This window comes from Coptis chinensis, chromosome 1, assembly GCF_015680905.1.
Source record: "Coptis chinensis isolate HL-2020 chromosome 1, ASM1568090v1, whole genome shotgun sequence".
Taxonomy (NCBI): domain Eukaryota; kingdom Viridiplantae; phylum Streptophyta; class Magnoliopsida; order Ranunculales; family Ranunculaceae; genus Coptis; species Coptis chinensis.
In genome coordinates, this window is record NC_141456.1 from 33,923,727 (window position 1) to 34,067,905 (window position 144,179).

The 144,179-nt window shown below is 36.0% G+C and overlaps 9 protein-coding genes, 4 long non-coding RNA genes and 3 pseudogenes across 22 annotated transcripts; 5 read left to right on the forward strand and 11 right to left on the reverse strand.

Moving 5' to 3' along the window:
* Positions 1-4,673: 4,673 nt before the first annotated feature.
* LOC147523597 (uncharacterized) lies at positions 4,674-6,395 on the reverse strand. The gene is made up of 2 exons (XR_015196687.1): positions 6,356-6,395; positions 4,674-4,952 (listed from the first exon to the last, which is right to left on the reverse strand). It is a non-coding gene; the product is annotated as an uncharacterized LOC147523597 (long non-coding RNA).
* Positions 6,396-9,957: 3,562 nt separating this feature from the next.
* On the reverse strand, positions 9,958-11,867 carry LOC147523598 (protein ASPARTIC PROTEASE IN GUARD CELL 1 pseudogene; annotated as a pseudogene). Its single transcript, XR_015216440.1, has one exon. The product of XR_015216440.1 is annotated as a protein ASPARTIC PROTEASE IN GUARD CELL 1 pseudogene (transcript).
* Positions 11,868-20,001: 8,134 nt separating this feature from the next.
* On the forward strand, positions 20,002-22,903 carry LOC147523599 (synaptotagmin-1-like). 4 transcript variants are annotated; one of them, XM_086562508.1, is made up of 6 exons: positions 20,002-20,099; positions 20,218-20,279; positions 20,386-20,478; positions 21,275-21,317; positions 21,407-21,530; positions 22,835-22,903. In XM_086562508.1, exons 1-6 carry the CDS (start codon positions 20,082-20,084, stop codon positions 22,882-22,884), a joined length of 390 nt encoding a protein of 129 aa, XP_086418634.1. In that variant the 5' UTR covers positions 20,002-20,081; the 3' UTR covers positions 22,885-22,903. The 4 variants fall into 4 exon arrangements, 1 of the variants encoding a protein (XP_086418634.1); XR_015196695.1 differs by lacking the exons at positions 20,002-20,099; positions 22,835-22,903 and adding an exon at positions 21,059-21,171 and having other exon boundaries at positions 20,218-20,301; positions 20,386-20,842; positions 21,407-21,546; XR_015196701.1 differs by lacking the exons at positions 20,002-20,099; positions 22,835-22,903 and adding an exon at positions 20,578-21,171 and having other exon boundaries at positions 20,218-20,301; positions 21,407-21,546.
* Positions 21,633-22,447, reverse strand: LOC147523600 (putative polyamine transporter At3g19553 pseudogene; annotated as a pseudogene).
* Positions 22,904-23,359: 456 nt separating the features above from the next.
* On the forward strand, positions 23,360-23,939 carry LOC147523601 (uncharacterized). Its single transcript, XR_015196708.1, has 2 exons — positions 23,360-23,567; positions 23,657-23,939. It is a non-coding gene; the product is annotated as an uncharacterized LOC147523601 (long non-coding RNA).
* A 4,537-nt stretch (positions 23,940-28,476) lies between these two features.
* LOC147523602 (pentatricopeptide repeat-containing protein At2g41080-like) lies at positions 28,477-42,308 on the reverse strand. Its single transcript, XM_086599174.1, has 14 exons — positions 39,754-42,308; positions 39,112-39,260; positions 36,804-37,140; positions 36,653-36,720; positions 35,919-36,117; positions 35,745-35,800; positions 34,309-35,656; positions 32,867-33,015; positions 32,679-32,778; positions 32,173-32,277; positions 31,118-31,358; positions 29,991-30,080; positions 29,793-29,851; positions 28,477-28,932 (listed from the first exon to the last, which is right to left on the reverse strand). Exon 1 carries the CDS (start codon positions 42,306-42,308, stop codon positions 40,113-40,115), a length of 2,196 nt encoding a protein of 731 aa, XP_086455300.1. The 3' UTR covers positions 28,477-28,932; positions 29,793-29,851; positions 29,991-30,080; positions 31,118-31,358; positions 32,173-32,277; positions 32,679-32,778; positions 32,867-33,015; positions 34,309-35,656; positions 35,745-35,800; positions 35,919-36,117; positions 36,653-36,720; positions 36,804-37,140; positions 39,112-39,260; positions 39,754-40,112.
* A 131-nt stretch (positions 42,309-42,439) lies between these two features.
* On the reverse strand, positions 42,440-44,026 carry LOC147523603 (protein ASPARTIC PROTEASE IN GUARD CELL 1 pseudogene; annotated as a pseudogene).
* Positions 44,027-51,517: 7,491 nt separating this feature from the next.
* On the reverse strand, positions 51,518-84,327 carry LOC147523604 (uncharacterized). 3 transcript variants are annotated; one of them, XM_086599188.1, is made up of 6 exons: positions 84,143-84,326; positions 83,997-84,045; positions 83,540-83,902; positions 82,122-82,465; positions 81,263-81,444; positions 51,518-51,569 (listed from the first exon to the last, which is right to left on the reverse strand). In XM_086599188.1, the coding sequence occupies exons 1-6, from the start codon at positions 84,221-84,223 to the stop codon at positions 51,536-51,538; spliced, it is 1,053 nt and encodes a 350-aa protein (XP_086455314.1). In that variant the 5' UTR covers positions 84,224-84,326; the 3' UTR covers positions 51,518-51,535. The 3 variants fall into 3 exon arrangements, with proteins under 3 accessions (XP_086455314.1, XP_086455306.1, XP_086455304.1); XM_086599180.1 differs by lacking the exon at positions 51,518-51,569 and having other exon boundaries at positions 80,851-81,444; positions 83,540-83,898; positions 83,993-84,045; positions 84,143-84,327; XM_086599178.1 differs by lacking the exon at positions 51,518-51,569 and having other exon boundaries at positions 80,851-81,444; positions 84,143-84,325.
* On the reverse strand, positions 80,256-81,222 carry LOC147523605 (uncharacterized). Its single transcript, XR_015216493.1, has 2 exons — positions 81,165-81,222; positions 80,256-80,845 (listed from the first exon to the last, which is right to left on the reverse strand). It is a non-coding gene; the product is annotated as an uncharacterized LOC147523605 (long non-coding RNA).
* A 1,446-nt stretch (positions 84,328-85,773) lies between the features above and the next one.
* On the reverse strand, positions 85,774-87,104 carry LOC147523606 (uncharacterized). The gene is made up of 5 exons (XM_086571624.1): positions 87,006-87,104; positions 86,798-86,921; positions 86,513-86,706; positions 86,280-86,434; positions 85,774-86,182 (listed from the first exon to the last, which is right to left on the reverse strand). The coding sequence occupies exons 1-5, from the start codon at positions 87,102-87,104 to the stop codon at positions 85,774-85,776; spliced, it is 981 nt and encodes a 326-aa protein (XP_086427750.1).
* Positions 87,105-92,869: 5,765 nt separating this feature from the next.
* Positions 92,870-98,111, forward strand: SKL2 (shikimate kinase like 2). The gene is given in 9 exon segments (XM_086599193.1): positions 92,870-93,070; positions 93,141-93,152; positions 93,155-93,342; positions 93,409-93,603; positions 95,200-95,261; positions 95,472-95,538; positions 95,621-95,739; positions 96,433-96,609; positions 97,792-98,111. Coding segments are annotated over 9 exon segments (1,074 nt in total). The 5' UTR covers positions 92,870-92,917; the 3' UTR covers positions 97,893-98,111.
* A 384-nt stretch (positions 98,112-98,495) lies between these two features.
* EMB2759 (embryo defective 2759) lies at positions 98,496-102,110 on the reverse strand. 3 transcript variants are annotated; one of them, XM_086599203.1, is made up of 5 exons: positions 101,967-102,110; positions 101,790-101,858; positions 101,590-101,723; positions 99,740-100,186; positions 98,496-99,283 (listed from the first exon to the last, which is right to left on the reverse strand). In XM_086599203.1, the coding sequence occupies exons 2-5, from the start codon at positions 101,814-101,816 to the stop codon at positions 98,869-98,871; spliced, it is 1,023 nt and encodes a 340-aa protein (XP_086455329.1). In that variant the 5' UTR covers positions 101,817-101,858; positions 101,967-102,110; the 3' UTR covers positions 98,496-98,868. The 3 variants fall into 3 exon arrangements, with proteins under 3 accessions (XP_086455329.1, XP_086455334.1, XP_086455323.1); XM_086599208.1 differs by having other exon boundaries at positions 101,590-101,642; positions 101,967-102,107; XM_086599197.1 differs by lacking the exons at positions 101,790-101,858; positions 101,967-102,110 and having other exon boundaries at positions 101,590-101,780.
* A 256-nt stretch (positions 102,111-102,366) lies between these two features.
* On the reverse strand, positions 102,367-108,535 carry LOC147523609 (protein MODIFIER OF SNC1 1-like). The gene is given in 11 exon segments (XM_086599211.1): positions 102,367-102,852; positions 102,854-104,641; positions 104,721-104,933; positions 104,936-105,915; positions 106,122-106,202; positions 106,775-106,871; positions 107,131-107,500; positions 107,679-107,720; positions 107,820-107,900; positions 108,037-108,111; positions 108,399-108,535. Coding segments are annotated over 10 exon segments (4,026 nt in total). The 5' UTR covers positions 108,069-108,111; positions 108,399-108,535; the 3' UTR covers positions 102,367-102,510.
* A 15,733-nt stretch (positions 108,536-124,268) lies between these two features.
* Positions 124,269-132,630, forward strand: LOC147523610 (corytuberine synthase-like). Its single transcript, XM_086562520.1, has 8 exons — positions 124,269-124,790; positions 128,165-128,344; positions 128,554-129,289; positions 129,790-130,491; positions 130,576-130,826; positions 130,961-131,290; positions 131,544-131,612; positions 132,456-132,630. Exons 4-6 carry the CDS (start codon positions 130,330-130,332, stop codon positions 131,109-131,111), a joined length of 564 nt encoding a protein of 187 aa, XP_086418646.1. The 5' UTR covers positions 124,269-124,790; positions 128,165-128,344; positions 128,554-129,289; positions 129,790-130,329; the 3' UTR covers positions 131,112-131,290; positions 131,544-131,612; positions 132,456-132,630.
* Positions 132,631-135,730: 3,100 nt separating this feature from the next.
* On the forward strand, positions 135,731-139,002 carry LOC147523611 (uncharacterized). Its single transcript, XR_015216561.1, has 2 exons — positions 135,731-138,191; positions 138,361-139,002. It is a non-coding gene; the product is annotated as an uncharacterized LOC147523611 (long non-coding RNA).
* On the reverse strand, positions 138,971-141,578 carry LOC147523612 (high affinity nitrate transporter 2.5-like). Of its 2 annotated transcripts, XM_086599217.1 has the most exons (4): positions 141,363-141,578; positions 141,150-141,296; positions 139,903-141,072; positions 138,971-139,592 (listed from the first exon to the last, which is right to left on the reverse strand). In XM_086599217.1, exons 2-4 carry the CDS (start codon positions 141,218-141,220, stop codon positions 139,217-139,219), a joined length of 1,617 nt encoding a protein of 538 aa, XP_086455343.1. In that variant the 5' UTR covers positions 141,221-141,296; positions 141,363-141,578; the 3' UTR covers positions 138,971-139,216. The 2 variants fall into 2 exon arrangements, with proteins under 2 accessions (XP_086455343.1, XP_086455340.1); XM_086599214.1 differs by having other exon boundaries at positions 141,150-141,578.
* Positions 141,579-144,179: the final 2,601 nt, after the last annotated feature.

Here is a 144,179-nt window from a genome sequence, read left to right on the forward strand (position 1 = left end):
CATGTGGGACTACAACTATACTTTTGGTTTTTTGTCACACCAATTTGTACTGTCAAAAACTGATGTCAAAACTGTATAGTGGAACAAGACAAACAGTACGTGAACTTCGCTGAGTTGGAAACTTGGAATCAAATCATTTAGCAAACATGTACCTTGAGCTAGCTAAAGGTACTTAAAATGATATGTTTAAAAATAACATAGGAACACCTCAATTGAACACCTCAATTCACATAAAAAAAACAACGCTAATTCTAACTACAGACTATTTAATTTACCGAATAAAAATGCCACCAGTTCATTATTTTCACACTTGATTCTCTCACAATCATGATCCACTCAAGGCAAACGTTCAACCTGTGTAGAGACTGACGAGTTACCACCACCATCTGCTGAACTCTGAGTGCCAGTTGAACCTGCAAAAGCCAATATTAACCTCAATACAAAATAAAAATAAAATAGTACGTATTAAATAAAAATAATAAACAATCGAACATTACCAATCAACTTCGGACAGTTTCTTTTGTCGTGTGATTGCCCGGTAAGTCCACATCCATTACAGCGCCTTGCTTGAACTTGTGCTTGAACCTGTGCCTTCTCTTTGCCCCTTGCAATCTATGTTTCCCACTCCCTTTGCTTTAGCTAGATTCGCCTCATTCAAAATCACACGTCGAGGCATTTTTTTCTTTCCGAGAAATTCCAACTCCTTTAATAGCCAACACTTCCTTAATCATTTCATGTACCACTTTCAAATGTTGCTCATAGATTTCACTTGCCTCTTCATAAGCTACAGCGTCATCAAGTACCCTTGAAGTAAGATGAGATAATTTTGTGTGCCTCAACAACATAAAGTCGTTACTACTTTCTTTCACCTCTTTCCCACCATCTGCTATTATTTCTTCCAATTTTGTATCTTTCCTCCATCTACTCAATATATAAGCATCCGACAAGTAAACAATTTGACTAACTTTCAAGTAAGCCAAAATGTGTCTACAAGGAATTCCTTCAAATTCAAATTTTTTGCAGCTACAAGTAGCAAAATTTAGAGCCTTATCATGTACAACTTTCCGCGGTCTAGAATCTCTTGCACTTGGCCTTTTCACCGTAGACAACCTGTTTTTCATCATCTATTGAACTTTCAATCAAGTACTCCAAACTCTCCCACAACTCATTCTGAAATTTAAAAAAATAGACAAGGTATATATATCTGCCATATGCTTCTCCATAGAAATTGGGGTTTTCATCACGGGACGCTCATTGCTATCAACATGATCAGCTTGCAATTCTTTATGACGTTGGTATTCAAGTGCACGATTAAATCGCGTAACAAATTCATTTAAAGAATTTTCTCTAGAGACATACCTCTTGAAAAATGCATGTGAACTTTCCGCTCTTTGACTACTTGACATGCTGACAGCGAAAATGTGTTTCACAAATGATGGAACCCACCTAGAACGCATACCATACAATGCAGCTAACCAAGTGTTATCTTTTAGTTAAACTTTTCCCTATTGTATCTTGCCACATTGCCTCAAACTCTTCACCGGACTTCGGTATTCCAAATGCATTTTTGAAAAACATTATAATGATCTCTATAAATGATAGCATCCAATTTTTTCAGAAAACTTGTTGAGAATATGCCAAATCAAAAGATGTCGGTGATATGTATTTGGAAGAGCTTGAGCAATAGCTTTTGACATAGCGGGGGTCTTGATCGGTGATAATCATTTTGGGAGGGCCAACTGACATTACTTCCATCCATTGTTGGAGTAGCCAAATGAATGATCCTGTCGTCTCGTCACACAGAATGCATGACCAAATATTACTGATCGGCGATGTTTATTTATCCCACAAATGGTGCAAATATCATACCATATTTATTGGTGTTGTAGGTTGTATCAAACACTACTACATCACCATAAAGTTTAATAAGCTCTTATTGCCTTCGCATCAGCCCGAAACAATGAGTCAACCTATTTTTTAAGTCGTCTCAATTCGAAAGAAAATGAAGAATTTTTTCTTGCTCGACAAAAGTATTCCATCAATATCTCGCATCATGCCCATCTACCAAGTTCTTTGCATCCCTAACAAAATTCCTAAGGTCTTTTTCTGTGCAGCCAATATTTTCTATTCCACCCGCTTCCATTGAAAGAATACTTATCTGCTGGTTTATAGGTATATTGGCCGAAGAAAAAAGTTGAGACAATGACTTTTGTTTTGAATCTCGCCTCGATGGGATCTCAACGGATGTACTTTATGAGGGTTGAAAGAGAATGGTTGTGACCCTCGATAAACTGGCTAACAATGTAACCCAATCTCTTCAAAACTGATAATTTTGCCTTGCAACCCTCACGAACAATCCCCCGACGCCTTTTTTTTTTCTTTCTAATTTTTCTGTTTAGGTTTCCCTCTTTGAAACAACAATTACTCCTTCCTAGTTATTTCATTATCTTCTTTATCCTTCTTAGTAGAACTACGCCAGATATACTAAAACCCGACCACTTTTGCATAATTTTTGTAAAATTCATAAGCTTCATCCAAAGACTTCGAATTCTTGTCCTATTTTGGTTTTGCAATCTTCTTTTACTTCGCATATAAACCATATCAGTTGTTCTTCTTCATCCGAGTTTAATTGTTCAAACTCCATATTCATTCAATAGATACTACACATAAATAAAATTGTAATTAATTAACATTTAATAAGAATTATTGAAAAATTAAATTGTAAATAAATTGAATATAACACTTCACGAGACCACTGAATAGGAGTATCGTAATAACCATTTAATAAAAAAAATGAGCAAAAAAAACTAAACAAAATTGAACATACCGACACGGGATCTTTGAAAAACGACTTCAGCTATATTATTTTGCTCCACGTTGGAACAATCCAAAAAGAAAAGAAAAAAAAGTGTGTGATAGTGAGATTGAGGTGAGAGACTATGTGTGTGGGTCGGAAATAGAGAAGAGGGTTGGAAATAGAGAAGAGTACGTGACATCAGCAAAAAGTGGAGAGAGAGATAGGTAGGAGAGAGGTGAGAAAAAAATATATTAATTGAAGTCAAATGAGAAAGAAATTACTTTTGGAAAAAGAGTGAGGAGAGAGAGCGTGTGTTTACTTTTGGAGAGAGAGTGAGGAGAGAGAAGTGTGTGTTGTGTGGGGGAGATAAAATAGAGAGAGAATTAAGAAAGAGAGTCACGTAAATATATTTGTGGGACCCAATTTAGTTATATTTAATGAAAGAATAAGAAATACTAAATTAAAAGTGTGAGTTTCCTTTTGAGTTTGAGTCCGCTCCAAGTATGTAACTTAACAGTCCGCATGAGAGCAAAACTATATATATATATACACACACGTCTTTAAAAAGTAGCTACTTAAGTTAACTTAAAATAAGTACATAAGTAAAATTTGACCTAGAAAATGAATTCAACCCTAATTTTTTGTGGATATAATATACTCACCATAAAAATCATCTCCATAAAATTTCAGCCCATTTGTAAACTTCTAACATTGACAAAAAATGATTGCAAAAACTTAACATTTTTGGACCATTAGATTTCTTTTTAAATATGACAACAATTTTTATCTATATTAGAGGTTTTCAAATGAGCTAAAATTTTGTAGAGATGATCTTTATGGCAAGTGATTCATAACCACAAAAAATTAGGTTTAAATTCATTTTGTATGTAAAGTTTTACTTACGTACTTATTTTAAATTAACTCGAGTAGCTATTTTTTAGAGAAGATATTTGATTTGATTTAGAAAACAATATAGTCAAACTTATTAGTAAATATATATTTTTTTTCAATCTATTTATTTCAATTCGTTCAAAGTTTGTTATTTTCTTGGGCATTTTCCAAATTCAAAATAGTTATATAACGTGAAACTATTAAATTAGGTTACAACAAGATTTTTCAAATTACTTGTTGGAGAATATGAACATGTGTGATTTGTCTCTCAGTTGTGTTTTGACTCATTTAGTCCCACATTGCCTAGCAAACACTAATTTATTGTAGACTTTTCTTGGTCCTAGGGTTGTGCCTTTAGGATACAAATGCTTTTGGGCTTGAGAGTAGACCCACTCAAAGGCCATACTATACACTCCCCTACCGCGTTGTGGTGTCGTGTCAAGTCATGTTCGAGCTACGTGTGTGTTCTAAGTTAGTGGTGCTTAGCCAAATTCCCTAAATTGATTTTTGGTTGTTTCCTATTTGCTTTTGGAAACTTCATTTGGCTTCCCAATTACATGAGGTTTCTAATTCTTTTTTACAAACTAAAGATTGGCTTTTGCACTATGTTATGTGATTTTCGTCAAAATCCAAAACACTTTTTTTTTTCCAGACCTAAACATATCTTCTTCTTCAAGCGGGAATGGATCGATCATGATTAAGTCCAAATGGTTAAGCTCCAATAAAGCCAAATAGCTCTGTCACGCCCCGAGACCCAACACACATCCCGAGGACGTGAAATGAATCTCGAGGCAGACACCTATCCCGATTCTACCGAAATTTTGGCAGAGTTTTCTTTGTTTGATCAACATTCGTAAACCCTAAAAACCTGTCATAAACCTGTCATAATCCCTGGACATCTCATAATTCATTCTTCCAATTATATATATATCCAACAACCATACATACTACTCCTAACTTTAAATACTACAGGGATATGATGGTATATCTACAAAACAAGGAGAACCGTCGCTAAATACATCGATTATTACATCAAGATGGCCTAGCTCACTGTATATACAACCAAAGGAACTAGCCTCTTACTATACAACCAAAAGAAAAGAGCTATGCTCATTATATACATCAAAAGAATAACCTAGATTATCTCTATACAGCCCAAAATATAAACTTGACTCTGTCTCTCGTCAAGCATAAGGGAATCCTCCCAAATCCCCATAACCCTCATCGCTAGGGTTAGGAAAAGCCTCCTCCGCAACTGGCTCGTCTGAAATGTTAAGTAGGATGAGCAACAACGATGCCCAGTAGAAACACACATAACCAATAAATAGTCTACTTATAGAAAACATTTAAAACATGCAGGGTTTCTATAATAGTATTCAAATATTGTGAATATGTATATTATATACATCACTAACTAGCAGAAATCCTCTCGACATGCTTCATTGATATACAAAATAGAGTTTTCACAATCATCATACAACTATTGTGGCCACGATCCTATTAGAATGGTGAGGGTGCGGTACGACCGGGTAATTTCGATCCACGAATCTCGGTTCAATTACTTTCCGGTGTGAACCATGCGGGTTGTTTTCCCCGATTTTACCGGCAGGGAGCTGAAATGCCGTTGTTGTGTTCGTTACACACACAAAATCCCCAAAGCTTTTAGGGCTCGGGTGGGCCTGTGACCCGACCCCCCATACGGTGTCACCTAACTTACGGTGGTCAACCGTTCGACGACCGCAGAGACTTTCGGGATCCCCGACACACATCCAGGAGTGGACTAAACTCTCACTCCTCGCGTCTAAACCTCATCGAGGTAGCATGTAACCCCACTCAAGCTAATCACCATACAAATGACACGCATAAAGCATGGTTATCTAGAAAAGTAGAAAAGGAATTCCCGGACTACATCCAGTGATGCATCCCTTTAAAGGTGGCCCACCACCTCGAAAGGTGTACACCACAGTTGGAATTCTAGAGCGAACTGCCGTCTCCGGGAATGCGACAACAGTTCCTTCTTTATAGGAATTCACAATTCCTTTTCTAAATCCCCTCGTGATAAACATAGTAATATCTATATATATACTCATATTACCGATTATTTTCAAATACTCTAGTTACCTATTTAGTTTTTCTTTTAAAACTGTTGATTATGTAGGTGTGAGTTCCTGGATTTCCCATCATCGAGTAGAACAACCTATGACTCCCAAACGGGCCAGTCATAGTAAATAACAACCGATGATTCCCAAACGGCGAATCATCGTAAATAAATAACCGCGACCATCCCGAACAATCCGGAACCTTACACCTAGTTACAAACAACCGGGTAATCCTTACCCAGCGTTACAAAAATCCATCTCTGCTGTCTCTTACTCGAGACAAGAGACGCTTGAACCTTTCCCAAAACCAGTTTTCACCTTTAACAAGAAAACAATCCCTCGCTACCCACGATTTTCTGAAAAACCCATTTCACGAAAAGCTATATATATATATATATATATATATATATATATATATATATATATATATATATATAGGAAATACAATTAAAAAACATGAATATCATATATATATGCATGGTTGATACGCAACTATCTATTTCCTATTTGAACCATTCAAATCATGCATGAAAATAAGCAGGCTATATATTGGTATGTAGGTTCCTACCTTAGCAAGCTCCGTTCTCCTCAAGCCCACTTAACTAAATCCAGCTAGCTTAACCGAATCCAACTCCTATAAATCATATAAGCCCAATCGTAAATCTATTAGAACCCGAAGAAGACAATTAATATTTCCTTTCAACATAAATTCGAGAAAATAATTACTCGTTGATTATATTAACCACTAAAGTAATTATTAACGTATTACCCTTCTAGTTACCAAAAGTTTTGTTCTAGACTATAGCTATAAACCGTTCACAAATCGTTCGAGAATACCCGGCAGTGGCGTCGCGGCGGTCGACCACTGAGCCATTTCCAGTTCTTACATATATTTTCTCAGTAACTTAACCCCTTTAGATGCTTCGTATTCACTCTCCTCCCATCCCACACAATTTCCATTTGTAATAAGATCCCAATCCAAGTCCAAATTTCCACTACAACCCATTCCACACTCTTCGGTTCATATCAAATCTAACAATAATTATTGTCGTGTTCCTTATCAATCGTGCATTACTGAATCAAATCCTAAACAAGTTTAGACTAACATAACTTCTTTAAATTAAAGTGAATATAGCAATTCTTACCGAGTCAACAAGCGAAAATCGCTCCTAGCTTGCTGCTCCACCAAAATCGCTCCACTTTGTCTCCTCCCACAACTGCTGTCGACCTAACAACCACCCCATTCAATTATCTTTCATCCAATACCACTAATTAACTCGAAATCGAGTTTACACTATCAATTTGTAGGCGAAATTCACTAACCTTTCGCGAAAATCCGACGCACTCCAAGAATTTTCGGCTCCACCACTGTTTCCCTCCACTTTAGCTCCTCCAAACTGCCACTGCCGACCTTCAACACCCCCAATACAATCAATTTCAGCATTACAATCCCAAGCTATCTAAATCGAGTCTAAATAATTATTTGAAACGAAAATAAAACTCACCTTCCGCTGTGTTACGGCAAAAATCCGAATTTTTGTGAGTCTCCACACTTGAATTCACTGTTGTTAGTGATTGGTTGTTCGAATTCGTGGGTTTGAATTGATTGGAGAGGAATTCACTCACCCGGCAGCGGCGATTTGGCTTCGGGATGCTCGAATTTCCAAGAGATTTCAATTCTCTCACTTCATTCTAGTGTTTCTAGGTTTGAGGGTGAAGAATTTATGGTTGGATCGATGGAAATTGAGAGAATTTTGATTTCTCTCTCCTAGGGTTTTTGAAAGGGGCGAAAATTGGGGAAGAAGAAGGTAGGTGCGATTTTTTTGATTTCGCGATTTCGTTTTTTCCTATTTGGGCCGATATATTTAGGCCCAAGCCCAATATATTACAATTAGGCTTAAGGTCCTCGCACTCCTAACCGCCAACTCGTTTGACGTCGCGTCGTAATTATTTTTCCGGCCCATCCCGCTAAGTTTAATTTTCTATATTCTATCTCACCGCAGGCTATAACAATAACCCACTCATGCGTGTAAACTCGTAACTTCGTGCCGCAAAAACTCTAATAATCGGCATTCTGTCAAATTTTTGCATATGGTCGCTTACCTAACGTGACTTATGAGTCGGAGTTAAGTTCTAGTAAGTTACGTACGTTTAAAATATAACCCCGACGACCAATTTACATAAATGACCCTAGATTTATTATGAAATTTACAAAAATACCCTTAACAAGAATTTGAGTTTTTACAAGCTCAGATCCATAAACAAACATGCCTCAGTCCTTATTTAATTATTTCATATGTAGGCTTGGTACAACCCAAGCCCAAGTCTAGACTTGGTAATTACACAAGGACCCGACCTTGTAGAGTTAGGAAACATGTAGTCTATACTGATTTGATTAGCATATTCCAATGAACGAGAATGGATCCAATCTCGCCGTTGATGCAAGATTGAGGCCGAATAGGAAGCTTTATATTCTTATTAGGACTCCTACATCGTTCTAAGCTCCCAATATATACAGAGGGAAAAAACCCTAGATGAACTACGCGAGTAAGACTAAGCAAATTTCTCTTCTTGTTTGAGACTTGATCCCCATACTGAAGGGTACATATGCAACTCTCCAAAATCAAGTCTCACTGATCCCATCGCAACCATCCCCTTTGTTACACCTTTTATTAGTTTAGGGAGATTTACCCTAAACAACAAGGACCAAAGAAAATGGTGGATTTTTCAAAGTTTATATGTTGCCAAGTAGCAGAGCAGTAAGCATCCAGAACAGATTGTAGGTGTTTTGACTTGAGTTAAATCTCCTTTACCAAACACAATGAGGTAATTTGTATACAACATGTGTGAGAGCCCAACACTTCCTTTGACAATCTTGATAGGAGTAATAAATCTATCAATCTCAGCTTTCCTAAGCATTCTTGACAAAGTATCAGTCATAAGAATGAAGAGATAAGGGGATAGAGGATCCTCTTGTCTGAGTCCTTTTCTTAGGGGTCTGGAGATGGTTATAAGAGGTGAACCATTAAGAAGGATCTTATATTTGACAGTAGAAAGGCATAAATAACCTATATTGACCCATTTTACACTTATATAAGTAGCAAAATATATCAAATAAAAAGTCTACCACTTATAAGTAGTTGAAAAAGGAACACCAAAAAAAAAAAGTGGTCCACCAGTTACGGTTTAGAATAAGTGGAAATGCACTTGTGAAAAGGGATTACAAAGATTAATTATATTTCTTGCAGAAAGTTATAGATATAATTTACAATTCAACCAGCAAACGACACATAAATAACCAACCACAACGGATACACAGATGCTTCATTCCACTTTCTTGGAGAGTTCTTGACCATGTGGAAGTTTGGGGACCATTTCAACCATATCAGGATTGAAGCGGCCAATTGGGAAATATGAGCTTAAAAAACATGTAGCGACATTGCTATTCAAATAGGATATGCTCAAGATGTATATTTCGGCAGTAATCTGCTCAACACAACGAGAGCAATGGTAAAGAACACACTAAAAAACAGAGAAATTTGATGTTGGGGAAGATGAAACTGAACCAAAATAATGGTTGCCTACATACCCAAGATCTATTATCTAGGGATCAAGTTTCAACGTAGTTCACATTATGAGAATAAGTAGTTTTTATATGAATGAAGAGATTGAGTCCTACGAAGACTGTGTTTGTTTTTATCAAAAGAATTTTTATCTCTTTGAACCTCTATCTTTATATTCTACAATAATAAACCTGGACATATTCATAAATAGGCCAGTTATTAGGTGTAGCTAGGATTAAGCTATTGGGCTTAATTGAATGGGGCTGGATCCGTGGGTTTAATGAGTCACAAAGTGGAGGTCTATACAATGTAGTAAGAGCTTATGTTCTCAAAACATGCACCAACTGTAATTATTAGTGTATTCTATAATTCTTCTGGTACAATAGTGGCTGTCGGATTGTTTTGGTTGTATTTCTTATTGTTGTTTAAATAATAAACAACTTTATGGAGGACATTAATCGTAAGAAAGTGTATTATGATTTTAAGATTAGGCAGAGTTTCACTAGTAAGGAATGCTCATTGTTTCCTGATATTGAGGTTGCATTAGATTTATATCTTACTTCTTAAATACAAATGAGCTACATTAAATTCTCAAACACTAAAAAACTAAAAAGAAAAAAATTACTAATAGATAATATAAATTTTTACTCATTTTTAATAATGTTTTAGAACCCAAATGAACAAGTAATAAACACAAATTAAATGAGCACAACAAGGCCTCCTCCAAGCAAACTGCACGTGTTGTTATTTCTCTCAAGTCGTCTTCATCAAATTTCATGAACATCAATGCTTCAACAACATGTTGATACTTCTCTCAAGTCGTCTTTATCAAACTTCATGGACACCAATGCTTCAACAACAAATGGTACAGCGGGTAGTTAAGTTAGTTGATGAAATAGTATTATTGGTGGGTTCTTCCTTGCCACGATATTACTTACTGGGCCTGAAAGAACATTCCAAACAGTAATAGACAAAGCCCATAATCAGAGAAATCCAAATAGGCCCAAATATTTATGGGTTTGTTTTCATGAAGACTGAAAACAACTGTAACACCTCCCCAAACCTACAACCCTGAACAATTAATTGATGGGCTCTCATTCCCACCAATTATATCCACCACTCTTGTACATTATTAGAGTTCGGCCATAGGAACACATACATACTTTTGAAGCTTAGCACTTACCAACAGAGAACCCAATTAAGGATCTACCAACATCAAAACTAACACGCATGCCTTGTTGCTGTATGTTCCCAATAATCGAAGTTCGTTGAGATATCGTCGCAAAGGACAAACAGAAAACATTTTCGGCAACTTTAGTGAAGTAGTTATTATCCGGTAACTCCAATGTTTTTGTATCAAAAAGAAATGCAACACTTGGAATCCCAGGTGGTCTGGACGTCAGTTCATAACAAGTATCGTATAAAGAAAAGCCTCTAGGGGTGGTAACCCCTGGATGCCTTTAATAAATTCATCGCGCAACATATTGTACACTTCGGGTTGAAACCGAGTCACTGTCGTCCCGGAATCAACAATAACTCCACCATCTCCACTCTGGTCTAATGCAAATGCTGAGGGAGAAATCGGTAGCATCTGTCCACCGACACTTATTCCAGTTAAACCCACATAATAAAAAGTGTCCATTTTACTATTACGAAGTAATGGAACCGTAATAGCATCGCTGGGTATAGCTAATGAGCCAAACTCAAGAGTTGAAGCTGAAGTAGCGTATCTATCAACCAAACAATAAGAAAATGAGGGGCTGTTTATTTGTGAAGGAAATGAGAGGGAGTTCCCGCCTAGTCCTAGTAACCCAGCGGACCCCCTAAACAACCCCTGATTCTTGCGACCGCACCCAATAGCAATGTTTCTAGTGGTGGAGTCGCCAAATGTTACGGTTTCCGTTACGAAGTCTCCCTCTGTGAAGGAATTGTCGCCATAATCAACCCGGTAAGCACATGTATTAGTACTAGTGTAACAACCGGATGGATCAAGTTTACTACATTGCTGTGAGTCACACGCGAGTGCTTTATATGAACTTGACATGGATGGATCAAATAATGGATCAGTTTGCGGATAACACGTATCACAGGGTGTGCATTGTATCCAAGTAATGTCGCTACCAGTATCAATTGAAGTATACAATTGTTTAGGTGGAGTACCATAGCCGAATCGAGCAAAGTACTCACCACTTCCTTGACTCTTTCCTGAAGTAATTGGAATTTCTAGATCCATGGGCTTAAGATCCGAGGTACCATTTCCATGAATGGCTCGGTATATTTTCTTCTTAAGAAAATTAACACGAGCTACATCACGTTCAAGTCTGTCAAGAGAAATTTCTTTGAGACTTTTAAATTGAGACTTGTAGAGGGCATTTCGAGGATAAAGCTTGAGACTGATTGATGAAATGTTACGTTGTTGTAGGAGGGTTCGCGAAAGAACAGAATAAGGCAACAGAAAAAGAAAGAACGTTGTGAATAGAGATAGAAATTTTAGTTCCACCATGGTTTATGATTGGTAGTGAAGAATGCATATCACTATATACAATTTATAAGAAGATTATAAGAAAAACAGACAAAGTCATTGACTTAACTAAAGACAATGAACAAGTGTGTTGCATGGAAACGTTCCTAAAGACGAGTGAATGAGATTGGAGGACGACTGACTTACTTTACTTAGAGCATTCCCAATCACAGTCAATCAAGGGAAATTGACAATTTTCACCGTTTTCGGGAAAAAACCCTTGCCCAAGAGTGACAAAATCGGTCAGTTGTAACTAAGTGAAAACGAGAGTAGCAGTTCCTACTGAGAAAGTAGCTGAGTTGTGAACTTCAGATGGATGTTTTATTCCGTCTCGTGTGTTTTTTATTTATTTTTTTTTTCGTTTTTTTTTTGTTTTTTTTAACTTCAAACGGGATGTTTCATTCCGTCCGACACGTTTTTTCGATTTTTTTACATTCAGACGGAATCAAACATTCCGTCCGAGATTCAAACTCACCTTTGCATTGGACAGCCTCACCTTGCTTTTCACAAAAACAGTAGGAAATTAACAAGGAAAATTGAGTCTATATGGAGGTGAAAAACTCTCGCTTGCATTGGGAATGCTCTTAACATGACTTTAAATTCAATTTACGGTGTTTTTTGTGTACAATTATAGATACCAATCAACCAATGTGTGGTGTAGACCTAAAGAAGAATATAGAGAATACTAGAGAGTAGGACTTTTTTGTTTTTGCTGGAAACTAAGTTTTATTTATTTATTTATAAATCTATATTTACAAACACCTCTAGCATTATCGGAGTGATTTTTTGCTCCCAGCGATATTTCCTTCAAGGGCTCCAAAGCCAATCAAAAAGCAACACATGTATATAATATTTTGAAACTACCAATAACTGCTCTTTTCTTAGACTTACCAATTTACCATCGTCAAAATTTAAAAAGAAAATCCTAAAATATTTGCGGAAAAAAATAGGAAATGATCTTTCAAATGTGTTCATCTTCTATGTTGACTCATGAATAGAGTGATTCCCCATAAATCTCTTTTTTATTGGGGCTCAAATGATACTTATTGAATTTTTTGATTAAATAAAAAAATTAAAGAAAAAAATTGTTGACCAATGGGTAAAAATCGAAAAGTGCAAATCTAAAGAAATATGTTGCTAGTTGGATTTTAATATAGTTGATAGGTGTTACTTCTTGATTGGGCTTGGAGCCCTTGGAGGAAATATTGCTGAGAGCTAAAAATCACTCCATCATAACCTAACACGCATGCCTTGTTGCTATAGAGTAGTGCTACACGGACCTACTATTACGACTCATTATTTGAATAACGTTGGTTTGTTGGTTTGCATTGCAATACACATGGACACGTATCTCTATGTAAATTAATGATTATGATTTTTGACACATCAGTAAGTCCAAAAAATAAGTCAAATAAGTGGGTCAGTCTAGCAATATTGGTTGCGGATAATCGAAATTTGATCCAGATATCATCGCAAAAGACAGAGAAAACATTTTCGCCAAACTTTAGTGACGTGGTTATTATCCGGTAACTCCAACGTTTTTGTATCAAAATGAAATGCAACCCTTGGAACTTTGGAAGCCCAAGTGGTCTGGACGTTATTTCGTAACGAATATCAAGGAAAACTTCAAACTCTCCACGGTGGTAATTGTAACCCTTGGATGCCTTTAATAAATTCATCACGCAACATATTGTACACTTGGGGTTGTCGTCCCGGAATCAACAATAACTCCACCATCTCCACTCTTGTCTAATGCAAATGCCGAGGGGGAAATCGGTAACATCTGTCCACCGACACTTATTCTAGTTAAACCCACAAAATAAAAAGTGTCTATTCTACTATTACGAAGTAATTAATGGAACCGTAGTAGCGTCTCTATCAACCAAACAATAAGAAAATGAGGAGATGTTTACTGTTTATTTGTGAAGGAAATGAGAGGGAGCCCCTGCCTAGTCTTAGTAACCAGACAGACCCACTAAACGACCGGCCCTGATTATTGCAACTGCCCAATAGCAATGTTTCTAGTGGTGGAGGGGCCAAAAGTTAAGGTTTCCGTTACGAAGTCTCCGGGCCTCTGTGAAGGAATTGTCACTCGTCACCTGTGGTACCCCTTCGCGTGGCCCGAGGAGGGGCTAGGATGGAAAAACGCCTCGCCCAGATCTGGGTGATGGGTTAGTAAGAACTCTACAGTTAAGCCTGCTCAAGCAGGAATAGTCCATAGATGGATAACTTCCTTGAAGCTGTTGCAAACCCACAACACTTAATATATTTTACTTTGATCAAATCAAAACTGACTCTATCCCCTATTGGTGTACATTCCCAATGATTGGAACTGATCCAGATGTGGTTGCAAAACTATATTTTACTTTGATCAAATCAAAACTGACTCGTATCCCCTGTTGGTGTACATTCCCAATAATTGGAACTGATCCAGATGTGGTTGCAAAACCCAAACACACAATGCTGTTTCCAACGGGCACCATATAATTCTTAGTCAGCAAATCCAACAATACATTACCGAACTGAAAAGGCAACACTGGGAACCTTAACCGTGGTTCTAGACGTTAGATCAAAACAAGTGTCGAATAGACCGAATCGTCCAGTAGTTGGTAGCCCTTGACAAACGTATTCAGGTCTAAAGCGAGTCACAACCGTTCCCGAGTCTACCAAGACTCCACCTGATCCACTCGGATTAGTTGCAATTCTTGCAAAGACTGATGGTGAAATAGGCAGCATTTGTCCACCAACACTTACTCCTGTTAAACCAATGTAATAGAAAATGGCTATTCTACTGTTCCGAATCGATGGAGTAGTAATAGCGTCGTTGAATGTAGCAATTGAGCCGAACTTGAGAGTCCAAGACCTAGTGGAGTCTTTATCAACAAGACAATAAGAAGAGGGTTTGTTTATTTGTGACGGAAATGTGAGCGAGCTACGACCAAGTCCTAATATACCCACTGCGCAACAAACAAACCGCTGTTATTGCGATATCATTAAACATGGAGTTATCTACCACACAGACTTATCATAGTGAATGATGTACGTCTCAGATGAACAAAATGCAGAAAGAGGTAACTTTTGCATAAACCGTAAACACAGGTTTGTATGTTTCAGTTTTTCTTTGTATTTTGACTTGATACAAGTAACTTGAAGTAAATGGTGACAATCTGCAGCAGCACCGATCCAACAAAACTATGAGCTAACTAGCCAAAACACATATACCAACTTTTATAGATGCTTGGACTTTTGGATTTAAATATTTAACTAGCTCAGCTTCCTGAGCAAATCTCTTAAAATGGTAACTCAAAATGGTTAGGCGTCCACTAAACTGCAGATCTAGCCAAAGTTAATCCTGCCAGATACCTTTAACTTGTCTGTATTAAGATTCCGATAGCACTGGTCATTTAAAGAACAAGTCTTACGCCTCTGGTCTGGTAGCTGAAGGGAGGAACCTCGTGAGGAAGCTTGCAAGTGACCAGATGCAGATCACACCAAGAAACTGAAGGACATTCAAAAGGGTCCCAAGCGAGCGGTTGATAGCCAAGTTATGTGAGGTTGTCTCAGCTCCTCGCACAGTGAAAGACAGGGCTGTTACCAGCTGTGCCGCTCTATTCAATTGGTGTAGCCTATAAACCTGTACAAGTTTCAAAAAAAAAAAAATTAAAATCCAGTTAAAAGTTGTAAATTTAAAATGTACCCACTAAAAGAAAAGTATTTTGTAGAGATGATCTTTGTGGCAAGTGATTCATAACCACAAAAAATTAGGTTTAAATTTATTTTGCATGTAAAGTTTTACGTACGGACTTATTTTAAGTTAACTCGAGTAGCTATTTTTTATAGAAGTTATTTGATTTGATTTAGAGAACAATATAGTCAAACTTATTAGTAAATATATTTTTTTCAATCTATTTATTTCAATTCGTTCAAAGTTTGTTATTTTCTTGGGCATTTTCCAAATTCAAAATAGTTATATAACGTGAAACTATTAAATTAGGTTACAACCAGATTTTTCAGATTACTTGTTGGAGAATATGAACATGTGTGATTTGTCTCTCGGTTGTGTTTTGACTCATAGTCCCACATTGCCTAGCAAACACTATTTATTGTAGACTTTTCTTGGTCCTAGGGTTGTGCCCTTAGGATACAAATGCTTTTGGGCTTGAGAGTAGACTCACTCAAAGGCTATACTATACACTCCCCTACCCCGTTGTGGCATCGTGTCAAGTCAGGTTCGAGCTACATGTGTGTTCTAAGTTAGTGGTGCTTAGCCAAATTCCCTAAATTGATTTTTGGTTGTTTCCTATTTGCTTTTGGAAACTTCATTTGGCTTCCCAATTATATGAGATTTCTAATTCTTTTTTACAAACTAAAGATCGGCTTTTGCACTATGTATATGTGATTTTTAGTCAAAATCCAAAATATTTTTTTTTTTTCCGCTAAACATATCTTCTTCTTCAAGCGGGAATGGATCGATCATGACTAAGTCCAAATGGTTAAGCTCCAATAAAGCCAAATAGCTCAGATCCATAAACAAACATGCCTCAGTCCTTATTTAATTATTTCATATGTAGGCTTGGTACAACCTAAGCCCGAGTCCAGACTTGGTAATTACACAAGGACCCGACCTTGTAGAGTTAGGAAACATGTAGTCTATATTGATTTGATTAGCATATTCCAATGAACGAGAATGGATCCAATCTCGCCGTTGATGCAAGATTGAGGCCGAATAGGAAGCTTTATACTCTTATTAGGACTCCTACATCGTTCTAAGCTCCCAATATATACAGAGGGAAAAAACCCTAGATGAACTACACGAGTAAGACTAAGCAAATTTCTCTTCTTGTTTTTTTTTTAAAAGATTAAGCTAGGGTTAAGGCAGATCCCCACCTGTTATTATTGCAAAAGGTTAAACCTTACAAGCCTCCCTACGAGTTAGATCATTAAAAGGAGGAACACAAAAACTCTACCGACAGGCTTTAAGCCTAACATACATAATAACATACTAGTCGCCCTGCAATCAAACCTAATAAAGTAAAGATAGTAGTCCTACTTCCTAGTCATGATTTCTTTAACAATCTTAGGATGATCCTTCCTAAGATGAGTCTCAAAGGCTCATAATTGCAAAAGAAACCTTCCTTGCAAGCACAACACATAAGTGAGTCCCAAAGTATCATCCAAAATTTTTTGGGTGTAGTCCTCAAGATTTCTCATCTTTTTGTTTTTTAGTAACGACTTTACTTTCTTCATCATTGCCAGCGTAGGCTCTACTTCTTCTGAATCACGCTCTTGGATCCGCTTGCTTCTTTTTGGCTTCACAATTATCCATTGATTTTGATCCTTAAAAGACGCTACATACCTTGATGAGCTCTTTTGCAAAACAATTGTTGGGGATACTGCATCCGTAAAGAACTCAGTCTCATTCTCTAAGAGATCATCATCTTCATCCTCATTTCCAGCAACTACCCCTTCATACATGTTTCGTTCTCTACTATATGGCAGTTGGTTAATCGGAATACCTCTAGGCTGACTATGGATTGGTGTAACCATATTACTCTTATCTCTCTGGTTACTTGAAGTTCCTCTTTGCGAAAAAGTGTTCACATGAGGAATATCCATAGTTTCCCCAATCATATTTACTATAGGAGTTGGTATCTCAGCAGGCACATAAAGTACTAGCTGAAGTCCAATAGAAGGATCAGTTCCAATCTCATGTACACCAGTATTGAGCTCTTCAATCTCTATTCCATTCCCCTGAGCACCACTACTCTGGCTATTTGGTTCATGTTGGACAGTTGTACCAATGGGCTGCTCCCGGATCTCTTTGCCTCTATCATTTCTTATGCAACTTGTTCCTGCACCATCAGAGAAGGCATTAGGACGACTCCTAACTCTCCATATTCTTCTATTAACATCTTCTCCACTTCCATTGCTAGCATACGTTACAGTATTCCTCATAGCATTCTCATAGCTTACATTGGCATTAGGAGTCATTCTTTCATTCTGCCTTCCTTCCTGTGAACTGGTTACATTGTTAGCATCCAATCTAGTAGATTGTACAGTATTGAGTCTACTCATTCTTCCACTTCTGTTAGTGGTATTCAACCTCCTTGAATTTGCATCACCCAAACTTTTGACACTTCTCACATCTTTTTGGGATCCAAGGGTACTCAAACGAGATGATCCATTCATCTCCTGGTGCTAGTTCAACTGTAAATGAATCTGGAAGCTTGGCAGAAACATTTACCTCAATACATAGTCGAGCATAATCGATTTGTTTCTTTTGCTTTGTAGCTTCATCCTGACTGAAAGGAATGCCCACCTTGCTAGCTACGAACCCCAAACCATCATCAGTCCACAACTCCTTAGGGACGTTGTGACATTTAACCCTCACAGGGATTGTTGTTACCATTGCTCAATGTTTTTCAACACTTCGAGTCCATGGACTTATGATAAAGCAATGACCACCAATAAAGATTGGACCTTCCTCTAAAACTGCTTGATGAGCTTCAATACTCGAGAATTTGAAGTAGAACAGATCTTTATCCGCAACAATCTCAAATGACCCTTTATCTTTCCATCGCTGTTGAAGGACGTTTTTCACATATGGGAATGAGAGGCGCTGTTCTATAAAGAATCCCACCACATAGTCACTCCATTCATTACATCCTTGCATAATCAAATCCATCGGTACCTGAGTAACACCATTCACTTCTGTAAAGTGAAGTGTTTTAGTGTTTTTTTAAGAGCAGATGCTCTATTTTGAAGGAACAAGCTACTCCATGATGATGCAAGAGGGCAATCGGCAACTAGTGGAAATCCAAATGAGGAAGGTCTTTGCCACGGAGGAGATAAATGGCTCTCATTTGGTGTAGCACCAACGATGGGGTAGGACCAAAGACAAGTGGGCCGATGAAGTGGAGTTGGATGGCAAGGAAGAGGAGGAAAAGAAGATATACTACTATCCATCGATAGATCGGTCCTAACTCCGAGGTATCCATGTTCTCGGATGAGAAATCTCACATCCCTTGGCATTTTCCGGATCAAACACTACACCATAATAGGATATTTGCAACACGCACCTTTTTTATTTGCAAATTATTTAGCGTTAGTAAGTTTCCAACGTTAAATAAGCGTTGGTAATGTTGTAAAACGTGGCTTTATTTGGGTGAATTTCCGGAATTAATTGCTAACGCTTAAAAAGCGTTGGAGAAGTGTTACAAACTTAAAAATTTCGCGAACAGAGGGAAACCAAAAATATCGAAATATAAAACATAATTTTTTTTTTTTTTCTCCTCTCTCTCTCTCTCTCACCGCCGCATTATTTCAAGATCCCTAATTTTCGCACTCCTCAAAATCAAATTCCATATTGACCGAGTAAACAGTCAATCAAAGAAAGAAGAAGAAGAAAACAAGGAGTTTGGAAGTCCGTTTTGACACAGTCGTATTTTCTTGCAGTTTGAGATAATAATCTTTCATTTTCTTTCTAGTTACTAACTTAATTAACTAGTCCTGATTATCGACATTGCAAGAAATGGATGAATTCTATTTTTTTCATTCCTTTCTTAGCGATATTTTGCAAGAAATGGGTTGTTTAGTTAGTTTAGTTAGTATCTTAGAAATGGATGTTTAGCTAGTGCTTTTCTATACAAAAAACAGGTGGAGGTTTTCATGACTTCTCTACCTTTCCCCTGCTTAAATCCTTGATACACACTATATAAAAACATTTTGTTGTAATCTGTTCAATGTTCATTGAAAATGGTTGATGATGTATGAATGATGGGTTCTTGATATGTCCTTTGTTCTGTTGATAATGGTATTTGTTTGGTCTTCTCTCAGGTGACAAGAATAGCTCATATGCTGAACTTTGGCATGCATGTGCCTGGCCTTTTGTTAATGTTCCTCGTGTTGGGGAGAAGGTTTTCTACTTTCCCCAAGGTCATTTAGAACAGGTATCATTTGCCTATGTACTGTTACATTCATTTTTGTTAATGTTAAAGTTGAATGGCGTACAATTCCAACATGATCGTAAGTCTTGAAAGACACCCCATTCATGGGCACATTTAGATTGCAAATAAAATTCATTTTGGTTCTTCTTGGATTAGTGGAACTTATATGAACTCTGTTTCTTGTAGGTCGAGGCATACACAAATTAAGAATCTAATGGTCAAATTCCAAAACATGATTTACCTTCTAAAATCCTCTGCAGTGTTATGCATGCTCAACTTATGGTATGCATACTTTTACTTTTCCTGCATATTGAATAATATGCATTGGATACAGTTGTTTTTTCTATACAGAGAGTATGGTTCAAGTTTTAACTTTCCTCGTGTATTCAATTTTTTTCAGGATTATAGTGAAATGGCCCTAGCCTATAGGCCATCTCTTGCAGATGCAACCTATGACTTCAAGTACGGTGTGAGAGCAGTGCAGGTGACCTCTTTTTCTAGTAGTCAGACTCGTTGTAAATCTGATTTTGTGCACACTCTTTAACATTGCTGAAAATTGGAAATGTAGGGTGGTGGTAGATCTTCTGCGAGGGAAACCATTGGTAGAGTTGCAGCTGGTGCTGTTGCAAAGATTATTCTTAGAGCATATGCTGGAACAGAGGTAGGTTTCTTATGTTTTTAATTGCACGCTAATGTTCATACACCAATATTTTTCCTTTTTGGAGGATTTCTAATTAAAATTTAGCTTGAATTAAGTCAGTAGGCTATGGTAGCTGGTCATTCAGTTTATACTAGTAGTAGTTGTGGGAAAGTTGATAAGGAGGATTCATGGTTTTTAGAGAGTTATCAGAAACATCCTGGACAGGCTACTACTTTTTTGAGGCATATTAAGGAAGGGGTTGATATTGCGTCGAAAGACGAGGAGGCTTTACTTTTGTTTAGTGGTGGGGAGACTAGGAAAGATGCTGGTCCTAGAAGTGAGGCTCAGAGTTACTGGGCTGTTGCTGAATCAAAAGACTGGTTTGGTGAGTTTGTTATTGTTTTTTGAGTTGTTTGATTATTACTTGTTAGATATAAGTGCTCTCCACAATTTTCATTGCACCATCCGAGCTGCAGTGCAATGAAAATTACTTTTTGTACTTGAAATCTTGAATATGACACGCAAGACACCACAGATATGATCGTCTGTAATTACCTTTATTTACATGTATTTAACATACCTGTGAGACCATCTCACGTAGTGCTTGGGCTAACAACTCCCAAAGATGACAACATTCCTTGCTAGACGGATCTGAGCTTCTTCTACCTATAATTGTTATGACCATACGTCCTCCCGGAATTACTTCTTCAGAACGTGAGTTCAAGAATAGCGTGAAAAACTTTTTAGCTGTATCTCTAGATGTAGGAAACTTATACCCATGAATATGGATTTTCAAAGTCCTCTAAACTATTTTCAGGTTGATTGGAATGTTTGAACTCATGTGGCCTTATCTGGACAAGGTGTGTGCTAAAGCTTATAAAATTATTAATCATGCAAGTGTCTTCTAATACTCTTTTTGATGGGTTAATTGTTGACGTTTGTTGTTTAGGCCATCTGCAAGACTGCAAAGAATATTGCAAAGCCCATTATAGCTGAGCAAATTCCAAAATATAAAATTGATTCAGTGGAGTTTGAAGAACTTACTTTGGGCTGCCTGCCTCCAACTTTTCAAGGTTTGTGATGCTACTCTTTAATTGGTAGTTTCTGCTGATAAATCATCTTATTTGTATTGGGTTTGCAGTAAGTCATCGTGAATGCTAGTTTGGGCTCTCAAATTAGAGTGTGGGTTGAATTAGAATATGGGTTGAATTAGGAGTAAATACCATAAGAGCGTGCACTACCTTAAGATATGATAAAACCACCAAAACCATAGCCCAAAGAAGAGCTTTTGGAAATATCCGACTTGGATTTTGTACCTCCCCTGCCAATGTACCTGCTTTATCCCAGTAATTTAAGTTCCAAAACATACTATTAAAGTATCCCCTCCAATCCACCTTACTGAAATCAACAACTAGCCATTTTTTAGGCCTTATTTGAGGAATTGAAAGAAGTCCCATTACTAAAAATGGCAAAAGCGAAGGCGGACAAGGGAAACAAATGAAACCCAACAATATTGAGTCCTCGATGATTCAAATATGTCAAAGACACCGCGATGAAGTCCCAACAAAGCCGGAATTCGAAAGCAATCAACCGGTTGAAAATTGTGAAAATAACGTGTCAAGTAATCCGAAAACAAAATGGGGTAAAGTGCATTATCCGAACTCCATCAACCACTTCCGAATCCTTCCCGAAAACACCAAAAGGGCCCAAACGCTGCTGAAATTCGAGAACATACCCGCCATTTTTCGGGATAGCTTGTAGCAAGTTCACCAGAACTAAGGCTTCGAACACTCCAAAGTAGAGGAAAAATTAAAAAACCAAGCAAAGATAAAAGGGGACCCCTCCCGCCTTGATCAATCTTCAACCCCAAAAGGTCCTCCGGAGACTTCATAGAAGATAAGAGCAATAAGGGGTAAAAGTGTTAGTTTTGGATTTGCTTTCATAGTGGCTTCCGGGCATTAGAAGTTCCATTCAGTTCTTCTTCACCCATGAAACAAAACCTCCAAATCAACTAGTATAAGCAACACACGGTGAGGATGGACCGTAGGTTGCATATATTGTAGAGGAAAAAGTGTAACGCCAACATCGCCTTTCGCATTTGTTACAAACGAAAAGCTAATGAAAGCCTACAAATGGTAGTATTAAGGTCTTATCAAGTCCACCGCGTGATGTAAGGGGGTACATCAATTGGTGATGCCCACAACAAAACCACATTACAAATGCACAAGTCCTTAAAAGTGGAGTATCTTATCTTGTTGTTAGACTTCATCATCCAATTTAGTCATTACTAATCTTAAACTCCATTTATATGCCCGTTGATGAAATACTAGTTACTTACTTTTCTTTATCCCGATGCTTTATAAATTTCATTCCATAGGTTTGGGATACAAGGCAACGTACTTGCTGCAATTCTTTTTGGCGCCATGAAGATTGAAGAGTACATTTCGATATGACTTATCAAATGGATTCGTTGAAACTTTTGGGAATGAGGTAAATCTATTTTATTTCATATTTATGATATTACGTTAGTTCTTTTATGCAACTCCTCGGCTTCGTATATGTTTCTTATTGAGGAATGGATAAATTGATTCATGATGACAAGGGCAATGCTACTATTTCTAATGATGGTACTACTATTATGAAACTTCTTGATGTTGTTCATCTTCTTTGCTAAGATTCTTGTCGATATTGCCAAGTCTCAAGAATCTGAGGTATACAATAGAAAACAAATTTACTAATTTTAGTGATTGGCTGACTAAAAGAGTGAAATTTTTATGCTAAAGTTTATATTTATCTTAGAGTGGGTTATGATGATTGCATTACTACAGCATTTAATAGCTTATACTTTAGAGAAGATAATGACCATTAACAAGGACATTGTCTCAGAAAAAGTTGAGAGGGTATCATTAATAATTGTATTGGTTAGGTTTTAGGGATAAATTTGGAATTCACTTGTAATTTTAATGATCGGATTTATTGTCTACAGGTGGGTGATGGAACCACTAGAGTAGTTCTTTTTGCGGAAGAGTTTTTAAAGGAGGCCAAACTTTTCATTGAGGATGGTGTCCACTCAAAGTCTTATACGTAGTTTTCGAGCTGCTTCCAATTTGGTAAGGAATTTGGATCTTTTGGTTTGATTGGACGGATATGTTCATGAGAAATTGTTCTAGAAGCCATGAGTTTGCTACTTGTATTTCAGGTAATTAGCAAAATTAAGGAACTTGTTGCGAGTATAGAGGGGAAAAGTATGGAAGAAAATAAGAGTTTGTTGGCAAAGTGTGCTGCTACCACACTCTCTTCAAAGCTTTTTTTTTTTTTTTTAGGAAAAGACCTCACTCTCTTCAAATCTGATTGGTGGTGAAAAAGAATTTTTAACATCTATGGTTGTGGACTCAGTTATTTTAATTGGCAACTATGATACATTGTTTATTGTATTCTTGTATTCATTGTTTATTGTAGGTTTAGCTGGTCTCGCTACAAAATATGATAATTTTTTTTTTATTAGCAACCCATCAGCAACGGTTTATAACCGTTACAAACGAATTTTAAATTATATTTTTTTAAATTAACTAACAACTTTGCAACGGTCACAAACCGTTGGTAAAATTTTTAACAAATTACCAACGCTTAAAAAGCGTTTGTGAAATAAAAAACCGTTGCAAAGGTTTTAAATATGTGTACGAAATAATTATAATAAGCGTTGGAAAGTTCTATTTGCAACGCTTAATAAGTGTTGGAAATTTCTGTTTGCAACGCTTTTTAAGCGTTGCAAATATTTCCAACGCTTAAAAAGCGTTGCGAAAATTATTAGCAACGCTTTTTTGCCGTTGCAAATAGCCTGTTATGTGTAGTGAACCCCACCATAAAGGGAAGGTTTTGAGTTTGTTCTTATGGCAACCAACGTTCTAAGGATATAACTTTACTACTTGAAGAAAAGAAAAATGCGAGATTACTCTTATACCCTTAGAGAAAATGAGGTAAGTTATTTCTAAGTTGGGCGCTTATTTCTCAAGTCCCCATTGAAGCTAAGATGAGTTTTTGGAACCAATTTCTCTTCTTGTTTGAGACTTGATCCCCATACTGAAGGGTACGTATGTAGCTCTCCAAAGTCAAGTCTCACTGATCCCATCTCAACCATCCCCTTTGTTACACCTTTTATTAGTTTAGGGAGATTTACCCTAAACAACAAGGACCAAAGAAAATGGTGGATTTTTCAAAGTTTATAGTGTTGCCAAGTAGCAGAGCAGTAAGCATCCAGAACAGATTGTAGGCATTTTGACTTGAGTTAAATCTCTTTTACCAAACACAATGAGGTCATTTGTATACAACATGCGTGAGAGCCCAACACTTCCTTTGGCAATCTTGATAGGAGTAATAAATCTATTAATCTCAGCTTTTCTAAGCATTTTTGACAAAGTATCAGTCAGAAGAATGAAGAGGTAAGGGGATAGAGGATCCTTTTGTCTGAGTCCTTTTCTTAGGGGTCAGGAGATGGTTATAAGAGGTGAACCATTAAGAAGGATCTTATATTTGATAGTAGAAAGGCATAAATAACCTATACTGACCCATTTTTACACTTATAAGTAGCAAAATATATCAAATAAAAAGTCTACCACTTATAAGTAGTTGAAAAAGGAACACCAAAAAAAAAAGTGGTCCACCACTTACGGTTTAGAATAAGTGGAAATGCACTTGTGAAAAGGGATATGCAAATGCTTCATTCCACTTTCTTGGAGAGTTCCTGACCATGTGGAAGTTTGGGGACCATTTCAACCATATCAGGACTGAAGTGGCCAATTGGGAAATATGAACTTAAAAAACATGTAGCGACATTGCTATTCAAATAGGATATGCTCAAGATGTAGTAAGAGATTATGTTCTCAAAACATGCACCAACTGTAATTATTACTGTATTCTATAATTCTTCTGGTACAATAGTGGCTGTCGGATTGTTGTGGTTGTACGTCTTATTGTTGTTTAAATAATAAACAACTTTATGGAGAAGACATTATTTGTAAGAAAGTGTATTATGATTTTAAGATTAGGCAGAGTTTCACTAATAAAGAATGCTCGTTGTTTCCTGATATTGAGGTTGCATTTGATTTATATCTGACTTCTTAAATACAAATGAGCTACATTAAATTCTCAAACACTAAAAAATGAAAAAGAAAAAAAATTACTAATAGATAATATAAATTTTTACTCATTTTTAATAATGTTTTAGAACCCAAATGAACAAGTAATAAACACAAATTAAATGAGCACAACAAGACCTCCTCCAAGCAAACTGCACATGTTGTTACTTCTCTCAAGTCGTCTTCATCAAACTTCATGGACATCAATGCTTCAACAACATGTTGATACTTCTCTCAAGTCGTCTTTATCAAACTTCATGGACACCAATGCTTCAACAACAAATAGTATAGCGGGTACTAGGTTCTATTCATTATCGTCTTCTTCCATAGGCTCTTGATCATGTCCTATTAACTGGTGACATAATTCTTTCTTCCGGCATGTAAATTTGTTCCCCAGAATTAAGAGCATACCCGGAATCCAGATTCTTTTACCCAAAAATTTTAAATAAAAAACCTTACACACTTAGAGATTGTGTTATATAGATCGAAGAGAAATTTTGTCGTGTGCACCTGATGGTTTGTTGAAAATCTGTCAAAGACGCCCAGAACTTTGTTGAAAACTTAATCTGCCAAACAAAACCAGAAATTTGTTAATCCCCATTGGAGCACTTCTTTGACACTAGCCACTAGGCCAACTAATAATGAAAGGTTGGGGAAGCCCCATTATAATCTTGTAAAAACTAAGAACGTAAATAAAAGCAATACCAAAATGGTCAAATACTTAATGGATGTGGATGTCGACAACAAATTATGAAGTTGGTTTTGAAGATGATTTCCTTGATTTTCAAACTTACTCTAAAATAAGAATTCTTGAATTATGTCATCTTGAAAACAGCTACAATTGCATTCTCTTAACCTCGACTGAGAAGTGAGAAGTGAGAAGTGATAACTAATGCAGGAGTCTAGTTAAGATAGTTATTCTAACTAGCAAAATGCACGTGCTATGCACATGGTTAATATTGAAAAGTAAAAAAAAAGCACAAAAAATATAATAGTTTTAGGTGGATAGTAGATACGTACTTAGAAACTTACATTATAGATTTGTTTATTTTGATGCATCTCCTATAAATGAGAACACGTTGATGTAATATATCTTTACCAAAACAATAAATAAATAACACATTGATGTGTGTAAGCACATTATCTAAGATTGAAAAGTTGTATACTTGTATATGTGTGCAACATTTTCCAAGATCCAATTCATTTCATTGCAACAACCAGAAGGTATAAAGAAAGTGTTAACAGCACACCATCATTGGCATACATCTTACAATTAGTATGATGTCTTGAATATAGTTTGAACACACTATTACATCCTAAATTAGTATATTACATCTTCCAATATCTATGTGCGGTTACTATACAAAGCCAGTGTATTTTGGATTCCACACAATTTCTGAAGGATCATCAGTCCTACATGAGATAGTCCTACTTGGCACAAACGAAAGGGGTAAGTGTAGGCTTATTTTAGTTCCATGCCCTTGTTGGTGGAAAGGTTTCATGAGGTATGACCGACTACCTCATTACAATTTAAAAACAATTAAGTTTACTATCTGCTCAAAATTTTAGTGTAAAATCATGTTATATGAGATGGTAAGAGTAGCTAAACATAAACCAAGGTCTACTTGTAGTAGGACTCGGGGTATTTTTTCGGTTACCCAAATACCCAATCAATTTTTTCATGTTACATTTTAACATCTATAATTACAACAGAGGAATTGGGATGTTCTTCAGCTATGACGTTGACACATATCCTAATATGCTTATGGCCAACTACCCTGCATCTCTGCTACTTATTAACATTAACAGGATTTCATTAGTAAACCTAGGCTGACCTTAGTTGTGTTATCTAAAAAATCAAATGAAATATCATTCGAATCAGAGTACGTAACAACCGAAAAATAGAAAAGCAAAAAAATGGGTGGAAACCTAAACTAAATAGTATAACAGATAGGGATGTCAATGGGCCAGGACAAGCCCGAAGCCCGATTGAATCCGAACCGATAAGATAAGGACTTAAACTTTAAATTTAGCCCGATAAGATTATTAGGCCAGGTCTGGACATACCTATGTCCGATCCGATAATGGCCCGGCCCGAAATTTATAATAGTTTATGTGTTTTATATTTAATATTATTAATATATCTATTATATTTACTGGAAGTTAACATAGAAAATTGGAAGCCATATCAGTTAGTATTGTGCCTGCCACACAAGAGTTGTGGGTTTGATTCTTCCCACTTACAAATTTGATTAAATTTTAGACAAAAATAACAGTTCAACTCAAAATATCAAATATGATTTGGGCTGGGCCTAGACCTAGGTGTGTCCTATTCAGGTCCGACCCGTTGACAGCCCTAATAACATAGTAACATACCTTCAGGTACACAAACTTAAGTATATATGATATTGTGTGTGAAGACACGGATTAGAACCAGTCTAAACCCTTAAAAAAACCCTTAGTAACCATTGACATTGGCATTTGCTGTAAAAAAATTAAAGTTTGAATTTTCATGCTTTAGAAAATTTTATTGTGCTTTATTTGACGGGAACCATTGATAAGAATTTCAAATTGACAAAACTGATTTAGTTATTACGTGGATACTTTTTGATAAGCATTTCGAGCTTTTTAACAGTTATCTGTATATAATATATTATGTATAGATAGCAAATGCGCACGCCCTTTAGGTGCAAATAGAATGAGTCTTTAAGAAACTTGATTGTTTGTAAGCCAACAGGGAGCCATTGAGAAAGAAAAGCATAAACACTACGCATATTATGCATAGATAGCAAATGTGCACGCCTTTTGGGTGCAAATAGAATGAGTCTTTAAGAAATTTGATTGTTTGTAAGCCAATTGAGAGCCATTGAAAAAGAAAAGCATAAACACTACGCACATGCGCTTTCGCCAATTTTATAACCAAACATGGTAAAATAGAACAAAAACAATCACCATTTTAAAGTAAAATATTTGTTTATCCACACTTTCTCCAATCATTTTACAACAACGAATACAAAACAAAGAGCATGCTCAAAAAATAAACAGATGAAGTCCTTCCTTTGTCAATTGTCATGTGATGAAGTTGCAGGAACATTTGGTAGTATAATAAAGTAGCACTTGTGCTAAGTCCATTAGATGAACCTGCAGTCCCAAATGGAACAGTAGTAGTGTACACACCCAGAGATGTATTGCTCGATTTCCACCTTCCTCTTTCCTGATTGGGGAGCTTCACACTATAAAAACATACATATGCGTCGCCAATCCCACATCACTCCATAACCTATTGGTGCATTTTCTCTTCTCTTTGTTGGTCCATTTGTTTGTTTGTTCTTATTCACCACTTGCAAGTATATGTGCCAATTAGACTACCATGTAAATAATGTGAACAACTAAATGTGCAAATGATGTGTCGGTTTTCTTCACAAAGCCATTGCATCCGTCATTCCCTCCGACGTGATTCTAGACTAATAAAACTTATTATAAGCTTTTTTTTTTTTTTTTTATTTTGCTTGAGGGTTTAAAAACGTAATATTGAGTGTAGTGCTATGACCTCAAACCCAAAGCTACACCACCAACTAGGCTCTGTCATAAGGCTAGTTGTCTGACGAAAATTTAATTCAGTAGAAGCACATTATTATAATATGAACTTTGGGCCATAGGCACCTGCTGTCATAAGTAGATATTCAAATAATACCTACATCAAATATGAAGAAGTTCAATGACATGCATGTTTTCATGTTAGTAGCGGCATGTGAGATTGTGAGTACATAGACAATGAAGTAAAGAAGTAAATAACAAATTGAGGATTTTAATAAAGGTAATACAAACAGAGGGATACATTCATAGATTTCTAAATCGCAGGAACGACATTGATCTCATATGCGATTGAAAGACAATAAAACATAGCTACAAAGCTCCAAATGAGCATCCGCATGGGACTGAAAGGCTTAGGGAGAAAATAGTCTCCACAGAGATGGCCTTACAAGATTTAAAAATCAGAGATTGTTGTATGACATATCACTGCATATAGTACAACATAATCAGTTAAGTTGTTCCACAACCAAGGAATGGAACACTGGCTTGAATAGATGGAGATTAAAACTTCCCTTAAGTCATAGATATACATGTTCTCCACAATATAAAATATGTTAAACAAAGACAGACTAAGCATAACAAACAGAATTGAATAACAATACATACATGGTAGTGATTTCATCAGAAAGCTTATTTGATGGTATTGATCCATTGAGCTGTTCCAGCTGAGATATATGGAAATTGAATGTCATAACCAAAGTAAACATTCTCATCATCAATCACTAAAATGCAGCTTATCTCCACCCTTGGAAGTGGTGAGATTTACCATTGATTCATTCTCCGATAAGAAACTAAAGAAGTTACCAGCCAAACGCGCAAACTTATAAGTCGCCAAGACTTGGTATTCTGCTTAGGTCTGGAACTGGTCCTTGCAAGCTGCAGTTCCTAAGACTCCTGGTAAACCAAAGGAAGGTCGAGTGAAACAGTTTTTAAAATAAGATTTTAAACAAATGCATCGGATATAGCTTTGATGCGATTCAAGCATATACATCGTTTATTTACATAGATTTAAAAATCACAGGAACGACATTGATCTCATATGTGATTGAAAGACAATAAAACATAGCTACAAAGCTCCAAATGAGCATCCACATGGGACTGAAAGGCTTATGGAGAAAATAGTCTCCACAGAGATGACCTTATAGGATTTAAAAATCAATAAGAATTGCATGACAGAAATAAAATGCAGCAACATTCTCGCTGACTAAAACAGTAATCCAAATAGAATGGACGTGGTTTTAACTGATTAAATCATACAACAATCATAGTCAACAATTAAGCATAGTTTTCACGAAAGCAAGAACTAATCCTACATGCAGAATACTATCGTAAGAAAAGAAGAAAAAATACTAAGGTACAAACCTATGCAATAGTGATAGAAATCTTTAAGTTCCATTACAACCTCGATCATATAAAGCAGAAACACTCGTTTTAGGAAAATTTTAAAAAAAATCCTAACTGATCGGAGAAGAAAAAAAATATGATAAACCTTTAACTATTGTGAGAAGAAGATTTAACAAAAGCAATCTGTGCCAATGAGGATCTAGATCAAAAGTATTGCATAATGTCACCATCACCCGTGAAGCCCCAATGGAGTTGATTAAAAAAAAAACCAGTTAAATTAAGATAAACAAAGTGGTGGTCTCTTCTTCAATATGATGGTTTTAAATTGTTTCACTTGCCCCAACCCAAGGACCACAACTACTGGTTCACTTGCAGCAATGTCTACCATCTCATCAACTTTCTGCAAGTATTTCTAAACACATTCAGACATACCAATATCAAAGTATTTCAAAACACATTCAGACATACCACTATCACAGTTCAAGTAACAAAGGGAGAGCGAATGAAACAATGAAGTTAGATGCATTTTCTTTACCACATAGATGTAAGTATAGACATGAGAGAAAATAGCAATTCTTTTAACATACCACATACAACATGAAGGTTTGCTGAAATGAGGGGTTCCTTTGCCGCCGACTCTCTTCCTTCTACAAAACCAAGTCGAATCGGCCAGTGAGACCTGCTATATGCTATGGAGAAGGCTCAAATAGCAGCCTTGATTGTGTTGTGTCATGGTAAATTTGTAGGATCTCATTGTAGAGATCAATTAGGTAGCTCTCCAACTCAAATTCTTTATGAATTGAGAACCTATCCAGCATGAGGTTCTGCCTGAAAAAGATGCAAGTTTGTTACAACTCATTCTCTATGTGCTATTATGGCATGTCTTGCTCTTGCATCTGTATCATCAAGCCAAGCTCTTATAACTTTGAGAGAAGGTGTGTGTTGCTGATTATGTTGTGAGTGTTTTTCTTGAATGCAGCCAAATATGATATATGCCAAAAATCTCATATTTGATGGCAATGTACGACACTCAAATAATAGTATTGGACCTAAATAAGAAACCATAAAATCTTTTATAAATACTGCAATTACAGCTAATAAAATAATCGTGGCCTTAACTATGATGCACCAAGTTTCAAGCTCAATAAATGATGTAAGCTACATTATAAAATAGTGCAATTTCTATGTAATATCAACAAATCAAGAAGATCATGACCTTAGCTTCTAAGGAGTGACAACGCTTAATGATCAATCTGTACTTATCTCATTGCAAAGTGTGTGAAGTTGGTCATAATGCCATCAAAGTACAATATATATTTTGCTTCAGACTAATTTGCACGAATTGAAAAACCACATCATTGTTATATTGGTGTTAACACGTACGGTATAAGCAATAGTGTTTTAACACATTCGTTGCATCCCTTGAGCTAATAATGCAAAATATAATCTATGAAAATAAAAGGAAGCCAATACTAATGAGTCATAATTTTTTCTTCTATACCCTATTAATAAATATATGTATAACGCAATAGCTAAACCATGTATATGAGATAAGGAATTGTTGTGTCACTGTAAAGCTCCCCACCTACAACCAATTTCAAGATGAAACTGAAAGAACTATAAATGGGAAAAATAGACTTACACCGAGTCTATGACCACCACCAAAAACTCCGTTGCTAAGAAAGTAGGAGTAGCAACTTAACAACTCTCAAGAACTACCAAGCTTAAGAACCTTTGCACAACACACCTGCTGATAAATGGTTAGTACATTTCCAGTTCTCCTCAACAAAGGATGACACATGTTTATAGTGCAATCAAAACACAATCATGATGCTCAAATTCACAAACAAATTATCAAATCCACTTACTAATTGAAAACCGTATATACATTTGAGATCATACATTTGCTAGTTGAAAATTTAAGACTTGTCATAGTTTCTGCTGCCTACATTTTTTCTTTTCCTTTCTCCTTTAACTTTTCTGCATTTTCCTTCATTAATAGAATAAACACTTATGTAGCCAAAAAAGAAAAACTCCCACTCCCAATCCCCATCCATGAGCATATTCATTTCAATTTGACTTTTTTATAAAACCTACACAGGAAAAGCACCACTGAAATTTGTTGGAGCAAGCATTGTTAAGACTTACATGCCCTGAGGAAGTGTTAAATCATTGGTGCTTGCATACAAAAACAATGACCCTCCACTCTCAATGCAAAGAAACTTGAGAGATGGACAACCACAGTAGCCTGCAAAAAGTTAAATATTGTTGGAACTTCTAAAATGCAAAAATGTGTTTGTGCAAAAAGTAGGTTAGTTTCTCTGGACAAAAATCACCAAATCTTCGTAGAAAGGTGTCTTCTCAGGAAGCAAAGCACGATCCGCATCGTCCCCTTGATAGCATATTGTTCACATACCTTCTCGCCTAGTTGCCCGACTCCAAACTTCGGGATGAAGCGGACATAAAGGCAAAGATCTTGGCGGCTCTGTCGGATCAAGATAACTAATATCATTATCCCGAATACACACTAAATAAAAAGAACATAAAAATACTTCTTTCCTTGAGATAGTCCGTTTTACGGAACCTTAAACAAATGTACTTTGGACCGAGTCCCATAAGAGCCCGAAGTAATTGTATTGCACGCATAATCGAGATTCAAAGGAACTTTAGTCTTACACATTCGGCTATTTCCGCATTTTCATACATAGGACAGATAGAAAGTTTTGTAATTTTTACGTTCATACACAGGGTAGAGAGAAAATGTTGTACATTCTTACTCTCTTAATTTCAAGATGCCATAATTGTTTTACTATTCCACTCAAAATTTATACAGTTGAGTATCTTTTTTGAGGGTTTGGCAATCCCAAGTACTTGAATCTATGCATAATTTAGAAACCAACATCCACATGTTGCTAGGGCACAAGTTGCATGCGGCGTGTTAGAACATAATAACACAGCCCTATTATGAATGAAAGAATAAGAGTATCTCATGTTAGATTGCAATTTCATTTGGTCAACAAACACATACATCTGGAAAAAATGAAACCAAGACATTGCGAGCACTTGTTTAGTGTTTTTTTTAGAATAAACAACTCCATACATCGCCATGTTAGTAACTGGGGCTCGAACCCGCCAGTATCAAAAAGTTACTGATCTCATTTACAAAAAATAAAAAAAAATAAAAAATAAATAAAAAATAAATAAAAAAATAGTAACTGGGCAAGTGTAAAAGAAATTATCTTAAGATTTTAATACCAAAATGAATTCCAAATAACACCAATAGGATTCTATATATAATCATCAATGCTTTTACAACACCAGCAAGAGAAGTAAAAAACAAATTAACCTACTAAAACCACAATTGAAGCAAGTTTTGCAAAAAGGGGTCCCATAGCTTTTGGTGGTTGGGGACTACCTGATCATAAATATAGTAATGTACAATACTTTAAATGTTTGACTGCCTACTCATGTGTAGTAGCTTATAGGATATTGCACATACTTTAAGATCCATGTTACGAAATAAGAAAAAAAAATTAAAACCGGTCATGTATCCTGTAACTACATAGAGAACGTATACACTATAGTTCATTTTTGTTCCATTGTTTATCAAGTACTTAACCATTTGAAATCTGCAACTTCGTTCAAGATCAGGCTATCAAAGGATGTTTAAGTTTTGAGAGTATTTAATCAAACATCCAAGTCAAAATATTCTACCAACACTCAGTAAAGAATCAAAGATGAAACAAAAAAGTTGGGAAGGGCTAATTATACAACGTACCTCAGCCATATATGGAGATAAACACCTTGTTAATGAATGGCCTCCACTATTTTTCCAAACCGTTCCAATTAGTTTGATGCTGCCATTCCAAAAACTGAAAGGTGTGTCATGGTTGCTAGAACTTAGAGAACTCTGACATAGGAAGCCATCAAGCCACCTACACCCTTAACTGAGGTTGAGCACTGAAAGACACCTTTTTCTCCCGTCGATTGGACTCATCTCCACCTGTGGTGCTGCTCCACCACTCAGATTTGGAACGATTTACCCTCAACTGCAGTGAAGATTCTCTTTCTTCCCCCACGAGATCTCGTCATCTGTACTTGAAATGCGAACTAACTGCTTAACGGCACCACCAGAGCACCAGCCCCACCAAAGTTAGGCCATCTCCATCCAGGTGAAGATCCATTTTATTAATTACAAAGCGGATGAGGACTGTTTGGAGCTAGTTAGTTTTGTCTGCATATGCTTTGCACTTTTATGATAGAAGAAAATGCAATTCATCGTTATAGCAAGAACATCATTCAACAGCTAGGTCCCTATTCAACTATAAACCTTGGAAAAAAATGTCAAACTGAGATTACTATTTAAGTATCAAAAGATAAGTGTAGATATTAGCACACAAACAGCCGAAAATTGTAACCCTATGTTTCTTGCTTTCTTCAAGCTTTCTCCTTATGCAGCTTGTTACTTGTTAGCGTAACTCAGAAGGTAAAACTTAAATATTCAACAAATGTTTATGTTTGTTTAAGTTAGATTGTTCACATGACATGACATTTTTTATCTTTCTTGATTTATTTATATTTCTTTCTAGAAATTTTCAAGAAACTCATTCTTTTTTTTACTTTTAAAATGAGACATGCATCGAGAAGGCCTTCAGGCTCGAGGCTTAAAAGGGGTAGTATAATAACATTTTGAACAGATTTGGTATAAATTTATATAGCGTCTACAGAGGTACAATTTTGGGGCAATGTAAGTTTGAGGCCAAGGAATTAGTATACTGCTATGCAAGGTTTCAATGTACAATGTGGGACTATATTAAACATCTCATCATATACATCCTGATACTATCTAAAATTCTTAGTTACCTTTTAGTTTGCAGACAAAGGGGATGAACCATACTTGCTCTAGATATAATTCTTGTATCACATTAACCTAACTAATTAAAGGCCATGGATAGAATAAACACTGTAAAAAAAAATATAAACAACTTACAGAAAGCAAGTTTACGCCATTGCCATCAAGTAGAGGAAAGTGTGATGACAATTCCGGTGCGATAATAATATCACTTGAAGCTATAATGGACTTGTTTGTCCTTGGCCATAGATTGTCAACTGGAGATCCCAATAACCTTCGATATGACAGATATTTCAGTAAGATTGGGGACAGTTTCAAAAAGTTTGAAAAGGAATAAGGAGAAAATGGAAAGTTAATCAAACATGTAATCTTTGAAATCTAGGAGCAATTCAGGAGCTCTATACGGTGTTGTGCAGACCTGCAACCACGGTTATGCGTAATCTTGTTAAACAAATGATAAAAATTAAAGTTTAATCATAAACATTGTTCTTTTCTTGTTAAACAGGCAAAATCAATCCAAACTTTAACATACATACATTAAGCATTATACACCTCTGTTGGAATGATAAATTGCCAACTTTGTCCAAAGTCTGCTAGTTTAAGCTCCCAATCCTTAAAATTAACCAAAATGTTCTCAAGTTTCAAATCCTTGCTAGTTAAGGATCTCCGCAGCAGTAACAATGGCACCTCCTGCAATGGCATCCATAACAACTTTGTCTCTGCTACTATTAGTGGCTGCAAATACAATTGCCCCAGTTAACGCACCTCCAAGCATTGCATTCTTTTGCAAGACCTCAAAAATGATTGAAATGAACACCACCACCACTAAATTAATTGTTGGATTCACTCTTGATTCTTACCCAAGAAAATGAAGAAGGAATATTATACTACTGATCAAATATTATTACGTACAGATCCCGCTCAAGAAAATGAATAATCCTGCGGAATATCATGACATTGGCAGTAATAAATAATATTGCTATTCATGAATAGCAAAACAAAAACCCCAAAATTGGGAGAGCACACTTGGCTCCCCTTTCCGGTCTCTCATAGTCTTGAGCCAAAACCAATTTCATTTTCTAGAGAATGTACTTTATAGATAGCAGGACCACAGAAAAGGCATACTAAAGTATGAAATCCATAACAATAAGCAAAGACTAAAAACAGAGTTAGCCGTGACCAATGTATACATAAGTAGTTGTCTGGACAAAAAAATTAAGCAATGGTATGAAAAACCACAATCTGATACAGGAAAGAGAGTAGAGATTACCCAATCTCTGGTGCCACGTATCCTCTCCATTCCATATTCCATTCCAACATAAACTCCAACTACAGACCCTGTACGTGTAATAGCATTCTCTTCAAATTAATGAAGTATGTATAGTAAAGAAAAATATAAAGCTTTGGATGATTACACTTGCCTTGGATGATTATTACTGCAATCGATCACAAGGAAGACCCAAGTAAGATATCACAAATGATAAGCTCATGTGGAAAAACCACAAAAGTTCATAACGCCATAACAGTGAGTTTCTTAGTCATGGGTAAGGAAAATTTATTCAATGGAAATAGTACTTGAGACAATGACCAGAAGTACGAAGTACCTCTGTCTGGAATTCCTTTTCTCCTTGCCTAGAGTCTGTAGCAAGGACTTTTACTGCAACAGTCTCTCCGGTTGACATTTGAGCTCTGTAAACAGGACCAAATGCTCCTTGCCCAATCACCATTGTGAAATTATGAGTTGCTTTCTGCAATTCTCTGTGCAAGCACCGCATGAAGCCTAGTTAAATAAAGAAACGGTGAGGAAACTTACAACTTCACTGAGGAATGAGAGTTACAAACAAAAGTTGAAATTCATTGGAACAACTGTGCTTCAAATTTCATTCATGCAACCAAAATCAGCTACCACTTCTTTCACACATATGGTCATTGCCATGAATCATGACATACTCATAAGTCATAATGATAGGTTATATAAGAATTCTCATTCACAGTCCATTCAGTTATATAAATAAGTATTTATTAATTTATCCCATAGAGTTTTGTGCAAACAACTAAAACTGAATGACTAAGAACTAATTACACAGACATCAACAAGCCATTTCATAAGGCCTAGAAGTTACTATAGCTCAATCTATTCCCTATTCGTTTTTCTGGTCTGCAAAGGGCTTAAATGAGTTATGCACCAGAAGTTGTATTTGTTACAACGACAGCTTTACCCATTTTTCATTTTTATTCACACCCAGTCTTGATTAAAAAAAAACATGAACTAAGAGGACGAAGAGATGCAGGTTTAAATCAATATCGAAATCAAGTAATCAAATAGAGGAGAAATATATTACCTTTTGAAACCGATATATTTTTTTTTCGCTTTACTTATAATAATTATTGGCATTAGAGAGAGACAATCGGTTTGTTTTTTTTTTGGTTTTCAATTTAAGTTTTGATAAGGGAGAGCAAATTAGAGGAGATTTGGGAGAGAGAAGAAGAAGAGAAGAAGAAAAGAGACGACTGGTTTCTTGCATTTAATTTCGGTATAAAAGGTAATAATTTGGCAATTAATGTGAAGGGGAAGTCGCGAACAATTGAATAGTGGCGAATAGTGGCATGTAGTTGATTTTCCATATGAATTTACACATATGTCCTTAAGGTACTATGTAATCTTAAGGGTATAAATAGTAGTAAAATTTGAAATTACAAAGTAGCCCTTCTTAAAAGCATTGAATAATTTTTTTGAATATTTTATCAAAGGTATTTCATGGTAGAAAAAAGGCTGGTCCAATTTAAATGTCCATGTTAATTATGGTGTACTCTACTAAATGAGATATGGGTTAAGTATTGTTACCAACAGGCCCCCCCCCCTCGCCCTTAAGATTGCATTTAATTTCGGTATAAAAGGTAATAATTTGGCAATTAATGTGAAGGGGAAGTCGCGAACAATTGAATAGTGGCGAATAGTGGCATGTAGTTGATTTTCCATCTAAATTTACACATATGTCCTTAAGGTACTATGTAATCTTAAGGGTATAAATAGTAGTAAAATTTGAAATTACAAAGTAGCCCTTCTTAAAAGCATTGAATAATTTTTTTGAATATTTTATCAAAAGTATTTTATGGTAGAAAAAAAGCTGGTCCAATTTAAATGTCCATGTTAATTATGGTGTACTCTACTAAATGAGATATGGGTTAAGTATTATTACCACCCCCTAGATGAGCCAATTAGGATTTTCCCCCCACTAGATGGGAAATTAGGGTCTCCCAAACACACGGTCAATTTGGTTTGACTGTTAACTTTTAAGTCAATTGGCTGAAAATGACACAATTGCCCCCACCTAATTAAAATTGAACATTTGTTTTTTGAAAATAATGAGGGCATTTGTGTAATTTTCAGTTGCTTGACTTGAAATTTAACGGTCAATCCAAGTTGACCCGTGTGTTAGGGGAGACCCTAATTGGCCATCTAGTGGGGGGAAATCCTAATTGGCTCATCTAGTAGGGGGCTAATACTAGTTAACCCTTCTAATATTTCTTCACCTTGTAAAAGCAATCAATAGATATGGCTGAAGTACAGTTCTAAGTTCTGACATGAGACAGATTCAATGTCTCTTCTTTGCACTAATGAAGCTTTCCTAAGATGATTATCATATAAACAACACTCAATTTGCAGGTCAGTGTTCCAGAAAGCCAAATGTAATGAACCGAAAATAGGCCAAGTTAGCTGCTACTTACAAGTTACAACTTATATCCAAATACTCGCCAGAGCAAGTTTTCCTTATCCAGCCATGCTAGCAATATTCTAAATGTACCGCAATATCCTTAGACTTCAGGCTCCCGATGCTGTCTTGCTTATTATAAGATGCATTCACATTGTAAAGCATCTAGGCCACAGAAAACAAAATGTAAGAACACCTTTTAAGTTTGTGCAATGCTTGGGGGGCGAAGTATAGCATAAAGTTTATATAGACTATGTACTAGAAATCACTATTAGGATTCACCATAACCACAATGATATTACTACTGACAACATTGATAAAATGGTAACATGGGCTGCATCACAGGGCTACTCTGGTTATGGATACGGTTGTCCAGGATTACCATTAGAAATAAAAACCGAGTTGCCTACATATGAGCTGATACATTTCTAGGTACAATTACTCCAGTACGTGAGATATAAAGATGAAGTTTTTTTCAGTTGACGAAAAAAACTGGAAAGTAATGGCAGATATAAAAGAAAAAACAGAGGAATGTTTCATTTCCCAATTCTGTAACGCTTGTGATACAATATGTAAAGAATTGAAGGCAGTATACATTATAAGTTACCATCTCAAAAAAAAAAATTGATATGTTACACCAGTTGTCAAGCGAACTTACTCCTTTGTCAGAGCATAGGATCACATCCCTCGTTGATAGAAGTAGTATGACTAGTTTGTGAGATGTTGGTGATTTCTCTCCATGGAGAAACATTTCTGCTCAATTCAATCATTAAGGATTAGTCGAGTCAGTAACCATAGTGCTGAACGACTCTTGAGCAGGAAAGCACTGTAAGCTTGCCAATCACCTCTGAACTGTGGCTTCTTCTCTTGAGACTACAAAACAACCTTCTTAAAGATCCCTGCTGTGTGGTTTACTCTAAAGTCAAGGACCAATTCATTGACATGGAAATCACATAATTACTTTATATTTTGCAAGAACTTCGAACTAGAAATTACTAACCAGAACAGCTGCAGCATTTAAACGATAACCATCTCAAACATCAGGATCTCTAAAATCCCATATATCTCAGCTGATCGCAAGTGGTTTCCATCCTCAGAATAGAAAGAATGCACTTGGTTTCTCACCTCGATCCAACTACATCCACCAATCTTCTTTAAATTTCTTCCCTTCATCAACTTCCTAACAGATGAAACATCTTTCCATCTCCCAGCAGAAGCATAAATATTGGATAACAATACGTAACCTGCTGAGTTTTCAGTTGACAATTCCCAAAGCTTCCAAGCAGTCCTTTCTGCCATCTCCTCATTGTTATAAGTACTACAAGCACTCAACAAAGATGCCCATGCATTAGTTTCTGGTTGGAATGGCATAGCTTTAATAAGTTCTTCGGCCTCAGTAAGGCATCCAGATCGAGCCAGCAAATCAACCAGGCATGTGTAGTGTCTGCCCTTTGGCTTTATACCATAAACCCTTTCCATTGATTCAAAGTGCCTAAAAGCTTTATCAACAAACCCACAATGAGAACAAGCAAAAAGAACAGCTGAGAATGTGAGCTCAGTAGGAGCCACAGCTGATCTCCTCTCCATCTCTTCAAATAGATTAAGAGCTTCCTCTGCAAATCCATTTTCTGCAAGTGCTTGTATCATAGCAGTCCAAGAGACTTCATTCTTCTCCTGCATTCTCTTAAAAACTTTTCTAGAGCTCTTAATGTCTCCAGATTTGGCATACATATCAGTCAGTGCGGTGCCGATGAAGACCCCATAGTGTATTCCAAGTTTGATGATCTTACCATGGATATCCTTGCCTTTCTCTAGGGAAGCCAAGCTTGCACAAGCACTTAGGACACTTGAGAAGGTGAAACCATTAGGATTTTCCCCCGATAAAAGCATCTGGCTAAATACTTCTAACACCTTCTCACAGTACTCGTTCTGTATATAACCCGAGATCATTGTGTTCCAAGAGACAATATTCCTCTTTGGTAACTGCTCAAACAACTCCTCAGCCTCTTCTAGTTGGCCATTTAGACTATATCCAGAGATCATCGAATTCCATGAAACCACATTTTTCTCTGAAATAAAGTCAAAAACACGCCGACCATCTTCGTCCTTCCCACATTTACTATACATGTCAATCAGAGGGCTCCCTATAAAAACCTCCCTCTCCATCCCACTTTTTATCATATGCCCATGGATATTCATTCCAAGTTTCAAATCCACAAGACTAGCTGATGCACTAATAATGCTGGAAAAACACGAAAGGTTCGGTTTGAACCCTTCAAGAACCATCTGATTGTATAATTTCAATGCTTCTTCGGCATCATCATTCTGACTGTACCTTGCAATCATTGTACTCCAAGAAACTTCATTTTTCTCTGGCATCGTTTCAAAGATCCGCCTCGCTTCTTTCAACTCGCCAATCTCAACATAAACATCTAGAATTGTGGTCCATGAAACAACATCTCTCACCTCCATCTCATCAAAAACCCTCCTAGCCACTTCAGTCTCCCCCATCCTAAGACTTAATGTTATTATAGAATTACAAACCGATACATTATGCTCAAAGCCATATCTAACTATCAAACCCAACAAACTCCTTCCACAATCAAAATCACTCAACCCTATACAAGCTTTAATAACACTAGTAAAAGTAACAGCATTTGGACTAATTCCACAATTTAACATTTTCCTAAAAACCATCAAACCATCAAAATTCAAACCATTTTTAACAAAACCATTTATCATAGCAGTCCAAGAAACCACATCCCGAAACGGGTTTTTCTTAAAATACAAAACTGACTCTTCAACTTTCCCATATCTCATTAACCCAGAAACTAAAGTACTCCAAGATACCTCATTTCTTTCAGGCATTTCATCAAACAAACGACAACCTTCATATACATTACCATCCTGAAACTTAGCAGAAATCATACAGTTCCATGCAACAAGATTAAACCCACCAAATTCTTCAAATATTTTATCAACTTCAACTGGTTTTTTAAAACTTAAGTACATGTTTAAAAGCTTAACGGCTATATATTTATTTGATGAAATGCCCATTTTGATTAAATGACCATGTATGTTTCTTCCTTCTTGAATCCAACCTTGGGTTGAACATGTTTTTATAAGGGAGTTACACGTGTCAATATAAGCTTTGAATGATGTTTTTTTGGGGTTGTTAAGTTGAAATAATAGGCTTGTAACGGTTTTTTTCATGTTAGTTTGTTTTTGCAGAGGTAGTTAAGTTAGTTGATGAAATAGTATTATTGGTGGGTTCCACCTTGCCACGACATTACTTACTGGGCCTGAAAGAACATTCCAAACAGTAATAGACGAAGCCCATAATCAGAGAAACATGGACGAAATCCAAATAGGCTTTCCATGAAGACTGAAAACAATTGTAACACCTCCCCCAAACCTACAATCCTAAACACTTAATTGATGGGCCTCTCATTCCCACCAATTATATCCACCACTCTTTTATTAGAGTTCGTTACATTATTAGAGTTCGGCCATAGGAACACATACATACGTCTATTAACTTCACTTTTGAAGCTTAGCACTTACCAACAGTGAACCCAATTAAGGATCTACCAACATCAAAACTAACACGCATGCCTTGTTGCTGTGTGTTCCCAATAATCGAAGTTCGTTGAGATGTCGTCGCAAATGACAAACAGAAAACATTTTCGGCAACTTTAGTGAAGTAGTTATTATCCGGTAACTCCAACGTTTTTGTATCAAAAAGAAATGCAACACTTGGAATCCCAGGTGGTCTGGACGTCAGTTCATAACAAGTATCATATAAAGAAAAGCCTCTAGGGGGTGGTAACCCCTGGATGCCTTTAATAAATTCATCGCAACACATTGTACACTTCGGGTCGAAACCGAGTCACTGTCGTCCCGGAATCAACAATAACTCCACCATCTCCACTCTGGTCTAATGCAAATGCTGAGGGAGAAATCGGTAGCATCTGTCCACCGACACTTATTCCAGTTAAACCCAAATAATAAAAAGTGTCCATTTTACTATTACGAAGTAATGGAACCGTAATAGCATCGCTGGGTATAGCTAATGAGCCAAACTCAAGAGTTGAAGCTGAAGTAGCGTATCTATCAACCAAACAATAAGAAAATGAGGGGCTGTTTATTTGTGAAGGAAATGAGAGGGACTTCCCGCCTAGTCCTAGTAACCCAGCGGACCCCCTAAACAACCCCTGATTCTTGCGACCGCACCCAATAGCAATGTTTCTAGTGGTGGAGTCGCCAAATGTTACCGTTGTTACGGTTTCATTGCGAAGTCTCCCTCTGTGAGACTGTGAAGGAAATGTCTCCATAATCAACCCGGTAAGCACATGTACTAGTACTAGTGTAACAACCGGATGGGTCAAGTTTACTACATTGTTGTGAGTCACACGCGAGTGTTTTATATGAACTTGACATGGATGGATCAAATAATGGATCAGTCTGCGGATAACACGTATCACAGGGTGTGCATTGTATCCAAGTAATGTCGCTACCAGTATCAATTGAAGTATACAATTGTTTAGCTGGAGTACCATAGCCGAATCGAGCAAAGTACTCACCACTTCCTTGACTCTTTCCTGAAGTAATTGGAATTTCTAGATCCATGGGCTTAAGATCCGAGGTACCATTTCCATGAATGGCTCGGTATATTTTCTTCTTAAGAAAATTAACACGAGCTACATCACGCTCAAGTCTGTCAAGAGAAATTTCTTTGAGACTTTTAAATTGAGACTTGTAGAGGGCATTTCGAGGCTAAAGCTTGAGACTGAATGATGAAATGTTACGTTATTGTAGGAGGGTTCGCGAAAGAACAGAAGAAGGCGACAGAAAAAGAAAGAACGTTGTGAATAGAGATAGAAATTTTAGTTCCACCATGGTTTATGATTGGTAGTGAAGAATATTGCATATCACTATATACAATTTATAAGAAGATTATAAGAAAAACAGACAAAGTGTTAACATATTGACTTAACTAAAGACAATGAACAAGTGTGTTGCATGGAAACGTTCCTAAAGACGAGTGAATGAGATTGGAAAGAGATTGGAGGACGACTGACTTCCTTTACTTAGAGCATTCCCAATCACAGTAAATGGAGCGAAATTGACAATTTTCACCGTTTTTTGGGAAAAAAATCCTTGCCGGTCATTTGTGACTAAGTGAAAACGAGAGTAGCAGTTGCTACCGAGAAAGTAGTTGAGTTGTGAATTTTGGACGGGATGTTTTATTCCGTCTCGTGTGTTTTATTTTAATTTTATTTTATTTATTATTATTTTTTTTCCCCGGAAGGAATGCTTCATTGCGTCTCACGATTTTTTTCGGTTTTTTTTTTTAAAACTTTAGACATAATGTTTCATTTCGTCCGGCACATTTTTTCGATTTTTACATTCAAACGGAATCAAACATTCCGTCCGAGATTCAAACTCACCTTTGTATTGGACAACCTCACCTTGCTTTTCACAAAAACGGTAGGAAACAAGGAAAATTGAGTTTACGTGGAGGTGAAAAACTCTCACTTGCATTTGGAATGCTCTTAACATGACTTTAAAGTCAATTTGCGGTGTTTTTTGTGTACAATTATAGATACCAATCAACCAATGTGTGGTGTAGACCTAAAGAAGAAGATAGAGAGTACTAGGGAGTACGACTTTTTCGTTTTTGCTGGAAACCAAGTTTTATTTATTTATTTATAAATCTATATTTACAAACAAACACCTCTAGCATTATCGCAGTGATTTTTTGCTCCCAACGATATTTTCTTCAAGGGCTCCAAAGCCAATCAAAAAGCAACACATGTATATAATATTTTGAAACTACCAATAACTGCTCTTTTCTTAGACTTACCAATTTTCCCTTGTCAAAATTTAAAAAGAAAATCCTAAAATATTTGCAAAAAAAAACAGAAAATGATCTTTCAAATGTGTTCATCTTCTATGTTGACTCATGAATAGAGTGATTCCCCATAAATCTCTTTTTTATTGGGGCTCAAATGATAATTATTGAATTTTTTTTATTAAATAAAATAACTAAAGAAAGAATTGTTGACCAATGGGTAAAATCGGAAGTGCAAATCTAAAGAAATATGTTGCTAGCTGGATCTTTAATATAGTTGACATGTGTTGCTTCTTGATTGGGCTTGGAGCCCTTGGAGGAAATATTGTTGGGAGCAAAAAGTACTCCATCATAACCTAACGTGCATGCCTTGTTGCTACACGGACCTACTATTGCGACTCACTATTTGGATAACGTTGGTTTGCATTGCAATACACACAGACACGTATCTCTATGTAAATCAATGATTATGATTTTTGACACATCAGTAGGTCAAATAAGTGGGTCAGTCTAGCATTACTGGTTGTGAATAATCGAAATTTGATCCAGATGTCGTCGCAAAGGAGTGAAAGGACAAACAGAAAACATTTTCACCAACTTTAGTAACTTTAGTGACGTGGTTATTATTCGGTAACTCTGTTTTTGTATCAAAATGAAATCAATAATTCCAGGGAGACCGATTATAGAGACTGATTTCAGTGACCTGTTGACGTGTCCCTCCCTCTCACGTGGATAACAAAACAAGCAACCAAAAAAAAACACACACACACACACACACAAAACCCATCCATTTTCCTTCTTCGTCTCTCTCACCTAAAACCCTCATGGCCTCCCTTTTAATTGAACATGTGTAACTTTCTTTTCCTTCTATCTCTTCCATAGTTCTTGTGTCTTTGTGAAGCCACCACACATTAGACCCTAAAACTCCAAATTAGTATTATAGTAGATGAATATAACACTCAAAAATTAAAGCTTAAACCAATTAATCTATCACAGTCAAGATACTTAAACCAACTATTTGTCCGAGTGGTTTGTATTTTAGTGAGGCAAAATAGACAAGTCTTTTGATTATTAGAATAAATTAATCAATCAAGTGATTATTTGAATCTTAATTTTACTTTTCTATTTAGTGATTTTTTTGGTTTCCCACATCTTTATTTCTCACTGACACTATTAGAACACAAAGATTTGAGAAGATTGTGGGTGGAGATAAGAGGTTCAAGCGGGATTACAGAAAAATTAATGTTTTGGACTTGTTAGACTTGAAGAGGAGGAAATAACAAATTAAGATAGATCTGCGGTTTTGTTACACACATGAGAGAGATGGACACATCATCATGTCACTAGAAACGGGCTCCATTATGGGTCTCCCTAGAATTACTGAAATGAAATGCAACCCTTGGAACTTTGGAAGCCCAAGTGGTCTGGATGTTATCTCTACACTATATGATAGCTGGGTAATTAGGAACCCTCTCCACTGTCGAGTAGGCAATTTGTAATCTCCATAGTTGCTCAATTTCGAAACACCTCTCTCACAAAAATTAGAACAAACCCCCTATTTATTAATAATTTAGAAAAATCTCTCTAATATCACTTAAATTATATAATTATCCCCAATTTCCCTGGCTAATATTAGAAAAAAATCTCTTTTATTAATAATTTTAAAAAACCTTTCTAATATCACTTAAATAACATAATTATTCTCTATTAAAAAAATTAAATAACATAATTATTCCCTATTAAAAAAAAAAAAATAGACGAGCCTTTTCCTAGATAATTATAATTACCAATTACAATTAGAATCCAAAAATCATGTTAACTATTGAAATTGAGGGACGGGTTTCAAGATTTTAAGACTTTTTAAAAAAAAAAAAAAAAAAAAAAAAAAACCAATCTTGCAGAAGATGTCACTCGAGACCCAACACACATCCCGGGGCTAGGAGGAATCTCGAGGCTGACACCCATCCCAATTCTACCGAAATTTCGGCAAAGTTTCATTTGTTTAATCGACATTCGTAAACCCTAAAACCTGTCATAAACCTGGACATTTCATAATACCCTTCCAACAACCATATATATACAAAATCTTCACCCTATACACCACTGTGATGCCCATATACATATCCCAAAATGTTTATGATGAACTACACTCCAATACATCAAATAAATACATCAAAATGAGCGGAGCTCTATATATATATATACAACCAAAATGACTAGACTATCTCTATACAACCAAAAGTATGAACTTGACTCGGTCCTCGTCAAGCATAAGGAAATCCTCCCAAATCACCATAACCGTTATCACTAGGGTTAGGGAAAACCTCCTCCGCAACTGGCTTGTCTGAAATGTTAAGTAGGATGAGCAAACAACTATGCCCAGTACATAGCCAATAAATAGTTACTTATAGAAACATTTAAAACATGCAGGGTTTCCATAAAAGTATTCAAATATCGTGACTATATATATCCATCACTAACTAGCAGAAATCATCTCGACATGCTTCATTGATATACAAAATATAGTTTTTCACAATCATCATACAACTATTGTGGCCGCTGCATCCTATTAAAATGGTGAGGGTACGACTGGTACTTTTCAAATTTCCACAGGCAAATCTCGGTTCAGTACTTTTCAGTGTGAACCATGCACCGTTGTTTTCCTGATTTTACCGGCAGGGAGCTGAAATGCCGTTGTTGTGTTCGTACACACAAAATCCCCAAAGCTTTTAGGGCTCAGGTAGGCCCTGTGACCACGACCCCCATACGGGCTGTCACCTAACTAACGGTGGTCAACCGTTCGACGACTGCAGACCGCCAGATCCCGACACATCCGTGAGTGGACTAAACTCTCACTCCTCACGTCTAAACCTCATCGAGGTAGCATGTAACCCCACACAAGCTAATCACCATACAGCATGACACGTACAAGTATGGTTATCTAGAAAAATAGAAAAGGAATTCCCGGACTACATCCAAATTGATGCATCCCTTTAAAGGTGGCCCACCACCTCGAAAGGTGTACACCACATTGAAATCTAGAGCGAACTCCCCGCCTCCTAAATTGCGACAGCTTCCTTCTTTATAGGAATTCACAATTCCTTTTCTAAATCCCCTCGTGATAAGCATAGTAATATCTATATATATACTACAGATACCGATTGTTTTCAAATACTCTAGTTACATATTTAGCTTTTCTTTTAAAATTGTTGATTCTGTAGGTGTGAGTTCCTGGATTTCCCACTATCGAGTAAGAACAACCTATGACTCCCAAACGGGCCAGTCATAGTAAATAACAACCGATAATTTCCAAACGGCGAATCATCGTAAATAACACAACCATCCCGGGAACAATCCAGAACCTCCCACCTAGTTACAAACACCCGGGTAATCCTCACCCGCATACAAAATCCATCTCTCTGTCTCCTTACTGAGACAAGAGACGCGAACCCTTCCCAAAACAAGTTTTTCTCTTTTAACAAAGAAAACAAATCTCCGCTACCCCGATTTTACCAAAAAAACCATTTCACACGAAAGCTATCTATATATACAGTTTATATCGAGGAAATACAGTGCAAAACATGAATATCATATATACATGCATGGTTGATACGCAACTATCTATTTCCTATTTAAACAATTCAAATCATGCATGAAAATAAGCAGACTATATATTGGTATGTAGGTTCCTACCTTAGCAAGCTCCTTCTCCTCAAGCCCACTTAACCAAATCGAGCCCGCTTAACCGAATCAACTCGGATTCACTCCTATAACAGCATATACATATACGTCGGTTGTTAGGATTGATCGAATAACGAGGAATTCTTAACTAGTGTAAGCCGAGAAGAAATCTCGACGTTAAGAATTGGGTTTCGGATAAATTTTCATCTAACTACCGTTAACAGAGCTACAGGCCATTTCTGGCACTGTTACTCTGACGGTCTCTACGGCTATTTCGGGCCATGGCAGGCCCTCATATCGACGACAATCCTATCACATCCCAATTCCAAGTCCAAATTTCAACTACAACCAATCCCACGCCCCTCGATTCATATTAAATCTAACAACAATTACTGTCGTGTTCCTTATCAATCGTGCATTACTCAAACAAATCCTAAACAAGTTTAAACTACAATAACTTCTCTAAAATAAAGTGAATGTAGATAATTCTTACCGAGTCAGCAAACAAACTCGCTCCTCTAGCTTTCTTCTCTATCAGTTTCACTTCATTCTAGCTTCTCCAACTGCTACTGCCAAAATACCACACACCCCGTTCAATATTTTCATCAATACATCACAAGCTATCGACATCGAGTTTAAACTATTTGATTGAGGCGAAAATAACTCACCTTTCACTTCGATTTCGCTTGGTACGCTCGAAATTCACTAGCTACTCCAACTGCTACTGCCGAAATACCACCCCATTCAATTATCTCTCATCAAATACCACCAATTAAATCGAAATCAAGTTTACACTATCGATTGGAGAGGAATTAACTCACCTGTCGCCGCGATTTTGCTTCGGTATGCTCGAATTTCAAGGAGATTTCGAATTCTCCCACTTCAGTTTAGTGTTTCTAGGTTGGAGTGTGAAGAATTGAGGGTTGGATCGATGGGAATTGAGTCTCTCTCTCTTAGGGTTTTTAAAAAGTAGTGAAATTGGGAAAAATAGGTGCGATTTGATTTGGGGATTTTGTTTGGTGCGATTTTGGTCTAATTTTTTTGCCAAAAGACCATCTTGCCCTTACCTTCTAATTTAGCATCCAACCCGGTTTTGAATCCCCCGCCCTCGCGTAACGCGCCAAGTTTATGACGCATATACGTAATTGGCGATTGGTCGTTTGGCGATTTGTCCAGTTTTACAGTTTTCGGGTTTGCAGTCGATGGACTCTTATTGACTATTAAATTATTTAGTTAGGTGCCCACGAGGTTACTACGTATCGAATTATTTTATCACTTCTTATTTATCTTCTTTTCGATTTTTAGTATATTCTAAGTAACCAATTATATGAAATCTAAGAACTTTTCAAGTGGTTTTCCAGAACTAATTGGATTTCCTCGGTCGGTGTTAAATTAATTTACGTTACGTCAGCTAACCGTCTATCCGACTGGCCCAGTACGTAATCGCCCCTAAGGTTCAAGTGTCTTTTACTAATTTACCCTTAATAATAATTTAGGACTTTACACAGCATGGTTTGCATACTTGTTTCATAACGAATATCGAGGAAATCTTCAAACTCTCCACGAGGTGGTAATTGTAACCCTTGGGTGCCTTTAATAAATTCATTGCGCAACATATTGTACACTTGGGGTTGTCGTCCAGGAATCAACAATAACTCCACCATCTCCACTCTTGTCTAATGCAAATGCCGAGGGGGAAATCGGTAGCATCTGTCCACCGACACTTATTCCAGTTAAACCCACAAAATAAAAAGTGTCTATTCTACTATTACGAAGTAATTAATGGAACTGTAATAGCCATCACTCGAGTTGAAGCTGAGGTAGCGTCTCTATCAACCAAACAATAAGGAAACGAGGGGATGTTTACTGTTTATTTGTGAAGGAAATGAGAGGGAGCCCCTGCCTAGTCTTAGTAACCCGGCAAACCCCTAAACGACCGGCCCTGATTATTGCAACTGCCCAATAGCAATGTTTCTAGTGGTGGAGGGGCCAAAAGTTAAGGTTTCCATTACGAAGTCTCTATGCATCTGTGAAGGAATTGTCACTCGTCACCTGTGATAGTCCTGGGCGTGGCCCGAAGAGGGGCTATGATGGAAAAGCGCCTATCCCGGATATGGGTGACGGTTGCGTCATGGTGTGATCTCATTTCGCTTAAGTAGCTGTCTAAATATCATGGCTATAATTAATTGATCCATAAAATCCTAACATCAAGGTTTTTTCCGGATCGTTTCGTTGTGAAGTTTGTGAGAACTCCACAGTTAAGCGTGCTCGAGCAGGAGTGGTCCAAAGATGGGTGATCTCCTGCAAATCCACAACACTTACTATATTTTACTTTGATCAAATCAAAACTGACTTGTATCCCCTGTTGGTGTACATTCCTAATAATTGGAACTGTGGCAAATGCAAATCATGGAAAATAACACTATTCACACATTTGCCACTGTTTACCACTGTTTGATATGATTTCTGACGTGTGGCAAATGTTTTGAGCTTTGCCACAACTAGTGATTTGCCATGATTTTGATGGCAAAATTTACTCAAGGGGGAGCTATGTAAATTTTGCCACAGCAAATTACACACAAATTTTCCACAAACTATTTGTTATCATATAATCAAACAGCAACAAATCTAGATTTGCCACAAACTATTTGCAATTGTCACTTTGATTACCACGACAAATTTGCCATTGGCAAATGCTGACAAAACTTGTCTTTGCCATAGCTCCTATCAAACACAGCCTATATTTTACTTTGATCAAATCAAAACTGACTCGTATCCCCTGTTGGTGTACATTCCCAATAATCGGAACTGATCCAGATGTGGTTGCAAAACCCAAACACAGAATGTTGTTTCCAACGTGCACCATATAAGATTCCGATAGCACTGGTCATTTAAAGAACAAATCTTACGCCTCTGGTCTGGTAGCTGAAGGGAGGAACCTCGTGAGGAAGCTTGCAAGTGACCAAATGCAGATCACACCAAGAAACCAAGGACATTCAAAAGGGTCCCAAGCGAAGCGGTTGATAGCCAAGTTATGTGAGGTTGTCTCACTCCTCGCCGACGATGAAAGACAAGGCTATTACCAGATGTGCGCTCTATTCAATTGGTGTAGCTATAAACCCGCATAAAGTTTCAAAAAAAAAAAATTAAAATTCAGTTAAAAGTTGTAAATTTAAAATGTACCCATTAAAAGAAAAGTATTTTGTAGAGATGATCTTTATGGCAAGTGATTCATAACCACAAAAATTAGGGTTTAAATTTATTTTGCATGTCCTTAGATATATATTATAGCTGTACCCTCTTGCCTCTATTTTTTGAGCCTTTAGAGAGTGTCCACGTCATACAAGTAATTACTAAAAATCAGAGCGAAAAATCGGAAGTTTCGAAAACGTTTGAGACCAAAATAAGAAATCTGAGCTTCTTTCTTTACGAGTGGGTTCTTTCTACTTCATAATTTCATATACAAAAACTCTCTTTTGCACGCAATACAAGAGCAGTGGTATGACAGTGGATGTTAAAGTTGATACCTGTTCTAATGTAGGTTGAGATTTCTCAATAGAATTGCCAAGCTCAGTGATTTTTCTTACCAACTTTACACTTCTACCAAAGATGCACCCTTGGGTAAGTAGTTAATTTTACTTTGATACTTAAAATAGTGTTTATGTTTAAAAAGAGTACCGAAAGTAACGTTATTCAACACTTTGCGTAAAGCGACCCTCGCAGTTCCAATCGGGTTATAGACCGTCCCGATCCAAGGAATGTGTCCTTCGCGATTCATGACTTGCAGTTGCATAGAAAAGGAAGCACACCGGCATCAATAAGAGATAAATACAAGCAAAGATAAGGTTTGAATTTCGGATGCTTTTTCTTTTTTTTTTTTTTTGTTTTACTTGCGATTCTTTTGTTGCATGAAGCGCAATAAGAACTCAATCCAATTCTAACCGAAAGTGCTTTCTCAAAACAGTTCAAATGTGTGGCAACAATGACATCTCCTTCAAATCCCTCGAGTACTTTGAAGATATGAAAAGATGGTCGAGCTATGGTTTTGGGCTTGGCTATAAATGGAGATCTCTTATTGATTTTTAAGGAAGCAAAAGAACCTAGGAGTTAAAGTTATTAGAGTTCCATTCTTCCGTCAGTATTTTTTTTTTTATTGTGAAGAAATCTGAGTGAAAAAAAATGAGGTTGAATTTGGAAGGAAAAAGTTTATAAGCTGGATTAAGATGAATGTTGGATACTTGGATGCGAAAGGTTATTTATGCTTTTTATAGTTCTCGGGCTTTAAATGGGGACTGCTGACTCTTAGGAGGTTAGATGCTATGTGTCAATGAAATGAGATTTGTTGCTACGTGTCAGCAAGTAAATTGACAGATACGTTAACTTTGTGGATGTGTTAGTCCCCTCTATTATATAGTTCCCAACACGTGGCGTTGAGTTAGAGCACAGGGTGCTGGGATTGCTTTTGTGATTTTTAAGGATGTGTATACTGCGAATAAGGCTGGATTTTAGAATGGAGAAGAAGTGATCGATTGGGAAGTTCTTTTCTGTTATCAAGCTTCTGTTAGGGAGAAGGAAATGGAAAGTTGAACGGGCTCCTTCAGCAACTCACATTTATTGGAATCATTTGGGTTCAATGAGATTATCGTTGAAATTGCGTAGAGTGTTTGTTAATTCACTTCTTTTGTTGATTCTGTAGTTCTCCTCATACTATGATCATTGCTCTCAAGACGCATACTCACAGGTATCAACAACCCTAACTGTGAATGAAATCGTTCCATCTACCAAGGCGGTACTCAGCTCTAAAGTTAACTCCGTGCACTCCGTGCCGTATTGCAAAACAAGGGTATTTCTTAAACCCTTGGCAAACGGAACAAGGACGAATACCCTTTATAGGTATAACTACTCGATTTGTTGGTTGGTTTAAATGGATTTCTCTGTTTTCTGTAAATCTAGGTGTTGGGTTTGTTTGTTGTTGTTGTTGTTGTTTTTTTTTTTTTTTTATAATATTGATTACTTTTACCAACAATTCAAATTTGGGTATAACAAATAGATTGGTGGCAATAGTAATTTAGTGAAATCCATTTTGTTGTTTAAATAGATTGGTGGAAATTTTGTTGGAGCGAAGAGTCGAAGATATATAACCAAAGTCCTCGAATTCTACTCAGTTTTAGATACGTTAAGACCAGCAAGTTATGTTTAGGTTGTGCGTCGACCTGGGTACCCAATACAGCTAAGTTTATATGATGCCATATAATGAAACTTATTTGTATCGAAACCTCGAGGCATTGGTGTGCACAATTAATATATTTAAAGCATGTTTAGTGTTTTTTTTTTTTTTTGCATAAGTGTATGTTACAGTTGAGGAAACGTAAAACTTCAACTGCTTTGATGTGTACTATCTGGAATCACATTAACTGGAATAATTGCATTAATTTATACCAATTAGCAGGGTTAAATTTTACATACTATCTCTTACTTTTGATTATTGCGAAATTGTCATGATGTAGTATACAAGGACCACGATATGGTATACTTTTGAGTAGCTAATTTTTTGATTACTATGGTATATGGTTATATTACATATGGAATTGTTGATTATTAACGAAAAGTTATTATTATTGATTTTTCGTTTGAATTGAGCAAATTGCACACATACTAATCGAACTTCCCGTGAGAACTACTATTCTGTATTCAAAATTTTCTATGAGTAGCCTGTTACGTTTATATGAAAAATATCAACATAGATCGGTGGTCTATAAGAACAGCAGTGTGCTATTTGTTATATAAATTTGTTTTTGAGTAACTACAATTCGGTTGGTTGTTATGTTCAAAATTTTGTGCTTTCTTGCAGGCTAGTCTACCTAAAAGGAATAACGGTATTGTACAAAGAAGGCAACAGTTACCTTTAAAGGCAGTAAACTGACACAGAAAAATGGTTAGCTTCATGGACCCTCTAAATACATTGAACTTACTCATATTTTAGTGGACTTCATTTCAATGGCCACATGAAAAGAAAATTGTTGTCTTTTTTTATCTAATATCTTTGTCCCAAGGCATGGTTTTATCATCTTATAGCATATTAGTGGATATTAGGTACACAGATTCTTCGTTTGATAGGTTTCTGTGTCTTTAATATGTGCTGCAAAGATCTCTTCTAAGTTGATTGTGTTTTCCAGAGTTTTAATGTTTCGAATGAACGAGCTGTTGCAGTGGTCATCGTCCCAATTTAGACAGTTGAAGGGTGGTGATTAATGGTTTCCACTTGGTCAAAACCAAGGTAGACAACATCCAATCTTGGACATAACAAACCCACATTCAGGTAAGTAGGTAGTAAACCTTTTCCATTAATTGCAATCAACTTAGCTTTGAATGCACTTTAACACATTTTCCATCATTGATTACATGCTCTGCCATGCATTTATATGATTATTACTATAATAAAAAAATATTTTACTGTTTAAGAGTGGTTTATACAAAATGTATGTCCTATGGACTTCAGATCATCCATTAAGTATAGCAATCACGACATGCATGTCAAAGAGAAGTTGTTTACTATTCATGTTAGTCTATTTTTATTTTTACTATTTTAATGCTTATAATGAATAGAAAAACAATGACTGACCAACAACCGACAAAGACAGAGACAAAGGCATTTGATTCATGATCTCGCATGCAACAAGAAACACACCGTTTCCCCCTCTTAAAGATAGGTTGCACCATATGCGCCCCTTCTCCCTTTGTGGTACTATTTCAAGTTCATTGATTTAAAATTGACCTACGGGTGTATCTTAAAAGTATTTGCTAATGTGTCTGCTATTTTAATTGAAACATTTTTTTTATTATTTTGTATTCGGGGGCCAGTGCCCAGTGGTTCTTACCATATCACAATGATTTTTCCACAATTTTCAAGTCTTGCATTCATTTCTAACTTACAATGTTGTTGCATCGCTATAGACGATTGACAAGAAGGTTACAGTAGCAAGAGCATGAAAGTGGAAATGAATTAATAATTGCTTCATAGTTGTTTACCTATGTACTGGCTTACTTACTTACATACTGATGCTCCTACATTAAATAAAACATGCAGTTCACTACCTTTTTCATTATATTTGCATGGCAACATGGAAACGCTAAACTTCTGTAGGGCAAGGATGCTACTCACTTTTGGAAGAAGTCACTTCTTTAGTTGCACTGTTGTAGCATTCATCTATTTGTGTTCAGTAAGAGCTAAAATTTATTATGTTGTACAAAATACTCTGTTACAACAATCAAACTTCTATTAATGTTGGTTACATTCAAAAAGAAAGTTCATTCCATTTGTTCACTATGAAATATAATCTATTGCGTTTTTTTACGTTTTATGTTCTGGCATTCATACTTAATATGCAACCATAAATGATATTTATAATTGAAACTACTTTTTGAACTTTGAAATGATGGTTATTCCCAAATAGAAATGCAGTCTTGGTAATGGGTTTGAATGCAAATTCTTGAGGGTTTGAAGGCTATACCTATTTCTGTGGTTGGTTGATTATTAAAATTTGGTATTGGAGCTAGGTTTGGAGTCATGGTTAAGTGTTTTGAATTGAAGGGAAAATGGTGTTAAGGGAGAAGGGAAGCTACCTAGACAATAATGAGTGTCATAATGGAAAGAGTTATCACTGCCATTGGAATTCTTAAGCTAGATGTGGCTAAGGTTTATTAGAACATGGCTGTAGTGCATTTAGGTTAAGGTCGAAGCTGCTAACATGTGTACCTTGAAAATGGCGTTAATGATGTTGTGACACTTTGTTGTTAGCAAGCTACTTTGTGATGTGGTCTTGGGACAATAAATATTTACTATGCGAGCACGACGCGTTAGCTCAAAAAATTTGTTCTATCTCTTTAGAGTACTAATACGTCATCTTTTAAGCTTATTTTCCAAATTCTTTAAAAATGAACTATTTAAAAAGACCGGTTATGGGGATCAGATGGTAAGTGTTCTTAAAAGTAACAAATTCACAATATCATGAAGAGAAAAATAATCAGACTTTGTTGGTTATTGTGTTAGTAAAGTATGTTTTTTTACTAAATTACATTTGAATGGTTTAGAAGCTTATAGTCCTTTTTATTTTCTTAGAATGTAACTATGTAACCATTCTATCTTTAGTTATTCTACTTCTCAGATTGTTATTTTTGTATTCCTTGATTTGATGTTCTCAACTACGTCTTATCTTCCTGTAGATGTGAAGAAACAGATTCAAGCTTTTGCCTCTCAGACTATTGCATCCCATTTCTCATCTACATTACAGTCTGCTTTCAGCGTTGTCTGAATTTTTCATTGGTTTGCATAGTAAACTGGAGTGACTGAATCAAGAGAACGAAAAAAAAAGGGGGTTGTACCTGGTTTTGTTTGTATCTGTATTTTTTGATACCTACTATGCTATTTCAGACTGTGAATAGTTCTGCCATAGTTTAATTTCTTGATCACTAGGTCCAAAGTTTCAGTGCTTTGTAAGATGAGAATACAAGAAGGCTGATAGAAATTGAAGTTCCAAAAAGTGTATTGGGTTGGTTTGTCGTGATTTGTATTACATGGTACTTGCAGTTCGACCTTTGTAAATAAATGGCTCCTTATACATGAGAATTGTTTTTCCCGTTTGTTTATGGAAATGGTTCTAGAGCTTTTTTTAGTTGCATCGACTTTTAGTTTCTATTTATTTTCCTTACTGGGGTTTCTCTGTACACTCTCGGGAGAGCGAATAATCTATATCATGTCTTTTGTTATCAATCTGAAATAATATTTACCTCATGCTTTTTCTTGAATTTACACTTCAGAGTTCAGACATCTGTACTCTCGGTGTAACCTCCCAGCAGTAGTTAGCAATTCAATCCTAATCTATCTGTAGAATAAAGTCAGATACTGTTTTTTTTTTTTTTTTTTTTTTTTTTTGTCTTGAAAGTTCAGTATTAAATTAACCAACTAAATGAATGATTTAGAAGCCAATTAACTTTTTTACAGTTCTTAATTGATTCAAAGGTTGTTGAAACGCAGATAAGCATTCAGTACTTTTTGTAGGTTTGACCTTCGAATTTTCAATTTCAAAGTGGGCTACTTTGAGTTTAGAAGCCCAGATCCAAAAAAAGTCATCGGTTCCTAGATCACTTCTCATTTCTAGGAGAGTAGCTAAGGCCCCATTTCTCATTTCTTGGAGATAATAGTGAGATAGAAATGGAGGAAGCGACTGGATTGGTGAAACACTTATTGATGGCAAAGTTTAAGGACGAGATTACCCAAGACCAGATTGATCAACTCATCAAGGGATTTGCCATTCTAAATAAATACTGATTGAGATTATACTAGCTAATTATGCAAGTATTGCACTTACTTTTCCTAACTAAGCATCAGCAATAAGGCAATTCACATTGTCACTCAGAACAACAAGCAGCTTTCCGTCGGGGCTAATGTAAGTGTTCTCTACCAGGACATCAAAGAGTTAGCAGAATATTCCAAATATGACAGCAAGTTGCTTGCCACAAATTGTGTTAAAGTGGTTGATGCTGCAGTGTACTCACATTCACGGACCAGGGGAAGGTGAACCCACCAAGGCAAGCAAAATTTTCAATGTCAAAGACCCTCACTACAGCATCATTGTTTGCTGTCATCAGTCTTACACTCCATCTGCTCAACGTAAGTAAGAATTTCTATTGCGTGGTTTTCTTTTGGTAAATATCTAATTTCGACAATGCTTTTCTACTTCGACATTTCAACATCAACATTGTGTAGACCTTATTTTACCTGTTGTAACCTAGCTTGAAATTCATGTTACTTCACCTATTTGCAAGACAGATTATTAAATGTGACATGGGGAATGACCTTAAAATAAAGATCCATCATTGGAATAGCTAGATCATGCTTAGATAACTTCAAATTGGACACTGCTAGCGCTCTTTGTGACTTCAATGATTGCTTTTGCTGTTTAGTATGCCTATTTTACTTTATATATTTCAATATTTGTATTTTCTTGCTACATGAGTGCTTACAGATACAAAGTTAAATACTTGCATAAATGAGTTTTTAGGAAATTTTGTACCATTAAGATGTTTTATCGCCTTTAATAATAACCATGTACCATGGGTTGATCTTCCATACTACAGTCTAATTAATATTGGAGTCTATGAGTTTTTTTCTTAAGAGTTGAATCAGATTCAACAGTTTGGTTTTACCCCACTGTTGCATTTGCTTTGTTGTCGTGAAATTAAGCATGTATGTTCATTGTTAATGTCTAATACTCTCTGTGTTCTTTTTTGCTCATTGAATATTGACTTGATTTAATTGATCTTCATTAATACTACATTGTTTTCGGTAGGATGATTAGCCCTTTCTTGACTCTTAAGACAGCAAGTTTATTTTTGCAAGCCATTGAGATTTGCTGATAACCTTTTCAAGTTGGTCTTGAATTATTTTTCTTATTGTATTACAGCGAAGTCGAATCTGGATCAAGACATCAAGTCAAATTTATAAATCCTCTTTCAGTTTTGATGCAATCTCTTGCAATCTCTTTCAGAAAGCGTATGATTTGGTGTTGGTGGAGATGGTGGATAGAGGGTTCATGCCTCGGAGATTTACTTTCAATCGAGTTGTGATGCCTGATGGTTAGTTCATAACCTGAAGCCTTAGAGCATCTTTAGCAGTGATATCAACTAGAGATTTGGTGTTTTTTCAACTTCAGGAGAACTACATGTTGATGAAAACACCAAAAAAACACCAAACCAAACAGCAAATCGACCAATATTTGGTTCCAGGTTTGGTGCTGTATCAAATCACTCACGCGGTTTTGCCAAAACCGCGCGGTTTTTCCAACACCGCGTGGGCTTGGGCTGCTAAATGGGCTTCTATGGCGCGGTTTTGCCAAAACCACGTGCGTTTTTTCTGAAAATTAGAACTGTGGTGCATAGAACTTGAAAAATTATGAGTTGTGCATAGAAGTTAAGAAATTAACAATTGTGCAATTGAAGAAATTAAGAATTGTAATTCAAAATCGAAAAAATTAAAGAAATTAAAAACCTATGATTATGATTATGCATTCCAAAATCTATGATTATGATATAATCATTTTAATATCCAAAATAATCCAAAACCTATCATATTACATCAAATTTATTTAGCTCTCTTTTTACACCCCTTACCACTCGATCCCTCTCCTCTCTATTTGGACGCTTCAAACCGCCTCTCCTCTAAGTTCCTAATCCGGAGACCGATGATCTTCTCTCATGCGCGACGGAGGTTAACTACTTCACTGAAGTTCCTCATATCCTTGATGTTGCTGCGTGTGTACACTTGCCGCATATCCTCATCACTTTTCGAAGTCTCGGCCATAATGCGCATTTGGGATTGTTGATATGTCCGAGAATAAGCCTCCTCTCTTTCTTGGCTATAATGATACAGGCAGTCCTCATCCCATCAAACATAAGAACCCGGTTCTCATATCTTTCCTAACCTCGGCACCAAAATCTAAGAAAATACAGTGTGAGTACATATTATATATATAATGAAGAAGATAAATAAAACAATTAAACTCACCATGGTATACTGATCAATATGCGGCTCTAACTCAGAAAAATGAGCATGAGGCACCTCAAGAATGGAAATATAAGTAGGCTCCCCATCAGGTCCACACACGACAAACATCTGAGGATTACTTGGCGCATTACCGAGAGTCGGCCGATATGCATTCGAGGTTGTGGGTTTGTAAAAGGCTCGTGGCGGATGAGGAATACGTAGCTCACGTCTCATCCCTTCCAGGCCCACAAACTCGAAGTTGCTAGCCCGACCAACAGGAGGCAACAACGAACCCATGGAGACACAGTTCCACCATCTATAATACTGATCACCAGTCTGCTCAACAACAAAAGAAGACGCATCTGGCCAAGGACCACCACTGGCATGAACTTCATGAACTTGAATTCTACCCCACGACTTTGCATCACTAACATCTGGCATGGGAGCACATGGAACTCCATAACGCCCAAATATCCGCCTCCAACATCCGCCGCCACAAGCACCAAACCCGATAAATACGCGTCGCGGCAAAAAAAACAACTCTGTGACGTGACAACACACAAGCATGCTGTACAACTGGATCGTCAAAGGCAGTAGACAAACGCCAAGGTCTCCACTCAATAGATGACAATGATCTAATATCAATCTGAGCACGAGCCATACAGATATTATTCCTAATCTGCCCTCTGTTACGAGTCAAGTGAGGCCCTGACCAACTAGCAAATCTAGGGCGAGTATCAGCAATCATGTCTATGTTAGGACAAAGACATCGAAAGTACTCATAAAACCAAATCTCTAAAAGTCCCGTGAATCCTGCAATCTGAGGACTTCTACTTCCGAATGTCTGTGAAGCTTTATCTAACGCCGATATCAATGTGGCATATACTGAGCTACCCAGGTCATAATCTCTCATAGTATGCAAATCAGATACATAAGCATAATATCCCAGTCGTACCGTAGAATGACCATTGGGAAACAAAACATGCCCAATAAAAAACATAAAAAAACCTAACATACCGACAAGACCCCTCACTACCCGTAGAATATCAAAAAGCTAACTCCGCTCGTGTATCAGGGATGCAAGAGGGGTTCCATATATGCAGTCTTAATATGAGATAGCTTAATCCCAGAAGAATCATAAGCATCCGCACCCAAACGAGGAAAACTCATAAGCATAATATCCATATTCTCATAATTTGTATGAAAAGGTATCGGTTGGCCTATATCTTTACTCAACCCATAAATCATAGTGAAGTCTAGTGGTGTGAACCCTAACTCCACACAAGGAAAATGAAATGTATGAGTTCTACTCCACCATCTTTCTACTAAAGCTATGACCACTGCCCAATCAACCTTCTCATAATCCGTATCAATCAAAATACCCAAAGGTGTATACAAAATATTATTTCTAATATGTACAAACTCATCCAAACTCCTAATAACCTTCCACCACTCTCTAACACCAAGTAAAGCCGATCTAACTCGGTAGTCAACAACATGCTGATATTATATAAAAAAAATAATGCGTATAAGATAAATAATTAATTGGTCCAACTCAACTAATTAATATTCAAAATATTTAATCAAAACTAATTAATTACCCGAGTATTAGCCATCGCACTCGACACGTGTTTTGTATCACGTGTAGAAGACAAAACTTCCATATCAAGTGCTTCTCCAGGTGCAAATTGCTAATCGAAGTCGTTCATCTGATACTCCAGTACATAGGGATGTCTATCAACCGGCGCGACATCCTCGGGTTCTTCTTCCCCACTGTCTTCTCCCCCACCGTATTCTACTTCCTCAGGTTCTTCTCCCTCATCGCCAATGTCATCTGTGTACTGCCAATCATCACCGTCGAAAGGTTCAAAAGGATCCATATCAAATTTTAAGAGTTTAGGTAGGTTTTTGTTTTTTTTTTAACTAAGGAGAGGGTTTTATAATTGTGAGAAGAGGTGAAAGTGACTAAACCGCGTGGCTTTGGAGCTGTTTATATAAGTAGCAGCTGCACGCGGTTTTGCGAAAAACCGGCTTTAGTTTTTTTTGCAAAACCGCGTAGTTGCTTGGTGTTTTTTTTATGTTGCTCCTAAAGTTGCTTGGTGTTTTTTTGGTTTGGTGTTTTTTTGGTTCAAAATTTTGGTTTGCTAAAGATGCTCTTACTCCTTAGCATGTAATGTAACTTAAATATGGTTGTACTGATATGAGTCATTTGTAACTTAATATTTGTTTTACCTGAAACAAGAATAATCAGCAAAAGATTGCTTTCAGAATATCTTTTCATGCTAACTTTACATGGCGTGTTTCTTTTTGTCATTGGATCATCTTTATCTTCCATTTCAAAGATAGCAAATGCTTATAATTAATTATCTTTGTCACCTTTGTGGATATGCTCCAGCAGATTTAGGCTCTTTTTAGCCTTTACGAAGATGGTTAGCATGGTTGCACTTCCTACTTGAAATGGCTTTCAGTATGTTAATCGCCAATCCTCTATTGCTCTGTATGAAGTTGACAGAGTCCATTGAACAGACGGGGTTCTGTTGAATGATCCTTATGCACCTTCCTTTATGCCCTACGATCATTTTCTCAGCATAATTTTCTATGTAGTGGGAATAAGATAATACTTCACTTATGAATTGACAAACAAAAACAGAGTCTGCTTAGTATCACAGGGTTCCAACTTGCAACACAGCTTTAAGAATTGATTGTGACAAGGAATGTTTACGGAATTTAGACAAAAAGATATACATCTCTACATATTAAATGGCTCTATAGTCTATATGGTCATTGATGTTGTGGCCTGATTCTCAGTATCCTTTTACCTATGTGTGTATTTATCACCGTTTCATGCGGGGCCTGGGAAATACACAATTTATCAAAGACTACACAAGAAATTGCAGTCTCAACTAAAAAATGGTGAAATTTAAGTCTGAAGGAGGCACGAGAAGTGTACCCAATCATGACAAGCAACAAGAAAATGATCAGCTCCACCAGTTTTGTTCCAAAGAGCTGAAAGAAGGTATAATCCAATAAAAAGTGGCTTTTGGCAGAATCTGCCAATGGTTTGCTTGCATATTCAATGAGGGTTATACATCAAGGCAAGTATCATGAGGAGCTTGCACAATTTGCAGGAGGATCCAAGTATGTTTTGTGATATGTTTAACAAATAAGCTTCAGATCAAAGTGACCAGTAACATAGAAGGTTTCAGCGATGGACAAGGCTGAGTTAGGTCTTAAGCTTGTGTAAAATTTAGGCCGGGTTGTTGTGAACATCCTTTGCGGATGGCTGGATGTGCAACATCTAATGCTCGCTATTTCATGAGAGAGAAGTTATTTAGCATGCCAACCTCGAAAAAAAGGAGCCAAGTTCTGAGGAACCTCTTTGCTCTTTTGCCACTAGCTAAAGTATTCTTCTGGACAGAGTCACATCCACTAGATGAAAGGAGGGTCACCAAAAATCTCGACAAGAACGAGAATCCATCAATCGTGGTGAAACCTCAAGGAGTCCCTTAATGTGATCTGCACCCCAACAATCTTTGACATGAATTTGATGGCGGTATGGCGTCTCTCCACATACTCTCAAATTCTTGAACACACCTAATTGAAGAACCACCACTTAAATTGAGTATGCCAAAAGCAAAAACAAGCTTCTCACCGTGGATCGCACAAAACCTCTTCCTTCTCTTCTTGATCAACATCTTGCAGAACAAAATCAGTATTGGGAAGATAACCTGCAAGTCTCATTTTATCACCCAACTCCTCTAGGAATTTGTAGATTTTATCACTCTGTTCATTTCTCTTATCACCTGCTGAATTCCTAGAGTGCCATGTCAATTTCCTAAACACACCCAATTTGCACTTATATAGTGTCCACTTTTTCCTAAACTCTTCCACCGATAGAAGTTTAAAAACTTAGAAATTAATACGTATTCTATATTCTTCATCTCCAATTCACGCAGTTTACAATAAATATTCATCACATTCATCTTTATCCCTCTCTTCCTCCATGTCCATCATGAAGCGTTGGACACCAAAACCAGTTCAAAAAAGATTTTTGAATGAAATCTTTGATGGAGAGACCTGCAATCCATGTAAAGATAGAATACAAAATATTACCAATGATCTCATACAACATGGTCTATTTCTGAAAAACAAATAAATAATTGGTTCAAAAACAAGAGAACTAATTTGAAAAGAAAACAAAAAGATATGGGCACATGCCCAGAAGAACCAAACAAGCGAAGTATGTATGCTTTTATAGATCGAATTCTAAAGCTTGGAAGTAAACTCTATCTTATGTTGTCTATGTACTGAAATTAGTAGCCCTGTCTATTTTGAAGATTAAACAAATTGTTTCTGCATTTATTGGGCTGCAGACTCCTATTTTGATCAAGTAAATTTTTTTTTTTTTTGTGTACAGCAACGAAGGAAAAGGCTGGAAAAAAGACAAAAATAAATCCATCTGGCAAGATTAATCCCAAAAAAAAAAAAAAAAAAAAAAAGAGGTATGATCAAAATATCACATAATTTACCTTTTAGTTTATTATTTGTGACTGATTAAAATTTTTAAATAGTTATTACTAAATAAAGAGCTAGAGAACGACGGTTTAAATGAAGTCAAATATTAAGAAATAAGAGACTTGGTATTTCTCCAAATCAGTTCCATTCATATCAACTGGATGATGTTGATATAAATGACGACGATTACCTCTCACAGATTAGTGGACTGATTCTGAAGATGATGATGTCAATTATTTTAAATCTAGGAGTGCCACGTATTTGTGATTTAGAAGTTTCACATACAAGTAAGTGTTTTGACACTAAATTATACCGTATTGCTATTTTAGTGTATGCAATAAAATAATCTAATAATTGTTTTGCAGGAAGTTGTTTTGAGCCTTTAGATATTGGTTGTCCAACTTCAATATGTTCTCATTGTGGAGCTATTGTCTGGTATGAAGAAAGGAATGATATGAGCAAAAAACCTACGAATCCTAGATTCTCAATGTGTTGTCAGAATGGCAAAGTTCAATTGCCTCTTCTAAAAGAAACTCCTGAATTTTTGAGAAATCTATTGGATTGCAAAGGTGGACAGAAATCTTCAAATTACATGGAAAACATCAACATCTACAACTCCATGTTTGCGTTCACATCCACTGGTGGTGCAGTACAGAGTTCAATTAACGATGGAAAGGGGCCCTTTGTTTATAAAATAAAAGGACAAAATCACCATAAAATAGGAACTTTGCTTCCACCGTAAGGAGTCGTCCAAGGTTTGCAATAATTTGTACATACATGATAATCGAAAAATGAAGTCTCACACAGGTTGAACTCACTCAAGAAGAAAAATTGTAAAGAAGAGGGCAAGAGACGAGTTAGATCCTAGCATTGTTCGAGGACTGATAGATATGTTGAATGTTACCAACAAACTCACTGAGACTTATAGAATGGCAAGGGATAGATTTAAAGAATGTCATGTAGCGCATATCGAATAAAAACCCGATTAATAGAAGACAAAAAGATGGAAAACTTTATAATTTACCATCATCAACAGAGGTTGCTGGTTTAATTGTTGGTAATGGTGATGAATTTAATGAGCACAGAGATGTTATTGTGGACAAGAAAGGATTTGGATTAAGAGAATCAATGAATTACTTCCAAGTTTCATGGCAATGCAATATCCACTTTTGTTCCCCCATGCTGAAGATGGATATAGAATTGACATTCCATATAGAAACAATAAAGTAGTCGGAAAAAGAAAAAATATTAGCATGAGAGAATTTTATGCTTTTAGATTGCAACTGAGACACAATGAAGGCCAAACTATGGTTCGTGGAAAGAAGTTGAGACAACAGTTTTGTGGAGATTCTTATACAACTTCGTGGTACCAATTCCAGCTTGAAAATACAAAGTTTGCATACAATGATAAAACTATTGTCTCTCATCAGTCAATCGATTCTGAGCGAAGGAACAAGACAGTCACTCACAGGTCAGTGTATCTCTTGAGTCCAATCTACACAGCTATGTTACACTTAAGTACATTGCCAATAAATAATTCTAACAGAAACTGGATCCTATGTTTGTAATATTTAAAATATCAAACAGGATACAAAATAGTACATACACTAGAGGGGCTAAAAGAATGATTCAACAAACCAAAAACACCAACTTCAATTATTTTTTATTTTATTTTTTCGAATTTTTAGCTATGTAAAGCAAGCAATGAAAGTTGGAATGAGTACACTATAAGAAGTTGTTAGGATAGTGATTTCCAAAAAGATGGCCTAGCTGACCACTTGAACATACAAACTACAAAGTTATTTCAATAAAAGAAACTATCGTGATCAATCAACTAAGTGAGGAAGAAGGTGCCCCAGTATAGCATATAATGATGAAGAACAAATATAACAGGCATACCCACATATGATTTAGGATGACCAAAAACAAAAATGTGAATCCTCAGGTTTAGATGTTTAAAATTATATCTTCTATAATTACAAAGCTATTATAGTTTAAGTAGCTCAATTGTTTACATATCAGAGCATCATCTTGAGTTTTGCTTGAAACACTCATCACCAGAAAAGTAAGAAAATAAATCATAGAATAACAGAGTCATAAATAAAGATAGATTTAAAACTGAGAAAAAGGACTATAAAAATATTGTATTAAAATCAAATAGCAACAGATGCAATTGGGAATAAAATTGGTGCCTAACAGTATAAAAATAGTATAGTAATTTCACAAACAAATATATAACTACTAATATGTCTACAACCACAACCACACTAAGTATTCATAGTCCACATAGCACCAAGTTAAGAAATCAAGTATACAGGATGTAGATATTGTGACAAAAAAATTAAGTAACATGCACTTTAAACTAAATTTTTTACATACTATGTTCGCAAAAATATCCTACAATAAAAGCGCACCCAAAAACTGTAGCATCAATATAGAAAAACAATACATGACAGATTACAGAATGATACCTCAACAAGGAAGTAGTCTGCATAAGGCACATCACCTATTTCCTGTGATGTCTCAATAACCAAATGACTAGCAAATAAGAAACATTCAAATGTTAGAAGATATATACAATACGGACGGTTTCAGCAGATGCTATTTAGAAAGGAAACAAAAGATATGAATGTGTTCAAAACATGTGTTACGAAGATATTAACAATCAAAGAAAACAAGAAAAAAGCATATGAGGTACCCGTTTACAGAAACTCAAAATCTTTGGGCTTCCCGGCAAGGACCAAACTTTGCACGTTTAAAAACAAATCGCCAAATTTAAACTATAATTCACTTAAATGTCAACTACTTAACCTAGAGATCTCCTAAAGTGCCTATCAAAGAAATCACCTTAGCCTATATTGCGTAACAGGTTTAGGTGTACAATAAAGTCACCTAGAGACACGCTAAAACCGACGAGTGATTTCTATGATAGATATGCGAGGAGTCTAGGAGATTGTTGTGCCATATAAAATCTATACAGGAACAACTAAGAAATACAACTATTTTAAGTTTACTTGGAAACAAACAGTAGAAGTGCACTCTTACCAAAGTAAAATTTGATTGGATGTTGAAAGGAAAATTCACGGGCATGACCAAATTGTGTATGTGCAGACCAAGATGTGCACCTCAAATCTGAAAGATATAAGAATCCATATACTGAATGAATGATGTGATAGCAAAAGCATAGAGCACCACTGAGGAAAAGACAATTTATTTAGTCATCCGGGCAAAGGGTAAACATGTATATGAACTAATTTGACAGAATCCACAATTCAAATTTAGTGTCAAGAATGTTGGAGTAAACCAAATGCCATCGGACTTGAAGACAAGTTTCTTTGATTCCATTATGTCCCTCCGAATCCCAAATTCTTTAATAGGTTCCTACAGATATCAAGTCACATACACAAGACATTGCACACCCCCACCAAGAAACCTCGTAAAAGAAATAAATGAATAAAAAATAAATGTCCGTTTAGTGGGTGTAATTCTCGAGTTCATAATGCAGCAGTGTAAACACTTATGTGTGCATACTTGCATCTAAGCTTTCGCTTCGTAACAAGCAAAGCAGGGAGACCTTCTCAACAAAATTAATCAGTAGGCCAGAATTCTTGCTTCATAATACATTCCAATATCTGACAGGACAAGTACATGTAAGAGAGCGAACCATAAGTCTAATTATGTTATTAATAGAAATTTGCTTCTATATCTCCATTTTGTGCCAAACACAATAAGTGGTATCATATTGGTCGGTGATCACAACTCACTAGAAAGAATAATTATATGTACAGCCATACCCCAAGTATACCATTCAAAATAATATACTACAAAACAAAAAATGTACAGACCCTTTTCAACTGTTGTCTCTTATAAACAATAGGGTAGCCAGATAGGATAGTACATTAAAGAACAAAGTATTATACCCTTAATACGTAAAGATGCAAATGGAAAGGTGGTTGAGATAACCACGGTAATACAAGTTAGAAAGTTCATACGTGGAAAGGGGGGGGGGGCATCAAAACACTAATCCTCTTAATGCACCCAAAAGTACAACACAGAGTAGTGGGTGAATTCACTATACAAATTTTAAATTATTTATAGCTTGCCACTTCATGAGGTTGTTACATTTTTTTCAATACAGAGGGTTATGGCCCCTTATTGATGCACCATAATCTGTGAGTGCTTTGGACTTTAATTACAACTTGGCTAATGGATCACTTCTAATATTTGGCTTTTGGCCTTTTGTAGATTATTTATGTGATTGTGCCATGGTCAATCTTTACAGATTGTACCAGTTCCATCGTCTAAAGGATCTTTAAAGGTTATGCTCTTACATGGGAATTTGAATATTTGGGTCTATGAGGCGAAAAACCTACCCAACATGGATATGTTTCATAAGACCTTAACCACAAACAAAATTGAAGGGAATGTATCAAAGGTAAACAGTGATCCCTATATCACTGTTTGAGTGGCCAATGTTGTCGTCAGCAGAACGTACGTTATTAGTAATAACAATAACCCAGTTTGGACACAACATTTTAGTGGTCCTTGCTTATCAAGCATCACGCCGCGCGCATTTTGTTGTTAAGGACAGTGATATTGTGGGGTCCCAAGTTATTGGAGTCGTGGCAATCACAGTAGAAAATATAATATCAGGAAACAAAATTGAAGGATCTTTTCAAATCCTTAATATGTCAAACAGGAAGCCATGTAACCCTGGAGCTATATTGAAGATATCTATTCAATACATACCAATTGAGAGATTGACTACCAGGAGTTCTAGGTACATACTTCCCTCAGCCAAGGAGGGAAGCTAACATTATACCAAGATGCCAATGTTCCTGACGGTTTCCTTCCAGCTTTGAAGCTCGAAGGTGGGGTGCCTTATGAGTACGGGAAATGTTGGTATGACATATTCAATGCAATTAGTCAAGCCTGGCGCTTGATTTATATTACTGGTTGGACAGTGTACCACAAAGTTTGATTAGTTCAAGATGTTGCTTCTGGATCAGATGTCATTATAGGGGATTTTCTCAAGTCCAAGTCGCAGGAAGGTGTGAGGGTGCTGCTTTTGATATGGGAAGATCCTACTTCAAGAAGCATCTTGGGTTTGGATTCATGATTGTAGCCGAACTTCACTGCCTGAGGAAGATCTCCTGGACTAGCAAGGAAGTATACGGTCTAATTCCCAGGCCTACATAAGGACTTCTTCTACCAAAAGAATCCTATTTATACTTAACTTCCTAAACAAACCTATCTAATAAGAATCCTATTAATACTAAACTTCTAATGACATAAGAAAACCTAAACAAACCTATATATATAAAAAACCAACGATCCTCCTAACACAAAACAAAAAACAAAGGTAAACTTTCAGTTTTTTCTTTTAGTCTAATTTACATTAGTTTTACATATATAACTGAGTTCTTTTTCTTTTTTTCATTGCATACAATAGAAGATATTCAATCAAAGCTTAAGAAAGAGTTAACAAAAATGGATAAGGTAAACTATTTTTTTTTTCCAGTATCTTATTTAATAATTTTGTTGATTTCTTTTTATGATTCAACTGATGATAAAAATAATAATAATAATAATAATAATAAAGTTTAAACACATGAGATATTAGCGTAAGCGTGTAACGATTTATTTTTTATTATTCTTTTAATTCAAAATTATATTGAACTATATTGAACTTAAGACCTGTATTAGTGTAACAACCACTCACTATTAACTGTTCCTGGAACCCCTCTTACCCCTCCTCTTTATAATTATTCTCAATATTGTGAAATCAGTGGGACTGTGGGAGAGATAAGTCTCGAGTTGAAGCTATTGAATCAATCAATCCAACATGACAATTATTGATGAAATTATATGAAATATAAGAGCAGACCTAAGGAGAACATATCAACTTTCAAATCATCCATATGCTTTAAAATTTATTTCAAGGGGGAAAGGTGTGTGTGTATAAGGTACGGTATAGTATATATATGTAACTAGAGTATAAGAAAATGCATGTTTTTATATCAAAATTATGTAATGCTGGAACAAAGTTTAGTGGTATATATATACCTGCACCTATTCACTATAGCCCACTTTGACACACATTTGCTATCCTCCCACAAAGCCTACAAAACAGTAAAAGATCCATCAATAAAACAAAACCTAAAATTTGCATGTTCTAAAAATACCAAATTACTATATGCCCTGACAATGGTGATACTGCATATTTCTGTATAATATAAACTAGTGTAATTTTTAAAATGCAGCTCATGGATTATGAAACCAAACACAAAATTTCACTCAAGACAGCGTTGAGGGAAATTCTAATCAAGGAAAAAATTCATGGAGAACCAGTTTACATATCAAATATTGAAAACAACCAATACGCTGCAGATGTCATAATAGATTTGCCGATAATGAGAGAAATCTTCAAAAATCCGAATTATCCTATAAGCCAATCATTTCCGGGGACGTATCAAACTAAGAAAGTGGACTCAGAAAATGCAGCTGCAGGAAACGCTATCCACTTTCTACAGCAGGTATACAAATTTAAGGTTTTAGACGTCAACCACAAAGAAGTCATTACTAAACGTGAAGAGCTACAAGCAAATACTAGAGAAAAACAACTTCATCAATATATTGAAAACTTGAGAAAAGAAAATGCCTATTTGAATTCAATAAATGAAGCATTGCTTATAGGAGGACCAAATTGGGATATGGACTACCTAAGCATCCCAAATAATCCATCAGATTTGGATGAGGATTAACGTAGTGTTTTTCAAGCTGAATTCTATATTGGATGAGGATTAGCACAGTGTTAGATCCATCAAATTTATGTTTTTGTTTTTTCAATTTGAATTATCTATAGTTCATCATAACTTAATGAAAGACATATACAGAGTCGTTCAAAATTTTCTTTTGATGACATTAAGAACCTATTTTGGCTTGACTCCAGCTAAGGTCATCTGAAACAAAACCTTTTGCTCCTCACATGTTAGCCTACCCCCATATGTATGACCCCCTAAGTCGGTCTTTGGCGGGTGGTTGTGACGACCACATTCAACACTCACCTTCCACTTATCATCACGACCAGGCAAGTAAATCCCCCTAAGCAAGAAGGGACAATCACACTTCTTTGTGCCACTCTTTATCTTTCTTTTCTTTTTCTCATGTTGATCCTTCACTATTTTCTTATGCCTTTCAAAGTTCACGTCATAGTCAATACTTATTCCAATTTGATTTCCTTCTTTCCAATTTCCAGAACAGCCGTAAAAAGGATATACACACGGCTAATAATGAGGCCGACACGGTTAAGTGGACCAATAAATCTGTTCACATGTTAGCCTACCCCCATATGTATGACCCCCTAAGTCGGTCTTCGGCGGGTGGTTGTGACGACCACATTCAACACTCACCTTCCACTTATCATCACGACCAGGCAAGTAAATCCCCCTAAGCAAGAAGGGACAATCACACTTCTTTGTGCCACTCTTTATCTTTCTTTCCTTTTTCTCATGTTGATCCTTCACTATTTTCTTATGCCTTTCAAAGTTCACGTCATAGTCAATACTTATTCCGATTTGATTTCCTTCTTTCCAATTTCCAGAACAGCCGTAAAAAGGATGTACACACGGCTAATAATGAGGCCGACACGGTTAAGTGGACCAATAAATATGTTCCTACTATTTCTTATATAGTTATATCATCAGCAAAAAAAAAGGTAACATTCGAAACTGACGGTTTCATCAGCTTTTTACCACCTCTCAAAAGTCAAAACCCCCTAATCCTAGATTCCATCTCCAAAAAAATTTGTATCAAACTTTTACAATCAATGGATTCTTTCAATAGATACACCTCTCAAAACTACGCACCATCAGCACCCACGTTACCCGATAATTACGGAACAAGAACCACTTTCTCCACCAACCCAACCTAATTGCAAAGTAACATAGTATACTATATATGTCCTCAATAAAGCCTTCTAAACTGACAGACCCCAAAGAATACAACTTCTTAGTTAATAAAAGTGATATGGACTCTTGAGCACAAACTGTGGATAGTTGAATATTCTAGGATCATTCTCTTTACTAATGGCATGCCCTTTACATTAATTCTTTAACTAGAGGTGTATCCAGAAGCAAAATTATGATCCATCAAATTTAGTGTTTCTAACCTCAATAATGCAACAATCTTTTCCAATCATTTGCATTTTGTTGCCATAACATAATATACAAGTATATTACACAACCGCGATAATTCAACAAAAATATTCTAACAAGTGTATCAGTCAAATAACTGAGGCCAAAAAAAGAATGCTCAATATTACTCAATTATATACTTTTCTAGAACATACAATGCAAATTAAACCCTAATTAAGAAATTATAATCAAGAAAACAAATTAATAATGCGAAAAAAGATACTAACCTGTGCAATCATTCTGTGTGAAACCTTTCTTAAGTAGCCTAGATCCGGAAACACATAACACTGAATCCATCGGCGAACTGACCACGCAACATTTATCTCCTAGATGTAGAAAGAGATGCTCAGATGCCCATATGACGCCTGGGAATTGAACCTACAATAAACTGCAACTTCACGCTAGATGTCAAACACCTTTGCTTGCTAAAACATTCTCAACTGCTTTGTCCGTCTCCATGGTAACATCATCATCTTGACTACTAATATTCTTCTCATAAACTTTCAAATCTGGATCTTGATTAAAAACTGCTGGGGTGGAAGTATTCTTGGTTAAATCTTTGTCAATATCATAAACCCTTGAAAAGTGATCACTATTGTTTTGCTCCTCTACCATTGAATCAAGAAACGTCCAAGATTTTGAAGTGTGAGTAACATTCACATAATCAGATACATATCTTACCATGAAGATTGGAGCAATTTAATGTGAAAGGAAGCTGCGTGGGAAAAAGAGGTAGCAATTCAAATTTGAATTGAATTTGATATACAGTACCCGCTTAAAACATATGTTATAATTTGTTGGGCCCAGGCCCAACAGTAATAGTATACTTATAGGTTTCTAAACCCAATAGCTTCTACCTAATTTTAAAAAAAAATCTAATTTAAAATAAGGTGATTTAGCTTTAGGTTGTCCCAATAATATGGGTATTTGCATTGGACCCAAAGTTTTACGTTTCTTAGCTTTAGGTAACCCTATCGTTAGTTAATGATTCATTTATCAAGTTTGACCGTCTATTGTGGTGTGTCTGGTGTTATGCCCTTTCAAAATGCAACAACTACCCCTCACACGTTTTGCACGTGCCCACACCATAAAACTAAAAATCCAAATTTCAAAATACCCAACACGTGTCATAATCCATGCTCCTAATAGAGTGGAGGCTGCAAAAAAGGAGAAGCTTGCTGTTCCAAAATATCAAAATTTAAGAGATATACAAAACTAAAAACCTATGAAAAGTGAACTTCCAATCACTTAGTAAAACATAATCTATTAACCTAAAAAAAAACAATTTAACTACACCTATCGAAAAACCAGGTAGCCTATTTTCTTCCTCTTCTTTATTATTTACAATTATTTATTGACTTCATTTTATTATGTATATTGCAGATAATGGCGTATAAAAATTACAGCTTATGTAAAAAAAAATGCTAAAGGAAATTCTAGAAGCAGGACTTAACATTCAACAAGATCCGGTCTACAACACAGAATTAGAGAGCGGACGATTCAAAAGCATTGTAACATTAAAGGTACCAAAAGACTTATTCTTTAACAGTGAAGACGTCATAGTTAAAGAAATTGATGGAAGCCCAACATATTATGTTGCAAAAGCAGAGGATTCAGTAGCTTTTCACGCAATACAGTTTATAAAGGATGAACGTGATATGGAAATTGAATACTTCAATTTCAAAGAACTTATGAAGAAAAGAATAGAAGTTGAAGAGAAACAAAATCAACTCGACATCCTCAAAAATATTATGCTAGATTGTTTGGTTGATGATAAACACAACAAAGATAAAATATATTATCTCGAAGAAAAAATTAAAGGAATGAAGGGCATGGAGAGTTCCATAATAAAGAAAAGAAAACCATGAGGATTAGTACTTTAATACCAAAACTTTATTATGTTGGTCACATAGTATTTTTTTAATGGCCGAGGTTTGACGCTTCTTATTTATGAAAGTTTGTAACTATTGAGTCCGTTAATTTTTAGTTTAAATTTATAATATTAGCATGCTCGCTTTTCCAATTCGACTACTTCAAGTTATATTGTGTTCGATATCAAAAAAATATAAGTCATTTGTCACCTTTGGAGTAGGTATTCGTATCATAGCATTGTTTCGTTTGCTGACCTTCTAAAAGAAGTGAGTAATTGTAAATAAGTGGATGCCCTGAACATTCAACAAAATAAATCTTTGATGCGGTGTCTTCCAAATATTAATGAGATAGTGAGTTCTTCCTTCAGTATTCTAATGCCAAATACCAAATGATCTTTAAAAAAAAACACACCATTGGAAGTGCGAAAGAATTAGGCAGTCAGCAACATTCTTAGATGTCTAGATTTTTTTAGTATTATCGGACGGTTTTGCAACTCCATTATATAAACTCTCCTAAATCACCACAAATTACCACAAGAGCACAATCGATTATGAAAATGGTGAAACCTCATGTTATCCCTCAACAATCTCTCTCCTCAGAGACACACCACACATCACAGTGTGGAAATCCTCACACACTCTGAGTTTCTTTACAATCCTAATGGGGATTCCAACAGTCGTAGTAAATAGTCCAAATGATATATGTAAAAGATCCTCCAGTGCTTCCTTGATCTCTTTTGACTTTGGGTGCGTAATGTCACCAGCAAATAACTCATGTAAAATCCCATCCTCTGCTTCCATTAAGCTGCAGCCAGGGTTCTTTCTGACTCCTTTTTCTCTAATCAGGATTTCCATGGTTCCGACAAGCACCAAAGAGTGCTCCACACACGCCTCAATAGGCATCGTCGCTGCAAGGTTTAAGGCTTCTTCCAAGTGTCCAGCACAACCAAGAAGATCTACCATTACTACGTCAAAAAAAACCACCAAGAAGATGAATATCTAGATTTTGGGTATATTCAGATTTTGGGCAATGCCTAGCCACATGACTCATTCGGACAGTCATGACCCAGGTGGCCAGTCTTCCTGCAATTGTTGTATGCCTTATCATTTGTGCAGTCAACAGCTATATGGCCAGTCTTATAGCAGTTGTTGCAAACCCTGAGGTCACCAGGTGGTAGAGAAGGCGCGCTGAATCTTTGGCAATGTGACCCGAAATTTTACCGAAAAGTATGGCATATCACCTCATTTTGGTAGTCAACGCCCCATGTGGCGGGCTCACGACAATTCCAGCACAATGACTTAGTGGAACACTCAGCAGCTGCAATATGCCTGATAACAATGCCAAGGAAAGATAACATATCCATATTAAATTTTTTGGATGTAGATGGAGGAGGAAAACACAGGGTAGGAAATCAAAATTATATTTTGTGGGATTAAGGTTTGTTCTGATATTTTACATGAGTACAGAACAACATGTAAGGTTGGCTTAGGGGATGAAAGTTTACAAACAGCAAAATTAAACACAAATACAAATCAATGGAATTACCATATCAACTATATTAGCTTTAGATATATAATTTCAAAATCAAAACAATGTTTATTTTCCGGATAAGCTAGAAAGCATCCTTATTACAATAGCTTTGACCAAAACTGAAAGATACTTAATAAACTTGGATCAAGTTTTGACAAACTTGAGTTGTGACAGGAGCTGCTCTGTTCTGTACTCACTGAGTAATCATCAAAATGTCTACTGCAGGCATTAGGGCTCATCTTTGCTAATAACATGTGGCAGAAATAGTTTTGCTTTAGTTCTGCGTAATGATGTGGTGAATATCTTTGATCTGCCCTTTAAACATGATCGTTGGTTAAATAGCCATTCCTACTCTTTGTACTCCCTCTAGATTGCCCAAAATCCATTTCCACAACCTTGACATTGTCTTCAATGTATTTATCCATTTACATGCAGAAAAATCAGATTGCAGATTAAAGGGTGAAGAAATAATCTTTAAACATGGGATTTTCCATATTCCAAGTTAGCTATCTATGTTGAAAAAATGTCTCTCTGTATAGCAATGAAGAAGTACCTTAGTAATCCAATTACAGTTTGTAAAGCTCAGGCAACTAGAACATCCTTCTTTATGTTTGGGGATGACTGGACCAAATTCCCAATCACACCAACCTGACATGCACAAAAAATAATTCTGAAAATGATATAAACGTATTAATAAAATAAAATAAAAAAAGGAAAAAATATCAGTTATGCCTCATGCACTCATCTGTCCTAACCTTAAGATTGTTCTTACTGTTAAACAAGATCTCACAAATAGATTAAACAAGTACATAGTACTAGAAGTTGCTAAAGTTTAGCGATGAGTTCAACAGTTTCACTAGATGTTATAGAATACGAATAATTGAACTACGGTATGTTCCAACTAGATGAGAAACGGCAAAAATAATTTCATATATGTGTTATAATTACAAAGCAAATACAAGAGCTTCACCTTCGTTTCCAGCAGCACAGTCCATATCCACATCTGTATTTAATTTAAGAGATTTAGACGTGAAATCAATTGGTATGTTGAAATAACCAACCTCAAACATGAAAAAGAAAAGAAAATCCTCAAGTCTATACATGAAAAATATAATGGGCTTAAGCCCATGTTAAAGACACCAAACCATATTTGCGACATTAGCCGAATAGTACAATTATAGATATACATGAAATTAGAATAATACACAAACTAAACTTCTAATCAAATAGGGATCCCTAATCAATTTAAAACTATAAATACACCACAACAATGCCTCAAGTAAAATAATTTTAAGAAAACTTATCATCATAAACAAGGATTCAGAGCTACTACAAAAAAAAGGTACACATTCCAATAAAAAAAAAATCAATCTTATTAGATTTTTTTAATAATATTAGTTAACATGTGTTATTTTAATCCATGAATTAAGCATAAATATTTGAACAAATAGTTGTATGAATAGGTTGAACCAATTGAACCATCGATATTCTATCCGTAGGTAAAAACACAATAGCAGGAATACCAATGACAGTGGAATAAGCAGAAAATAAAACAGTCATACCCAAATTTCACTAATCCCACAATTTAACCAATAAATCATTCATACCCAATGTTTCGTTGCCATACCTTTCAACCCAAAACAAATTAGAATTAGCTTCAAAGGAAATAACAATATGGTCACCCATTCATTTTTACTCCAAATGCCACATCCATAAGGCAGAGTAGTTTTACCAATACATGAATCAAATAAAGTTTTCCAATATTGCCTATCAAATTTTTATAATTCTGTCATATCATGTCTAATAAGTTGATATAATGTTCTAAATATGGATCTACAAGAAGCATAAAAGGTACGATTTTTTAAAACAAGTATCTTTTTTTTTTTTTTTGTGTGTATTGCTACATTTAGTTATTTCGATTAAAAAAATAATCTTCTACTTACTACAATGTGAACATAACATTTTTTTTCTTAGCTATCTTATACAAAAACACATAAAAGGATCACAATGGAGATGAGAACAGAGCAATATTCAGGAGGGATTGAAGTGTCATTCAAATCTATGCTAGAAGAAATAATGAAAAAGCTAAATCTGGATCAACCTGTTTACGAAAGTTCAATACATAACGGAATGTACAATGGAAGCGTCAGGGTGAGAAATGATGTAGTTGGTGTGGAAGGTGCGTCTGAAATATCCATTGAAGAGACTGAAAACACTGCAGCAAGATGGGCAATTGAATTTACACAAAAAGTTAATGAATTCGAAGTTGTTGACTACCACTTCAAGGAGTTGAAAATCAAGCGAAAGTTCTTCAAAGAACAACAAGAAAGAATCGAATTCCTCGAGAAATCAATGAATATCAAACAACGAACAAAGGCAAGTTTTTTTATTTAATATGATTTTTCATATGTTATATATAACTAACTTTTTAAAGTTTAGGTTTGAAGAATTGAAGCACGTCGCGGAATATCCAGTACAGATATTAGAAGTATTATTTTAGACAATACCAAACTCATGATCAAGGAGAATAAAGAACGGTACTCGAGTCTCAACAAATTCAATAAAAAGGTAAACAGATTTAACATTCATATTTTTTTGCTTAATTGTAATTTTGAAGTGTTTTACTAACAATAAATTGATCTATAAATTGATGCAGTGAATTCAATTTCAAAAACTTATCCCTCTAAAATTCAAAGATACGCTGATGCACTGCACCAAAATATTAAAGATAGACAACCCAGAATTTTACAACGAAATATTGGGAGAAAATCAATACAGATGTCAAATATCAATTGACGTTCCAATCTTTAACATCAAAGATAATCACCAATTAGAAGGAAATTCAACAACTCGAGAAGATTCAGAAAATTCAGCATCGAAAAAAGCAATTGATTTTCTACGCAGTGAGATAGGCTTTGAAGTAGTACACTATAACTACGAAGAAATAGAAGAAATTTGCAACAAACTTGAGATTGCAGAAAAGAACGACTTGCCTAGAAATCAGTGCATACAAATTCAAGAAAAAGAAATTATCTAAAGGCAATTATAAAGAGGGAATGGTAGAGTTATGATTCTCTCTACATAATTATATGTTCGATCTTGGAGATGAGATGACTTATCAGACATTTTTACATATATGGAATCATATTTTTAGTAATAAATGTAATCATTTTTTAGCCAAGGTTTTGTGTACAAATGGAGTTTAAGAGCTATCCCCAATCATCAAACCACAGGGAAAGAATGACAGGTATCTTTGAACAGATAAATTGCTCTAATCAATATATATTACAAAAATAAAATCAGAGATTAACTAATGGGTTTTATCAATGTCTGCTATTTCCTTTTAATTTGAATGAGTGATTAAAATAATTTTCATATCTCATAGCTATGTATAGTTGCTAATATTATTTAGAATAATCTAATATAACGGCACCCGTTCGTAGGACGGGTTCGAAAACTAGTAAAGTTTTACGTACGTACTTATTTTAAGTTAACTCGAGTAGCTATTTTTAAGTTTTATGTACGTACTTAGTTTTAAAAAAAAAATTAGTGTACTTTTTTTTTATATGCTTGGTTTCTGGCTGGCTCACCCTCACTTAAATTATGGATTGCAACTACCCAATAGCAATGTTTCTAGTGGTGGAGGGGCCAAAAGTTAAGGTTTCCGTTACAAAGTCTCTGGGCCTCTATGAAGGAATTGTCACTCGTCACCTGTGGTACCCCTGGGCGTGGCCCAAAGAGGGACTATGATGGAAAAATGCCTAGCCCGGATATGGGTAACCGTTGCGCCATGATCTCACTTCGCTTAAATAGTTGTCCAAAGATTTTGGTTATAAGTAACTGATCCACAAAATCCTAACATCGAGATTTTTTCCAGATCGTTTTATTGTGGGGTTGGTGAGAACTCCACAGTTAAGCCTGCTCGAGTAGGAGTAGTCCAAAAATGGATGAACTCCTGAAGCTGTTGCAAATCCACAACACTTACTATATTTTACTTTGATCAAATCAAAATTGACTCGTATCCCCTGTTGGTGTACATTCCCAATAATTTGGTTGCAAAACCCAAACACACAATGTTGTTTCCGACTGGCACCATATAATTCTTAGCCAGCAAATCCAACGATACATTACCGAACTGAAAAGGCAACACTGGGAACCTTAACCGTGGTTCTAGACGTTAGATCAAAACAAGTGTCGAATAGACCGAATCGTCCAGTAGTTGGTAGCCCTTGACAAACGTATTCAGGTCTAAAGCGAGTCACAACCGCTCCCGAGTCTACCAAGACTCCACCTGATCCACTCAGATTAGTTGCAAAGACTGATGATGAAATAGGCAGCATTTGTCCACCAACACTTACTCCTGTTAAACCAACGTAATAGAAAATGGCTATTCTACTGTTCCGAAACGATGGAGTAGTAATAGCGTCGTTGAATGTAGCAATTGAGCCGAACTTGAGAGTCCAAGACCTGGTGGAGTCTTTATCAACGAAGACAATAAGAAGAGGGTTTGTTTATTTGTGACGGAAATGTGAGCGAGCTACGACAAGTCCTAATATACCCACTGCGCAACAAACAAACCGCTGTTATTGCGATATCATTAAACACGGAGTTATCTACCACACAGACTTATGTTTTTCTTTGTATTTTGACTTGATACAAGTAACTTGAAGTAACTGGTGACAATCTGCAGCAGCACCGATCCAACAAAACTATGAGCTAACTAGCCAAAACACATATACCAACTTTTATAGACGCTTGGACTTATGGATTTAAATATTTAACTAGCTCAGCTTCCTGAGCAAATCTCTAAAAATGGTAACTCAAAATGGTTAGGCGTCCACTAAACTGCAGATCTAGCCAAAGTTAGTCCTGCCAGATACCTTTAACTTGTCTGTATTAAGATTCCGATAGCACTGGTCATTTAAAGAACAAGTCTTAGCACTGGTCATTTAAAGGTCTTAGGTCTGAAGGGAGGAACCTCGTGAGGAAGCTTGCAAGTGACCAGATACAGATCACACCAAGAAACTGAAGGACATTCAAAAGGGTCCCAAGCGAGCGGTTGATAGCCAAGTTATGTGAGGTTGTCTCAGCTCCTCGCACAGTGAAAGACAGGGCTGTTACCAGCTGTGCCGCTCTATTCAATTGGTGTAGCCTATAAACCTGTACAAGTTTCAAAAAAAAAATTAAAAACCAGTTAAAAGTTGTAAATTTAAAATGTACCCACTAAAAGAAAAGTATATTGGACTTGTATAGCCGTTTAAATTATGGAACATAAGATCCAATGCATGAACTAGCAGATTAAACAAATTACTTTTCGTGTCTTGTTTGTTCTTATCTTTCTTGCTGATTACAAAGTCAATACATTGGTTCCAGGAAGCACGGAGACAGTGAGCCCTACAGACTAAGGCACTTTACCCAAAGGACAAACCCTAATAAAAGATGGTAATTTCTAGTACACTATAAGGGGTGGCAGAGGACACAAGTAAAGTGTAAATTATGCCAACAATATAGATGGATAGGTAGATAAAAAGAACTTTAACTAACATGTAACTCAACATTTAAAAGTCATCAGTATCTTTATGTCAAATTAAACAACACGTCAATATGTTGCTACAATTTGTAAACATCGACAACGATATACGCCAAATTGCAACCAGACAAAGTTTAATTGTAGGGTTGGGAAATGTACTTATACGTGGTGGTAGATGAGGTTAAAATGTCAGGTTTTACAATATTTTCCCTGGTTCTTCTTTGCCAAACTGAAAAGGCAGAACTATTATAGCTACAGGATTACATTTAATGTACCACAAAATTCATTTCCTTTCCTATGACCTTACCTGAAAAATAATGGGAATGACAGGCCAGGATCGTGATTTGACGTACTTGGCATACTGTTCAAATGCAAACTGCACAACAATCCCAACTAAATATGGAGCAAGAGTAGCTGAAGCTGCAGGACCAGTCCATGGCCAGACCAAGCCCATTGTCACCATTGGAATTATCAGACTAAGTACCAAAGTAGCAACTGAAGAGATGCGATGTACCAACTGGGTAGTCTGTGAGCCGCTGCCCTTTGGAGAATATATTAGCTCAGGAGGTTTCTGTAGACGGTCAATTAACAAAAGGAAGACCGCAACTCCAAAGTAGAAAAGAACTTCTGTGAAGAACAAGATGAGAAAGTCTGCATGTAAAAGGTATAAGGGGTATGAGTGAGTGTAATAGCATTACCATAAACAACTAAGCAGAGAACATTAGAAGATTAATAATAGTCGACATCAACTTCATTTCATGCTTACACCATTCGAACTTCCCCCGTTTTCTTCCCCTTTTTCTCCCGATCATTTACTATTTGACTCCCGCAAAGGAGATAAATTCAGAAATCTCAAGCACGAAATCACGCTGAACTAACAATATATCTATATTAATTCTCTTCCCTTTCTTTTTTTTTTTATTCATTTATTTTTCTTTTCTTTTTGGAAATAAAACAGGTGAACTTCATATGATTTTTGTCATCACTATCAGTTCACTTTCACTAGGCTAGAGGTCTCCATAGTTTAACCAGCCCAAGTAGCAGTTAAACCAAAACTGAGTTAGATTATATCACATAGCTAATTATATGTTGCATTCCACAGTGCAGAAATCACCCTCAAGAAAAATCACTTCATCAGACAGATCTAACCCTCTTAAGAAAACTAAGTGTAATTTAAGGGATGTCCTAGAAAATTCTCTGACAGATGACAGTAACCACATCCGACATGGTTAGAAATATCATTTTCATGAAGATGAAGATGATGATGATGATGAGGGGAACTATCAAGGAGTTCCTCTCAGCCAGATCTTACCTCATATTCAGACTGCTTGCGAAGGTGTGGCATGAAAAGGGGCTTATATCTTGGGAGGATGATCGTCAGGACGATAGTGGAGCCTACCTAGCAGTGAACATAAGGGTAATTCTCAGTGAAAAGCTTATCCTCACCTTGGAGACCATCCTCACAAATGTCAACCCATACCAAATTTTTGGCTATGGTAATTTGCAGTGCTCAAAGTTTTTTCTCAGCGAAAGAAACATATATTTAAAGCTAGAACTTGATTTTTTTTATATAATCACATGAGCGTATAGCATATTGGTGTTTCGAAATTCGCTTTGTCTTATTAATAATGATGATGTTCCTTTTACTTCCTTCAATAGGAATGTTGGATACTAGTCATTACTGCATAAACGTATAAAGTTTGCATCCAAAGAAATTGTGGTTACCTGTCAAAAGAGAGTCCTCGAATATTGAAGAAAGTATTTTGCGCAAGTAAAGCGATGGAAAAATGAAAGAGGCTACAAGCACAGAAGGTCCCATAAAGAAAATCAGATTGGATTGATGCTTGCCCAAGGGGGGTTCATGCATTTCCTCCCTTTTCTCAATGGAACGGCCATGAAATGATATAAACCCTGGTTTCCCTACAGTTCTCTCAACAGAGAGAACCAAACTGCTTTCGGAAGAGAGGTTTTCAGCATCATCATCTTGCTCTAAATAATGAGATGTTAACTCATTCTCTGATGAATGATCTTCCGTAGCAGCTAACAGAACGGGTTGTCTCTTTGCCTTTATAACTTGGCTACATCTGCCTAATTGTAAGAAAGCGCATAAATGAAAAGAATTAGAATACTGGTAAAACAGCATAAGACATCACATGCAAAAGGAATGATCTTTTTCACTTACCCGTACTACTCAGGTGTGTGAGACCAGGTTCTTGCCTATCAAACAATCCCTGCACATCAGAAATTCATGAGTTGGGGATTCAGTAATAAAAAACAACTTCCCTGCCAGCTATGTTGATATAAATTCAATGAGACCAAGAAAGATACCTTGGCCAATCTCGTAAGATGATTAGAACGACAAGAAGAAGCAAGCCAAGAAAGAGACGATGAACCAATGGAAACAGCCATTTACCAGTGGTACTACTTCTAGTCTTTCTTGTACAAACAAACTACAACTTTTACGGCATACCCATTTTTGCGCTAATTGATACTGTTGGACAGTCACACTTCGAAACCATGCCACAAAATACCCGCGACATAAGTATCTGATATTTTGGCAGGCATTGTGTGTATCGGCATTTTTTACTCTATTTTGAGTACAAGAAATTGGTCAATTCTAAATGACTGAGTTTTTTTTATAATCTCTCACAAGGACAAATTTCGGGTCAAAATAACTCGGAAAACTAATTTTCGAGTGAAAATAACTCTTAAGGACAAATGGGCGGGATTTGAAATAAATATTTTCCCATTTTACTATTTCTGTTGTTTTGCTATGAACAATGAGTGTTCATACTTTATGCTGATGTATAAACAATGATTGTTCATACCCAAATAGATAAACGTACCTTCTGCAATATATTGATGTATGAACAATGATTGTTCATAGCTCATGTTGAAGTATAAACAATGATTGTTCATACTCCACTATGTATTCTTACTGATCATACATTATCTTAAGGTATTAATATTGATTGTTTATACCCAAAATAGGTATCAACAATAAACACAATCATTGTTCAAACTACAATAAGTGTTCTTATTGATCATACATTATATTGAGATATGAACATTGATTGTTCATACCCCAAATAAGTATGAACATTAATTATTCCTATGAACATTCATTGTTCATAGCTCATGTTGATGTATAAACAGTGATTTTTCATATCCCAAATAAGTATGAACAATAATTATTCATACTCCAATAAGTGTTTGGGTAATTTCTCAATTAGTAACCCATAATGTCAACGTGTTCCCAAGTAGTAACCCACTTCCAATTTTGACTTTTCAACGCGGCTTTTGACAATTTTGCCCTTCAAATAAAAATAAAACACTTTTCTCTCTCCTTTTACAATCTCTCACCTCTTACACTTTTCTCTCTCCTTGTCCCCATGATGTTGACGTATTTGAGTTTGTTTTTAACAAAACAGTAATATCTCTCCTCTTACTCTTACACTCAATCATTGATTTTTTAGTGTTTTTTTTTTTAATTTCTTAACTAATTAAAATGACTAAAAATATAATAGATAAAAATAATAAATAAATAATAAAATAATAAATTTAACACAATCCATCTTCATTCATATAACAAAATTCATATTCCTTGCAAAATAATAAAAGATACCTCATAATAAAATTAACAAAATATATATTCCATTAAAATGATAAAATTTATATTATTTTCAAATTTATTACATCAATCCAACAAAATCGAAATTCTAAGTCATGAAGTAGTTTCATCAGTAGATGGGATAATTATTAGTCAATGTACAACGCACATCAGTAAAGTTGCTGATATACAATGCACATGAGTTTGTCAGTCCCTCATTTATAAGATGAAAATAGACAAATGAATTTGGCGGGAAAACTATTAAGCGGGAATAATTGAGCGGAAAAACTGTTAGCGAGAAAACAAATAACAGTAGTAAAGTTGCTGATATACAGTGCATGTGAGTTTGTCAGTCTCTCACTTGTAGGACAATGATGTCATCATAAACCCAAACCCACTGTTCTTTTCCTCTTAATGGCGTCAACTTCTTCCTATATGTATCCATCATCGTTTCCTTTGTGTACCAATGCATGCAAAAGTCATATGCACATATCTTACCGTCATCGATTGCCTTCATAGCATGGCTACAAGGAAGACCAACCTGCTGAAAGAAACCGTAAGTGCAAGTCTTCTCCAAAAGGTCTACGGTGCCAGTACAATCCACTGATTGCATAGAGTAATCACTTGCCCTTACCACTGTGAAAGGTCTACTCGTATATCTCGACGAGATGAGCACATCCTCGGTTGATTTGGTCAGTTTTGTCTTCAGCTTTGACACCATCACCCGGTAGTCATAAAAATGTTTCATTATGTTCAACCTGATACCATTGACAAAATGAGATGTCACTTGCATAGCTCTCTCTGGAAGTATCATATTATTCCAGCTCTATGTGATTTGTGTAACAAATGTCATACCTTCTCCTTTTAGCAAAAGCACAACACCACGACTCTTTTGGAATCTTAACAATCTTTGCATAACATTTGTTGTCATAACAATACATTTGGCTCATTAGTCTTACAAATTCTGCCTGTTCGTAAGCTTCAACTGCTCTCTTCACCTTCCCTTTTGTCTATTGCTTAGTCACACAGTTTGAAATGTGTTGTGCACAAAAGCAATGAACCACATTAGGAAGTATTTTAGGCACGACCTGAAGAATGCTTGCATGCCTATCAGAGAGAAGAACAAAGTTTAGCTTAGTCCCAACAACAAGGTCTCTCAACTTTTCCAGAAACCAATCCCATTGGTCATAGTTTTCCTTCGGGACTATAGCAAATGCAATTGAAAGCACGTGGCTATCACCATCCGCCGCGATAGCAGTTAGTATAACTGACTTGTACCTACCTGTCATGAAAGTGCCATCAATCATAATCCATGGACGAAGATATCTTTTGTAAGCTCGGACAGTGACGCCGTAGCTAGCTAACAAACAAACGTTCAAACTTGTGGTCATGGGCGGACAACGTTAATAGCTCGGTGAAACAATCTGAATGCACTATTTTAAGTTCTTTACAATAATTTGGCAACATTTGGTACGACTCACTGAAGCATTCCCTTATCTGCAAGCAAAAAAGCCAAACGAACATAGGTTAGTAGTTGCTATTGTTGCGTTCATCACTTGATGATATAGCTAAGGCCGTTACCTTCTGTATTGCAATTTCTTTCGCTTTCCAAGCAACTTTATACGACACATTTGTCTGGTGTCCACTCTTCACCTCCAACTGCAAATGTTTCGGAGTCATATTAATATTGTCCCTAAGTTTCGATTTCACAACTTCTGAAACCCATTTTGCAATTGCTTGATGTTGTGAACATATTCCTTAGTATGTAGCTCGCTCACAGTTTAACAAATTACAACGTAGAGAAACTTAAAAATAAAATAAAATAAGAATAATAAGAATAATAAAATTAACTGAGTTCAGTTCCAAAAACTATAAAAGTTACTGACATATGTTTTAAAAGTAACTACTAGATACATACAATAGATCCAAGAGATACTTGACCCAAATTGTACTTAAGAGTCACAAGTTCAACATTCAACCAATATCACTTATTACAGGTAAATAAATTACAACTTAGAGAAACTTAATAAAAAAGAATAATAACAAAATAATCGTCGATATCACTATTTTAGTACCTAAAATATTAAAAGTTACTAACAGATGCTTTGAAAGTAACTACCTAAATATGTACATTAGATTTAAGAGATACTTAGCACAAAATGTACTAAAAGAAACACAAGTTCTGCCTTTAACCAATATCATCGATCACAAGTCAATAAATTATAACTTAGAGAAACTTACTTGAAAAATATAAAAAAATAAAAATAAATAACCTACATCATTTGAGTACCCAAAATCATAAAAATTGCTGATAGATGTTTCAAAAGTAACTACTAAATATGTGCATTATATCAAAGAGATACTTAGCTCAAAATGTACTAAAAAAACACAAGTTCAGTATTCAACCAATATCATCAATCACAAATCAATAAATTAAAATTTGTAGAAACTTAATTGAAAAAAAAATATAAAATAAAATAATCAGCACCATTTCAGTATCCAAAATAATAAAAGTTGTTGAAAGATATTTCAAAAGTAACTACTAAATATGTGCACTAAATCCAAAAGATACATACCCAGTCCTAGCCTAAAATGTACTAAAAAAACACGAGTTCAACATTCAACCAATATCATTTAGAGAAACTTAATAAATAAAAAATAATATAAAATAAAATAATAATCACCATTTCAGTACCCAAAATCATAAAAGTTGCTGAGATATGTTTCAAAAGTAACTATCATATATATACATAAGGTCCAAAATATACTTAGCCCAAAATGTACTTAAATAACACGAGTTCAACATTCAACTAATATTTTCTATATGTGACAAATATATTTATCAGTTTATAACTCGATCACAAATCAATAAATTAAAACTTCGAGAGATATTTATGCTAAAAAACAAGCATTTTAAAAAATATATATATATTTGGTATGTAAGAAATAATATTTATAAGTGACAAACAGATTCGTCATTATGTAGCTGATATATTGTTTGAAAGTAACTACCAAATTCGTACATTATAGGCAAGAAATTTTTTACACAAAATGTATTGAAAAAAAACACAAGTTCGTTTTTCAGGTTCTTCTAAAACACCTGCTCCACAATCAAATATCCAACACTCATTGTCAATTCAACTTATCACATTGGAATTTTTTCTCCATTAGATAATTTACCTTTCAATTTTGAACGTCTTCAAACTACTAAATGAAAAAAGTGAGATTGGGAATACATTTTGACAAAGTTGTTACTTGACAACTTACCTTTCTTACGTCTTGGAACTATGATAAGGTTTTAGCGTATCCAAACACACAAAGGTAAAACCTTTTTCATTTGTTGTACAACTTTTAAGTGTAGCTAAACTAAATGATGAGTTTTACATCTTGTTGAACTGATTTTTTCATATCTCTAACAAAAATGGATTTTTGTAGATTAATGATGAAGATACAAGCAACCAAACTAAAATATGAAGTTGATATTTGTTTATTCCGTGTGAATTATATATGAACAAAAACTTTAAAATGGATAATATTATTGGTTGTGAGAGATAAATGTAGGATAATGAAAATGGTAAATGGGGAAAAGTGAATAACAAGAGAATTGAAGGATTAAGAAAAAAAAAGTTGAAAAAAAAAATAAAAGAAATTATGTGGAAATGAGCTGAGTAATAAGAAAATGAGATATCTTGCTGTTTTCCCGCCTAACTACTTTCCCGCCCAATTATTCCCGCCCAACTATTTTCCCGCCCAATTTATTATGTCTTTTGTCACCTTACAAGTGAGAGACTGACAAACTCACATGCACTGTATATCAGCAACTTTACTAGTGTTAATTGTTTTATCGCTAACATTTTTCCCGCTCAATTATTTCCCGCCTAACAGATTTCCCGCCAAATTCAGTTGTCTATTTTCATCTTATAAGTGAGGGACTGACAAACTCATGTGCATTGTATATCAGCAACTTTACTGTTATACATTGACTAATTATTATTTCATCTACTAATGAAACTACTTCATGATTTAGAATTTCGATTTTGTTGGATTTTGATGTAATAAATTTGAAAAGAATATGAATTTTATCATTTTAATGGAATATATCTTTTGTTCATTTTATTATGAGGTATCTTTTATTATTTTGCAAAGAATATGAATTTTGTTATTTGAATGAAGATGGATTGTGTTAAATTTATTGTTTTATTATTTATTAATTATTTGTATATATTATATTTTTAGTCATTTTAATTACTTAATAAATAAATAAATAATACTCAAAAATCAATGATTGAGTGTAAGAGGAGAGAGAGTACTGTTTTGTTTAAAAACAAAACTCAAATACGTCAACATCATGGGACAAGGAGAGAGAAAAGTGTAAGAGGTGAGAGAAAAGTGTTTTGTTTTTATTTGAAGGGCAAAATTGTCAAAAGCCGCGTTGAAAAGTCAAAATTGGAAGTGGGTTACTACTTGAGAACACATTGACATTATGGGTTACTAATTGGGAAATTACCCTAAGTGTTTTTATTGATCATACAGTATGTCGATGTATGAACATTAGTTGTTCATACCCCAAATAGGTATGAACAATAATTGTTCATATCTCATGTTGATGTATGAACAATTCATACTCCAAATAAATGTTCTTATTGATAATACATTATGTTGAGGTATGAACAATGATTGTTCATAGCTCATGTTGAGGTATAAACAATGATTATTCATAATCCAATAAGTGTTTTTATTGATCATATATTATATTGAAGTATGAATACTGATTGTTTATATAAACAATGAGTATTCATAACTCATGTTAATGTGTGAATAATGATTGTTCAAACCCCAAATAAATATGAACAATCATTATTCATACTATATACACCAGGTTGTTTCAATCGGGTCGGGCCGTTTATTATTTCATACCATGGGTATATTTGACATCTACCCGAGCCGTTTTTAATTTCGGCGTAAGGGTATAGTTGACCTTTCATCTACCCGGGGTCTTGTGAGTGATTAAAAAAATAACAATAAATTGGTCCCAAGGCCCAATTTTGGGAAAATGAAGTCTAGAGGACACGGTTTTTTATGAGTAACTCACAAGGACAAATTTTGGGGAAAAGTAACTCACGAACCCACTATTTCAAAATTAGTAACCCTCAAGGACAAAATAAGTTGGCCCCGCCTTTTTACATTTTTTAAAATGTCAGTTATACCCTTCCGTGAAAATAACCCTCAAGGACAAATGGCCCGGATTTAAAATAAATATTTTCTGATTTTACCCTTTCTGTCATTTTACTATGAACAATGAGTGTTCATACATTCTGCTGGTGTATGAACAATCACAATGATTGTTCATATCAAAATAGGTGAATATATTGATGTATGAACATTGAATGTTCATACCAAAAGGACTATGAACATTCAATGTTCATACCTAATCAATGTTCATACCCAAAGACTATGAACATTGAATGTTCATACCCAAAGGACCAAGGACTATGAACATTCAATTCAATGTTCATACCCAAAGGACTATGAACATTGAATGTTCATACCCAATCAATGTCCATACCCAAGGACTATGAACATTGAATGTTCATACCCAATCAATGTTCATACCCAAGGACTATGAACATTGAATGTTCACTATGAATATCGAATGTTCATACCCAAAAGACTATGAACATTGAATGTTCATACCCAAAGGACTATGAACATTGAATGTTCACTATGAACATTCAATGTTCATACCCAAAGATTATAAACATTCAATGTTCATGTTCAAGATTATAAACATTCAATGTTCATACCCAAAGGACTATGAACATTGAATGTTCATACCCAATCAATGTTCATACCCAAGGACTATGAACATATTGAACATTCAATGTTCATACTAAATACACCGAGTCGTTTCGTTTGGGCCGGGATGTTAATTATTTTGCGTCAGTGGTATACTTGACATTTCATCTAGCCGATCCGTTTTTTATTTCACATCAAAGGTATACTTGACCTTTCATCTACCCGGTCCTTATGAGTTACAAAAATAAAAAGGTGTCCTTGAGAGTTACTTTTTCGGCATTTTTGTCCTTAAGAGTCACTCTCTGTTTTGGAGAAAATGAAGTCTAGAGGATACGGTTTTTTGTGAGTAACTCACAAGGACAAATTCTACCAATTAGTAACTCACGAACCCACGATTTCAAATTTTGTAACCCTCAAGGACAAAATAAGTTGGCCTAGCCATTTTATTTTTTTTAAATGTCAGTTATACCCTTTCGTGAAAATAACCCTCAAGGACAAATGACCCGGATTTAAAATAAATATTTTCCAATTTTACCCTTTCTGTCATTTTACTATGAACAATGAGTGTTCATACCTTCTGCTGGTGTATGAACAATGATTGTTCATATCCAAATAGGTGAATATACCTTATACAATATATTGATGTACTATGAACATTGAATGTTCATACCCAAAGGACCAAGGACTATGAACATCGAATGTTCATACCCAAAAGATTATGAACATTAAATGTTCATACCCAATCAATGTTCATACCCAAGGACTATGAACATTCAATGTTCATATCCAATGTTCATATCCAAGGACTATGAACATCGAATGGTCATACTCAAAGGACTATGAACATTGAATGTTCATACCCAAAGGACCAAGGACTATGAACATCGAATGTTCATACCCAAAGGATTATGAACATTGAATGTTCATACCCAAGGACTATGAGCATTGAATGTTCACTATGAACATCGAATGTTCATACCTAAAAGGACTGTGAACATTGAATGTTCATACCCAAATGACCAAGGACTATGAACATCGAATGTTCATACCCAAAGGATTATGAACATTGAATGTTCATACCCAAGGACTATGAACATTGAATGCTCACTATGAACATTGAATGTTCATATCCAAAGACTATGAACATCGAATGTTCATACCTAAAAGACTATGAACATTGAATGTTCATACCCAATCAATATTCATACCCAAGGATTGTGAACAAGGACTATGAACATTCAATGTTCACTATGAATATTGAATGTTCATATCCAAGGACTATGAACATCGAATATTCATATATACCCAAAAGACTATGAACATTGATTGTTTATACCCAATCAATATCCATACCAGGATCGAACGTTGAATGTTGAATGTTAAATGAACATTGAATGTTCATAAGCAATGAACAACATTCAATGTTCATACTAAATACACTAGGTCGTTTCGTCTGGGCCGGGCCGTTAATTATTTCACGTCAGGGGTATACTTGACATTTCATTTATCCGATCTGTTTTTTATTTGGCGTCAAGAGTATACTTAAACTTTCATCTATCCGGTCTTACAAAAATAAAAAAGTGTCATTGAGAATTACTTTTTCGTCATTTTTGTCATTTAGAGTCACTCCCTTATATATTACATTAGTTGAGTTTGGTTTGAGGGGAAACAAGTGTTATTTGGGCGCTATCCAAAAAATGATGGCTGCTGGTACCTCTAGCTTCTCTTTCCTTCCCCAACTTAAAAAACACTTCAACTTCAACTTGAACAACCGGTTTCCTTGTTCGAAATTTAACTCAAATAAGAGAATGACCGGTCAAAGCGTGAGTTTAAACACTCGGAACTACGAGGTACGACTTTAACAAACACTCTTCACTTTTTAATTCTACTTTTGGATTTACCTTTTAATTTAAAAAGCAGTTTTCCGATGGTGTGTTTCGGAGGTAGAACTGAAGATACACCTACGGGACGGGCAAGTTAAAAGTTGTCGGGATGTATTTGTGAATGCTGAGGAGGGTGCTACTTCTTTGACCGTCAAAGTCAAGTCACCCTATGGACCCCTTGTCACCCTCCTAGAAACTAATCATCTCTATGATAAAATAAAGCCTGCTGAAACTATATGGTATGTATGCTCATTTTTACTAACATGCCTATCGAGACATAAAGCCTAAAATCATTCACCATGCAGGTACATAGATGAGGATCAACTGGTTATTAACTTAAAAAAGCACGATGCCGACTTAAAATGGCCTGATATTGTGGAATCTTGGGAATCCCTTACCATAGGAGCTGTACGGTTGCTGAAAGGATCATCACTTTACATTGTTGGGGAGTCTAATGAACTTAATCAGATTGTAGCTAGAGAACTTGCAGTTGGTCTCGGGTATGACATGACGCTGTCCTGTGTTCTTCTAATGATATGATAATTATTGCTAGTCTATGTCAACATTGAATTTTTACTCAGCATACCATATTCATTTTTCCAAGAGACTGGATTTAGAGGACCTGGAACCTATACATTTTACATTGTACTGTTATCTAACACCAACTGGCAAAAGATGGGGTGAAAAGTCTTACTTGGGTACAAAACTAGACAGCACGCAATTTATATTGTCCCAAGACCTAGTAATCCAATCTCTTCACAAACAAACAAACATAGGGTGAACGAAAGAATTTTAGACTTCAACAGGAGTAAATGTCATATGGCTAAGTAATTAGGGAGTATCATGATGTTGGTATATGAAAGTTTTAGTTAACGTTAACGTTAACGTTAAATTTAAATAACAGTAATATTATATTGTTATTGTTATTTTGTTATTGTCATTATTATTGTTGTTGTTGTTGCTGTTATTATTTTGACATATATTAGTCCGAACGAGCGATAGTGAGTTCTCTTGGGTTAGGGGGATGGTTAAAAACATTGTCCCGTTCCGTGTCTTCATGTCTGTCTGCCAAAAAAAAACAAAAAACTCCTCCGCCTTCCTTCATTTTTCGTTGATCTTCGCTTGTTCGTCACTGCTTTGCTACTACTAGTAGTAATAATAATAATATAATGATAATAAAAATAATTAGAATGACAATAATAATAGCAATAAAAATAATAGTAATAACAATAATAGCAATAATAATAATTATAATAATAATAATAATAATAATAATAATAATAATAATAATAACAGTGATGGTGATGCAGACAAGTTTGATCTTCTTGTGAAGGTGCTAATGGAAAATAAGTGTCTTAAACATCTTTGCTTGTTCAGTATCTATGTTGCAAGATCAAGCATTGGTTCTTGTAGTAGAAAAGGAGACCCAACTTATTGATATTACCCGATATAGTGGACCCCTAATTTTCTGATACAAAGCCGATATGTTAAAAACTATGGGACATGTATATACAGATCAAGGAAAAAATGGGAAAAGGTGGTACATATTGGTGGATATACTGGGAATGTCAATGTGGGAAACCTGATTTTCGTATAGAATATGCAAAGAAGGAAATGAACAGTTATTAATTTTGGGTGAGCCATACAAGTTAGTCTTGATAGCCAGAACATTTTAGTACATATTTCAACAAAAACGTCTAAGGAGCTTGAAGAGATGATTTTCCAACTTCTGAGATTGAAAGCAAATTACCATTTACAACAATAACTTGATCCACACCGTGATCCTAAATTTGATGGGTCGTGGGTCATGTGGCTGGTTTCCCCTGGATTAGCATACCAATGCGTTAATCTTTTATTAGGAGGAAAAGCTTTCTTTTATTCATCTTTCAACTTTCTCCTAATTTCAAATATCTCAAACTTTTGAGCATCCGACTCAAAACCAATTGGTAATGAGTGGAGAGGCCCGAGAACTTTCATACGTTACTGCAGGGCTTTAAACCTGCCATGTGAGAGTACACCAAACATCTAACAAAAAGACTTAAAACTTCACACTATAAAGCAGCTTCATTTTGGTTTCTTTTTCTTTTCTTTTCCAGGTATACTCCCCTGAATACGAGTGAGTTGTTGGAGGCATTTACCAAGCAAACTATTGATTCATGTGAGCACATGACACAATATATCAAATATTCTTAATTTGTTTAATGACATGAAGGCTTCAATTGATGCCGAACCAAATTTCTATTTCTGGTTATACAGGTGATCTGTCAATTATATTTTTGATTAAGTTTATAGTTCCTCTTCCAGTTTATCTCATGTTGCTCGAGTTGGATAACCCATATTGTTTGCATTAACTACTCATCACTTTCAGGGGTGATTGCAGAAGGTATGGATTCTGTAGCAAAAGCTGAAGGCGCTATATTAGAAAGCCTTAGTAGGTAAGTTCAATTTCTTAAACTGGCCTAATGGTCATCCTTGAGAATTATGAAGCTTATTTTATAGAGAATATTTTATCTGCAGTCATGTCCGTGCAGTGATTGCAACATTAGGAGGAGAGCATGGAGCTGCTTTTGATGCTAATAAGTGGCAACATCTTTATTCAGGGTTCACAATATGGTTATCACCATCCGAAACTACTGGTAAGGTTTCTTTCTTTCCTGTCATTTATGTTTCAGTGTGATGAGCTCCAAACAGAAGCAATAATAATATAGTTTGTTCATTTGGCCTTTACATGGTATTTAGCTTTTACAACAAAAAATTACTTTGTAGTTGATCCATGCAATGAGAAATTTATTCTTTGAATGAAATTTTAACACATAGTAACGTAATAAAAGGTTGTGCAAATGTGTGACAGAGAAAGAGAGGGAGAATTTTGAGGTTGTATAAAACCTTTCTCCCTACCTGATTGGATTCTTTTGGTAGTGAGTGAATCAACAATAATAGAAAGTCTTCATTAAGAAAATCATTTGTTTTCCCTATTGAATTTAAGCACATCCAAAAACGATCTTCGATTATGATGTACCGAATAGCAGTTAGGATATCAGAAATGCAACTAGAGACGGGGGGAGAATATTACCAGAAACAGTATTGTGGTCTTGTGGATAGTACCCGACTGAACAACTCTAGATGAACAGTAACTACTAGATAGTAGATACAGTGTCTCTACGAACTGTGCATGATGAAATATGATATACATTGCAAGATTATAGTCACTAGAATATCATTTTTTGTTGTTGGGAATGATGTGTAGAGAGAGAGAGAGAGAGAGTCACAGTCACTTTGATGTTTGGTCTTTTCACAATGTTACCTTAAGTGATTGTCCAATTATGCAGATGATATCAGAGCCAAGGAGGAGGCTCGAAGACAAATTGAAAATGGGAGTGGAGCTTATTCAAATGCTGATGTGGTTGTTAAGATGAGGGGGTGGGACCATCATCACGCTCAAACAGTAGCTCAGGCATGCTTAAGTGCCCTTAAAAAATTGATCCTTTCAGATAAGACACTTCCAGGTATCACTCTCTCCAGTTTGGCAGTTTCACATTGTTTCCTAAACATACAAGCTTTTCAATTGGGATTGCCTGTGTTTGGTAAAATGCGAGGAAAACCGTATAAGCAAACATTGATTCATTATTTTAAAATTTGTCTTTAAGGGATTAGTGTGTTTGAATTATGTTAGATATGAATGTCATTTCAAAGTCGGGTCATGGCTCTTGGTTTTAAAAGGTGAACTGATTTTATACTTGTAATATCTTAAGGGTGTAATGGACAATAAAATGATTTTCTATTCATATTCGTAGAGAGAGACTAGGAACACCCTAAACTTCTGACTAAATAACAAAGGCATTTCTATTGTTGGTCTCATGTTCAAATGTTGGTTTTGTTGTAGATTTTTTATGCATGTCCGCTGTTGTTTCTTAAATTAAATATAAAAGCATGGGAAATTGGCAAACGGATTGGCCCTAATACATCCTCCAATCTAGGCTCCACTTCATATTCCTGCAAACTACCAAGAGCCAGTTAATTAGAATTGGTACTAGAACTTAGGGACTTAAATGGCATTGAATATCTTGGTAGGTCGTCCAGTCAGAACTAGTCTTGACTGGTGGTAACTTGTACATTTGACAGATATGATCCAGTTGCCCAACCTGGGTAAGTAAAACAAAATGATAGGCATGACATTTGGTTCTTGCTTTCAATTAGGTGCCTATTTGTAATTCGAGTCGTTTTACTTATATGGGGCATGCTAGTTCACATCTTATTTTTAACACCTCATTTCGACATCCCTAACCTAAAAGTAGACTGAAAAATCGAATTAAGGTTTGATGTTTTGTTGGAGATGATCTACCTGCCATGAAGATCATCCTCATAGAATATTATTCTATTTTTAATATGTCTCGCCTTATCAAAAGAAAATTTTAAAAAGTAGTGGCCCTATATTTCCCTTTTTTAACTTGAAGAAAATACTTGGTAAGATTAGACATCCACAGGAGCTACTTTTCTGTGCATATGATAAACATGGGTGGGGAGATCCGATGCGTAAAAAATCAGCCTTTAGATCATTGTGTAGGTAAAGGATGTCTAGATAATGTGTCAACACAATACATGTTTATATGTACATATGAAGTTAATTGAAGAAATCTTTTGAGTTACCATAATATTAATATGCCATTTTCGTTGTTATTTTACTGAAGGGAAGAAGAGTCTATACATCAGATTAGGATGCAGGGGTGATTGGCCAAACATCAAACCTCCAGGTTGGGATCCATCAGCTGGAGCAAGCGTATCTCAGTAAATGTAAAGCTTAATATGAGTACTTAAGAAAGTTTTAAAAAAAAAGGGAAAAGGTTCGTTGTTGCACAAATATACTGTAGATGACAACTACTTGCCAATATGCATTTCTTGAAATTTCATGGAACTTTGAAATGGCACTCGACGTTTTATTTTCTCTTTGAAATGGTACTTGACGTTCATTGTGGCACCATTGAGTATAAACCAAACGTCATTGCATGCCTTTATGTGTTTTGCTAGCTTCAGATTTATGTTTTTTGGCAACTTTGTCTGCAGCAAAGTCTGTCTACGGTAAAGGAGCTGTCAGAATTGCACCGTTTAGGTGACCCTGCCTTTCAGAAAAAGTGATAGAAACATTCATCCACCCGTTTACGTCAACTTGTCAAGATACTCAAAATTGTAAGCAGGGCGCATATGGCATTCTAAAACACAAAGCATGTATTGATGAAGGATTCTGGTATTTCAGGTGTCTTGTTTTTCAGTTTAGCGATTAACGGATATAACATCACTGATCTAAGTGTCTAACTAAGAAAGCCGTTGGTAACTAAGAAAACCGTTGGTACTAGGCAACCGACCATTTTTAAAATACGTAAGTAATACCAAGACCAACCAAACCGTCCATCAAATAATCGTCTTTCTATTTTACAAGGCATCAAATAATTAACTAACTGATATATGGAAGTACAGTTAAAATTTTCCATACTGTTGTGAGGCTTTAAATAGAACAAAAGGAAGTGATACAACAACACCCGGAACTAAATATGGGAAGCAAATGTAAGACGGGCAAAAAAAATACTGGCCTAATTGATAACCTCAATGGATTTTCCAACAATGGAGTGACCCAAAACTTCCCTGTAGAAACTGAGGGTGGTTCTGGCTCCGCCCTCTGGCTCACCAACCCTACACTTATAAAGAAATCCCGATTAATTTGGAACCCTGATCAATGCACCCTTTTGCTCGCCAAAAACTGATCCCATAATCTAAATGAGATTTGCCTTCTTCAGAAATCTGATTGTTCGGCAATAATATGGCCATATAGACTCCACATAATCCAAGTACTTCTCCACAGCCCACTGTTCCAAAGCTTTCAATTTTCTCTTGAAAAGTTTTCTGTAGTTCAAGTTCTTCACATCGACTACAGGTTGCCAGAAACGGGAGTAAAACTCTTCTTTAAGCTTTCCTTGAGCTACGTAGTTGTACACCAGTAGGAAGTATGTTGGTGAGCTCTTCAGTAACCTCACCGTCTGCTTGAAGCTGAAGACATAGAGAGCACAGAGTCCTTGGAGCATCTTGATATAGAGAGCAACAATCACCGGTCCGAGTACCCACAGGGGGGTCAATTCCTTTGAAACTTCAGCCCCATACACCACATTGACTGCTAGGTACCAAGGAATGCTGCGAATATGACATATCAAACCGAGTAAGAGTAGCTCCATGTTAATCAGATAGAGTGTGATTGTCATTAAAATTTCAAACTACATAAACAGTGACACCATGAGGTAATTTTAATATTTTGTACACAAGATAATATTTTACCAAAATATTTTATGATTAACCCATATTCGGTATATGCTTGAAATCAAACAAGCCTTTTGATAAGAGAATGGCATGCTAAACGTCAATACATTTTAAGTTCAATCCTATTGACATGAGCTTATGGTTCAACCACCAAATCGTATCCCAAAAAAATGTTTGGCTTGTCAGATTTAAATTTAACTTTTGAAAGGAATTGGCTTACTGTCTTACTAAAAAAAATTACTAACAATGGAGAATAAAACATCATGGAAACTTCACAATTTATGCCTGGTGAAAAACAATATACAAATTTACGAAGGAAAATGCATCACTTACAAGATCAATAGCAAGATTTTAACCGTGGTATCCAGCCCCAAAAAATAACACCAGGCTGCCTTCAGAACCGTACTACCTTCCTGTTTTTCACTCTCGCTTTGACTTTCCAAAATCCCGCTCTGCACTGGTTCATCCTCAAAAATAGCATCGGATGCTTGATTCGTTGATTGTGTCCGCAGCATCATCAACCATTTCTGGAATAATTTCTGTATGGCTGGAGATCCTGCTATATTCTCTTCTCTTCCTGAACTATAGGAGATTGGGGCCTGTTCTGTATTTGGTGATTCAGCTATAGTTTCCTCATTTTGTGGTACATACGAGAGTTTAACAGAATTCTTTGGCAACTTAGAAGCATTCGATCTTCCTCCAGATTCTTCATTCTTAGCGCTGCCTTTGAAAGCTGAGACTTTGAAATGTTTCACCTTCAATGGCAAATTTGTTTGGACCCTTAATGAAAAACAACCACTCCATGTTAGTGTGGAATTGTGAGCGGTGCCCTAACACACAAACAATCTGGAATAAAAAAGAAAACCCTTGACGGAGCTCAAGTTCCACATAACAGCTGTTAACGAATTTTAATAGTAAATTTGAATTTTTCTATATATGGTAGAATGGGTGGGAAACCGTGTAAACAGAAAAACAATTTAAGAAAAAACCTGTGTCAGAAAGACAGACACCAATCACGAGAGACTAGTCATCATTTACATTAGCAAAGACTACTCAGGAATAACCCTATACATCTCATGTAATTCTAATCTAAAGGAAATTTTTTGTTCTTTCCAACTTAAGCGGAAGTGCAGAACTAATACTGTAAATTTAACAACTTATCATAGTGTAGAAAATAATGGAGATGCAAACTTCACAAATACCGACCATGCAAATAATGTTTAGAATTTCACTCCCAAGGAAAAGAATATCTGACCAGAAAATAATCAAATGAAAGCTGCCAAATGAATTTCGATTAGTACTGGCTTCTTAGGGTAGGCCTAAATTGTGTGAGGAAAAGAATATCTGACCAGAAAATAATCAAATGAAAGCTACCAAATGAATTTCGATTAGTACTGGCTTCTTAGGGTAGGCCTAAATTGTGTGAGGAAAAGGAAGCAGCAGCAGCACCAAACTCAGATGCAAGATCCCCAAGATAGATCACTCCAATACCTGTGGTATAAAGCCTTTACTCAGAAGTTTTATGCCATTGTTTTTGTTATATCCTACTTCAGAAGCCTATCGTCAGTCAAAGATTCCCTAATCCCTTGCTATGACAGCAAAACCAAGGAAACATTCCTAGATCCAACTCTTTCAAGAAATTGAAGCCATGGCCTTCAACTTGCACCTACGTTTCATCTGGAATTATACGTCACGTTAGTCACACCCAAAACTTTACACAAACAGTACTGATTTGTTTGTGTTCATGGAAAAACTGGGAATCTGCAAGGTTGTTGCTCCCGCGCGCCATGCTTTCTTTCAAAGCTTTGAAGAATAAAGTTGGCGAATAAAACAGGAAACTCCTTAGTTACACAAGGTAAGTGTTATTTTGTCAGATTTTGTAAGTGTCAGAAGTAGCAAACATGTCTTTATGGAATTATAGTACTCAAGTAAACACTTGGACACAAAAGTATTGGCTTTCCAGCATGAGAGGACAAGTTGACGTATTTACATGCTTTAGTTAGGAGCTAGGAGTATGTTCACACTTTGCTTTGAATAATTGATGGTAAATTACAAAGTTATTCGTGTCGAAAAAGCTTGGTTTATATTCTTAAACAAGTAAATTTTCTTTCAAGGGTGAATTGAATCAACAACTTATAGCTTAAATATAAAAAGTATGGTTACATTGCAAAAAGATTTCTAACCTCAGACAATAGCGACGGTTAGAAAAATTAATCCTATCCAATCTCCCAACGAGCTTCAAAGAAACAAATTGCTTATTAGGTTTCACCTCTTTGGTTTGTAAATTGGATCTTGAAGGAAACGACGCATAAGAAGCCTGCATAATTTGATAAGAATTTAACATAAGAAAACAGGCATGCATACGAATGGATAAATTGCATACCTGTGTGTGGTGGGCTATCAATGCCATTTTTGCCACCTTAAGCACCCATTCATTTATTCAACACACCACCTAAAACAACCCAATTCATCAATTATATTCCAGACAACCCATTCATTCAATTTAAACATTGAAAGAAGAATACTGAAATTGATATATAATAACAAGTAGAAGAGTCACATGACATAAACACCCCCCGGGAGACGTTTCCAGCTGTAGTTTAGGGCAAGTGTGGATAATAATAATAATAAACAAGAGAAAGAGGGAAGGGAATTTTTATTATAAGGTGCTTCAAACTTCAAACAAGAAAGAATACAGAAGCTTATCTATCTGCCCGATCCTCACTTTTTTTTTACCGGCTAAATTATTCAGTTAAAAAAAAACGATATTTCGCTCGGTATAATGATCTCTTTAGAAGAAAATTCGGTCACTCAAAAGTTCGGTTAATACATTCCGACACAAAATTATCACCATTTAACATAAACTAACATTAATAAATGTTTACAAAACAACATCTGATAATAAATTTTGAATTGGGTACAAATCTATTTTGACATGCCCATGCTAATTAATTACTTTCTTTCAAGGTCAAAGGAAACGGAGAACACATCCGAGTTCCTTTACCACCTATTAGATTATATCAATACAAGCTGCTTCAGTCAAAATAGAACCAAAAAAATAAAAAACCACTGTCAAACCATCCACCTAACGAGCAATACAACACTCAAATTCCAGATCGACGCTCTCCATTACCACCACCACCACCACCACCACCTAGAGCAGTGCCACTGTTTCGTGCATAAAAGTTCCCTTCGTGATGCCTTGGCTCCCTAGACTGAGACTGACCTCTCTCATGGTGTCTTGAGCCCATACCACGTGAACCTTCATCAAATGATTCATTAGGTCTCTTACTGTATGACGTGACTGGCTGATACTCATAATGTGAACTGCGTCTTGGCTTGCTACTGTTTACAGTTTCGTTCTGTTGCTTATCACTATCTTCCTCCCTTACGTTGCCAACTCCACGAGACAGTTCGTGCCCTTTACCAAGACGATTGTTGTGTCCGTGCCTGCGGAACCCCTGAAGAGGCATAAGGCTTCGTTGAAGTATCTGACCAACCGATTGGCTCCTGGTCAGGTCCTTTGGTTACACCTTTAAAAGCACTGTGACTGTATTCTGTGTCCTTCCCTTTATATGGCTGCCGCTTTCCTTGACCTGTTACTCCATGAGCCCTTGCATAATTACCAGCTGGTGGTTCCATTGAGATAGGAACGTCGCAGTTATCAGATTCTTTCATCATTCCTTTATGAGAAGATGTCTCCAGCTCTTGGAGAATTTCCTGCTCCATAGGTTTCTGACAGATGTCGCTAGGGTCGGAGGGCAGAGACAATGCTTTGTCAGAAGCATGTACATTGGGTGTTTCAGTTAAGCCCCGCTGACGCCACAATCCTTGCGGTTTACCACGCTTGTTACGCTTACTTTCTCCATTCTTGGATTCAACAGGACACCCACCATTGCCAACAGCCACTACGTCGGGCACACTGGTTTTGGCACATACCAATTCAGTTTTGTCTATATGGTGCCCTGGAGATAAAGCTTGATCAACACATGCAAATGGCGGACGCTGGGTGTTCCCTTGTTGGGAAAGTTCCTTGGCTATAGGCTTTGGGACATATCTCTCCATTTCAGCTCTTCTATTTCTCCGGTTATTTTGTGTTTCATAATCATTACTCTGTGAGGGAGAATGAGCATCATTGCTGGTTTTGCAGTTGGCTTCCTCTCCAGCCTCAATATTATTGTTGTTATTCATTGCCCGCACAGGTGCCCAAACCAAGGCCTCATTGCTCTTAACTTTTTCGATTGATCTAGTACCTTCTGTATTTCTAGGCATTTGACGAGAAGGCTGTTGCTTCCACTGGTGATGTATTCTATTATGATTTTCTTCAGTTGATGACGGTTTTCCTTGGCCAACAACCTTATGGTCTTGGCACTCCGCGCTCTTCTCACTTGATGCCAGTGCCTGAACTGAGCTAACTTCAACAGAAGATTCAGATGCCTTCAACATACTACTTTTTGCACTAACTGCTGCAGGATTTTCATCAGCAGTCGATGATGATGGGGTAGTAGATTGGACCACTTTCAGTTTGTGCTTATTCTTGCTGCTCCTGCTACTTTTCTTCTTTCGCTGCACCAACAGGTCTGAAGCAGCATTGGGATCATGTCTTGATAAGGTAGATTCACCACTCGATGCACTGGCAACAGTATTTTCGTGAATTTGTGGCCCCATACTGTTTCCTGAAGAAACTATCTTGTCACCCAAACTCTTCTCCACGAGATTCTGCTTTCTTTGATGGACGACATGCTTGTGCTTTGTAACACTACTATCATGAACTTGTGGGGCAGTTTTCCGGTCACCTAGATCAGAATTATCTACATCCTTCTGCACCACAGATTTATGTGCAGTAACAGAATCGGGAGCAGGAAGTAAAGCTTTGGAGGCCACATTCCTAGGCGAACTCTCTGCTAGTGTTTGCTTGTTTCCTTCCAGTTTAATAGAAACATCAGCATTCTGCTCCCTTGTTCTCATTTCTTCTTCCCCATGCAGTTTCTTTAACTCTGGCGCTAGTACAAGCTTGTTTAAGTCTTCCACATAAGCAATGACCTTGGCTCTGTGCTCCCTTGTCCTCCTTTCCTCATGCAGCTGTTTAGCTCTTGCAGAATTCTCTGCCAGTGCTCGCTTATTTAACTCTTCCAGTTTAGCAAAAGCCTTTGCTTTCGTCTCATTTGTCCTCTTCTCCTCCTCCTCTTGCAGCTGTTTTGCACGTTGTATCGCTATATCTTTCATCTTAGCACGCTGAAAAACCAACTATGAGTACATTGAAAAAACTGCAGAAACACATACTATGCAGAAAGGCAATAGAGACAGATAGTACCTGTGCCTTGTAATCACTTGTTTCAGGAGCAAATGCTGCATTCCTTTCTCTTGCATCCTCACCCTCCACAGCATTTAACTTTTCTTCCAAGCGGTCAGAATTTCGCGCTTTGGTATTTAAGCCCTCTATTTTGTCTATCAAAGTCGGACTTCTCTTGGACAGCATATGCTGTGAACCACCGGGAATAGGAAAATCTTCTTGCTTCTTCAGTAGAATATCCTTACCAGTTTTGCCTTGTCTGTGTCCCCACAGAAACTCACACCAGCTGGTATTTCAAAGCATCCTCCTTGGCTGTCAGCAGATTGAGATGAAGCTTCTCCATACCCAGCATTTTTTGCGGTAACAACCTGTTCATCATTTGTACAGTCTACTTGAAAGCCATCCTCCCCAAGAACCCCTGGCCGCTTCCCTCTTTCAAGATATGGCGTATGGCTCACTGGAGCGTGCTCCCTCTTCTGAACACCATCATTTTCTTCACAACTATCATGTTGCTTCAAAAGAACCTTGTATGGACCCCGCTGAGTATTGTAATCAACTGACTCCACCTGTTCACTGACAAATGGGGTGTTTGTGGGAATTTGTCCACTGGGTCTAGGCTGGAGAATGCCAGTGTGAGTGTGCACATTATGGCTGGGATACTGGTTATAAATACAAGGGCCATTTGACACGCCCATCCTAGAGGCATCTTGGCTGCTAGGATTGCAGAAAGCTGCAGGTGGAGGACCATAAAAGCTTTCATATGGAGCTGGCCTGTAATAAGCACCTGGCCTAACTGGGTAAACAGGTCGAATGTAAGGATCATGCATCTGCGGTCGACAAGAACCTTCGTGCTTTGAGTGAGGCCCATTTAACTCAGTTCTTGTGTGTGAGTTGGCTAAAGGCCTAGCTGAATGCTGAGGATGAGGATGATAGTAACCATATGATTCATGTGGATAACCACCAGGACGACCAGGGGGTCCATAAGGAGGCATACTAGACGGTCCCCTGTACCAAAGTCCATCAGGAGGATTATGAACAGGAATCATGTGATAGGGGTCAAAATGCTGAGGAGGCATATTGTGATTGGGATACGGCTGGGGTTCTCTCTGCCACTTATCAGCGACTGGTGGCACTCCTTCTCCAATATATGGAAAGCTGTCTCTTTTCCAAGTATTAACAGATCCTTTATCGGTGGTTGCATCTGCAGATTCAACTTCTGAAAATACAAGACAGAAACCAAAATCGTTCAATTAAAAAATCTCAATTCTATCATTTAGAACTTCAAATTCTAAAATTTCAAGCAGATGACAATGGACACAGTCTCTTGTGTCATTGTAATTCTTTATAAAGAACTCCAAAATTTCAAATGAAGGATATCAGTGCAGGTGCCTGGATAGAATAGTTAAGCATAAGCATACCCACCAGTTACAGAAACTTCAGATCTCCCTTTCGGTGTTCCTAGTCTGCCTGAGGCTGAAGCAGGTTGACCCACAGATCTGAGACCTGGAACATGTGATTACAATAATTAACAACTAATGGAATCTGTAGTGAGAAAACCCACAGACAGGCACGATATGAATAGAGAAAAAATCTATGAATAGAGAAAGTGACCCTGGAAAACCCAACAACTTGTTGCATGATATGCAGTCATATTAAACAACTGAGGAACATTAGACGTGCAATATACCCATGCTTCATGAGAGCGGAAGTAAAAAATCTGGGCTACAGAGCTAAACGAGCTAGATATCGAGGTTTCTAAATTTAAAATACAAAAAGGGATTCCTGAAGGAGTCTGATTTTCAGTGGGTTTTGAGTTGGTATGATGAACACCCTATGTTTTGTTTTTTATAAGGTCAATGATTAACAATATTAGCTTTGATGGTAATTATAAATCTTAAATTGTTTCCCTTAACAATTTTTCAGAAAGAGGCAACAAACCCTAAAACTGAAAAAATGTCAAGAAAATTAATACTCTGCTGTTCAAGTATGGACTAATTTCTTATACGCAAAAAACTGGAAATGACCACATTACATTAAATATTAAAACATAAACTTAATGAGGTAAATATGCAAACCTTGTTGATCATGCGACTCGGTATTCTTTTCAGTACCAAGTGTTGGGAAATCTCCAGAACTCAAATCAAACCCATCAATCTTGGAGGATGGCACTCCCTACAGGCAATGTAGTTATCGAAAATAATTAGACTAAGCATGATGAAATCAGACTTTCTAATTGCGGCATTGACAGAATCATATATTAAACAGCAAAAGCAAGCCATAATGTTCACGGAAGTGCACATTTAACTACAGTATTTAAGAGAGAAGAAAATAAATCATTTCACGAATATTTGTTAGAAACTTAGAATGTACTTCAGAGTTGAGAATGTATATACACATGCATTGTACATAATAAACCATCTAAAAGCATTACCAATCTTTCTGCAGTTCCGGCTGCACCCCATGCAGCAGAATTTTCAAACATGGGTTCAGCAAACCGCGATAGCTGAGAGCTCCCAGGTCTTGTTTCTGCACTATGAGGACGTGCTGCCGCCATTGATGTTTGATTTGAGGAGAATACCCCAGAAGCTGATGATGGTCGAGAACTAGGGCCCCATGCATTACCCGTAGGTTCATGTGATTTATCACTACCAGCTGTGGATGGACGTGTGCCACTTCCACTAGAAGAAGGTCGGCCACTGATACGATTTGGTGACCCAATTCCATCAGTGTTAGAAGGAGACAAGGCTTGGGATCCCCATGCATGTGAAGATGATGGTTTGCTGCCCCAGCTGATTGTACCCCTAGAAGCGAACCAAAAGATTTCATCAATATTCAGATTTCAAAGAAAGCAACTAAAAATTCTTAGTGGACAGAGTAAGTAATGCATTCTGACTTACTACAGAGGGAAAAAAGGTAGCTACTGGATAGAAAAATTACATATTTCGATAAAGAGACACATAAGATGAAAAGAGGACTCACTTGGGAACAAGATCCACAGGGTCCAGACCATGATTTTCAACCCTTGAAATTAGAGGACCAGAAGCACACACAATTAATACAACACAAAATGATTGCAAGTGTATGATGCAATAAGGAAATTCCATAAGCAAAACAAATTACCTTAGGCTTGGTAAATTAATGGGTTTTGGTACGGTAATCTTTCCCAAAGAAGTCATACCTCCTTTTCGAGCCGAAGCCCACCTAAAGATGACAACAAAATGAAGTCGCACTATTAGTGGAAGTGTAATCAAGCGCCAATAAGGCTCGTAAATGCTAGAGTAATAAAGTATAAGGTGCATAAATAAATGGCCTAGAAAGAAAAGAAAACAATGTGTACCTTCGCTCTCCAGTAATCATGCTTGACGACATATTTCAAATATAGTTGAAAGGGCATCCAATCAAATTGTTAAACCTAGAAACACCGAAAATTAGACATTGATACTAAAGGCAGTAAACAACACGCAACATTCCTATCTTAGTACAGTGCAATACAAATCTTTTTATCTATTTATTTTCTCAACCCAAAACATCTATTCATCTAAATCACACCAAAACCTCCGAACATCAAATTTATTCCAGCTACTATATTAAACTTTATTAATTAACCTTATATTAAACTTCATATTACTAAACAGAACCCTAAATAAATGTAACTAATAATAAACGGCATGAAAATAATTTAAATGGAAAATAAGTTACCAGATCTCCAGAGCTATTTTGGGGGAGGGGGAGTGATGAATGAAAAATAAATAATAAAATCTCTTTTCCTTTTTTACACGTAATCAAATTATGAGAAAAAACAAACACGAGATTTAGATCAGTTTTTTTTTTTTTAATAAGTCGTGAGATTCTCCCCGATTGATATGAGATGAGTAACGGGGGCTTTTGTTTGTTGTGAGACAAGGTCACGTGTCACGAGAAAGTTGGGAGTATTTTACACACGGCAGATTGTGATAGGTTTAGAGCCTAAGACGGTAACTTAATTTTTGGTATATGATATAGTCGTTGGATTAGAGGATTTATTATAATTATCTTGTATATATTTACTAATAATAATTGTTGATTGTGTGCAAGAAGCAGTGGTAGCAGTTTTCAGATTGTGAAACTGTGGTTAATGGACCGTCTGATGGAGTGGCATGGCAATTAGCAAGTTTATTAGTTGTTGAGATTCAGCATATGAAATATCAGTTCATTCATCATGGCTGAATTAGGAAAGTCTAGTGTAAGTCAATAAGTTTGTAATAGGACAGATGTTCTTATGGATTTATGTCTGGCTTTTGATCAAGTCAGGAACACTATGTATGGATCTCTTTGCTGTTTCCTAATGAATGAAGTCCTTTGGTTGTGAAAATATTAACAAGATAAAATGGTGGTTAGTATCCACTAATATGAGAGTTCGTGACTTCGTGTGCATGCCCATCTAAAAGCTGGGATGTTCAACAATATGTAACCTTTGGATTTTTCTCGGCAAACCCATCAAGGAAATTGTGATTATTACACTCCCTACCTCCAAAATTACCCCGATCGGCCCAAACCCGACCCACTTAACCTTAGAAGGCTACTAATACGCCAACAAACAAATTGTACGAATACCCCTTCAATTATATAGAAAATTTCTCAAGAGTGCATTATTATGTTTAACTCAGTTAATGTATGTTTAACACAAAGTCCGATAAAAGTAAGCAAGAGTATCAAGGCAGAGGAGGGGGTTCAATCCAAACAATCCCTAAAACTGTTTTTGTTGGAGGCGATCAGGACTTCAGGAACACCAAGTAGAGATATCTCAAATGAGTATGCAACTATCAACAAAATACACCTTTATCAATTTCATATATAAAAACAATGTAACAATGTATATGATTGCATTGCGAGCAAAATAACAGCAAGCTTCAGTGATGTCATGTCCACTTGGTTGGAAAAGGAAGAACAATAAAGGGCGTAGAATGAGCTCGTCCAGTAAGTTTGATACACACTCAAAGTTATAAGTTATAACACCACAGAAGTGTCAGTAGGGCTATCGAGCCCACAACTCTTATGTGGCAAACACAATAATTGAAGGTGATAATAGTTTTTAACCAATATAGAATCTTCCTTAAATTTTTTGATTAACCTTAGTTGAACTTTCCTCAATTTGAATAGTTTGTAAAATATAATAGATATATTAATAATATTAAAAACAACATTCTCTATTCTTGTTTGGTAAGTTTTTTATTGCCATTTGTTATCGATCCCCCCATAACCTCTTTTTGCTCTTAATGATGTCGACCGAGTTCTTATATTCACTTGCAAAGCAAAGAAGGTTATGGAAGATTAAATTATTCATGAAAAATATTAACAATTATACATAGCTATGAGATATATATTATAATTATATTAATCACTTCATTCAAATTTCTTTCCCCTTTCTGTAAATAGACTTGATGTACTCTCAATAAAAAAAACACCAAACCTTCTTGATAAAACCTATTGACTTATGAGTAATTTTTTCCTTTGTTAGGTTTAACAATTGAAGTTTTGTATTGAAGTTTTATGAGTAAGTTTCACAACTCAATTATTGGCCGAAGATGATATTGAAACTACTTGAATAAGTAGTTTCATAAATCTGAATCATAATAAAATAATTATAATAAACACTATTTAAAATGCAAAATTTCAAACCCATACTTTTCAACAAAAATGAGACATTATATTCCCCAACAAATAATACAATTTTTGTTTGAATATTAAACAGTTCAATGCATTTGCATCAAAAAAAAAAAAAGATAGTTTCCATAGGACGATTTTTTGATTGTGTTAATTATTCATTGAGGTTAGTTGGATGTAGTTATTAAAGTGTTGAGATTCAGCATCTATCAGTTCATTCATCATGGCTGAATTAGGAAAGTCTATTTCCCATAAATTATTCTTTTATGTCTGAGGTTAGTTCAATGCGGTTGCATCAAATGTTTTTGGATTTCCGATAATTATTCTTTGAGGTTAATTCCTAAAATGAGCTGGGATGTTCAACAATATGTAACCTTTGGATTTTCATTAAGTTATGATTTCCCCGATCGTTAGTTATTCATTAATGTATGTTCAAAGTCCGATAAAGTTAATTTAGTGCGATCCCTTCAAGGAACACCAATTATAAATCCATCAACAAAATACACCTTTATCAATTTCATGTTTCTTTAATTAGTTTTAATATTACTTCATTGCATTTCCATCCAGGGTTCAATTTTATCATTAATTTTATCTTTTCCCTCAACATAGATTAGTTCAATACATCCAAATATCCAAACTTCCGATTTCAAAGGTTAATTATTTTTTAGAGGTTAGTTCGATGTTCAATGCATTTGTATCTATTTTTTTCAAATTTTTGGTTATTTATGTTTTTGAGTTAGTTTGACCACTAATACATCCAATTTATAGTTAACTATTATTTGAGATTATTTCAATTATTTGTATCAAGTTTTGTTACGATTTTTTCATTAAATATTTCTCAATATATTGCATCCAATTTCTGATTTACCATTAGTTATTCTCTGTTTATTTTAGTTTTTGTGCAATTGCATCCAATTTTTACGATTTTATGTTAATTATTCTTTGAGGTTAGCTCAATGAAGTTGCATCCAATTTTCGATTTCTAGTTAATTGTTCTTTGAGGTTAGTTCAATATCAAGTTTCGATTTCCGTTAATTATTTTTTTTTGAGGTTAGTTCAATGTAGTTGCATCAAATTTATGCTTTCTTGTTAATTATTCATTAAGATTAGTTATTTTTATTAGTTCAATTCATCTATTTTTCGATGTTTAGTTAATTAGTCTTTGAGATTAGTTCATTTCATTGCATTTGCATCTGAGTTTCGACTTCCGTTAATAACTCTTTTGAGGTTAGTTCAATATATATGCATCAACCATCAATATATATATAGTTTTTGATTATTTATGTTTTGAGGTTAGTTCGATGCAATTACATTCGGTTTTTCAATCGCGATTTTTTTTGTTAACTATTCTTTGAGGTTATTTCAATGCATTTGCATCTAGTTTCGATTTCCGCCAATTATTCTATGAGGTTAGTTCAACGGAGCAAATTCGATTTTTGATTTTCTATTAATTATTTTTTTAGATTAGTTCAATGCATTTACATCCAGTTTTCGATTTTCCGTTAATTATTATTTGAAGTTTGTTTGATGTATTTACATACCATTTCCAATTTCCGATTAAATATTTTTCAAGGATTTGCATCCAATTTCTAATTTATCGTTAGTTATTTTTTGACGTTAGTTTAATGCAGTTACATCCAGTTTCTAATTTTTAGTTAATTACTTTTTGAGTATGGTTTATTGTATTTACATAAAGTTTTTGATTTCCTTTTAATTACTCTTTGAGCTCAGTTTAATGTATTTAAATCCAGTTTATGATTTCCTTTTAATTATCCAATGTAGTGTGTAATATCAACTTCAAACAGGACATAAAAATAAATTATGTTTGATTTACTATGTGGGATCATAAAAAATTATCTAGTTCCCGATTTCTAGTTAATTATTCTTTAAATTATACATGACTCACTATGTGGGATCTTCAAAGATTATCTACGAACGTGTGATGTTATATTAATTATTCTAAAAAATATTTGCAACTATATATGCAGAACTATTATATATGAATATTATATTGATCACTCATCCAAATTTCTTATAACGTAAAAACCCACTATCCATTAAAAAAATAACTCACCCTTGATAAAACCCTTCAACTTCATTTTGTTGTTTAATAATAGAAGTTTGATTAAAGTTTTGTGAGATTGCCTAATAAAGGCGAAGTTCATATTGAAGCTACTTGAATAGCAAGTTTCCCTAATCATCTGAAAAGAGATAAGATAAACACTATTTTAAATGCAAAACTATACTTATCAAGACATTCCTACAATATATAACACAACTATGTTTTGAGGTTAGTTTAATACTTCATCCAATTGGTGATCAAATTAAGGTCAACATAGATGGGGCTTCTAGAGGGAACCCAGATCCAGCTAGGTTGGGTGGATCCTTTAGAATTGTTTATGGTGATTTTGTCTTACTTTTGAGCAAGGGTATCGGAATTGCAGACAACTATACAGCCGAATGCATGGTTATATTGAAGAGTGTGGAGCTTGCCCTTTCAAAATGATGAAGCAATCTCTGGGTGGAATCATATTTGGCAGTAGCTGTCACAACTTTTAACTCATGGGGCATCCCTTGGCAACTCCTATGTAGATGAAAAATTTACACGACGAAGGTGCAAAGCTTGAAAGTGTAGCACAACTGAAGAGAGGCTAACCTAGTCGCAGACCAGGTGGCAAAATTTGGATCTTTCTTAGCTGAGAATGAAGATTTTGTATCAAATGGCAAACCCCCATGGTTATATGAATGGGAGGTTCCATATGGTTGCTATTTTAGAATATCTTGAACCTACATTATATAACATGTAGGTTCTACCACTCCTGTATAATTCTTTTATTTCGTTTCTTTCCTTAATTCAATTTACACTTACCAAGCAAAAAAAAAGGTTAGTTTAATGCATTTGCATCCAGTTTCTGATTTTCAATTCCATTCTTTATTTTTTGATGATAGTTCAATACAGTTTTTCGATTTTCCGTTATTTATTTTTTGAGGTTAGTTCAATGCGGTTAGTTCAATGCATTTGCATCAAATTTCCTATTAATTGTTCTTTGAGGTCAGTTCAATGCATTTGCATCCAATTTCCGATTTCCCGTTAATTATTCTTTGAGATTATTTTAATGTATTTGCATCCAATTTTTAATTTCTCGTTTATTATTCGATAAGGTTGCATTTGCATTTAGTTTCTGATTTTCCGTTAATTATTGTTTGAGGTTAGTTCAATGAATTTGCATCCAGTTTTTTATTTTCCGTTAATAATTTCTTGAAGTTAGTTCAATGCATTTGCATCCAGTTTATTTTTTGAGATTAGTCCAATGCAGTTGCATCCGGTTTCCGATTTCCCATTAATTATTATTTAAAATTAGTTTTACACATTTGCATTTTGTTCCCAATTTATAGTTAATTTTTCTTTGATGTTAGTTCAATGCAGTTGCATCAAGTTTCTGATTTCCCATTAATTTAATCATAGAGGGTTAGTTCAATGCATTTCCAACCATTTTTTGATTTCCCGACAATTTTTTTTTTTTATGTTAATTCGATATATTTGCATCAAAGTTTTGATTTTTCGTTAATTATTCTTTGAGGTTAGTTTAATGCAGTTGTATCCATAGTCCGATTTCCCCTTAATTACTTTTTAAGATTAGTTTAATGTTTGCATTTGCATCAAGTTTTCAATTTTCCGTTAAATATTATTTGGGGCTAGTTCGATGCATTTGCATCCAGTTTTCTGTTTCCCATTAATTGTTTTTTGAGCTTAGTTTCATGTAGTATTATATATATTTTAAAATATTTGTCATTATTGATTTGCCATTATTTTTTTTATTATTATTTTTTTATATATGTGAGCTTGCATTAGAATGAATGCAAAATTTTCTATTATATGTTTTGTGATGTTATTTTTTATATAATTTAATTTTCCACTGTAATTTGTTTTGGTTTGGTATATATATATATATATATATATATATATATATTATAAAATTAGAAATTACATTATAGTGTTGAAAAAAAATTTATAAATTTATAAATTTAATTGGACTATGTCGTAATTACTATGATTTTTGAAATCCTTAACGATGACTAAATGTCTAAATCTCAAAGTGGATGATGCATTAAATCTATCCAACTTTATTTGTTTAGGCCCATATAGACATATAGTGCAAACAATACAATTTTATTTGTTGTCTGCTTAGTTTTGAGTGCACACTGTTACTTATTTTATGATTAGTTGACTTTTATTTTTCCTTTTTGTCTCAGTCACATGTGTGGTTAACAAATGTATAAATTAAATGTTCAGGCAACTCAATTTATTTTTTCCTTCGTGATTTCATTGTCTTTTTCTAAAAAAAAACTTTGTTATGTTAAACTTCACCTAAGATTAGTGTGGAAACTATTCTTCGCAGCGTAAGAGTTTTAGGAAAATCGTTTTCGGTGGAAATTATTGTTTTTAGCAATTTAGTTTTTTGTCTCATATTTTTTCATAATTAGTTATAGTATTTAGGAAAAGTTGGAGAATCTATGAAAATCTAGATGGGATTGTTTACTTTTTTATATCATATTTTTTTACTAATTAGTAATAGAGTTTAGAAAAAATTGTTTTATATAAGTTTCCTACTTTTTAGTAATTAGTCAAAGAGTTTTATAAATATTGGAGACTATGTTGAATGCTCAAAAAATAGAGCCAAGAGGTTACAGCTATAATATTTATCTAAAGATATAAAACACATAAACTATTATAGATTTCGGGCCGGGCTATTATCGGATCGGACATAGGTATGTCCAGACCTGGCCCAATAATCTTATCGGGCTAAATTTAAAGTCTAAGTCTTTATCTTATCGGTTCGGATTCAATCGGGCTTCGGGCTTGTCCCGGCCCATTGACAGCCCTAGCTGTCAGTCTCTCAGATGGTTCGTATTTGAGGAGGCCTTGCAAAAGGTTGAAAAAATCATTAAACAGGGCATCATAGTCATTTTTCACAACAAGATATTGCAGAAGAGTTTAGAACATACAAGTGCAGTCAGATTATAACTTCAAAACATAAATAAGGACAAAGTTGAACCCAAAAACCAACAAAAAAAAGTACATACCTTAAGTCTAGGCATCTTTTCAACATATTATATGATGTGTATTTGTGCCACCTCTGCCCAGTGTGCTAATAAAGTTCGTCTGGAGTGTTTCTTCCCAATTAAGAGCATCTTTAGGAGTGATATCAACCTAGCATCAAACACTAAATTTCTAATAATTTGGTGTTTTTTCAATTTCAGGAGAGTTACATGTTGATGAAAACACAAAAAAAAACCAAACTAAACACAAAATCAGCCAATATTTGGTTCCAGGTTTGGTGCTGTTTAAATCACTCACGCGGTTTTAGAAAAACCGCACGGTTTTGCTAACATCGCGTGGGCTTGGGCTGCTAAATGAGCTTCTATGGCGTGGTTTTGGCAAAACCGCATGCTGTCAATGACAACAACGGGCAAAAAATGGCTATATCTTTCTAACCTTATAAATTGAAACACTCACACCATAGTTTTACACTCACTTCTTTTCTCTACTCTCTACTCTTTACTCTATACTCTCTACTCTTAAAACAACAATGACTACTCAAGAACCAAAATCAAAATCTAGAGGGGCTTCATAGACACAAAAAGAAGATGTTGCTCTCACCAATAGTTGGCTACAAGTTAGTCAAGATGGTGTAGTAGGAAATGAGCAAAAGTCGAACAATTTTTGGGCTAGAATTCTAAATGCATTTCATGCAAATCTAGGAAGAATAACCGAATGCAACTTGACGGGCATGAAACACCGTTGGACTCTCATTCAAGCTAATATCAACAAGTTTCATGCTATTCTTTCTAAGATTCAAGCATCTCCTCCAAGTGGCTATAATGACAATATGATGATAAATATTTACTTTTTATTTTTATTTTGATTCACAAATATATTTTTTAATTCTAATTTAGTTTTTGCTTAATTGGTAGGTTGAGGAAGCAATAAGTGCATATGTGATGCATAATGGGGTTTGGAAGTGGATGCAATGCTATAATATGGTGAAAGACTCACCCAAATGGAAGAGGCTACAGTTGAGAAATAATTTGCATCCCACCAAAAAGTCGAAGTCAAACAGTGGGGAAGGAGGTTCATCAATTCTAATATCAATTGTGACAACTCAACCAATGGATTATGATCCACACCAGGTTCATGGGCTTGAGGATATGCCTCTTGGAAAGAAAGAAGATAAGAAAAGAAGGCAAAAAGAGAAAGAAGAAGGTGATTCTAAATTGGAGGAATCCGCTAAGAAACTTGATGATTTTCTGGTAGAACTTTCTAAAATCACCAAAGAAGGCTATGAATTGGAAGCTCAAAGACAATTGAAGAAAGATGAGATGGAATTTGAAAAACTTCAATTGAAGAAAAATTCGATGGATTGGAAGCTCCAAATCCAAAAAGAAAAACTTCAATTGAAGAAATATGCGCTCCGAGTTCGAGAAGATGAAAATGATGCGAAAATATTAGGAATGAAATTAGAAGGATTACCCAAAGACGAGCGCGAAATTTAGCAACTCAAAAAGGTAGAAATTTTACAAAAAATGAAAAATCGACTTGGCAATATCATTGGTAGTAGTCAAAGTAGTGCATAGTCTAAATTTGAGTTTGTATGTCTTTTAATTTGAGTATTTTAATTTGTCTTTTAATTAATGACGTACTTTAATTTGAGTTTGTATTTTGATTTTAATTAGAATGTACTTTAATTGAATATTTTCTTTTAATTTGAATTAAGTTACCTTAATTTAAAGTTGATACTTTTTATCATTCTAAAAAAAATTCGGCAGAGTCTACTTTGTATTTTCAAAATTCTCATATACACAAATCCTTTCATAAAACCACAAATACATAAAAATAAACTTTGAACACAAATACATAGAAATTGAAATGATAAATAAATACAAAGTCCAAATGAAGTGCAAATAGAAATAGAAATCAAGTCTGACCACGCCGCCCATGCTTACTCCACAAATGCTCGACCAAGTCATTCTTCAATCTATCATGAACAACTTTTGAATGAACCCTCTCGACGCCAAATGCCCAACGAGATAGAACAAATTGGCATTGATTTTCAGATGTATTTCCAAATCAGGAATATACTGCGGGATATCCGTTTCACGTTCATCTTCCACAATCATATTATGTAAAATGATGCAATCCCTCATAACAGTAGCCATGTTCTCCAAATACCATAACCTGCACGGATTTGCTAAAATAGCCCAACGCGACTGTAATATATCAAACGCCCGCTTTATGTCTTTTCTAGCAGCTTCTTGCTTCTTTGTAAAATGTTTGTCTTGTGCAATAGTCGGTTTAGCAATCATTTTAATCAAGGTGGAATAATTAGGATAAATACCGTTAGCCAAGTAATAGCCCATATCATAATGATGGTCATTCACAGTGTAGTTACAAGGAATAGCTTCATCATTGACTATATCATCAAATATTAATGAGCGGTCAAGCACATTAAGATCATTGTGAGAACCTGCCATTCCAAAAAAAGCATGCCAAATCCATGCGTCACGATCGGCAACTGCCTCCAAAATCATTGTTGGTTTATGCTTATGACCAGTATGAGACCCTTGCCACGCGGATGGGCAATTCTTCCATTGCCAGTGCATACAATCAATGCTTCCTAGCATTCCAGGCCATCTGGGTTTGTAACACCCGTATTTAAAATGTTTATTTTATTTATTAATTTATTAATTTATTTAAAAATCGGCTGGATTGGATTTGGGATACGCGGGCCTGATTTCTGGGCCTGAGTCTGTGTTGGGCTTGGGTTTCAGACCCAAGTATATAATCACATTGTTCTAGAGAATAGGGTTCTTGGAGAATAAAAATAATAAAAATGGAGGCTGCTGGTTTGCTCGAGCGTTGGAGCGCGACATCTCGGACTATGATGAATTCGTAGGAGCTGTTAATACAAATGAGTAGTTACGTTTTTTTTTTTTTTTATATCGAAACTAGAGTTTTACTAGTGAACAAAAACCTTTACTGCCGAGTGTTTTCGATCAGTTTTCTACTTATGTATTTTCTCTCGATACCTTTTAGTTTTATTGAAAACTGTGAGAATCCATAATTAAACTGTCGAGGCTTATTGGGTTGTTACTAGCGGCTAAAGCCCCAGAGTAATGAATCCTCCGCTGTCCGGTATGCGTTACTGTGGTGAGTATGGATATATTGTTTGGAACAGTATCAATGGCGGCGCAAGCCCCACAGAGATTTCGGCCTGTGTTTAGGTTAAACTCTTTTTGTATTTTGGTTTTGAACTCTGCTCTTGTTGTGGCTTTGGTGGAATGGTGTTTGGTTGTAGTGGGGGGTGTGGGAGTACTGATTGGATGAGACTGTTAAAGCTTGAGAAGGCGTTAATGGCGCCGAACGCCATTGGTGAGCAGTGAGTTGTGATTTGGATTTTTTTAGTATGCTCTAAAGCTTTGGTTGTTAATGGGGATCAAAACCCAACGATTTGCTGGATTGGGTGGGGGCTGTCGGAGGTTGTATAGGCGTTAATGGCGGCGAGAATGATTTTCAGATCTAGTTTTGGTGAAGTTTGGATTTTAGGATTTGAGATTTTTGCCTTAATTAAAGAGGTAGGGGTTTTTGCAGGGATTAAAACCGCTTGGTTGAATTGGGTGGTCGTGTGGAAGGTGTGTTGGTCGGTTTGGTGCTGGTGGTGGAGGAGGAAGCTTGGAGAAGATGAACTGTTGACCGGCTGGGCTTGGGGCTTGGGCTTGGGCCGAGTTCAGTTTTTTTGGGCCCGGTTTGTTTTAGTTGTTTGGGCCAACCTTTTATTTGTTTTGTTTGGGCTCTTTTAGTTTAAGTTGTTTTGGTCTGGACCACATTAGTTATTTTTGGGCCGAACTAAGTAAAGTTTGGGGGCCAGTTTAAGTTTCATTTTTAGTTGGCTTGGGCCGAAACCTATTAGCTTTCTTTGGGCTAGTTTCAAGTTTATTTTGGGGCGGTCCATATAACTTAAAATAGATCTATTTGGGTCTTTAAACGTTTAAACTTTCGGGTTCTAAGGTTTGGGCTTGGCCAGTTGAGTCCGAACCATTACCTTAGCCATGACATGAACTTTGACCTTAGCCATGAACCATGGCTATGACCATGAACCTGTTGAACATAGAAACGACAATTTGACTTTGACAATGATAGTTTGACTTCGACCATGACAGTTTGACTTTGACCATGACGTGTCGACTTTGACTTTGACCGTTGATCCTTGACTGTTGACCGTTGACTATGGAATATTGACTTTTTCCAGTTTTTCTCATATTTAAGAATATGGACAAATATAGTAATAAAATATTGTCGAAAATTATATAACGTTGTTTGTCATTATCTAATTAAGATTTGACGTGAGTAGTGTGTAAAGCATATATATATTGGGCTTTGATTGTGGACTGTGGATTGTTTAATTGTGCTACATTTTATGTTGTAAATTGTATGGACAAATCAAATGCTAAAATGTTGTGGAAGCTTGTATAAATTTGGTTGTCAGTATCTAGGAAAGATTTGACGTCGATGTTGTGTATATTTTGACACGTGACGAGATAGAAACTTTAGGAGATATAATATTCCTAAAACGCTATAAAAATGTATGCGATACGTTTGAAGTAATTGTGACATTATATAATATGTGGGATATATATATTGAATGTAATAGTTTTGGAGAAATAAATGTATAAACGCTCCATTATTTTATATGTGAGATGCTACTATGAGGTAGTATAGTATGTGTGGATATTTCCCACAGGATTGTGCAATAATATATTGGCACGTGACAGAATAAAAGTAGTTATGAGATATAATTGAGATATTTCTAAATATTGTATGAAGTCTGCAATAATACATTGGCACGTGAAAGAATGAAAGTGGTTACGAGATATAATTGAGATATTTCTAAATATTGTGGCTTAGTGCAATAATGTATTTGACATGCACGTGATATAGTGAAATGATTATGAGTCATAAATGTATGACACCTGAATAAATTCACGAATCTAAAATCCTAGAACCCCGACTACCACAACTCATGTGATTTGCCCTGTGTGGGTGTATGTGATATGATTGGCCCTTCTGGCGTTTCAGTGAATCTGAATGGCCTTCGGGCGTAAGTAATGTGATTGACCCTTCTGGCGTTTCAGTGAATCTGAATGACCCTTCTGGCGTAGCCGAATAGTGACTTGATTATTCCGTTCGCAAAATAGAACAAGACGCGCGATATTTTATGCCGAATAGTGGCAGTACTTACATAATGGCTTCCGTGTAAGGGTTACCTGGTGTGTGGCATCCCGCTCAGGGTAGTTACGCACGGAGTGATTCATTATGTAAGGGGAGGCATGTGGATGTACATGTTTAGCGTTGGGAAGCGATTGTGGTAGCCAGGGAAACTAGGTAAGACATAGATAAGACGTGAATTTTAGGGACACACAAAGAAAACCTTAATTAATATAATTATGGTAATATATTGGTTAATGATATATCTTTAGATAGATGATTGTATATGCTTGGCTGGTTATAGTTTAGTTAGAACCTAAAAGCCTCGATGGAGGAACTACATGTCTTATTTATTATCGCGGGTTTGTTGTGTGGTTAGTGGGAAGTTAAAGGTGTCTCGGTGGAGGAACTATCCTTTTAATTATTGTACTTAAGGATGTTGTATTAGTCGTTGAAAGTTAAGGCACCTCGATGGAGGAACTAACTGCCATTATGGATTGTGTATATATATGTATAATTATATGTTGTATTTTAGAGCTACTCACACCAAAGATTTTATAATCTTGATCCGATTTGCATGTTTGCTTATCGGGTGTGTTCATTAAATGAATATAATTGATAAGTCTTGACAGTTTAGTGTTGAAGAAGATTGGTTCTTTGCTTGTGGATTGCGTTAAGGTCGCGCATTTCAAGATAGGCTTTGTTTTCCTTTGAGGTGATATAGATTTTTAGTTGAGAAAAAAGTTATTTGTATTTTCATTTGTTAATTTTTGTAATGAAGAGGACTTTTGTTTAAGTTAAAATTTTTATTGGTTTTAATTATCCGCATATTTAAAACCTGTTTATGGGTTTTAGGAAGTGGAGAGTCGCGTCACACCCGGAGATCGAATAGTCGAGAACAAATAATGTTTTTCAGTGCAGCCGAAATTCGGGTGTGAAGAGTTCCTCGACTCTTTAAACAAACGTTGAATATCTCCAACATTTGGTTTTAAAAAGTATTCACCTCCAAAAATTCTAATAATTCCATCACAGAAATAGCGCATGCATTCATGAACAGTTAGGCTCAGCAACATATAACATGTCATCTACTAGATCAGCTGCAGTCCCATAAACAAGCATTCATATAGCAGCAATTACTTTTATTTTTGGGTTAATCCCAAAATTACCTGCACTATTAACTTTTTGTTGAAAATATGATACATTATTATTAAGATGATTGAAAATATGAGTAAATAATGATTGACCCATACGAAATCGACGTCGAAAGTTGTGGTCACAAAATATAGGATTTGCGCCGAAGTAGCTAGCATTTACATGAGCCAATGTTGCCTCGTACTGACGATTCTTACATTTTCTTCCTTTCTTCGAACCACCATGTGGTCTATAAAAAGACTCTGCTTCTTGCTGACGCAATAAACTCAGACGATGTCGAACCAAAGGTAGAGCAATAGCCACTAATTTATGAGTTTTAACTGCAGTGTTATCATTTGAAAAGCTCGAGCTCGATGAAGAATCAGAAGAAGATGAATGATTCATTGAAAAATCGTCAAGAGTTTTGGTAGTGTTTTTTTTTTTTTTTGTTCAAGGAGATTAGTTTTAGATGAGAGGGAACATGAAAAATGAAGAGAACCTCGCATGACCAAGAGGGTTAAATGGTTATAGCACGCGGTTTTGAAAAACCGCGCGGTTTTGGCAAAACCGCGTGGGCTTGGGCCTGTCAGATGAGCTTCTATGGCGCGGTTTTGGGAAAACCGCGTGAGCTATATGGCGCAGTTTATCCAAAACCGCGTAGTTTAATGTCGAAAATTTGATGTTGCTCCTAAAGATGCTTGGTGTTTTTTTAGTTTGGTGTTTTTGTGGTTCAAAATTTGTGTGTTTTTTTGGTAGCTCTCCTAAAGATGCTCTAAATAAACATACATTCGAAAGACTTTAGTAATAATAATTTCATAATCAGAGCTAGACAAAATGGGGGGAGAAACAAGCAATGAAAAACCCTAGGAATGTGACTCAAGGAGACGCATACCTGATAGAGATGTATTTATCCAACATATGCTCAGGTACTAGGCCTACGAATTTCTACATAATTGCAAGTTGTTCAAGCAAATATGTAGTCGGAAAAAATTAGTTCCCCTAAAAAAGAAAAGACAATATAATGTTTAGAACTGCAACACATCTATCAAACGTTCAAAAATCCGAAAAATGGTAAAGATCCAAAAGTAGGAAGAGAAATATTACAAAAATAATCTCGTATAGCACACAACCAAAACTCCATCGCATGAAGAATTCCATCCAACACCTGTTACAAGAACCACATTACTTCAATTCTAAGCCCACAACTAGGTGTGGAAATCACTAAAAAAAAAATCAGAACAAACTCTCGGGTGAGCGGCAGTAATGTGCCACAACCATATTCAAACATCGCATTGTTCAAGTAAAAAGTTGCGCACCTTCGATCTGGGAAAATCCATTGAGTCAACTAGAGCCTTCTACGGCAGGGGGAAATATGACAAAAATAATAATAAAAGGAGATAGAGAATCAAACCAAATTAAAGAACCCCAAAGAGAAAGAAAAAGAAACAAGGGGCAATGACAATGACAACAAAGGAAGCACTCTTAAATTCACTCTTCACTAGAAGACGATCTAAAGGAGCAAGCTTCTCATATATCTGTTGAAATCATAGATAAGACTTTACATTACAGGCAACCTAATCACAACTCACAAAACAAACACTTACCACACAAAATGGTTTCGGCATTTGCACACAACTATAAATAATAATAATATAATAATAATCTTTGCGGATAAGGGATTTTCCAATTAGTTTCCGTATTTCCGGTTTTACACCAAAATTTTAAATGGAAAGGATAGCGGAAAATTGGACATCCATTTTCTTTTTGCTCCACGCTGAAAGGGTAAATCGGTATTTTAAATCATTCCCAGGACTATAAAACTCAACGTAAACACTGTTTTGCGGTTTCCTAAGGAAAAAAGGTAAACCGATCGTTCGTTGTTCCTGATATTCATTAAAACCCGTTAAGTTCCAAAGCTCAAATCAAACACTTCGCAACTAACGAACATAAATTTAAACTCTGTTTTCCATTTTCAGAATCAAAGGTAATACTTTATTTCATTTTCGCTTTCTTTAATCCTGTAATATAAGTATGCACTTTACCATTCCGCACCGCTTCGAGCACTTTAACCACAATATTCTCTACCAAAATAACTAATCTCTTTCTATCTCGAACTAATCTCATTTATCAATCATTTCGTTGCGTCAAACACCCACTCACTTCTCTACTTTCTAACTCTGTCAAGACAAATTCGTTTTTTTTATTTATGATTCAATACCATATCTCAATCAGAAGTTCGACAATACCATATAGCAGCGAATTGAAGTACTGCTTATTTTAATTATACTGTTATAAAATTAACTCTCAAGTTTCAGTAGTATGCATAAGATGACACAGGATATAAGAGAAAACAACAAATGTGAAGCTGTAATGGTAGATATCTAGAAAACTCTTTGCTAATTAGAGAATGGCAAAAGTTTAGTGTTCATTCATTTAATGGAAGTTCTAGAGTTTACAGAAAAATAGTTTCTCGTATCCTGTGAAGATACCACTGTTTAAAGTTTAAGCATTGTTTTCCTGAGAAGGTCTATTCGAGAAGCAAGATACGCTTTCTTAATGTACAATCAATATATTTCCCTCTAAACTTCTCTTTCATCACAAAAAGATAACTGAAAAGGACTCTGATGAATTTTTTCTCTAGGTAACTGTATTCTCATATTGTGTATTCTAATTCATTTGCAATGGAAGATGGTTGTAATTTGAAGACTCACGAGGACGAAAGAAGCATTTAAGTTTATTGAATAGAAATTATAGAAGTACCAAAATCTGCCCCATGTCCTATGAATAGATTGGCGACCCTTTGGCCAGAAGAATTCACAGTTTTGACATAACATTTTTCAGAATATAGGTTAGGAGGGGAAGAAATAATTGCACTGGCAATGAAACGAAGTGCATGTCTATCTGCGTCAATTTGGATTTCTCATTTTATAATATGTTTGTAGGGTTATTAAATGCTCACTGGGGCAGTATTTCTGCAATCAAGATTTTGACCATTGGAAAACCAGTTGACAAGCTCTTCCTGTGGGGTCATTCAGCGTGTACCGTTATTTAAGGTGGCAAAAATTTAAGTATCTACTGCTATAGGATTTTGAGATTTCATTTTGATGATATATTTAGGGCCTGCTTGATAAGTTTTCCCGCATGCTGGGCAAATATGGAAGAGGGAAAATATTTTCCCACTTAAAAATTTGCCGGCAAATTACCAGCAGGAAAATAGAGTTTTGTCGCTGCTTGTTTCATCAACCGGTAAATGTTGGCAAATGTCATTTGCCAAGTTTGGCAGTGCTTGATAACACAAAAAATTTGCCATCAACAAATTCGACAAATAATTTTTTGGCTGAAGTTTTACCATGCAAGTAATAAAAGGAGATTTCTTGTCATTTTTCTACTTGTTAAGCTAGTCCAACAAATGAGCTGCATAAAATATTGTTCACCACATACACATACACATACACCACCACTCTCCATAAAAGTTTAGAACAACAGATGCTTGTGTTTGGGGAGCTTTGCTAAGTTCCTACAGAGTTCATGGTAACGTGAGTCTCGGGGAAGTTCTTTTAACCAACTCCTTAAGTTAGAGCCTAATAATGCCGAAACTACGCTCTTCTTTCCAATATTTATCTTTGAAGGGAATGTGGAAGGAAGTAAATAGAGTGAGGGTGTGATGGAAATCTTGGGCTTGAGAAAGAACCCCGTTGCAGTTGGATTGAGGTGAAGAACAAGGTTCACACACTTTTAGCTGGGGATAGATCACATCCAAATATGGCCCAAATAATCGAAAAACTGGAAAGATATTCATCAAAGACATTACTATAGCAGAGTTGGCTATGGGTGCGGATATTCATTATCCATCTTCTTAATCAGAACAAGTTTTAGGGGCGCCCCAGGTTGTAGAATTTTGTATGAACGCGTGAAACCAGTTCTCTAATCGGGTAGTATAAGACGCAAGCTACCGTGGTGTATCTAGGTTAATACACTCTACACCGATTCTAGTTATTTATTTGGGAGGTTTCTTAGGAATTGGGCTGTTGCTAATTCTAGTCATTGTTTCTCAAATTATTTTTGTGCAAGAAAGGCCATCGAGGCAAGGTAAGTTTTCACCGATGACACCTAGAAATGGCATTGGCTTGGTTTTAGGGCTATTTTCTCTCAAAGATTATGAGAAACTTAACATATCCCCGAGATATCGCGTTGAAAATAAGCATAAAGACGATGAACGAGTCGCGATGATTTGAAGTTGTTGCTCAAGCAAGTCCAACATGGACATTGTCAAGTAGTCCGGATACATAGCTATTGACTCTTGCATGTAGGATCTTGTTTTGCCAATGCTTAATGAAACAAAAGCTTTTCGGGATTGATATATTCACGAAAGCCAAGTTACATGCTTTTGTTTCTAAAAATTACGGACATGCATCCACTTGTTCTTTGCTGACTCGCTACTCTTTACAAAAGAAATCAGCTCCTCAGCAAGACACGATCAAATGATTGTGGATGCTGTTTCCATCCAGCTTCCTGCATATGCAAAAGTCCAAAGTTGGTTTTGGACTTCTGATCAATTGCCATATCGAACTACTAATCGAGTCCAAAGTCCAAACATGCCATCCACGATGATGAAACCAGATCATGAACTCGAACTCGAACTCGAATATATTAATTTTGGTCTATCTTTTTCAGAACAAACTTTCCTTAACCAAGAGGAGTGTGCTCTCTCCACACAATACAATCACCGCCATCCAATGGTTTAAATGAATGGAACTCTAAACATCAAAAGTGGAAAGTTCCCTGAAAAGAAATTGGGAACTCTCAAGTTACTCGCAGAAATTATAGTGTTTTATTGGTTTTATGCCCAACTTATTTTATATACCCTCACAAAGACGCTAAAGCGGCAAAGCAGCAAACATGCATGTAGCAAAGAAGAATAAAGGTCGCGGCAGAACAACAAAGCAAAGAAAAGGAAACTACAAGTCTGGAAGGTACCATATGAAGGAAGTATATTGAGATTATGACCTCCTATTAAGTATGAGGTCATTAGCTCGTCCATCCAATGGTTTGCTTGATCATCTCTTCTTTTGTCTCATCTCATCTCTGCATTTAAAGAGAAATTATGGTGTGTTCGTGTAACATCCAGCTATTTGATCACATAACTATGTAGTTAAACACTCACACACACACACACACACACACACACACACACACACACACCTCCTGAACACAGACCACTCACCTACCTGAACACAGCCTGCACTCACCTACACAAAGCACTCACACACAGACCATTAACTTGAACACACACACACACACACCACCTGGACAGACACACACCACCTGAACAGACACACACACACACCACAGACCTGAAACACAGCCTTCACTCACCTACACAGAGCACTCACACAACCTGCACTCACCACCACAGTCCACAAACACTCACATAGCCTGCACACACACACAAAGCACTCGCACACAAACCTGAAACACAGCTTGCACACACACACACACACACACACACACATATAATAATTGAATTTAAACATTAAAACAAAAACACATGTATAACAATAATTCTATTAAATAACTTCACAAAATAGGACGGATAAAATACCAAGTTCTAATATCCCAAAGCCACATGCATTCATACATATTGACACATGCATTCATACAAAATTCTTTTTGTGCCTTGTTATTCTTTTTCTGGTATGACACATTGACACCCCAGTAGACCAGTACCCCACTAGTAGAAGAATACTATTCGTCTATGCACCAAGATGGCAACCAACCAAATCTCTGCGACACTGAAACTCGAAGTTGGTATTGCAACATTATTGGAAAAGTTGCACAATAATAAGTATCAGAAATTTAGATAAACAAAAAGAAAAGAAAACGGAACAATAGCAAATCCATACTTGAAACTGGAGAATAGATCTCAAAAAATCAATCTAGCTCATTTATCACACATACAACACGAAACTGGACTTGTAGCTAAAAATTGGATCAATAGCAAACCATGGATATCGATGGTTTTGTGCTTGTAGATCGAGTTTTCAATCAAGAATGAAAATACATCTGCAGCATCACCATTAAAAATTGAGAGAGGGGGAGTGAGAACTCACCTTGAGAGAGAGTGTGTGTGAGAGATAGCGATTGTGATTTGCCAGCAAGCGAGAAAATTTTGGTCGATTTCCTCTGGCAAAATAAATCCAGCCCCGACTTGGATTTTTTTTTCCTGTGTGGAGTGGGAAAAAATGGTCACGTGAGGGTTTTGCCGGCAAATTGGTTTTAGTTTTGCCAGACCCATATATCGCAACAAGCAGCGGCAAAAATGTATTTAAGTGGGAAAATATCGATTTGCCATGGGAAAATGGGTTATCAAGCAGGCCCTTAAGCCTATTCATCTATCATGTTTTATGCGTCATTACTTAGAATACAGGAAGAAAGTTATTGTTGTTTCCCGAAGACTAAGTATTTTTTTTGCTCGGGTATGTGTTCTTTGATGAGGGAGGATACTTTCTCCGAAGATGTTTGAGGTTTTACATGGCATAGAGCATTCTCGCCACAGTTCTATTCACCTGCATAACTATGTTCGCAAGCATTCCTCTCTTATAATTGTGTTAAGTATTCGCCTTCGTAAATCTTTCTCCACAGTTAAAGTTTTTATTTTCATTATTACATCTTTGTTGTAGTGATTTTTTTATAAGATGGTATTATAGTTATGATGTTACATCAATGAAACCTAGGATGTATATCATATCCTTCTCAAAGTTTATAATTTTTTTAAATGAATTGTAGTACTCTGACTGATGTCTGTTTTTATTATAGAGATATTAAGCCGGACAATTGGTTTCGAACGTTGGTTTGTGTAAGCCTTTGGAATATAAGTATTCAAATGTATTATTAGAGAAGAAAGTTTTCACCATTCAAGACTCGGCAATGGAAAAAGAAGAAAACTCTGGATGGGATAAGGCTCCTTCGATGATACAAAAAGAACAATTACAGCAATGGAAACGGAATCGTCGTGTCCTAGTATACTTTATCTTACTGTTGCACTCCACCTTTTGGTCAGAGTTAGTGTTAGATAAAAAACCCGTGTGTCAGACTATCTTCCTAATTGAAAACCTTTATTTTTACTAATGAAGGCTTACTCCACTGTGGGAACTCTTGATTATATGGTGCCATAAGTTTTACTGAAGAAAGGTTATGGAATGGAATGTGATTGGTGAGTGTATTTTGAGTCAATTTATGTGTATAACCAATCAGACAAAAAATTTGAATTATGCTCACGATAAGTAGTGCAACTTGCATATAGTTTTCTTCGCTTAATATTCTGATTTTTTAACACGAAACGAAAAACAGCTTTTGTACATCACAAAATGGTGGTCATGTTCATGTCTATGGAGATATTCTACATATCTTTAACTGCTATGTTGATCTTTTTATTATGATAATGTGTAATTATCTGTGCAAGTTAGGTGGTCTTTAGGGGGCAATCATGCTTGAGATGCTTATAGGGTATCCCCTTTTTTGTTCTGAGGATCCAAGGATAACTTTCTGAAAGGTAATCCCTATTTTTGAGAATTCTTTTTGTATTTCAAAGATATGTTTTTGTTTTGACTCTGCAAGTTGCCAACGTTTTTAGTTTCCATCAGATCATCAACTGGAAAACATGCTTGAAATTTCCTGAGGAACCAAAGATAGGCATTCCACCCAAGAGTTTGTGCCCATGAGTCTACGATCACACCCATTTTCCTTTACCAGTACTTAATTGGTAGGAGATATGCATTAGATTCTAATAAGTTCTTCAACAGCGTGAAGTGTTTCCTTATCAAGATTCTACAACAAGTCACATGCTCTTTGCCCTTGCGCTCCTTTAGTGCATTAGAGTGCATTATACTACCAGTGACAAGCCTATATGGTTCAAGCCCTCAATCATGCATAGTTGTTTTTAGTTGGCCAGAACTAAAGGAGTCATGGGTGGTTTCATTGTTATGGCTAGCCGTGGTTTTGTTAAAAGGGTGCTTGGTATATGAATTTATTTGCTTTTTTTCAACTATGTAGAAACATCTGCTGCTTTGAAAAATGTGGAATTCAATGGATATGTTGAGAAGTCCGCAAAGAGGAAAAGGAAGTATTGGTACAGACTACAGAGGTATCATACATCGTCCATGGGGAAATGGGCGATAGAGATCAGGGACCCCAGGAAGGGTGTCAGGGTGTGGCTTGGAACCTTCTACACTGCTGAAGAAGCTGCAAAAACTTATGATGCTAAGGCACGCAAGATCCGTGGAAACAAAGTATTTATATAAGATGTCTACAAAGGTGTCGACCGAGTCTCTTTATAGGTTTCATTGAGTGGAGCTACTAATGAAGATGAGATCAAGCATTTCGCTGATTGGCGTTGGATCTGTCCTCAAGAGGCTGTTTGGAGAATCTGTCCTAAGTAGACTTTGTTTTTACTAAATTTTTATCCAGTTAGATGATGAAAAGGAAGTTGGAGGTATGAAAAAACATATAAGAACAATAATGGAGGTGGGAAGTCTTCCAAACTTTGAAGACTATTTTCTTGTATTAAATGGTTTGGATGTTTAAGGTCTACATATGAAATTCTTGGAGTGTGTTAAGAGTATGTTTGCTTCTTGGGATGTTCTCATCAAGGAAAGAACCGAAGCCGGAAATTCTCAAAAGTCAACTCCAAGAGATGTATTAGATGTTCTGCTTCCCAACAGATTCAATAATGATGAAATTAATCACTTCATATTTGTAAGTTACCTGTTACTCTTTGCCTCAATGTTGTAATGATAAAATCTCTTATGTCACCAATTCTAACTGGATACATGTTTGCAGGGCCTTTTTGTAGCTGAAACTGACTCTACTAGCTCAATAGTTGAGTGGCTAATGGCTGGGATAATGAAAAATCTAGAAGTCCTGGGCAGAGTTCGCGGAGAACTAGCAAGGAAGATAAACAATGTATTTGTTAGAGATTTTGATCTACCTAGACTGCCATACTTGAATGCTTGCGTGAAAGAAATATTAAGATTGATGTTGAACCAGGAGAGAACTGGAAACTTACTCGAAGCTTTTCTAGCAAGTGTAAGGTAAAAAAAGTGGGCTTGCGCTTCTCTGACCTACTGGATCGACTTTCTTCTTAATATCCACCGATACGGGTTAGATATACATCCCCACACCCAAAAGATTTTCCCACTGATCTACTGTATTTAATGTGCGACAGATACGATATCTGCAAGAGCATCCATTTACCTACACAAACAGGGAGTTCGCATGTACTTGAAAGAATGCGTAGGGGGTATACTCGCAAGGCGTACTTCAGTAGATTTTTGGTTCTTTGTAGATTTTCCATCTTCATCAGCATTGAGCATTGAGCTGGTTAATTTGTCACAAACACGCCCTTATTGTTGGATATTAGGTCTGTGTCTCTATCCCATTAGTGAGCAGATCGAGACAATCAGTGTATTGAGAAGAAAGCAGTATGACTTCAAATGTGGACGCTTTGGGGCCTTCTCTAAAAACCTTATAAATCCTTTAGCCATGCTTTGAACAAGTAAGTGTAGTCAGAGCTAATTAGTAGCCTATACGGTGGAGAGCTATGTAATAAGAGCTCTTTGTCTTGAAAAGTTAGTGGGTTAAGTAGCATATTTGAAAATGTATTTTAACTTTATTACTCAACCCTTTCTCAAACAATTTAGAAACAAATTTTTTTTTTAATTAATAAGTATTAATCATTTGTGAGTCCACTAGCCGTTTCCATTACAATATATTCCCAAAGCTAATCATTATTTGTTTTGTCTTTGTAGGATCATTTATGTTGGTCTTTTTTGGTTTGAAGTCTTTTGTATTTCTTGGAAAAATTTGAGTCGAAAGAGGTATGTCTTCATTCGAATTTGTTAATGATGTAAACCTTTTGATAGCTATGGGACTCGAAAGTATATATTTAATTTGTGTTTTCGGTAATGACTTTGTACGAGGTGCTTGGATGATCTGGCATTAGTTGAGACATTCAAGTTCTTTGCTGTAGTAAGTCCTAATGTTGCAGTGATCTCATTTTTTAAACCAGTTATTTAACTGCTCTGGCATTCGTCGAGACGGTTAAGTAGCTTGGTTAATCAATGAGAAGTATATTGTTTTAAATTTTTAGGTTATGATAGGTTTTATATTTATGAAATGTCGAAAATATAGAGGAGACTCTGTCGAAATTTTTCAGAAAAGTCACGTACTTTAGGTATATAATTGTTCGAGTTTTGGGGCATTGGACTCGAAAATATATATTTAATATGTGTTTTCGGTAGTGGCTTTGGACGAGGTGCTTGGATGATCTGGCATTAGTCGAGACATTCAAGTTCTTTGTTGTACTAAGTCCTAATGCTACATTGATCTGATTTTTTAAACCAGTTATTTAACTGCTCTGGCATTCGTCGAGACGGTTAAGTAGTTGGGTTAATCAATGAAAAGTATATTGTTTTAAATTTTTAGGTTATAACAGGTTTTATATTTATGAAATGTCGAAAATATAGAAGATGTTTTGTCGAAATTTTTCAGAAAAGTCACGTATTTTAGGTATATAATTGTTCGAGTTTTGGGGGGTTAGACGAGGTGCTTGGATGATGTGCCAATTTTGCATACTGAACTTCATCTCCAAGTTAGTGCATTTCGTCTAATTTTATTTTATTTCATTTTTGTGTTTGTTCATGTGTTTCTACGAACAACAGAGATGGCCAATCAAGTGTACACAATGAATGACTGATACTCGAAGAAGACATCTGCGTAGTAGGTTCCAGTCTCAGTATTTCTTTCTTGCATGTGTAAGTGTGATGTAGTTTTTAAAGTTTTTGCACTACTATAAATAAACTAATTTTTTGTACTACTTTTTTTCCTAGCTTGAAAGTTTTTTCAGTAATGGAATCAAACGATGAGAAATTATATTTATACCGAAAAAGATAAAGCATGATACAAAAGACAAAATAAGCAGTTTACCTGATAACGTTCTTCACAAATTTTCACTTTAGTAGATACAAAATACGCTGTGCAAATGAGCATTTTTGGTTTGGGCTGAGTGTGCACAATGGATCACGCTTTTAATATCTCTGAACTCTTTCATTATGCACTCTGTCAAAGTACTGCATATGGAGTTGGGTGATAATAGCATTTTCAGAATGGGGACCAATAACCGATGCAAGAATTAATCAAAAGATTGTGCGGCTAACGACAGGATGAAACAGATGTAATTAGAAATATATTATATTTAAAGCTTTTAAATGGTAATCTTGCCACATAGCCATTTTCCGAAAAGTTTTTATTTACACATTCAATTCACTCTATATATTATATCCACCTTAATAGATCTATATAGGGGTGTGCACGGGTCGGTTCGGATCGGTTTTGGAGTAAAACCGAACACCGAACCGACCTTGTCGGTTTATGTGTTACACGATCCGATCCGAACCGATACTCTAGTCTTAACCGATCCGAAACTGATCCGACTGTCTTCCCACCTAACTGATATCCGATCCTATCCGATTGTTTCACAGTATTAACTGAAATCAACCCAAAAAATCTGTGTTGTCTCAATTGATTTTGTGTTTTAGAGTTTTTTTATTTCATATTCGAGATGGGTTCAAGTTTGATGAAAATAATAAGATTTGAAGGTCTGGTTTGTTTGAATATGTCGTACTGGATATTTGGTAGAGACGGGGGTATAAAGGGAATTATGTCCTCTTTTATTTGGGTTGTTACGTGGTCAAAAAGTGAATTTAAAAGAGGGGGCACGTGGGGACAAATGGGGTAGAGTATTCATGCAACAAATTTGTTGGTATACATGTTTTATTCGTTGGTTTTTGTATGTAACAAACACATAGTGGGTCGGGTCGGATTATTTCGGGTTTAATAAATATAAACCGACAACTGAACCGATTTAGTCGGTTTTGTAAATTTCTCAACCAATCCAAACCGATACTAAATAGATGACCGACCCATATGATTCGGTTCGGATCGGGTTGGTCGGTTTTTTCGGTTATGGCGGATTTATGCACACCCCTAGATCTATATATAGAACAAATATTTACAGTGTCCAATGTACTTTTCCTAATTTTTTTTTTATCAATGGGATCGTTTCTAAATAAATAAATAAATAATTGTTTTTGTTAGCTAGCTACAATTTCTTTTTCTGTCCAACCTACCTATTTATTTAAACTGACCAAAAAGTTTAAAATGACAAAAAAAATAGCTGATGGATTCACTAGATCATTCTGAAGGCAATAATTAAAAAAAGGTTATTCTTCTTGTATTTTTTTTTGAGATATTTTATTCTCCAGTGTATAATAACAATTATGTTGCACACCATAATATAATATTTTTATATCTTACATATAGTATACTCATGAATCCAACAATGTTCCTCAATCACATATAAATGTTCGACAAGATAATTACACAACCAACAGCACAAATGTTAACTTCATTAACATAATATCTATTTTTTTGGTAAATTAGTTTGTGGCATATGCACTAATTTTGAATAAATTACAGACGGTTAAATACCTCTTCAAATATATTTATTCGCACCATAGCAGAGCAGCAGAAAGCAAATTGGACAAAGAACACAACTAGCGTATTGAAGTGTTATTTTCTTATTGAAGTGTTTTGTCAGACCTCGACCTGTATTAATCTAAAATATATTACATAATATATTCATTCAAACAAATGTAATATGTTACTATTTTAATTTACATGCGTTCATTCTTTTGATTTTCTCCACCCCAATTTCCTTTCCTAGAACGTGCAACGCACGTACCCGTTTACTAGTAATAATAATAATAATAAACTGAACCAATGTAGTGGGCCGTGAAGAAACCAATTATCACATAAAACTGATAATAGGAAAGTCGAGACATTATGCAAAGTAAAAAACTTACTATTCATTTAATATCAATAACAGGTCCAATACATATGTTAAGAGCATTCAGTCTCGAGAGACCATCAGCTCTTAGTGCCCACTTAGCAACTTCATGAGCATCCTTGTTACTGTTCCTGCTAATCCACTCAAAGTTAACTTGAAGTCTAGACTCTAGATAAAATAGATATTACAAAATCTCTAAGAACAACTAGATTCCAGCTACAGGAAGAGGTTGGGTCTGTCAGAGCTTCAATGGTTGTTCGGTTGTCCCCCTTAATTGCTATGGATGTTCTACCAAGTCTGGTTGCTAGAATTGTCTACTTCTGCCACCTTGAGTTTTGCTTCATCAACATTGAAAGCCTTGAAACTCCTACACGCTATCCCCACAATGCATCCTTCGCATCCCACAAGACAGCTCCAGCAGCTGCATTCCCAGTTTCCCTGTCATAGGACGCATCAAAACAAATATAAGAGCCACTAACAATTACTAGCCTCTTTGTACGTGTCTCCGCCACATTAACAATCCCCAATTTTATTTTATTTTTCATTAATTTATGGACGTGAAACTACCATTTTACTCCTGTAAAAAGACAAAATAAAAAAAATAAAACAAAAAATGGCATGAGCTGTAATATTCGTGTTTGGCAAGAGGTAAAATCGGAAAAAAAATTAATGGCGTGATGAATTTACTGTTGAAGCCCTCGTTTTCTTTATAGGAGTTAGACATTAATTTATGGACGTGAAACTACCATTTTACTCCCCCGTAAAAAGACAAAATAAAAAATAAAACAAAAATGGCATGAGCTGTAATATTCGTGTTTGGCAAGAGATAAAATCGGAAAAAAAAAATTAATGGCGCGATGAATTTACTGTTGAAGCCCTCATTTTCTTTATAGGAATTAGATGTTACTATTACTAGTACTAGTACTAGCACTATATCAGATGGCAGAGGGGGGGCTCAGGATACATACTGGCTCACCCTGAAATTTGGCAAAAAAAACTTTGAGTAGGTAGTCAGCAAAACTGATAACATTATTTGCTCCTATTATACTTTGAATTTTCTTTTTGTGCCATTGAATTGAATAAGAGCTTTAATTAGTTGTAAAAAAGTAAACTATGAGGGGTCATTTGGTAAAGGTAATATTTCTTTTGTTAGGCTGATGGATTCATCGGACTCAGCAGAGTACTCACATTAGAAATACTGTACCTGAAAAGATGGTTAATGATATAGAAGCCTCTCATATCTGATTTCACGGTTCTTTAAGTTTAATTGCTAGTAGTCATGTAGAATTTACAACAAGTGACAAGTCATGATTGATGGAAAACAAAAGACATATGACTTATTAATAAATATAAATACTAAAAATCTTATTTAGTCCAATTTACTAAGGCTAAACTAGATTAACTAGTTGCTATTAGTTGTGGGTTGTAACCCAATTCAACACTACTTATGAATTAGGAAATCTCTATTACCTAAAGGGGAGAGATAGACCCACTCCCATTAAAACCACTCTCGAGCCACTCTATCGGCTTACAAATTGAATTAAGACCCTATTTTTTTGTGGATATGATATTCTCACAATAGATAGCATGCCCACAAAATTTCATCCTATTTGGATATGTCTAACCTTATGAAAACTAGTGTTCAATTTTAAACGTTTATCTAACAGTCTAGAATTTTCCGATTTCATAATAATATTTGATAAGTTAGATATATTTGAATGAGCCAAAATTTAGTGGGCATGTTATTCATGGTGGGAAGATCATATCTACAAAATATGAGCTCTTAATTTAACTGGTAGGATGGGATATGGCTTTGTACATTTTGGGAGTGGCTCGGGAGCTGGTGGCTCTAATGAGAGTGAATCTATCCCTCCCCTTACCTAAATATATTAACATAATTTTTTTATTTTCAAATATTGACAAAATAAATTAAAAAGTGTTTGTTTACGTAAAATCTTTATATATATTGATGAATAATGTTTAACTAAAATAAAACAAACTAAGCTCCTGTAGTTGTGTACACACAAGTTGACTTGAGTTGAAAACGTTTAGTGCTCACTGGCTCATCTTGGAACAAATTTTTGGCTCCGCCACTGACTATATACATTACTATTATCATTATGCCTAATAGTACTTCCCAAACTATGATTATATATTGGCATTCTAAGAGTTCTACTAGCTGCTATAAAGGTAGAAAAGGAGTTAGAAACTCCCTGATCCTGGTCATGTCCAGTACTCCCTTGCTTAAAGGCTTCCAAGCTTCTTTTCCAGAGAGAGTAAGTAGTGCTTAGAAGTCTCTCTCTATTAAGTTGTGCTCTTTCAAACTTGATGCAATTCCTTAGCATCCAGATGTTATAAAGTAGTATACAAGCATACATCCCTAAGTCTGCCACCCCTTCTTCTCCATTCATGCTCCATTGCATAATCTCATGAACTCAATCAAGAGTATTCCATTGGCTATAGCAGTCAGTCCTCAAAGCCAATTGTGATGTGAACTAGATCCCTCGAGTCCATTCACATAAGAAAAAGATGTGAATTGTTGACTCCTCAAAATTGCCACAGAAAGGGTATGAGAAGTCTTTCTTCAGTCCCTTTGTTTTGAGAGCATCCCCAGACCTTGGTACAACTTCCACATGAACAATTGACAATTTGCAGCCAGCTTAGCTTTCCACAACCTTTTTATGGTCAGGTAGTTGTAGCTGGAACAATGACCAAACTCATTGTCTTGCGTTCGTTAGTGTTCTGAAAGCCCCTTTGACAGAGAAAACTCTTTTGTTTGAGTTAAACCAGGTAAGTTTGTCCTCTCTATCTCCTGGCCTAATATTGATAGCTAATATAGCTTGCACCACTGGACCACGAAAGTCAAGGTTTAACTTATCAATGTCCCACTCAAAGCCATTGGGTCTTCTGAACTCACATACTTTGAGATTGAAACTGTTTGGTCTGGTATAAGTATAATCACTTAGTAAGCAAGGCTTACCATTCATGGTTATCCAAGGGTCATGGAAGACACAGACAGTCTTTCCATTTCCTATACTCCACATAGCATCTTTATCTATTAATTCTAAGGATTTTGACAAACCCATCCAAAAGTAGGAAGCATCAAGGGGTACATATATGGTGCCATTGGTGGGCCACAGCCCACCAGTTATAGTAGATGCTTTTAAAAGTTTTTGTCCACAGAGAGTGAGGGCCATGATAAGTTCTCCAACTATGTTTGGCTATCAGTGCCTTGTTTTATCTTGATTTGCCAAATATTCAAGAAGCCTAATTTCCTCCCTCCTGGTTTTGGTCTGCCATTCTAAAGCACCAATTTTTTTTTATCACAACAGATTCTTCCTTCTTCATATCCCAACATTCTACAACCTTGGACGAAGCACCTGGAAAACGAGAGGGGTTTGAAGAAATTATGATTAAACCGGTCAGGGGGTAAAAAAAAAGGAAAATAAAAAGAAAGAAAAGGATGAGAACTTGCCTTACCAAGCTGTCTGATAATGGTCATTGTGCTTCCTTATTTAAGTGCTAACCATGGTTTTCATATGATATTCAAGTATGTCGGAAATTGTCCTAAAATAAAAAAGCTCTAAATCTTGGACGTGTGTTATAATTTTGTAGTACCAACCAACCAATAATTCGGATGTTTATAATTTAGTCTTGACCTTTGCTGCTAGTTTGTTTGCAAGAGTTCATATTCTGAGTTTGTTTGTTGTGTTATTCAGGTGTCACTTCGCAGAACTTGACAGTTTCCCCTGGACTACTAGCTCGCTTCCATGCTTTATCCGGATTTTTTGCTGTCTACAATGTGCTAAATTTAAGTCCAAGAGCCAATTCGACAACGCTTTTGGAAAAAGGCTGGGAATTATGTTCTCAATTGTGGTCCGACCTCGTTGAGGATGTTCTATGTATGCGTAACACAGAACTAATATTTGGACCTGGAGATGTTTCTTGGACTTTAGGTGCTGCATTGGTTGAGGGGAAGTCTATACGGCTAATTAAGTAAGTCAGAAGTTCAAGATGGCAGCTTTACTCTGAAAAGAATGGAAGTCCTCTTTTCTCCAGCTTTTTCTATCATTCTATTTCTCTGTCTCTCTTTTATTGTCTATGGAAGTCAATTTAAGCAGACTGCAATTACATCTATGCCAATCAAGAAGGCTGCTTCTTCTGTGGTATTGTCATCTTTTATTTCTTCAAGGAGGCAATCAAACTAATCACCAATTGCAGTTGTGGAAAACAATGTAAGGCTTGCTTACACTTTCAATGTTTGTAATTATTTTTTAAGATCCTCTTGAGATTGTGTTTTAACATTGGATGTTCAATAGAGCAAAGATGAAATGTGAATATTACTTTTACTAATATTTGAATTGCTTTTGACATTCTTCTGAACGTTTGGGATACAATAATACAGACACGAGCTAAGACCTTGTGCTAATTCAAAGTTGAAACTAACAGAAAAGAACACTAATAATATGCACACGATAGTTGATTACAAGTTTAACGTAGGCGCATGCATGTTTTATATAGGTTTATGAAATTTCAGTAGACTATCGATCATGTACCAAAGGTAAATCCCTTACTTCAAAGATGTGTTAGTGGGGTTCCATCAGAGGGAGTCAATGAGTGTCCCCCTCTTCTACCTCTTTCGCTTTTGCTATTATGTGCAAATTTCAAGCTTGTTTGATGAAGGCCTTTCTCCTTCTCCTTGGAGTTCCATTCTGACAAGTAATAGTTTTCTTCTGTGGCATTTTGTTTGCTTGATGGACCACAAACCATCCCACCCCATTGTGGGAAATAGATAAACCATATTGGAAAGGTGCAACATATAATCATAACTCCCATCAGAGTTATACCTGTTTCTTTGGAGTATCTAGAGCCTTTGAAGAAAAGCAACTGAGTCAAAACAGCACCAACATTTCCACCAGCTCCGGTCATTCCTGATATTAGGCCCAATGACCTGGAAATGAAAGTTGTCATAAAAAGGTGAGTGTGTGGCCTAGTGTATTAAATAACTTAGTAGAACATTAGAAGTTTAACAGAGTTGGAAGCAATTGCATGCACGCGTGTGTTGGGTGCTGTGCGTGTGGCAGGATATGGCTATGTTTCGGACAGAAGTGATGTTTTTCTGTGGAAGGTTAGAAGGTCCTTGGGAGTCAGAAATTCAGTGTCATAAATAACAAATTATTGTGTTCGTTATAGCTCTAATGTCACAAGACTTGGCAATTTTCTGATACTACTAAAAATATATGATGAATAATAACAAATACCTTCTGGAGACGAAGGGAACTACTCCAAATGTCAGTCCACAGGCAGCTTGAACAAACAAAGAGAAAGCAATCATCACAGTTACTGAAGCCTCCAGTGTGGTCACTCTACCAAGCAACACACACAGTAGACCTCCAATTGTTTGCACCACCCAGAGGCTCCAGAGCCTACCTCTCATCCCATACCTCTTAGCCATCATGTCAGAGAATAATCCTCCACCAGGTCGAGAAATTAAATTCGCTAGACCAAAACTTGCTGCAATGATTCCGGCAGTTTGGAGCTTTAGATCGAACCTGTCATAAAAGTATTGTGCAATTATGTTGTCCACCGTCAATTCCACTCCAAAACAATACCCATAAGTCAAGGCCAAAATCCACCCTCTGTAATTGGTGACCCCGTGATAGAACACCTGCGACAATTTATCTTTTGGTCTCTCTCCTGACTTTTGGAGCGGCTTGAAGTTACCATCTGGTAGGTCTTGGCCAAAGATCAAGACGGCAAATGCTGTCAAAGTTTGGAACAGGGCAGGAATGAAGAATGCTATGCGCCAGGCGGTGAAAGGGGTTGCTCCAAGGTGATGGATGAGCGAGTAAACCAGTGGCATGAGGAGCTGGGTGGCGCCACCACCAAGGTTTCCCCAGCCACCCGCAACACCGTTGGCAAGCCCTACAACAGGAGCAGAGAACATGCTGCTCATCCAGAACTGAGTGGAGACAAAGGTCGAGAGTGAGAATCCTGTGAAGAAGCGAACAAGGAGGAAAGAGATTGGAGAGTTGGCAGTGGCGGTGAAGTACACTGCAGGTGAAGTAAGGAGGATGACTGAGGCAGAGGCAAGGCGGGGACCAAAAAGGTCACAGGCTGTCCCCATGGCAATTCGCGCAAAGACTGCACCAGTAACTGATGCAATCCCTGCATTACCAATGTCGGTGGCAGTGAGATTGAGGTCGTCACGAATGATGGGAAGAAGAGGTGGAGCTGCAAAAGTGGAGACGAAGCAGGCCAAAAAGGATATCCATGACAAGTGAAAAGCTCGCATATGGGGCGGAGCAGCTGAGAACAGTCGGAATTCAGTTGCCTTATTCTCAGAATCCACTGGAATGGCAAATTTGGGACGTTCAGATTCTGCTTTAGGACCTGATGTTTCCATGTTCGGCTTCTTGGATTCTGCAGAACTAAGGAAACGTAGACCAACTAGCTTATAAAGTAATGAGTTGTGTAAATATGATGAAAGCACTTAAATGTGCCTTACTTTCTCCAAATGATGTGCGTGTCTTCTTTTTTTGCAGAAAATGAGATGAAATCCAACAGATGTCTTTGCATGGAATGAATAGTATTTGGCTGCGTGTCGACTGTGATTCCGGCCAAATGCTCGATTCTATATTAAGTACTAATATGGCTGAGAAGAAAATGAGGAGATTAATAAAGTACCATATTTCTATGTAACGGAAAAAAGCTAGCTTACATATAGACAGTGATCTTCTTTGTCATTTGATAGGTAGAAAGGCAGAAACTCAGCAAAAATTTCTCTGTTCTGCCATCTCAGAGTGGAGTCTTCTGTTAGAAATTGTGAGTTGTTATTGGTCTTATGAAAGGAAACTTTAAGATTTCGGAATACTCTCTTGCGTAGAGTCCCATTGTTTTCTTCCACCTTTTTGGAGGAAGAGAAAGATCGGGCTGAAGATATAGACTATTAAACTCTCTAAAAGAAAAAACAAGGGGATTTGAATACCAAGTTGGTGGAAGTATTGACTTTGGGTATCACGTCGAAATCCACGGAAATTGAATGTTGGACTTGATTTATAAAACTTCTTGTTTGACTACCATTTAAAATTTATTAAGTTTTTTAAGTGTCCAAAATATCCTTGCCTAAGACATTTCTTCTCATACCACAGTAGTTTCTTTTACACAACCACTAATTGGATTTAGAAATTGCAATTGCATGCCATGAAAAGTTTGGAGGCTTCTTGAGTTGATGGTTTCTTAGTACGTTAATCCCATATGTGTTCCATCATTGCTATGAGTGGAAGGCGTTACGTAGAAAAAAGAGGAATATTTGCATTTTTCAGATGACACCAGATCTCCTCTCTTAATAGACACCGTTCCCCTGAGCCAAACATGATCATTTAAGTGTTATATAGTGTTTTAATTTGCGCCTATGTGAAGTGTTCAACTCCAGATGCATTGAATTATACCGCTGGGGGCATTAAGTTTAAACCACGCGTGTCGCGTCCATGTTTAGGCAATCTGTACTCTTCCCAGATTAGTAAGTATCCAACGAGGCAACGAGTGAGTTGGTAAAATGAGTGGGTTATCATCCATCACAAATTTCATTAGGAAGAAAACCTTGGGCTGATTGCCTGTAGCTCCAGGAAATAGTTATGAGATACACAGTGTTGTTATAGTCAATTGGGATACATGCGCTAGTTGGGAAGTAATGTTGTTTTAGTCAATTGGCAGACACTCGCCTAACAAAAGGATCCAAGACCTTTGAATATTCAAATCTGATAGGAAGAATCTTATTGATCCCTAGTAGCTGTCCCTATAAATGGGCGTCAGACCGTCACGGTTGTCTTGTTACTGAATTTTGTGTACATATCTTTATATTATTTTTCAGATTTAGAAATTTTAAGCCGTCTGAACAAAGGAAAAGTACTTTTGGAGTGTGAGGCGCCAGTGGAATTGGTCTCTCACACTCTATAGGGATAGGGAATGCAGAATAATAAATAATGCCCTGATCTGATTTGTACTTGCAGTCTTAAATAACGGAAACTGGATTGGTTGGTCTCAAAATACTCTAAGAGCCTAGCAGCATCCACAAAGTGATAGAGGCCCTCATGCACAAGAGTTTGAGTGTGGACCTTGCATAGGCTTCCTGTTTTACTGGAAAGTGGACAAGGACTTTGTGTCACTACTCACTGGTCATAAAGTTCTGTTTGGTAGCTCCAAGACTTTGTATGTTTGCGACTGTCTTATTGGCGCTACCAAAGTTGTTGCAATCTGTTGGAATCTTCATGTGTATTTCAAATACTTGTGTGTTGTTTAGTCCCACATTGATGAACCACCACTAGCAAGTGAGGTATTTGAGGTGAACCTCTAGCATAAGGGCGTGCCCTTAGGGTACAAATGCTTTTGTGTTAGGAGGGAGGACTCACCCAAAGCCACACACGCGCCCGCCCGCACCAAACCAAACCGGCGGAGTGGGTCGTGGGTGGGTGGGCTTGGGGGCATTAGTCTAGTGGGTAGTGGAGTTCCACTTACAGTTGGATTCTGTCTCATAGCTTGAGAGTTCTACTTCAACTTAGTTTGACAGAAGTCGTGCTATTGCTAATCCAATTCAAGAGACACGCACTGTTGCGCCGATCAAAGAAACTAATTCTGGAGTCATGGAAGTAACTTCGTTTATGAGAGATCTTTTGCACCTCTCTTGAATGCTCGCATGATTTACCCAATGTGTCAAAGATTGAATCCTTCAAATGGGTTCACACTTCAAAGCGATGTAGAGAAAGGGTGTTCACACCACTAGATGTACTCAACTATGCAAAGTATCTCATCGTCAAAGACACCCGTGGAGGGTTCTAATGATTTGAAAAGAAATCAAGTCGCTTGGCTCAATGGGAATAAGGTATGTCGTCATGCTATTTTGAGTACCTTGTCCAATGAGATTTTTGATATTTATTGTTCAAATAAGAATGCACATGATATATGGGAGAGTTTGAACAAGAAATACATAATAGAGGATCTTTGGTACTTCGAAATATGCTATCGGGGATTTTCTAAAGTTCCATATGAGAGGATATAGATGTAACGTCTCAAATCCATGATTTTCATGTCGATTAATGATTTGAAAACCGAGGGTATTAATTTACAGAATCCTTTGTTCTTTGGATGTTTGATTGAGAAACTCCCCGAGTCTTGGAAACACTATAAAAATAGTATGAAGCATAAAAGCGTAAGCGATGACTCTTGAGGATGTGATCATTCACATTCACATAGAGGAAAAGAACAAAACTTCGGGATGAGGTGTTGTCTAAGGAATTTCATTCTAAAGCCAATATCATTGAAGGTAATCCCAACAAATCTAACAAAACCTCTAAAAGCGAAAGTCCAACAAAATAAGAATTTCAAGGTCAAAGGCACTTCTTTTAAAAGAGAGTGGTACCGCAATGGAAATTGTTATGTTTGTGGTAAACCCGACATAGGGCTTTTCGGTCATACACAAGAAAGACACCGATGATCCTCCCAATGCTAATCTAGTTGGGGAGATGATATTTGTTACTCT

Coding starts and splice junctions, on each gene's coding strand:
- LOC147523610 (XM_086562520.1), top strand. CDS start 130,330: ATGAAATTCTTGGAGTGTGTTAAGAGTATGTTTGCTTCTTGGGATGTT. Junction 130,492..130,575: donor AAATTAATCACTTCATATTT/GTAAGTTACCTG, acceptor ACATGTTTGCAG/GGCCTTTTTGTAGCTGAAAC. Junction 130,827..130,960: donor GCTTTTCTAGCAAGTGTAAG/GTAAAAAAAGTG, acceptor AATGTGCGACAG/ATACGATATCTGCAAGAGCA.
- LOC147523606 (XM_086571624.1), bottom strand. CDS start 87,104: ATGACTCCGAAACATTTGCAGTTGGAGGTGAAGAGTGGACACCAGACA. Junction 86,922..87,005: donor AAGAAATTGCAATACAGAAG/GTAACGGCCTTA, acceptor TTTTGCTTGCAG/ATAAGGGAATGCTTCAGTGA. Junction 86,183..86,279: donor GCTTTTGCTAAAAGGAGAAG/GTATGACATTTG, acceptor CAATGGTATCAG/GTTGAACATAATGAAACATT.
- EMB2759 (XM_086599197.1), bottom strand. CDS start 101,768: ATGCATGCCTGTTTTCTTATGTTAAATTCTTATCAAATTATGCAGGCT. Junction 100,187..101,589: donor AACCGTCGCTATTGTCTGAG/GTTAGAAATCTT, acceptor TTTTTCATTAAG/GGTCCAAACAAATTTGCCAT. Junction 99,284..99,739: donor AAAATCTTGCTATTGATCTT/GTAAGTGATGCA, acceptor TCATATTCGCAG/CATTCCTTGGTACCTAGCAG.
- LOC147523604 (XM_086599180.1), bottom strand. CDS start 84,223: ATGGCTGTTTCCATTGGTTCATCGTCTCTTTCTTGGCTTGCTTCTTCT. Junction 83,899..83,992: donor CACCTGAGTAGTACGGGTAA/GTGAAAAAGATC, acceptor ACAATTAGGCAG/ATGTAGCCAAGTTATAAAGG. Junction 81,445..82,121: donor TCATTCCCATTATTTTTCAG/GTAAGGTCATAG, acceptor AAACTTGTACAG/GTTTATAGGCTACACCAATT.
- LOC147523612 (XM_086599217.1), bottom strand. CDS start 141,220: ATGCAAAGACATCTGTTGGATTTCATCTCATTTTCTGCAAAAAAAGAA. Junction 141,073..141,149: donor ACGCACATCATTTGGAGAAA/GTAAGGCACATT, acceptor ACGTTTCCTTAG/TTCTGCAGAATCCAAGAAGC. Junction 139,593..139,902: donor GTTCCCTTCGTCTCCAGAAG/GTATTTGTTATT, acceptor TTTCATTTCCAG/GTCATTGGGCCTAATATCAG.
- LOC147523602 (XM_086599174.1), bottom strand. CDS start 42,308: ATGAAAAAAACCGTTACAAGCCTATTATTTCAACTTAACAACCCCAAA.
- LOC147523599 (XM_086562508.1), top strand. Junction 20,280..20,385: donor GATGCAACCTATGACTTCAA/GTACGGTGTGAG, acceptor TTGGAAATGTAG/GGTGGTGGTAGATCTTCTGC. Junction 20,479..21,274: donor GAGCATATGCTGGAACAGAG/GTAGGTTTCTTA, acceptor AACTATTTTCAG/GTTGATTGGAATGTTTGAAC.